Source organism: Magnolia sinica, chromosome 16, assembly GCF_029962835.1.
Source record: "Magnolia sinica isolate HGM2019 chromosome 16, MsV1, whole genome shotgun sequence".
Taxonomy (NCBI): Eukaryota; Viridiplantae; Streptophyta; class Magnoliopsida; order Magnoliales; family Magnoliaceae; genus Magnolia; species Magnolia sinica.
The window spans coordinates 4,875,144-5,019,322 of NC_080588.1; the positions used below are offsets into that span (position 1 = coordinate 4,875,144).

The 144,179-nt window shown below is 39.9% G+C and overlaps 3 protein-coding genes across 9 annotated transcripts in view; 1 reads left to right on the forward strand and 2 right to left on the reverse strand.

Annotated features, from left to right (window-relative positions):
• Positions 1-703: 703 nt before the first annotated feature.
• Positions 704-31,230, reverse strand: LOC131229006 (small ribosomal subunit protein uS10c). Its single transcript, XM_058224859.1, has 3 exons — positions 30,871-31,230; positions 30,611-30,670; positions 704-1,152 (listed from the first exon to the last, which is right to left on the reverse strand). Exons 1-3 carry the CDS (start codon positions 31,213-31,215, stop codon positions 841-843), a joined length of 717 nt encoding a protein of 238 aa, XP_058080842.1. The 5' UTR covers positions 31,216-31,230; the 3' UTR covers positions 704-840.
• A 21,764-nt stretch (positions 31,231-52,994) lies between these two features.
• LOC131228627 (transcriptional adapter ADA2) lies at positions 52,995-102,792 on the forward strand. 2 transcript variants are annotated; one of them, XM_058224409.1, is made up of 13 exons: positions 52,995-53,335; positions 60,237-60,292; positions 61,321-61,499; positions 73,708-73,773; positions 73,914-74,039; positions 74,150-74,222; positions 82,143-82,206; positions 82,309-82,355; positions 82,973-83,122; positions 84,128-84,353; positions 95,157-95,367; positions 99,096-99,428; positions 102,502-102,792. In XM_058224409.1, the coding sequence occupies exons 1-13, from the start codon at positions 53,277-53,279 to the stop codon at positions 102,709-102,711; spliced, it is 1,800 nt and encodes a 599-aa protein (XP_058080392.1). In that variant the 5' UTR covers positions 52,995-53,276; the 3' UTR covers positions 102,712-102,792. The 2 variants fall into 2 exon arrangements, with proteins under 2 accessions (XP_058080392.1, XP_058080393.1); XM_058224410.1 differs by having other exon boundaries at positions 52,997-53,335; positions 84,131-84,353.
• Positions 102,793-125,442: 22,650 nt separating this feature from the next.
• Positions 125,443-144,179, reverse strand: part of LOC131229229 (uncharacterized) — a 23,812-nt gene continuing 5,075 nt past the window's right edge. Inside the window, exons 2-8 of one of the 6 annotated variants that reach the window (XM_058225126.1) lie at positions 143,311-143,402; positions 143,111-143,233; positions 141,308-142,126; positions 130,350-130,563; positions 127,639-127,751; positions 127,472-127,545; positions 127,213-127,352 (exon numbers count right to left, since the gene is read on the reverse strand). In XM_058225126.1, the coding sequence (XP_058081109.1) occupies positions 127,349-127,352; positions 127,472-127,545; positions 127,639-127,751; positions 130,350-130,563; positions 141,308-142,126; positions 143,111-143,233; positions 143,311-143,402 (1,439 nt within the window). In that variant the 3' untranslated portion in view covers positions 127,213-127,348. Of the gene's footprint in view, positions 125,810-126,354; positions 127,353-127,471; positions 127,546-127,638; positions 127,752-128,188; positions 129,290-130,349; positions 130,564-141,307; positions 142,127-143,110; positions 143,234-143,310; positions 143,403-144,179 lie in introns of those variants that run through there. The other 5 variants (XM_058225127.1, XR_009163222.1, XM_058225129.1 and 2 more) reach the window with 5 other exon arrangements.

Below are 144,179 nucleotides of genomic sequence, written 5' to 3' on the forward strand. Positions count from 1 at the left end.
ATATGGATCATAAACCAAATTGTACTGAACTGATCCCCATCTAGCCCGCTGAACAGTGCACAGCTTCAATTCAACAAATGTCCATCAATCAATCTCGTTTTGAGGATTATAACTCATCTGGTGGGTCCCACAATCTGGACAGCTCAATTTGAGGTACATGAATGCAACGTATTGTATCATTTCAACAAGAACTCTGATGCTCTGGTAGAGCGTGATTCTTAATAAACCAAAAGCTTGCACAGATTTGATTTCTCATTGGTGGAGATATAATGGACAGCCGAGATTAAAAATAGTCAACAGTCCTCATTCAACAAATTAATGGCCCATTAATCAGAGGTTAATATACTTAACCAATCTCAAGTTTGGATGATGACCTACCTACATTGGGTCCCACAATTTGGACGGTTTAATTTTAGTTAATCGATGACATGTATCCAGTTTCTGAGTGGCCTGTCTATCAATCATCACATGCTACCATAGTATCAAAAGCTCCCCTGTAACTTTTGAGTGCATGCATATGAACCATCACACTCAGCCAAAGTATCAAACAACTTCCAGTATGAACAGCAATTAACACTCATAAGCTACACAAAGAAGATGCATATGAACCATCACACTCAGCCAAAGTATCAAACAACTTCCAGTATGAACAGCAATTAACACTCATAAGCTACACAAAGAAGACTGCAGTTATCGAAAGAACTGAAGAGAATTTGAGTATTCTGCCAATAGATTTCTCTCTATTACCTAAAACCATTCTTTCAACAAACAGAGACAATGATTTCAGATGTTAATGGGAGAAGTTTACATTGGTTTTACCTGAACCATCCATGCCTAAGATTAAAGTTTGACCTGCACGTCGACAGCAGCAGGTAGATCGAGCTGCATCAATGAATCTATGGTCTGGGCAGTCGGGTAGAAGATGTCGATGAGACGTTGGTGGGTCCGGATCTCGAAATGGAACCGTGCATCCTTGTGCACGTGCGGGGATTTGAGCACGCAGTAAATCCGTTTCTTGGTGGGAAGGGGCACAGGGCCCATGGTCTTGGCATTGGTTGACCTGGCTACGTCCATTATCTGCTTGCACGAGTCCTCTATGAAGGGCACAAAATAGGACTTCAGCTTGATTCTGATCTTCTGCTTCGGTGCCATCTGATAACAAAAGCTACCATTCTCAGACACGTAATATGCTAACTCAAAAAAAAAAAAAAAAAATACCAGAGAGAGAGAGAGTATAGATCCAGATGAAAAGGGAGGCTGATTAACCTAAATTTTTTTTATTTTTTTTGGGGGGGGGGGGGGGAAATGAAGAATTTCTAGAGAAACTATTCATGGACAGATCATGATTCTTCAAACATGCCCAGAGTGCACATTCGTATGCAGTGTCCAGTTGAGCTGCAACATTACTCTAATGAAGTAGAAATAACTCTGTTGTAGTTACCTCCCAACTCACAATGAGGGACTGGGTTCCAAGCCGCAATTATGACACTTCCAACTAGGGCTGCAACTGATTGACCCGACCCAAGTTCAGGTCAGGTTGTCAAGGTCATTGGCTCGTGTTTGGGTTGGAAAATGTCAACCTGATTTGAAGTCAGGTTGGGTTCGAGTTGAGCAAATTCGGGTTGGGTTAGATGAGGTTGGGAATAATCACATGTATTCGGGTTGGGAGGAGTCAGGTCGGGTCAGGTATAGAGGAATTCAGGTTGTGTTTGGGTTGGGTAGCTCAGGTTGAAATCTGGATCAGGTCAGGTTTCAGCCTGGGTTGGGCTTGGGTGGACCCTAAACCCAACCCCACCCTGCCCAAGTTGCATCCCTACTTCCAACTTGGACTTGAAAGCACCAAAACTGCAATTGATACTAGACACTTCGTCAATTATCTGGCAATTCAATAAGCTTCCCCTATGGTCTTCCTTTGATGTTTTAGGATGACCTTTGGTCATCCGGGTGTATCTTTTCACTAGCTGGAATAAAAAAATTGTAACCCTTCAGAAAGAAAAAATAGCACATCAGCAGACTGAGTACCATCCACTTTGGTTGATGTTGAGGTTCTTTTGGTAAATCCTAAAGTACTAAGACACCACTAAAATGCCGAATGTTCTAGCAGCATTCATTGTTGAATGAACATGTAGCTACCCGATATTTGAATTTGAATCCGACATGTCAGCTTGAATCCACAAAGACATCCTTAATCAAATTCAATGCCTATCCCAACAAGCATGTTTACAAATTAGTAATGTCACTCTCAAGGAGGCTTACATTTTGATAGATGTTGAGCAAAATCCACTAATTGGAAAATATATGACTGTTGAATTTTTAGAGGCAAGGACGGGAAGATAGCTGTGCTGAACCACAGGTATGCAGATAGAAGTCTTAGAGCATCGGGTGATTGATTTGATTCGGTCACTGGTGGACCTTAGTTGCACAAACCTTCGATGCACAGGGTATCAATGGTCTGGACCGGCACATGCGCTTTTCGGCTGGGCAGGTATTTGGGCCAGGTTGTGCATGCCTTTTAGTGCTTGGACTCAGATATAAAAGCCGGAACAATTTTGCACCGAGCTTGGGCTACCCCAGCCTAGCCTGATCCTGCCCAGGCCTATATATCTCAAATATATTAATATAGATACATACATGTATATGGGTTTTGCTAAATGGCACATGGGGTGACCTGTTGTCGATCTGAGCCATTCATTCATTCATAACTAGGAGTAAGCCATGGTACAAAAATCATGCAACTCGGGTGATCCTAAGCTTCCTCTCAATAACACGGAAATGGACAATCAAAAATGACCCAAGAAACAAAAGAGGTCCAATCATCATCTTGAATCTAAAATAACACTTTGATTTGATGATTCTAACCATGTCATTTATGGGTCGTAAACAATGGAGGTTGTAACAAATTGGCCCCATTCAAGGGGTCAGGATCATTTGATCGGCGTAATTCATGCACCATGGCTTGCTTTTTTGTGAATGAATGAATAGATCACCCTGTGTGTCATGTAAAATGTTTGGGGACATTAGCATGAAAGCAGGGATGTTAGCAAAACCCTGTGTGTGTGAGAGAGATCTTGCGAACTGTTCAATTAAAATGAATGTGTGAGATAGAGACTGAGAGCTGCTAAAAGCACTCACTCGAGTCTCTCGAAATGAGATTCGGGTCATGTGTGTACTAATGTACATGGGCTATATAGATGCATTATTGACTTGAGACTCCCATTCAAGTTCTAACTTGGACTGAAATAACTTGAGACTCCCATTCAAGTTCTAATGTCCACATTTTACTTTTACACATTTGGCATGTGCAAGTGGTCAGCTGTTGGGCCGGGCTGGTCATGGGTCAATAAACTATCATATGGGTTGGTGTTGTGGATCTTGATTAATGCGCCCCTGCCTCCCTCCCTCCCCAATCGTTTTGGGGCAACCCGCCCCCCAGGGTTGGTGGGGAAAAACAGGATCATAACGATAATCCTAAATGGATGTCTCATGTGCCTTGGGACGCCGAATCTATCGATCACTTTTTTCTTGCATTGCTCTTTTATCCAAGAAATCTGATGGTTCATTTTGCAAGCCTTTGGAAAGCAGTGGGTAATGCCACAAAAGATGGTGAACCTCCTAAAGGCTTGGCAAGGGGGCAGCCAAGGTAGCAAAAGAAGATCATAGCTTTGGTAGGCATTGTTGCTAGTAATTTTGTGAGCTGTATCGGAGGAACATCCGCGACATTGCCTCATTGCCATCTGTGGTTAATTGTTATAGTTAACATCGAGCACTTCATTGTTGAATGAGCCCAAGTTCGCAGGGCAATTCAAGAAGCTTCCCTTATGGTCTTTCTTTGATGTTTTAGGATGACCATTGGTCATCCAGGTGTATCTTTTCACTAGCTGGAATAAAAAAATTTGTAACCCTTCAGAAAGAAAAAAGAGCACATCAGCAGACTGGGTACCATCCACTTCCGTTGATGTTGAGGTTCTTTCGGTAAGTCCTAAAGGTGTATCTTTTCACTAGCTGGAATAAAACGTCAAATGTTCCAGCTGCCTGATATGTAGCTAGCCAATATTTGAATTCGAATCCGACATGTCAGCTTGAATCCCTCTCTCTGTGCAATCTCTGCCATGTGATGTCTCTGGAAACCATCTTCCCAAGTACTCCCTCTATGATGAACCATAACTACACTGATGTAATTCTATAACTGAATGATTGGTTGACATTACATGAATTGTTGATGTAAAACATCAATGGTCCTAATTCAACAAGCAAATGTTCATTAACTAGAGGATAAGATTGCTTAATCAATCTGATTGATCTACTAACCTATCCATGGTAAGTCCCTGCAACTTGTACGATTTAGTCCGAATTAGTGCAAGCCACGTATACAATTTGTGACCAAGTATTAAGTATCATACTCTCCAAGAGAAAAATGGGTCAGCAAAATGGATTTAAGTGGCAGTTGAGGGGGGGGAGTATCATTTTTAAAAATATGACCGTTAATGGGAATCCATTTTTTAAAATTTTACAACCCATCTTCAAAATGGGAATCATAAAAGAGGCAAATTTTGGGAACTGGATTCCCATGGCAATGCAGTTCCCACCCTTTCTCAGGACCCAAACACAAATTCAGCTCCTCACTAATGGAATCCATTTCCTAGGGGTTGGATTTCTAGGACCAAGACGACCCCTTATTGTCTCAATGTGTAGAGCTCCACTTTCATGTCCAAGGGAAGTTTCCATCGTCTAGATGCAGCTGTCACCTAGAACAAGTTTCCATTGGACATGAGTTTGCACAAAAATAGAATATTTGCGTCCAAGTGGTGAGCCATATTTGCTAAAGCAATGAGTTTAATTTCACAACCTCTCTCAAAATAGCTCTAGGCGATATTTCATGACTCTCAAGTCAGTTTTATTTGGTGAACTTAGCTACCAGTCAGTGCCCAACAAAAGACAATTTATATCATTTGTGACAGAGCTATTTGATCATGGATCTAACTGTTGACCTTGAAGAACCCACCCACCTCTAATCTATCATTCCTCTCAAGAATCACTTTGGAACAACGATCTTTAGCCGTACGATCAATGACCAAAAACGGAAAGTCTCAGATCATTATGACAGTAAGTTGTCTTATTCATATATCCACACTGTCCATCTTTTGGGACTAACCTCAGGTTCACCGTTGCTCTCAAGAATCACTTTGATCAGATGATATTGGCAATCCAATCAATGCCTAAAACAAAATGGACAGTCAAGATCATTTACAAAACAAATCTGATCATGCATATGCACTGTTTATCATGTGGGCCCCCACCTCTGCTTCCCTGTTCCTGTCAATCATTGCTTTAATCTGATGACCTTATTCATTTAATCAATAGGCGACAAAATGAATGGTCCAGAACATTCACGAAGAAAACTTGTCTGAACATGGATTTAGACCGTTCATCTTGTGGGCCCCACCTCTGATTTCCTTGTTACCCTCAAGAATAGCTTTGATTTGATTATCTTAGCCATCCAATCATTGCCGACAAAAGTCATGTAATCACAAATCCAGACCGTTGATCTTATGGACTCCACCCTCAATTCCTCATTCCTCTCACAAATCACTTTCATACAATGATCTTTAGCCATCCGCTTAATGACCAAAAAAGAGAAGGGAAAAATACAATATTACAATAAACTGTAATTTATGAATCTAGACCGTCCATCTTGTGGGACTCACCTCTGCCTCACCAATTCTGTCAAGAATAACTGTCGGATGATGTTAGCCATCTGATCCACATAAAAACAAAACAGATGGTCCAGAACATTACAGAATGTATCTGATCACAGACCTGAACTGCTTATCATGTGGGCGCAACCTTTGATTTGACTCTTAACCATCCAAAACGGCCCACAACTTTACAATAGAAAGTTTCATTCATGAAATTGACCATCCGTCTTGTTGGCCCATCTATGATCATGGATCAAAGGTGGGGTCCACACAGACTCAGACTATCCATCATGTAGGCCCCACAATTCTTTGATGTAGAGAGAGAGGGAGAGTCAATTCTTGAGTGAAATCGGTCCTGGCTATCTCTTTGGAGAAATAATTATGTGCATGTTTTGGAGTACAGGTAGAAATACTTCCCTAATAAATTGCATACCAAACACCTTGTTAAGATAGGATCAATTATTCATAGGAGAAATGAAAAAAATTCTAAGAACATGTTACCAAACGTGATCTTAATCATCCAACTAGTTGCATGCGAGACCTCCTCAATGATAATAAGGGCCCCGCATGGAGCTTATGAATTAAATCCAATCATCCAACGCTTACATGCCTTGCATTAGGTACCTACCAAGGTTACTTTCTCTAACATGGGCGAAACGGCTTAACATGCATAAAATCCACACCGTCAATCAGGAATAGCATCCCTTGTTTGGCCTTGATCCCAGAAATCAAGCTGATTCAACACTCAAGCAGGCCACTCCAGAAGAAGAAGAAAAAAAATCTAAAACTTCTAAATTTATGTAGTATGAACTGGGATTTTTGGGTAATTCTTTTGTCCTAAATGAGGCACGTCAGACGAATGGATTGGATGTCATATAAACACCATGGAGGGTCCAACACAAAACTTGATGCAATAGCCCCATATACCACATGTGCACACTCCATACACGTACACAAGAAAAAACCCACTTTCCTTTTTTCGTTTCTTCCTAATTTATTTATTTTTCATATTTCTATGTTAGGAAATAGGTATCATTAGATTTTATGTTGGGATTCAAATCCCTCAACAAACCCAGATCAACCCTAGGTATTAGAAATTCGGATCTAATACCACCATCAATCTATGCGCTTTGCGGAAGCACATACAACGAAGATAAAACAATCACAATAAAGCAGAATAACCAATAAAGCAATCACACACAAAACATAACGATATTTAACGTGGAAAGCCGTTGCAAGGAAAAAATCATGGCACAAAGCAACAGAAATCCACTATAATCAAAACCTTAGAGTTATACACCACTCACCTTCTTCTATTACAAATGTACCCGATCTCCCAATGCGATGCGCAACCCTTGGAAAACCCTTCACAAGCCCTTACAAGTATCGAAAACTCTCTTACCTCATGAAAACCCTCACCCTTAGAGAGAACGCTCGTTAGAATTCAAGCCCTAATTGCAGATTAGGCTTAAATGGCCCGATTTGCACAACTCTACGTAACAAGTCTGATCCGACCGATCATAACCTTCGACCGAACCGAATCGACCCGACTGGAATTTCGATCGAACCGAAAACGACCAAAACATCACAGCGAGCAACTTGAGAATTCTTCAATTTTCGGTCGAACCAAAAATGGCTTCAGTGGAACTGAACCTGAACTTCTCTATACAACAGATTGGCAAAATCCAAGACACCCTGCACAACATCTTGTTTAAGCACTTTTTTCTTTTAGATATCCTTATGTTAGGAAACAAGTATTATTAGTTTTTCTTGTTTAAGGGTTTTCTTATTTTAGAGATCTTAGTTGGTAAGGAATCCTATTTTTAGATTCCTTAAATTATGTTAGAGATTTTTCGAAGAGGAAACCTTGTAAACACTCATTATAAAAAAAGGCACAGGCCATATAGAATAAAACATAGTAAAATGTTATTTTCTCTGAACAAGTTCTCTTGTTTCTCTATGGTAGTGTATTGATTTGGGGGGAAGTCGCTACTACTAGTATAAGACTAGAGGACTGTTGAGCTTGCTCACACTCATTACATCTTTTCTTGTATGTGATTCAAACTTTCAATCTGGTACGTTGAACTTCATTGCAATTAGTTTCTTCCTTGATCTAGTTGCATTATTTATTTTTTATTTCTCCTTCAATTTTCTATGCTCTTCCTCATCTTCTTTCCACAAATTATGTCTCCCAATTTTCATTGCAAACTTACCCTCAATTCCCTAAACCAGCCTATTAATTCAGCCCTTCCACCATAGACCACAAACAACCTCCATTTCACTTAAGCCATCACCATATCTCTATCTCAAATAGTACCAAACCTTGCCCGTTGTTCAACTAGTAAACAATCCATAATCGATCACACACCCAACCTTTCCATTACCTATATCAAAAAATAATAATAATAAATAAATAAATAAAAATCAAAACCATTCTCACATACTTTGCATAAACCTGTTGTCATATGAGTGCCAGAAGAGGGAAGACTTAACAATCGTGGGATGGCTACTAAACCTCAAGATAGGACTGTATCGACCTTGCAACAAGTAGTAAATTTGATAACAAAATAATATAGGGCATTTTCACACTGAGCTCGAGTGAGGTTGCCTCTGGGATGCAGACATGCAGGGGCACACTCGGGGTGGGTGGCCCGTGTGAGGTGTGTGGCTCATGTGAGGCGGGCCCCATCCGTGTGAAGCGGGTGGCTCGTTGGAAGCAGAACCCATGTGAAGTGGGGCCCACGAGGGGGGTTTGGCCAAGGTCATAACTCATGCGATGTGGGGCCTGGACTATGAGATAAACGGATTAATTCGCCATGCTCTATCAATTCGAGCTTTTAGAGCAAGTGGTTAATTGTCCTGCATTAAAGTGATATCAAAGCAGGAGGTCTCGTGTTCGAGATTCCTCACGGGGGTGATTAATGCAAGGGTATTTTCATATTGGGCTCAGGCGGGGTTGCCTGTGGAATGCAAGGGCACACTCAAGGTGGGCGGCTCGTGTGAGGCAAGTGGCTCGTGTGAGGCAGGGCCCATCCTTGTGAAGCGGAACCCATGTGAAGTAGGGCCCACGAGGGGGGTTTGGTCGAGGTCCTAACCCATGCAATGTGGGGCTTGGGCTATGAAATAAAGGAATTAATTCGTCATGCTCTATCAGTTTGAGATTTTAGAGCAATTGGTTAATTGTCCTGCATCACGAAACAATTGGACGATATGAAGGCTCATTTCACAACCAAAGTAGATACTCTAGAAGGACAGGTTATTGTTCTGAAAGAAGCAAGAAAGGGAATCAATTTGAACCATCAAATATCTATAGATGACCTTGAAGGAGATTTAGAATTCAGAAATGTTAATCCAAGGCAAGTTGGCCGAAATGGTGATTTCCATGAAGAGTATGATCCGAGATATGGAATCCAACCTTGCTACACGCGGCTGGGAACAAGAGGAACAAACAAGCTCCAACAAGATTATCCAAATTATCCTAATGGAGGGAGGAATGTTCACACTGTGGATCCTGACAAACATGTCAAGATTGAAATATTGGATTACAGTGGTAACCTACACCCCAAGGTGTTCAAAGTGAATGGAGTGGTATTTCCATTCGTACAAAATGGAGGAAGCAGTCAAACTACATTTTGCTACCCTAAAATTTAAGGGTGTGGCCAGGACTGGTGGTAAGTTGTCGAAGAAGACATAGTGATGCTGCTTTCCTCTCATAGGCAATTGATGAAGGTGAGATTGAAGCAAAGGCTTCTCCTACTAAATTATGAAATGATTTCCTTCCAGGATCTCCTAACACTATAACAGACAATATAACTATGAAAATAACAAGACTAACACACACCGTTATTATGACTTAATGACCACCCAATGGAGAAAAAAAAAACAGCAACAAGTGGTGCGTTATTGCAATGGACTACAATTCGATATTCAAAGAGAATCGGTGACTGTTCGACCAATAGTGTGGACAAAGCGTATCGGATGCCCCGAAAATTATAGGAGCAAAAGTAGGTGACAAGACACAATAGCCTTCAAGTCGGAGGCTACGCATCCACCCACCCTACTGTTAGTGGCTCCACATCGCATTTGCGACCAATCGCGTCCAGCGGTAATTTTCCTTGGGATTACAAAATTGGCTAGAACTCCTTCCTCTAATCCTCTTTCTCAAAGCAGTCACGCAAAGTGGAAGTCTGTTGCGGCAACTCAAGGGAGAATGGCAAATACTTGTTTCAAGTGTGGTGATCATGGACATTATGCGACAAAGTGTCACTCTCACAATTTATAGCTTTGCGAGGGACAACAAAGTGAATGGTAGAAAGAGAACTTTGTTGTAGACCAAGTGGAAGGTGAACATGAAAGCAATCTAGGAGATGACGATAAGGAACCCGAGAAACACATAGTTGACCTTACGAGAAATAACTTATCGTTAGTGGTCAGGAGGATTCAAAATGGCACCAAAAGAGGAGGCCCAAGAAGACTAGCATTGTATGGTGTAAAGGTTGCCAAAGTCATTATTGACAAGGGCAGCAATATGAATGTGGCCTTGCAAAGCATGGTGGACAAACTAAAGCTGAAAACTCACATGCATCCCAAGCCATACAAGATTGCATAGGTGAATGGCATGTTCATCTCCGTGATTAGGTGGTACTCAGTGAACTTCTCATTGGCCCGTTACGAAGAATCACTTTGGTGTGACATTATTCCAATAAAAGTCGCACGCATATTGATAAAGTACCTATGGGTATACATCAAAGATGTGACAAACCCTATAAGCAAGGTATTCCGTAACACAGTAATGGTGGCCATAACGGTCACCACCATTACCTTTACGATACGAGGTGTAACGGCCGTCATGGGGGCCATAACGACTGTTATGCTCTCTCTCTCTCTCTCATTGGGAAAAAAAATCCCGAAAAACCTATATCGGCCCCGTAACGGTCATGAACCATTATGGGGCTGTTACAGCCTTTACAAGGGGGCGTAAGGAGCCATTATGGGGGTTGTAACGGCCTTCACAGGTCATTTTTTCTGTAACAGTTATTATAGCCTTTACAACCTCGTAACATGTAATAGTTGCCACGGTAACCTTTACGTAACGGTCTTTATGGCACACCATGCTTAGGAGGGATGACGAACCCAAAGAGGCAAAGTCGACTTCCACAGTGTAGAGTATAGCCTGATTCGTGGAGGAAAGTTGGAAACGAGGAATCATGAGATGCTCTAATAGGAAATAAGATGGATGCAACTGGTGATGTTTTTGTCTAACCACCTGAGATTCAGGACATTGTCCCAATTTCAGAATTTGGTCCCTAACAAACTATCTAGTGAGCTTCCACTCATGCACGACATTTAGAACGAGAATGATTTGGTACCCAGAGATTCAAGACATTCCATCCCAATTTTAGGATTTAGTCCCTGACAAACCGTCCAATGAGCTTTCACCCATCTGTAACATACAGCACACGATTGATTTGGTACCCAGAGCACCATTACCAAATTTTCCAACATAGAATAAACCAGACAAAGCATGCAGAGCTTCATCAATAGGTAGAGGAATTGCTGGCCAAGGGTTTCATTCGTGAATCGTGATAACCTCAGCCCGTATGGCATGCTGGCGTTGTTGACACCAAAGAAGGATGATAGTTGGTGGATTTGTGCTGATAGTCGCGTCATCAACAAGATGATAAGGTACCATTCTCCAATTCCAAACCTTAATGACACGCTAGACAAATAGTGAATGCTACAATCTTTTCGAAAATTGATTTGCAAAGTTAGTATAACCATATAAGAATTCATCCTAGGGATGAATGTAAGACCACTTTTAAAACAAAGGATAGATTGTACAAGTGGCTAGTCATGCTTTTTGGCTTGCAAAGGCACCTAGTACGTTCATGCAGGTGACACAAATTCTACGACCATTCATTGGCAAGTTCGTTGTTATATACTTTAACAACATCCTCATCTATAGTCGTTCACAAAAAGATCATATGATCCATCTTTGCCAGGTGATGAGTGTATTACGCCGTGAGAAACTCTCAATTTGAAGAAGTGTACATTCATGAATTCCACGTGGTTTTTCCAAGATCAGTCATTTCAACAAAAGGCGCGGAGGTTTATCCTGAAAAGATAAGGGTTCTTATCGACTGGCTTACTCCCATGAATATTCATGAGGTTCGCAGTTTTCACAGGCTTGAGACGTTTTACAAAGGTTTATCAGGAAATTTAGTTCCATAATGGCGCCCATTACTGAATGTATGAAGGTCATTCCATTTGAGTGGATCAAAGCAGCAATAAAGGCATTTCGAAGAATCAAACGAAAAATGATGAAAGCTCCAGTTCTTAGGCTTCTTAATTTTGAAAAGATATTTGAAGTTGCCTGTGATACATCACATATAGGCATAAGAGATGTCCTCAATTGGGAAGGACATCTAGTGACCTTTAATGAAAAAATCAATGAAACAAAGTAGTATTCTACATGTGATGTGGAGTTTTACGCTATTGTACAAGCTTTGAAACGTTGGTGCCGCTACCTCATTCATCGGGAGTTTGTGCTCTATTCTAATCACAAGGCGTTGTGTTATTTAAATTCTTAAAAGAAGTTAAGGCACGCTAAGTGGAATGCTTATGCTCAGGAGTTCACATTCAACCTAATGCCCTCGGTCGATGCTAGAAGCTAAGGAAGTAAACGCCCTCAGTCGAATATCACGCATATTGTCTACAATATCAGTCTTTGTTGTTGGGTTCGAGAAACCTAAAACAGATTATGCAGCGGATGATGATTTTGGGAAGGTATTTTCAACACTCTCTGCTAGCTTAGGCACTAAGTACTATAAAACCTGCACGACAGCCTGCATTGCCTCAGATAAGGTCATCCTTGTGTGATATTTTCTCGGTTTGTGGTGATCAGTTCGTGTGGGCTCCTTGCAGCATGGATATATGTCAAAAGAAGAGATATCAAGGTTGTTTGCTTTGCTGATTCTTCTAAAGAACGTGGTCCCTTTGCCTCATGATGGAGATTCGATGGTCTAGAATGTTCATAGTTCGGGTCAGTTCTCTATTCGATCTTTTTCCAAGTTAATAGGTGGCTTGCATCATACTAGATATTTTCCTTATCAATTGTGTTTCTCATGTAAAGATAGTTAATTATGTCGATCTCTCCTCTTTTTTTAGTTGGAAAGTTGGGTTGTATTCTTTCACATGTTTTGGCGTGCTTCTTAATAAAATTATTGTTCTCTGGAGAAAAAAAAAAAGTTAAAGGTTTTTCAAAGAGGAAACCTTGTAAACACTCATTACAAAAATTGATTAGACCCTATGGAATAAAACACAGTTGAATGATATTTTCTTTAAGCAAGTTCTCTTGTTTCTTTACGATATTGTGTTGACCAGGGGATGTGGTGATCTCTGGTATAAGACTAGAGGATTGTTGAGGTTGCTCACAGTTAGAGCTATACACGAGCCAAGCTAGCTCGAAAAGCTCACTCGGATTGGCTCTTTTAGCTCGGTTTGACTTGGCTTGAACGACAACTCGAGGCGAACCAAGCTTCATATGACCCAGCCCATTTGAAAACGAGCCGAAGTAAAGCAGAGTGGAGCCTGACTCAGCTCGGTTCAAAGCTTGATTCCAAGCTTGGTTAGCTCGAGCTTGGCTCGACTCATATATATATATATATATATATAGTGAGAGAGGTATGCTCACCTACGCACCATTGCACACATGTCATGGGCCGAAAATCCAAACAGTCCATGTGATGCAACAGCCCATGAAACCCCCAGGGATCAATTTTCACCCTAATCCAAAACTCTAGTGGATAATAGCAAAGAGAGATGCAAATCAAGGAAGGAAACTATTTTCTTTTTCCATGGCCCACAAAAGTTTTGGATCAGGGTAAAAGTTGAGCCCTAGGGGTTTCATGGGGTGTTGCATCCCGTGGACCATTCAGATTTTGGGCTCACATCACGTGTAATGAGTTCTCAAAAAATTCTGCAACTGGCTCAAATATAATATATATATATATATATATATATATATATATATTAGAGCTGGGCATAATCCGACCCGATTCGATCCGAACCAAAGGCCAGGATCAGGTCAAATAGAGTAGGCCCGCTTAGATCCGACCTTACATTGAGTCGAGTTCGGATCAATGGCCAATCCGAACCAATCTGATCTGATCCGCACAACGTTCATTCGACATTGTTTCCTGTAATGTTGTCCACTTGAGATTGGGATATACCTCATTTTTGGTTTAATACCATAAAATGATCTAGAAAAATAGATGGACAACATGGATGAAATAAATACATCATGGTGGGGTCCACAAAGCACCGACCACTATGGTCCCAGAGGGAGTAGCCAGCGTCTCCTCTCAGTTGACGCCTCGAGCACCGAGTCCTGACACTGACACTGTTACAATGAAATCAGATTGTATACTGAGTTACTCAGTACACTCTTATCATACTGAGTAAACTCTGTTGGGCCCACCGTGAATGCATGTGGTTTATCCACGTCGTCCATCCGCTTTTAAAGATCATTTTAGGCGTTGAGACCAAAATTGAAGTATATCCACACCTCAACTGGACCATACCACATGAAATAGTGGAAGTATTGATTTCCACCGTTGAAACCTTTCTAAGGCACGCAGTGATGTATAATTTTCATCCAACCTGTTCATAAGATCAAACAGAAATGGATGAAGGGAAAAAAAACAAATATCAGTTTGATCTAAAACTTCTGCAGCCCCTAAGAACTTTTCAACGGTAGAAGTTCAATTCACACTGTTTACGTTGGTGTGGTCCATTTGATCTTTTTATAGGCTTCATTTTTGGGCTAAAGCCCTAAAATTATCTGGAAAAATGGATGAACGGGTTGGATAAAATGCATGAATGAAGGTGGGCCCCACAGAGTTTACTTAGTACGCTTAGGGTACTAAGTTAGTACGCAATCTGCTTCCTATCACACTGACACTAGTGTATTGACTGATGGGTAGGTGTGCCATGCACCAGCTGATGTATTGACGTCAGCAAGTTCTGTGGGTCCCATCATGAGGTATGTGTTATATCAAAACCGTCCATCCATTTGGCGTGCTCGTCTTAAGGCTTGAGCCGAAAAATAAGACAGATCTAAAGATCAAGTGGACCACACTGCAAAAAGCAACGGGGGGGTTGAACGTCTACCATTGAAACTCTTTTAGGTATCACAGAAGTTTCGGATCAATATGAAATTTGTTTTTCCTCTTCACCCATGTAGTTGTGACCTTATTAACAAATTGGATGGAAAATAAACGTTATGGTGGGCCCTACGAATTTTTTAACTGTGAAAATCATTATCCTTGGTGTGGTCCATTTGAGCTTTGGATATGATTCATTTTTTCCCTAATGCTTTAAAATGATCTCGAAAAATGGATGAACGGTATGGATATAATAAATACATCATTGTGGGGCCATGTAACTTTGATCACCTTTAAACCGTTCGTACAACTTGGAGTGTCGGCGCTGTCTTTGCACGACACATATCTACACAAGTTTGACCTGATCCGAACAAAGGCCAACTCGATCGACTTGGTATCTTTGACTGAGTCGGACTCGGTTCAGGTCAGTCCAGTCAAGATCCGGCTCGGATCAAGTCAAGCCCGCTGGACTTGGTCCCGAGTCAGATCGAGTTCGGATTAGAGTTTTGACAGTACCGGATCGAGTCGAGTTGGACCTAACTCGGTCCGACTCAACTCGATGCCCACCTATATATATATATATATATATATATATATATATATATATATATATATATATATATATATATATATATATAACTAAAACTATTATCAGTGTATTGAAACAGCCCCTAAAGGTATCCAAGGAGTAGCCCTAATATTTCGCTCTCTCTCTCTCTCTCTCTCTCTCTCTCAAAAACAAGGTACCTCTAAATTTAATCCTTGATTATTATTTTTTATGTAATTGGTTGAAAATAGGAAAACCCAAAATCCCAAAATTGAGATTTGGAGTTTTGAATTTATGATTTGCAAATTGAAAAGTTTGGGGGTTGGGTTGGGTTGGATTGGGGCTGGGAGCTTGAATGGTAAGCTCGAGGACGAGATAGAGCTCAAGGGGAGCACGGACGAGTCAAGTCAATCTCCAATGGTAAGCTCAAGGGCGAGCTCGAGCTTGAGGAGAGCACGGACAAGTCAAGCCAAACTTGGCCCACCTCGACTCGGCTCGATGTACATCCCTACTCACAGTCATTGAATCCTTTCTCGTGTGATTAGAACTTTCAATTTGTTATGTTGAACTTCATTGCAATTTAGACTTCCTTGATCTAGTTGCATTAAAACTAATGGTGCGTGTTCCATTCCAACTGTTTCTTGGTGTGGCCAACTTGAGTTATGGGTTATCATGATTTTAACATGAGACAGCGTACCTGATGGGCAAATTGGATGTCATGAAAGAAATATCAATGTAGCTCTCAGTTTTCAAAAGTAATCCCAGTAAGCACCTAGCATGAGGTAAGCTAGCACGGTTGTGTGTGTGTGTGACATTGCATGCGTGTGTGGTTGCATGTGTGTTGTGAAATATGTTGGAAAAACGAAAATTTAAAAAAATAATAACAATAAAGAAAAAAATTATTTCTTTTAAACACTAGGCCGAATCATGTATAAATACGATGTCCTTAAAGCGTGATTAGCCCCTTTATCAATTACCGATGGCGTATAGGCGAATTGCTTCCAGGATAAGACAAGCCTTCTATCTAGATCCTGCGTGCAACAATCACGAAGGGTCTACTTGGGAACTTTTCAACGCAGTTGATCATCTGGCAGACTAGATTAGCGGTCGTCTAATAATATTCTTAAAAGGAGAAGGTTTTCGGTGAGATCTGATGGTCTGGATGAGATCTGTTGGAGTTGATTGATTCTTGACCGGAATGGTCTAGTTTATATAGGCACCAGGGAAGTGGATCGTTGCTAGGTGGTCATCAATGGTTCAAAACGTTTGAAAAACGTTTCTAACCATTAATATTTAATTTGCGCCATTTCAGATCTAATACAAAAGATTTGACTGTTGGATCATCAAAGCCCGTCCATTTTTAGACCGTTGTGGCTTTTAAGGCTGCCAGTCGTTCTCAAAACGGCTGACGGTTTTGGATCCATAGATCCGACCGTTTTCAATAGCCTATAAACCAAGGCTCATCTCACACCCCCTGCGCTGCGATCGCACCGTCTCGCGACGGTTCGCGTAAGGTGCAAAATGCACCATTTAACGCCACTACAGCCACAATGCCCACGCCTTCGCCCATGCCCAAGCCCGAGCGCGTGCATGCGTTCCAGTGCGTAGCACTGGAACACGCAACCCGAGCATCTCAACCTCCAGATCTCCAAGTAAGAATACTACACACCTCCACATATAAAGCACAAAACATCTTTCCACCTTTCCAATGTGGGACTAAAGAAAACCGCACTTTTCATTTGAAAATTTTCAACATTGTTTTGGCGGAAAAATGAAAATTTCAAATATTTGATTTTTTCAAAACCAAAATTTCAACAATCCCCCACTTGGTTTTTAAAAACAAACAATAAAATTTTGCTAGAGATAAAGGACAGCTATTATGTATAAAGAAAGATATCTCACAATTTGAATCTTTCCTTTAGTGCAAGTATTTTAAAGTTTTGTCGAAATTACTGGTTGCCGCAGCTTTGAACCAGTTATTTATAAACGACATAACCGAAGATACTACACACATAGTAACATCTGTGTTATGAGAGTTCATTTACATTACTCGCTTAGCACTTTTAATGGCCATGTGCTTATCCCGTTTCATAAACGATCACGAAAGAACTCTAACTCTCATGAGAAGGAGCACTACTTCTACGTTCATATAGGTGAAATCCTTCCAGTGTTTTCGTTACTTAAAACACTTGTCCCATTGACTGTCTTTAAGAGTTCCAAAACCCAACCCTTTAGTTGTAACGGCCAGCACTTTTCATCCTGGATGAGGTTATTTTTAGATTTAGTGCTGAAACTTTTCATATATCAATGATTTTCTTTTACCCATTGAACCCAATTTTTAGAGATTTTCTAACTTTGGGTTGAATTTCTATCAGTGGTGGAACTTTGATTGAAGAGTTTCAACCACATCCCTTTATATGTTGTCCTTACTACTTCTCTCGTTAGAGGTTTAGTAAAGGGATCAGCTAAATTATTGCTTGACTTCACAAATGAGATCGCAATGATTTCATCATGAATCAATTACCTCATATAGTCATATCTCAAACTTATGTGTCTGGACTTCCTATTATACGTACCATTGTAGGCTCTCGCTAGAGTAGCTTCACTGTCACAATGAAGTGAAACAACCGGTATAGGCTTCGCATAGAATGGGATTTCTAATAAAAGATCCCTCAACCACTCAGCCTCTTTGCCAGTTGCAGCCAATGCTATGAACTCAAATTCCATTGTCGAGTGCGTTATGCAAGTTTGTTTCTTGGATCCCAAGATACAGCTGCACCTCTTAAGGTGAATATCCACCCTGTTGTGTACTTGTTGTCCCCTGCACTCGATATCCAACTTGCATCGGTATATCCTTCCAACGCAACCACAAATTCCGAGTAGAATAGCCTTAGTTCTTTGGTTTCTTTTAGATAACCTAGAACTCTACTTATAGGCTATAGCTTTTCAATGTTCTACACTTGGATCACTAGTAAACCTACTTAGTTTACTCACATCATATGCTATATCCGGCACTGTGCATTGCATAGCATACATAAAACTGCATATAGCACTAGCATACTCTAGTTATGCAACTGTTCTTCCATTGTTTTCCTTTAATTTGATACTTTGATCAAATGGGGTTTTTGCCTCTTTGATTTTCAAGTGGTTAAACTTGTTCAAAATCTTTTCAATATAATGAGACTGGCACAATGCATAACCCCACTATGCTTTTTAATTTTGATACCTAATATAGTATTCACTTGTCCAAGATCCTTCATTTTGAAAACGGATAAAAAAAACCTCTTTGTTTTGGTTACACCTTCCATTTTGTTGCTGATTATTAACATATCATATACATATAAACATATGATTATAACATAATCATTACAAACTTTTGAGTATATACATTTATCAACAATGCTATGTACAAAACCATAAGATAGTACTTTAGAACCAAACTTATCATACCACTATTTTGGTGCTTGTTTTAATCCATACAAAGACTTGACAAGTCTACACACTTTTCTTTCATTTCCTGGTAGAACAAACTCTTCCGGTTGCTCCATATATACCTCCTCATCGAGGTCACCATTCAGAAATGTTGTCTTCACGTCCATTTGATGAATATGAAGATAATGTATAGATGCTAAAGTGAATAAATTCCTAATCGATGTTATTTTAGCCACTGGTGTATATGTGTCAAAATAATCGATTCCTTCTTTCTGTCGGAAACCCTTGGCAACTAATCTTGCCTTAAAGGATTATATTGTACCATCAATGTAATATTTCTTCTTAAATACCCACAAACACCCCATAGCTTTAGAACCTGGAGGTAGATCCACCAGTTCCAATGTTCGGTTTGATATAATCGAATCCATTTCATCATTAATAGCATCTTTCCAAAAAGCGTAGTCTCTTGAAGTCATAGCTTCACTAAAGGTTTTAGGTTCATCATTTATAGTTAAAACCATAGGTATTTTCCTAATGACCTTCTCTCTATCACCCTCTGCAAGATGAAAAGAGAGACGTTGAGAGTCTATTTGATCAAAATCAAGACTCTTCTCTACTCTTGTTCTTTGACTCCTATAAGGTTCACTTGGAGTTTCAACTTCTTGTTGTGTTATAGTTTTATTAGGAGATTGAATCTCGATATTCTTTTTCTCCATGAATAAAGAGTTCTCAAAGAACTCTACATCTCTAGATTCTATGATCACATTGGAATCTATGTCCAAAAGTCTATAGGCCTTACTATTTTGTACATATCCTACAAAGACGCATTGATAGCTCTTGATCCTAGCTTAGTTCCTTTAGATTCAGGAGTTCTGCAATATGCGAGACACCCCCACACTCTAAGATAACCTATGTTAGGTTTCCTTCCTTTCCATATTTCGTATGGATAGGTCTTGGTTTTCTTAGATGGGATTCTATTCAGATTTCAGAACGTGGCACGCAGCTAATAGCGCTTCTCCCCATAGGTTTAATGGCAACTTTGCTTGTATTAGAAATGAGTTGACAATTTCAACTAAAGTCCTACTTTTTCTCTCGCCGACACCATTTTGTTGTGGTGTATAGGGCGTTGTGCACTTGTTTATTATGTCGTGTACTTCACAATAGGTAGAAAATTCATTAGAAAAATATTCTCCTCTGTCGCTACGAAGGATTTTAATATTTTTACCTACTTGATTTTTTACTTCAGATTTATAGACCATAAATGCATTAAATGCCTCATCTTTAGATTTTAGCATATATACATACACATATGTTGAACAATCATTTATGAACGTTATGAAGTACCTCTTGCCTCCTCAAGTAAGAACGCCATTTAGCTCACATATGTCAATATGAACTAGGTCTAATATCTGAAACAATCTCTTAACACTGGGAAATGGTTTCTTAGTTATTTTAAACCATATGCATACTTCACATTTATCGTTCTTACTCTCATTATATGATATTAAGCCGTTCTTAGCCATAAGTTTTATGGTACTATAACCAATATGTGCTAAACTACCATGCCACAATGTTACAGACTCAACCATATAAGCAGAAGAATTCTTTTCATTTAGAGAAAATTTAATCATCCCATTACAAGCATAACCCTTTCCCACAAAGTTCACATTCATGGACAAGATCAACTTGCCAGATTCAAACACAACCCTTATCCTGAGTTTGCTCAAAAGATCCCCTGAGACTAAATTCCTCCTGATGTGTAGGACATGTAGTACGTTGGTCAGGATTACCTTCTTTCTAGAGGTAAAGAGTAATTTCACGGTTCCTTTGCCAACGACTGTCGATCAACCTTCATTTCCCATTTGAACCTCTTGACCATTAGTCACGTCTTCATAGGTTTTGAAGGCAGATCTATCGTTGCATACATGGACTCTGGCACCTATATCGTACCCCCAATCGGGGACTCTCTTAAACTATGTTCACTTTCGTGACCATTGCTATGATATCATCATCTACTGCATTAGCTTCTTTCTTGATCTGTCGTTGTATACATGGACTGTGGCACCTGTATCATACCATAAATCGGGGACTTTCTCTTAAACTTTGTTCACTTTCGTGACCATTGCTACGATATCATCGTATACTGCATTAGCCTCTTTCTTAGGTTTTTTGCGGTCCCTACAAATTAAGGTGAAATGTCCGATCTTGCCGTAGACATAGCAAGGACCCTTCGGTTTGCAATTTTTCTTCTTCTGGGTTTTCTTAAATTTCCATTGATCATTGTTGGGTTATAGGGAATCATTTTCCTCAAAGTTATTATTATGGGATGGTTTTCCTACTGCATTCACCTTGTGATGTAGGACATGAAATTCAAGTATGATGTGCAAGATTTTCAGGCTTTAGATCACACAAGTTCAGAAACAATTACACAAAATTCCACATCCCACACAGAAGTTCAAACACTCAATCAAGGGGAATCTTATGCGGATCCAGGCCTACCCCCAATCCAAGGGATTCGGAAATTTCAATTTGGGGAACCCTAAGGTTGAAGAAATGGCATAAAATTGGGGATTTGAATAATTTAGGGTTAGGTTTGGGGAGTTTGGGTGAAAGAGGAGTAAAAGAGAGGAGAGAAACGAACCAAAGAAGTACCGCACGTGTGGACAGCAGCTTGACCCTGGTCGGCCAGGGGTGGACTCTAAAACCCCCAAATTTCAGCTCGATCCAATGCACGGTTTGTACATGGTGCTCCGGCGAAGTTTAAGCCTTCTTGTAGGGCCAGATTCTGGAAATCTGTTGTCGAGAGAAACAGCTGCAATAGAGGATGGATTTGAAGCGTAGATGATTTTAGGAGGAATATGAATGAAATGTGAGGCGAATCAGGTTAGGTGTGGCTTCGCGCCACGGTAGTCAGACCTTCGAGGAAAGAAGGGTTTCACACCCAATTGAATCTCCACAACTCAAAATTTTAGATGAGCAGAAAAACGAAAAAATTTATTAATCTTCAATGAGGAAAAAAAAAACTACAAGGGGTGCCTATTTATAATAGAACCCTATACCTAAAAACTCGCGCCATGTGTGCAACCAACCTATTACTTGGAGATGAAGTAATAAAAAATAACAACTAATCAAAGCAATCTAAATCGTCAATGATATTCCTAATAACAATAATAAGTAAAACCCAAAGTACTAGATTAATTAGAATAGTGGACCACGATCATGAGAACCCATGGTGGGGTCCACTCCAACGAACAAAAACGCAGTCCTCTAACTAGGAAGCCCTTCCTGGACGTCGTCATCAATCCAGATCGATGGTAGGGCCCTCCTTGCGTACGTGCATATGGGGGGCGTGCGTGTGCGCGTGATGTCCCCATCAAATCTCCCCGACTGCGAAGATTTCGCCACCGGCGAAATAAAACTCCTGAACCGTTCCAAGATATCAGGATCAAGTCTCTGAAGCTCATTCTCAATGAGCCACGTACTGTCTGAAGCTGGGCATGACTTTCACTTAACCAGGTACTTCTGAAATCCGTCGTCCGACGTTAATACTATCTGATGGTCCAGAATATCCTCTATTTCCTCTCTGGGTGTGGGAAGGGTAGGTATGGAAGGTAAAGGCTGGGAAGAAGGGTCGGGAAGAAGCCATGGATCAAGGGACAGGTCTGGGGAATCAGGATGGTTGGGCGAAGAGCCGGACAAAGTATCAGTGGTCTCCTGAAAAGTAACTAGATCCTCCACATTGAATGTGTAACTAATTCCCATGGAAGGTGGAAGATCTACCACATACGCATTGAGATCGTTTCATTTTATAATTTTGAAGGGTTTAGTGTTACACGCGTGTAATTTGCTAACAGCCCCCTGAGGATACCGCTCGGGCCTAATGCGGACCATCACAGAGTCTCCTACATTGAATTCCTTGAAACGTTTATGCTGGTCTGCAGAAAATTTGTAATGTTCATTACTAGTAATGATCTTTCACCTGATTTCTTGATGCAATGAATGAATGTGATGTGCAAAAAACTTTAAAGACTCTAATGGCCTATGGGACAATGATATAGGGACAAGGTCAATGGGCTTCCTAGGCTTATAACCAGTAACGACTTCAAAAGAACTTAGACCTGTGGACTTATTGACAGAACTATTAAACGCAAACTTGGCTATAGGTAATACAGTGTCCCACGTCCTGGTATGCTCCCCCACTAAACATCTAAGCAAACTCCCTAGGCTCCTATTGACCACCTCAGTCTGACCATCGATCGGAGGGTAGTAGGCAAAAGAAAATTGGAGCCTAGTATTCATCATGTGCCATAATGTCTTCCAAGTAACTCATGAATCGCACGTCACGGTCAAACACCATGGTTTTTGATAACCCATGCAGTTTGACGACCTCACTAAAGAACAGTTTGGCAACATGAGATGCATCGGAGGTCTTAGCACAAGGGATGAAGTGGGCCATTTTAGAAAAACGGTCCACGACAACAAATATGGAATCGTGTTTCCGAATAGTCTTAGGGAGTCCAAGCACCAAATCCATACCGATGTCCTGCCAAAGGATGAATGGAACTGGCAAAGGTGTGTATAATCATGTATTTTGCTTTTTCTGCTTTGCCAGTTGACAAGTACGACATTGCCCTATAATTTTGGTCACGTCTCACTTGAGGCTTGGCCAATGAAACCTATCCTCCACTAGGGCAATGGTCTTGTCTCGACCGAAATGACCCGCGACCCCTCCTGAATGTAACTCCCAGACAAGAAAATTGCGAAGGGATGTGCGAGGTATGCACAAGCGGTCACTCCTAAACAAATATTCGTTTAAAATCAAGTACTCGCTGCTAGCTCCTGACGGACTCTCTAACAACGATGCGTATGCAACTCCAAAATCTAGACACTCGGAATAATCTTATTTGATGCGCTAGAGGCCCATGGCTTCGACACAAATGGAATTGAGTAACGCGACTGACGACTCAACGCGTTAGCAGGCATATTCTCTACACTGGCCTTGTGCTTAAACATAAAAATGTACTCTTGAAGGAATTGAACCCACTTGGCATGCCTAGGGTTTAATTTCTTCTGAGATTTCTGATATCTCAAGGCCTCGTGATATGAGAATAGGACGAATTCTTACGACAATAGGTAATGACACCAATGGCGTAGTGATTGCACTACCACATAAAACTCTTTGTCATAGGTGGAATACTTTTGTTTCACCTCATTCAGTTTCTCACTAAAAAAGGCGACAGGGTGCCCTTCCTGACTAAGTACTCCTATGCCGACTCCTGACGCGTCACATGTGACTTCAAAAGCTTTTGAAAAACCCAGAGGTCGTGTGACTGGAGCTTCGGTCATCTTGACATTTATCTCCGTAAAGGCCTTTGAGGCTGCCTTTGTCCATTGAAACTCTCTTTTTTATGCAATCCGTGATGGGAGCTATAATGGAACTGAACCCTCGAATGAACCGCCTATAGAAGGTGGCTAAGCTGTGAAAATTGTGTACCTCATGAATATTGCGGGGTTCAGGCCAATTGACGATGGCCTTGACCTTCTCGAGATCCGTTGATACACCCTCTGCTGACACAATAAAACCTAAGAAGATAACACTACTAGACGAAAACACATACTTCTTTAAGTTGGCGTACAATTTCTCGGCTCTAAGGATCCCATAAACCTGCCTCAAATGGTTGAGGTGTTGTTCCTTGGTCATGCTATAAATCAAGATATCATCAAAGTATACAGCTAGGAACTTCCCCATTAAGGGCCTCAACAATTGGGTCATCACACACATGAAAGTGCCTGGGGCGTTAGTTAACCCAAAAGGCATAACTAGCCACTCGTATAGCCCATCCTTCGTCTTGAAGGCCGTCTTCCACTCATCACCAAGGCGTACATGGATTTGGTGATAACCACTTTTGAGATCAATTTTTGAGAAGATAGTAGCATTGGTTATCATATCCAACATGTCATCAAGACACGGTGTGGGAAACCGATACTTGACTATAATTTTGTTGATGGCCCTACTATCAACGCACATCCTCCATGTGTCATCCTTCTTAGGTGTAAGAAGGGCGGGCATGACACCCGAGCTCATGCTCTCTCGAATGAAACCCTTTTCTAGGAGCTCATCAATCTGTCTCATTAACTCTGCATACTCCTTTAGGTTCATTCTGTAATGAGGGAGGTTTGGTAGAGTCACCCCAATCACTAAATCAATGGCATGTTGTATATCCCTCATAGGGGGGAGCTCATTCGGTATATCATCAGGAAAGACATTATGAAACTCATGCACTACCTAAATGGCCTTAGTGGGTAACTCTGCACTAGCCTCTGGTATACTTTCCCTAGTCAAAAGGGCATATACTATCGAGTCCGCCTCAGTTTCTCACTCAAAGTCTTTGGCATTCAAAATATGGAGAGACTTGAACTTGGACTTCAACTAATTCAATTCTTTTGAACCGCTCACACCACTCTGTGTGGACTCCTTTCCAGTAGTGTTCTTATGTGGAAGTGGATTTAACTTGACTTTTTTGCCCTCAAACCAGAATGTACACACATTCAAACGACCAAATATGATGACAACCCTGTCATAAAGCCAAGGTCTACCTAGAATGATGTCCCATATCCATGGGAACAACATCACACCAAAGTGTCTTTATAAGATCCAAACTGAATAGGAACAAGACAACGGTGCGAGACTGGAATGGAAGTTTCATCAACCCAAGACACTCTATAAGGTTGAGGATGGGCTTCAAGCTTCAAGCCCAAACGGTTCACAGTGCTAGTTGATGTCACGTTGGCACAACTACCACTATCCACGATCATCTTATAACTCTTTTCTCTACATTTTGCATAAGTATAGAATATCGTGTTGCGACGCCAATCGTCAGTGTTTTGGCTTGAGCAAGGGCGCAACACACAACCGCGAGGATCGTAAACTCTTGCGCTCCCTCTTCCTCATCACTAGGGGTTTCTACTGACTCATATTCTTCCTCTTCATCGTCACTCTCTGGAGGCACTACTTCTATTTGCCCATCAATAAGGAGCACCTTGGTGCCCTCTCTCGTGCCGCACTGGTGGGCAAAGTGACCAAACCCTTGACACCTAAAACACCTAGTTGCTCCACTCTTACGTGAGCTAGACCCGATAACTTCTTTACCCTTATCATCATTGGGCCTGGGCTGAAAATTACCAGAAGGTTTGATTTAGTACCCAGCATTAGGCTTAGCCCCAGAAGGGTTGGCCTTAGCGTCAGAATCGCGAAACTCAAATCGCCTTCCCACGGATGCTTTGAGGTATTGCTCAACCTCCAACACTACTTGATACAACTGTTCAATAGTGTCTGTCTTTGGCGATCAATTCTCTCCTAATGTCAGTATGGAGGCCCGTTTTAAATCAAGCAAGGGTGAGTACGGGATCCTCATCAACTTCACACTTGGTCAAGTACTCTTCGAACTTCTCAATGTATTCTGCCACACTTATGGAACCTTGTCAAAGATACTGTCATTCCTTAATCAACCGTAAGAGATAAGAGAAAGGGAGGTACTTCTCCTTAAGTGTTTCTTTCATTTCTCCCCAATGGACTATTGAGAGCTCCCTCGCTCTTTCTTTCTTTCGCTCTACGGTAGTCCAAAACTTCTTTGCTTGACCCACAAGCTTCATCTTGGCGAATCGGACTCGACGAGCATCCGACATGTCATACTATTCAAAATAGTTGTCCATATCCGCCAACCAGTCTAAAAAGGCTTAAGGGTCCAAGTGGCCATCAAACGAATGGGCATCTACTCTAACTCCCTTGGGGAGTTGCGCATCTGGGTCATATTATTCATGATGTCCCTCGCGGGGTGGGTGCACGGGTGTGCACTCATGATTAATTCCTTGGCCGCTTTCATTCCTTAGTCTAACCTCCTGACCACCTACCCGAGATTGGGCATCTTCCCCAAAGGTGGCGTTTGCCCCGGCGAAGGTCTCTAGTTGGGTAACGCGTACATTAAACTGCTCAAAACATTGGTAATGCAGGGGCATTTTTACACTGCGCTCGAGTGGGGTCGCCTGTAGGAGGCAAGGGCACACTCGGGGTGGGTGACCCATGTGATTTGGGGCCCACAGAGGTCTCGTGTTCGAGACTCTTCACCGGGGGTGATTGATGCGCATTTCACACCAGGCTCGAGTGGGGTAGCCCGTGGGATGCGGGGACACACTCGGGGTGGGCGACCCATGTGATTTAGGGCCCACGAAAGGGGGGTTCGGCCGAAGTCCTAAACCCATGAGATGTGGGGCCTGGGCTATAAGATAAAGGGATTAATACGCCATACTCTAACAGTTCGAGCTTTTAGAGCAAGTGGTTAATTGTCCTACATCAGTTGGTCCATACATTGTTCCAAGCGCTTACCCAAAGACTCAAACTACTGGGTCAGCTTGTTCATTAACTCTTGCAATTGCTCCATATTTAGTGTAAGGTGCAAGCCAAAACCATGACTCGTACGTGTAGGCATACAACTACTAACTCAATCTAAGGACCTTCTACTACGATTATATACGCCTAGATAGGACTAAATGCTCCTATAAGACTCTATATGGAGAAAACGACACAGTACCACTCAATTTCCACAACCTATATGTCCAAAAAATCTGTTAACAGAAAATCCAGCAAAAAGATATGCAGATTTTCTAATAGCAGAAAATTCAACAGCTTATATCAGAAATTATAGACCTTTAAACAACTCTACATGATGATACTTACTGCATAATGGACACAAATAAACTAAACCCTAAACATGTAATGCATTCTCCTATAAAAACCTTGTTCTCTGATACCAAATTTGATGCAGGACATGAAACTAAAGTATGATGTGCAAGATTTTCAGGCTTTAAATCACACTAGTTCAGAAACAATTACACAAAATTCCACTTCCCCCACAAAAGTTTAAACACTCAATCACTGGGAATCTTATGTGGATCCAGGCCTACACATGCTAGGGCCGGATCAATCAAAATTATAGACCAAACAATAATCAAAGGAGGGTAAATTCATCCACACATGCATGAAATAATTCCCCCAATCCAAGGGATTCAAAAATTTCAATTCGGAGAACCTTAAGGTTAAAGAAAGGGCATAAAATTGAGGATTTGAATAATTTAGGGTTAGGTTTAAGGATTTAGGGTGAAAGATGAGTGAAAGAGAGGAGAGACGAACCAGAGAAGTACCGCACGTGTAGACAGCAACAATGGCCCAGACGCACGTGCGTGTTATCCCGGCCACACGTGTGTGGGGCCCACTATTCAGAAAAAAGGTCAGCCTGGCCCTGGTCGACCAGGAGTGGACTCTAAACCCCCAAATTTCAGCTCAATCCGATGCACTGTTTGTGTGTGGTGCTCCGCTGAAGTTTCAGCCTTCCTACAGGGCCAGATTCTGGAAATCTGCTGTAGAGGGAAAAACGGTTGCAATAGAGGATGGATTTAAAACGTAGATGATTGTAGGAAAAGAGAAATATGGATGAAAGAAGGTGGGGTGAATCAATGTAGGTGTGGCTTTGCCACGGTAATCAGCCCTTCGAGGAAGGAAGGATTTCACACCTAATTGAATCTCCACAACTCATAAATTTAGAGGAGCAGAAAAATGCAGAAATTTTATTAATCTTCAATGAGAAAAAAATACTACAATGGGTGTCTATTTATAATAAAACCCTATACCCCAAAACTCGTGCCATGTGCGCAGCCTATTACTTGGAGACGAAGTAATCAAAAATAACAACTAATCAAAGCAATCTAAATCGTCTATGATATTCCTAATAAAAATAATAAGCAAAACCAAAGTACTAGATTAATTAGAATAGTGGGCCACGATCATGAGAACCCATAGTAGGGTTCACATGACTATCGGGTCCACTCCAACGAACCAAAACGCAGTTCTCTAACTAGGAGACCCTCCCTGAACGTCGTCATCGATCCAGATCGATAGTGCGGCCCTCCTCCTCCTTGCGTACGTGCGTAGGGAGGGCGTGCGTGTGAGCGTGATGTCCCCATCACCTTGGATGAGGATGCATCATTTGCGTCATCCCTCTTGTCTCGGTTATGAGATTCTTCCTCAATATAAGAATGCTTTTGAATTTGTTCCGAGGTGAACTCTTCAAATTTATGCAGTAACTTCTTCCTGTAGTCTTTTCAGCTCGAAGGCAATTTGGCTGTAATAGCTCCGACTTGAAAGGATTCAGGTAGGTCTATTTTCAAAGCCTTTATTTTGTTTACAATTAATTGTAATTCATGGATTTGGGCCAGTAGGAGCTTATTGTCTACCATCGTGAAATCAAAGTACCTTGTGATTAAGAATTTATGTGTTCCTTCTTCTTTACCCTTGTACTTGTATTCCAGTGCACTCCATATTTCTTTTGTTGAGGTGGTTCCTGTGTACAAATCATACAACCGATCAAAAAGCGCATTGAGAATATGGCCGAGACACAACAATTCGTCTTCTTGTCGCTTAATTCTGGCAGTGATCTGTTCTAGTGTCGTCGTTCGTTGCTTCTGATAAAGGCAGAGATTCGAGTCCAGGATGTAGAATATCTTCAAGACAGTGAGAAGAAATTTCAGCTTGTCTTGCCACCCAGTGAAATTCGTACCATCAAATCAATCTAATTTGATTGGATCCTAGTTCATCAGTTTGACTGATGCAACACTTTCAGTATCCATAATCACGCTTTAAGATCTTTGTTGAAATTTTGGTTTTGAAAAAATTAAATATTTGAAATTTTCATTTTCCTGCCAAAATGATGTTTAAAATTTTCAAATGAAAAGTTCGGTTTTCTCTAGTCCCACATCGGAAATGGGGAAAGATGTTTTATGATTTATATGTGGAGGTGTATGTAGTATTCTTACTTAGAGATTTGGAGGTTGAGATGCTCGGGTTGCGTGTTCCAATGTGTAGCACTAGAACGCACGTGTGTGCGCGCTCGGGCAAGGGCAAGGGCGTGGGCAGTGTGGTTGTAGTAGCACAGTCGTTTTGAGAACAGTTAGTAGCCTTAAAAGCCATAACAATCCAAAAACAGATGGGCTTTGATGATCCAACGGTTAGACCTTTTAATTTAGATCTTTTAATCCAACGATCTGAAACGGCTCAAATTAAATATCAACCGTTAGAAACGTTTTTCAAATGTTTTGAACCACTGATGACCACCTAGCAACGGTCTACTTCCCTGGTGCATATATAAACCGGACCATTCCAGTCCAGAATCAATCAACTCCAACAGATCTCATCCAGACCATTAGATCTCACTAAAAACCTTCTCCTTTTAAGAATATTGCTAGACGGCCGCTAATCCAGCCTGCCAGACGATTAGCTGCGTTGAAAAGTTCCTAAGTGGACCCTTCATGATTGTTGTACGCAGGATCTAGATAGAATGCTTGTCTTATCCTAGAAGCAACTCGCCTGTAACCCATCAGTAATTGATATGGGGGCGAATCGCACTTTAAGGACAGCGTATTTATACATGATTCAGCCAGGTATTTAAAAGAAATAATTTTTTTTTCAGTTTTCCAACATATTTCACAACAATGTGTGCGTGTGGGTGCATGGGTGTGCGCGTGCACGCGCGCGTGTGATTGCACCAAATTTCATGAAATTTAATGATATTTTGCACCAAATTAGACTCATTGATCATGAAGTTTCATCATATTCTGGCAGCCAAATGCGCAACAGAAAATCAACTTAAATCATCAAATAATTCTACAAACAATCCTAATAATTCATATAACAAGAAGAAGAAAGAGAAAAAGAAACATACCGCATCGACATCAGCACCTATAGGAATACGAGACGTCCCCGGAATTTCAGATCCCCCAACCTAAAAATAAAAAACAAAAATTCATTTTCATTTCCATTTTTTTGTTTTTTATGACAACAGGGTGTCCCGCCCCCTTTTGAGAAGAGACTATTCCCTGCGGATGCAGGCATTTTCATTTCCATATCAAACCAAATTCAACAAAAAAAAAATTACGATTTTGGAAATATTCAAAAAAAATGAAATTTCAAGAAAATGCCGACCTCAAAAACAACAGAATCAGGCCCTTCGAAAGATTCGGGGACCGGTTCTACGGTTTCTTCGGATTCTAGAAGCTCGGGAGCTGAAAAAACCCTAAAATGACTGGAATTTGAAGAGGTGGAGGAGATTGAGGGTTTTAGGACTTGGAGCTTGGAGGGAAATGAGAGGAGCGAGGGTTTGGGCTTGGGGTAAATATTCGAATTGCAGAGGGGCAGAATTGGAAAAGTTGCAGAGATGGAGGAAATCGCCATCAGAGCTCTCTTGCTGTGAAAGAGTGAGAGGCCAGTGAGCAGAGTTCTATCCACAGGGAGGAAATTTATATGATACTCTGCCCCTTCTTTGGACATTATACACGCGTTTTCACTTTTGACGACTGGGCCCCACTTCTAGTAATCTGGACCGTTGGTGTTTTTATTCACACCGTAGATCGATGATTGTTTGGAAAATGATTGCAGAAAACACTTGGGTACCTCGCGCTGGATACCTACCGACGTTTCTTTCAAACCTGAGAGAAACGACTTAACGTGCATGAAATCCACACCGTCTATCAGAAACACTGCCTCTTGTTGGGCCTTGATTTCGAAATTCAGGCTGTTCGGGACTTCAGTAGGCCACCCCCAAAATAATGCCTAAAACCTTTTAATTGAGGTTGTATGGCTCACCTGAATTTTTAAATGTCCCACACAAAATTAATGGTTGGCTCTCCATCTCAACTATTTCCTGCATTGTGGTCTAACAAAGATTCTCAGGTTCATCGGTTAATATGAGACAGCATACCTGATAGATGGAGCGGATCTCAAAGTCTCCCCACGTAAAAGTAACCATGGCAAGTGCCTAAGGCAAAAGGGCAATTGGTTAAGCACGATACAGTGGGCACTCAAAAACCATGACCTCGTTGTTGAAACTCTCCTAAGTCTACCACTAAGCATGATTAGGGACCCACAATATTTAACTTGAACAATGAAATGTGAATATGGATTGGGATGCTATCCAAACAAGTCTAATATAAGTATGATATAGGTTGGGAAATGACATATAAACCAGATAGTCGGACATCCAACTAATATTTATTAAAAAATAAAAAGTAAAAACAATTAAATACATAAAATAAAACATTAAATTAACAATTTCCACAACATAATGAGCTACATGATAGTACAAGCTATATATTATTTATATAAAAACTTATCTTCTTTCGTAAGAGTTTAAATTGAGTCCTTGCTCATGTTGGTCACTCAGTTTGTTTTCTATTATGTGGGCATGTTGGAATTCTTCCTTCAAATATAGGTTACTTTGTGCCTTCCACAAAAAAATACTTTCAAAATACTAATGCAAATCAAATCAAATGAAAAACTCACGATCATCACAAAAAACAATTGCAAGAATGCATCTCTTAAAAGAAAAAATCTAATGTACGAGTGTAAACTTTGATTAAAACCAACGATTATGACTAAGAGTTACTATTACTTGATTATCATTATTCTTAAATATGGGCCAAGATAGAGTAAACTGATAGATTTGTTTAGTTTGATTGGTGTGAGACCATTTGCTATATTGATTTTCTTGCAATTTATAAAGTTTTGTTGTAGATTACTATTATAGATTCTTCTCTTATCTAGATCATTCTTTTGTGACTTTTCATATTCTATTCTGCTTCTGAACGCCTCTTGATCACTCAATTCACTTTTGTTAGCCAAGATTTTGTTTTGGTTGCCCTCAATCGCCTTTTATATCTTAAATGGCTCAACTATGTTTATTGGAATTAACCACAATACTTCATCGACCATCTACTAACATGCAAAACTATCTTTACGCCAACCGTAATCCAAAAAAAAAAAAAATGACACTCCAAATCCTTGAATATCCTTTTTATTCACTTATTATTCCTCATACAATGCTACGCGTCACCTCTTATTGACTTTCTCATAATAGCCAAAAAATAAGGTACAGCAACTCATACCCCGGTGGTAGACTTACAAGAGTTTCAACCCCAGGCCATAGGTTAGATAATTGGTTATCCATTGTTAGTTCCACCACCATGAGTTACCCTATCTCGGGTAATTTCCATTTGGATGTGGACCGATGTTGTGTTTTCCTTTTTACTGTCATAAATACGAAGGTTGAGATTTGTTCAATCCAAATAATTTTTAAGAAAATTTTTCAAACAATCACTTGATTAATATCAAAACTACACTCTAATACCTTTTCAAAAAGGTTTTCAAAAGCCTGCCTCATTAATCAAATAATTATTAATCCACTATATTATGTTACCTTCTTTAACACCCAATCAGGTGGATTCGTGAGAACAAATGGTCGGAGGGTTGAGTGGACCCCACCACAATGCTTATGTAAAATTCACTCCAGCCGCTAGGTGCATCAAGGCATGTTAGACTTGGGGTATAAAAATTAGCCCATCCATTGTTTAGGTAGACTACATGATTGGAAACAGTGTACAAGGCAATGCTCACCCTCTAAATTGCTTCCCTTAGTGCGGCCCACTTGAATTACAGATGAGACTAATTTTCTAACCCTACGTCTAAATTATGGTTTGACATCTAATGGTTGAAGCGGATTTCATATAATCATCTCAGTAGTCCCTATAAAAACCAAAGGTGGATGTCTCTTTACCAACTATTTTCTCAAGTACTGCCCACTTGAATCAAAAGTCATCATGATTTTTATTTTTTTTACTTTTGGTATTAACTTGTGATTACATATTTAATGATCAAGGTGGATCTTAAATACACATCACAGCGAGCACCAGTTTTTTAAGGTGTAAGGTTCAACTGATTGGACCGTACTTTTCGGTCTACCTAGTGGATAACTTCCAATCCATTAAGTCCTTGCAGCATCCAATCCTCATAATAGGTTAGCCCAGCCATGATGTTCACCTACTACAAACATTAGCCCTGTCAATTTATCAAGTGAACACCCTGATACATAGCTCAACTGGTAAACTAAGTGACAGATACCTCATTTCAACACTGAGGTCTTGGTATCGATTCCCTGGTGGGGGTGGCTAACAGTGAAGTGTGAACTGATGGTGGGTGCACTAACAAGCTAACCACACAAAATATAAATAAATAAATAAAAATAAAACAGTCTATTGCACACTGGCCTTTGTAGGCCATGACCTAAAGTTGTTCCAAATTGAAGTATCTCTCAACCATCAAAATGGGGACCTTCTTATCCAACGGTTGTTGCATTTCCTTTCTAATTGGGATGTTGGTGGGCCACAAATACAAGGGTTAGGATTTTCCTGTTAAGGAGATTTTTTGGGCCAAAGGCCACCAACGATGGTTCTCAATGTAGTGGGTCATTTATCAAATGATGCCCATCCTGCAGCGTGATACCCAAAAACAATCTTGGTCTTTTGTAAAACTGACGCAAGGAAGGGCGTGGGAAAGTGGAGAGGAAGAACATTGTCTCCTTTACCTGATATGAACCTTAAATCCACAAGGTGGCAACGCCTTTCGAATCCACGAGAGATAAGAAAAATCAAAATATTTTATTGAAGTCTGTCTCTCAAACAAGATTACATCGCTTTAAATAATAAAACGCACTCCTAATCAAGAGTCATAGTGCGAATAAGCTGAAACTTTTCCAAAATAGTAAAACTTACTAAAAATAAAAAGTCTTAATATAATTATGCAGGATAATTCATGGCGTGATAAAAAAATAAATTATAAGAATACATCACATACTAAAACTCTAAGATGAAAAAGATACACTTTAAAACTTACTAAAAATAGTAAGTTTTTCAAAAAGCAAAAATTTTGAATAGGAATGAGTCATTTTCTTGCGAAAATGAGCAACGTGACTTACTTATAAGGTTAATTGGCCCCGAATGGATTGTTTCAGTTATAATTCATAGGTCGTGCATCCCGTAACTCATACCAGATCAAAAGTTATGGCCAATTTATAGTTCACACTTTGAGCAACATTTTTTTCTCAATCTGGAATGAATCTCTTTGATCCAGACATCCTTGGCCCTGGTTATATCATGTCTTACGTAAGACTGGGTCCGGATCTGATGGACTACACTCACTTATGTTCGAGCTTCTTTCGATACATCTAGGCTAGGAATAGGTCTGTTGCCCGCTCTACATCAGTCTCCTTTGTTTGAAAAGAACTCATCCCTGAATTATCCATTGGACTCGACTCATGATACTCATATAGATATGCCACGTTGAATGTTCGTGACTAAGTATATCTTGATTTTCCTTAATATTGGGACTAGGCATATCTTCTTATTTCTCAGCTTGTTATACCTCCTAGTCGGAAATCATTCCTTGCATACATGAACCCATACATGACCACTCATTTCAAAACACCTTCTAGCGCCGATGTTTATCCACCTCTTATTTATACTTAGCAACATGCTGCTAGTCCTGAATAAAACATGCGAAAAGAATCTAAAAAATTCAAGACCAAAATTTCATTTCAAATGAACAAATTTTGTATACTTATGTAATATTGAGTGACCCAAATAACAAAAATTTTAGGGCACAAAGTTTTGAAAATATTGTAGTCTAGATTCCAGCATTCTCAGAAGATAACCAAATCATGAGTTCATATTATTAATCATCTAATGAAAAAAATTCTATACAATAAGTACCATGGTGCTCAATGAAATCTAAATTTATCATCACAAATGATTCAACTCTCTATTGCAATGTTAACTTTAACAATCATCAGGAGCAATTAGATCAACCAAAACATTGAATAAACCTCACTCATTTTTTTCACATTGATGGCTTTCATGCTATAAATTTTTTCTTCTTTTTCAAAATTCATCTTTTCAATTCTTGTCCAAATAGCAATCATTCTTCTTCTTCTTCTCCCCCCTCTTCTGACAATTTTCTTCCAACTCTAGTTTTCTTCCTTTTTTCACAATAGGTGGCCCTTTTTGATGTATTCTTCTTTTTAATCAAGGTTCAACAGCCTTGGTTCCTAGCACTCTAAGTAATCATCAAGTTAACAATACGGTATAAAACTTAGACTCTAGCAATGTAAGCTTAAGATGTGAACGTGAAATTCATGGTTTGGTCAATTTTTACAAAGTTCCAATAGCAAATTAACAATAAGAACCTCATCTTTCAATTTCTTCAAATATATTAGTTATAGACTTCAAAAATTCACATCACTAAGTGCCTTTTCTTTATAATATTCAAATTAATTTCAATCACGTATGTACACAAAAAATCATACTTTCAAATTATTATTATTTTTCAAAATTAGCCCAAAATAGAAAATAAATAAATAAATAATTTTAATAACTTTCCATAGGAAACCCCACCCCCAACCTAAATGATACATTGCCCTTGATATAAAAATGTCATGTAATAAAAACAACATGAGAGTAATTGAAATGTAACAAGTAAAGGGTAGAGAGCACGTGAATTGACAAATGCATGTAAAAGTTGGGAAATCTCTAAGTCAGTGGAACAAGCAAAAATAATTTCCTAGAATGGACAAACTAATCTAATACTATTTCTAAATAAACTGATGTCCATAATGGAATCTCCATTAGACTAAGAGATTGACATAATCTTCCAAAGGATTGGACACTTCATATGGAACAAAATTCTCCATGAATGGCTCCATCCAGTATCCAGTGAATCGATGTGTGAATAATCTAGGAGTTCGACAATTAAAATTATCACCAGGAGCATCTTCCTATCATGAGAAAGGCATAGGGAGATTTCATTGGATGGTTCATTGTCAGAAACATATCTCCTACTAAGTTAATCGGTTATCGGTGTTGTTTCCACAAAATCAAGAAGTTCAAGGTAGGACAGTTGATCATCCTCTATACTTTCAAAAGCATAACTCCCTTCACTCATTTGATTAGGCACCACATCTTTTACTATAATTTCATATTGAATTTCAAAACTAGGCTTTGGTGCCTTTGTCACGCCCAGACTTGGTAACCGGACTTACAAGAAACCTGATGGCCGGTTCTGGCCGCAACAGCCTCCGTAGTACCCTATTCTCGACTCTGAGGCAGGTTCCGATCCTGGGATCCTACAAGGAGGATTTCCATAACAATATAAACATTCCAATACGAGCACACCCAAGATCACAACAAGTATATCCGAGAATAACAAAGGCACACACCACAAAATCCACATTGAATTTGAACTTTTACAAGTATCCATAAGGTCCAAAAGGACATACATAAGATGATAGAAAAAGGAAAGGAAGATCTGCAACACTGGGGTCCTCGAGCTCAACTCTACTCCACGCTCTGCCACTACGACGCCTGCCTAGGATCTCCTGCACGCATCAATCGTGCATAAGCTTATAAAAGCTTAGAGGGTGGTGAAGGTGTGCGATAACAGTGCACAGAAGAATAATAGGGATACAGGAAGGAAACATGATCAAAGCCAACACCACCAACCTTACCAGAGCTGTCATGAACGCAAGAAGCTATACCAAGGCAATACAATAATGCAGGAAGCCATACCAAGGCTATATAATGCAATGAGTACTGTAATGCAATGAGTATTGGGCGTCATGTCAGGCTTAACATGAATACTATGCAATATGAGACTTACACATCCGATGCAGATGCAATATGAAGTAATGTTAGTGCTCATATTCAATCCACATATCAAGTACATTTCCATCATAAGGAAATCACCGGAGTCCATTACACTGCTAGATGACTGCCGCTCTACAGACCCCACACAGTCAAAAGAGCGTAAGAGACCTCACTACCCGCCTGTGGATAGCCAATCACCAACAAGGCCTGACGATAACGGACCCATTCACGAGCTGGTCAGACTCAACTTAGTAATGCCTCCCTACATCAGGCGAGTAAGCCCACATCCTTATCCAATCGACTACAAGTCAACGGGAGTCGCGGCCTAACAGTATAAGGCCCTCGTGCGCTCATATATTCCACCCGGTCACGGCGTTGGAGCAGATCCTTGGTACCATGAAAGTTTTGAGAATTTCACCTATGGGCATCCTATGCACCTGGTATGCTCAAGTAACATTTTCGGTGTCCAAACATGGTCATCCACGATGTATCTGTGGAGGCTACAGCCCTGATGAAGCAAGGGTGATAATGCTCATATGTTATGCAATGCCAGATGCATGAATCACACAATCAACCATACACTAATTCCAAGCATCCAACATGCTTAAGAGGGAATACTACGTCCCTCGGAGAAGGTAACATGCAATGCCCAATGGCACAATATGACCACACATACACAGTGTCAACCAAGCATACAATGATGTGCATGGGTCATGAGGATGAATTTAATCACGCTATATGACGATATACAATGTATATTACATTCTTCCTATCCAAGAAGGAACCAAGACTAGGTACTTAGACAATATCCTTAAGGAATCCAACTTCTAGTGGGGGCCCATTTACTTGGGGTAGCCCACGAGACTAAGTATACAAGCTACAGGTCTAAGTAATATAGAAATGAGCCTAGCAAGAGTTTAAGATGAGTATCCAATCACTCTTAAATGCAACCGGGCCTAGAGGGGTCCATAATGGGGACATTTAACCATCATTCCCCAAAAAGGCATATCAACTATGAACTATATGGATAGAAGGAACAAGACCTACATTTAAGATAAAAATAAAGGTAACCACATACATATATTTCTCATAATAGGCCATAAAAAGATATAATACCACTTTTAACAACATGGCCTCTAAGAGGGGAATTAAGGCCCAAAGCTCAATTTCTAATGGCCATAGAATCCATGCATTAAGTTGGACTTGGTGGGCAGCCTGCGTACACAATATACGTCCCAAAAATAAGTTAAAGTTTGGATGAAATGGGCCCCACTAGATCAGCCCAATAACTAGCAATTTTAGTGGGCAACTAAGGGTGCAATACTATCATTATCTCAGCCCATAAGTCCATCAAAATAGTGGAAGTCGGCCCAATATATGGCTGGGCCAAGCTGGAACGTCCCAACCCACTCTGGGCCCATGGGATGCCCCAAAAATCTGATCTAAGATAGGGTCCTCATGTGATCACTAAAGGTGACCCAAAAGAATGCAGTGATTAAGCCCAAAGATTATAAGAAAACATAAGTATGTAATACGTTCACAAGTTCTCAATGTGGTGGGCTCCACAACCAAATAAAATTTTAACCATAAAATTGTACATTTAAGGCCCTTTGATAAACTTTTGGCCCGTCTGACTTCCTAGACTTGTTAAGGTCCATAAATTAGTTAACTATGTGGAAATAGTCTTATGAAGGCCAACTATACTTACTAGGGGACCCCACCAGATGGAGAGTGTGTATATATCATGAAAAGATCAAGTGGGCCTGCTACTGGATTGTGAGTCCAACAGCAACCCAGGATAGAGAGTGCTCTCATGATCGGGCGATCCAAGGCTTGAATGGCTTGGACCAACATTCGTTGAGGTAGGCTCCACACACATCCATATTTAGCCTCAAATAAATGACCTAGGGTTTATGGTGGGCCTTTAACTATCCATAGAGAAACCCATGGGCCTATCTTAGGATCACCCAGGAGGACATCTAACCTCAACTGGGTCCCAAAAGGTAGCCCGCTACCCAAATAAAGTAAGGTCTAAGGCCCAAGCAATGCGTGGCCTAATGGGCTATACATAAAGCCCAACTCATAAGCAATATGGTGGGCCCTCAAGTATGGTTTGGGCCCAACCATAAAGGTTATAAACCCAAATATTGTGGTGGGCTTCATGGGCAGCCCAGTAGTTCATCCTCATGGGCAAATTTCATATTTTACACAAGTGAGTTGGGCCCCACTTTTTGGCCCAAGTACAAGGTCAACTTAGTGGGCAGCTAAGGGCCCAACTACTTGCATATTATAGCCCTTAAATCCATCACAATAGATAGGAGAGTATAGGCCTAAGATCAATGGACCTATCTAAAAGAATTTAGTCCACAAGGCCTAAGGAACTAGTCTTTCAATCACATGCAACATTCCATTACAACTCAACTTGGGTGAGCCTCATATGGGCCCTAATTACTCTCAATAATACTATAGAAAAATAGTAAGATAACTGATTTAAATCATCCTCAAATCTAGTGGGCCATACTGTCCCAAAACAAACATTTATAGGCAACAATTATTAGGCTCATTGCCAAATTCCAGCCCACCCATTTTCTGGGTTGGTTGGAATCCAACAACAAAAATTATTTTATAGCATATGAAATTTCTGATGACCCACATACATAACAGTGGGTCCCACCAGATGAGAGGGGGACATACAACTCATATATCAAGTGGGCCGTGCCATTGGAGTGCAGGCCCAAAAGCAGCCCAAGACAGGGATGCCTCATGTGTAGGCAGCCGTATGGGCCCGGGTATCTAGCCCAAATCTCATCCAAATGGGCGCCAATTGGAAACCGTCGATGGGGAAGATGATCAAGTCCCTTAAGGACCCCACATGGATGGATGATGGGATATACAACACATTTAGATGGGCCCACAAAGCAGGCTGGACGCCCTAGCCTGAGCGTCCCTGCCTGGTGGACCACTGCAGGCCGCACTGCGGGTAGTAAAAGGGCCCGATGACCCTAAAATTTTGCAAGGTGATACTTTCATAGGTGGGCCACACCTCTACATAATTTTATGATTTTTGGATACTCAGAAGTATTTTAATTTATTTACAGAATATAGTCTGTCTAAAAATTCTAATCATCCTGGACGTCCCAACGTGGTGGGCCAGTCCGGCCCTTTCCACGGTATGCACAGGGGTCCATTGGCCCCAAAAATTTGTAGGTGGGTCCCACCATGGGTGGGTTACCTCCCTATAAATTTTTTTAATTTTTGGATACTCAAAATTATTTTAATAAATTTCAGAATTACAATATGTACAGGGTGAAATGTTGCTGGAAATATAACTGTCCTGAATTTGGGCCATCCAAATGGGTGGGTTCTGGGGCTCCAAAATTCCTGAAATTTGGACCTAAGGTTTCTCATCAAGCCTACAACAAGGTGGGACCTAGAAAGAAGGCCTACCTTCTGAGAAAATATTTTTAAAATTTTATTTTTATGGGACTATGCTGCTGGACTCCACAGCAGAAATTTCTGGCAGTCCACTATGTTGGCCTACTCTTTTGGATGCCCAAATGGGGTCCATTGGCCCTGAAATTTTTCAGGTAGGTCCTACCATGGGTGGGACACCTCTCTATAAAATTTTAAAATTTTTGAAATAGTAAAAGTATTTTATTTAACTCATATAATTTATGGACAGCAAGGTATATTGTTGCCTAGGGCAGCTCATAAATAGAAGTCCAGCAAGAAAAATCCTCATATACATCAAGGTGGGGCCACCTAGATGGGCCACACACATCCAGAACATGCTCCCAACCGATCCGTACCTTTCATGTACAAGTGGACAACAAGATGGGTCTCCATATGTCCAACAAATGGGACATAGGGGCGTCCCATCAAGTGTGGATGGTTGGATGTGCCTTGTACATCAGGTGGACCACCATGATCAGCAACATTAGAGAGGAAAGAAAAAAAAAGAGGGAGAATGAGAATAAGAGAGAGAGATCGGCCATTTAAGAGGAATTTCGCCACTATAAATCCCCTATGCACAAATAGAGAATCGACCATACAATACTCATCTTATAGATCATGCATGCATGGAGCTTCATAATAAAAATCTGAGGTGGGGATGCCATCCCCACCATAAAACAAAGGTCTAGATGACCATAGAAGGGCTAAGATTATGAAATGCATCATGATGAGGTCCATGGAGAATGGCCCTATCACGGAGTGACACATACATGAAGGATGGCCAATGGCCTCATCTAAAGGGTTAGATGGGGCCCCCACCATGGATTGGTGGGTCCCACATGTCCCAAGCATGAAGAAATAAAAGAAATAAGAGAGAGAAAGGAGATCAACAATTGTAGGAGCATCCACCTTAAGATCTCTATCCAAAATTCCACTCCAAGCTTCTAAGGGTCTAAGGAAGCAAGATGAAGGGGTGAGATGAGGTTTTGATGGATGGATAGGGAGAGAAATGAGAGATGAGGGGCTGGAATATTGCAACGTTGCTAGGAGAAGAGAGAGAAGAGAGTAGAGAGAAATGAGAGAAATGAAAGAGGAGAGAGAGGGAGGGAGAGTAGTAGAGGGGTAATCATGAGCTCTCTTGCCTTGGGTAGGAAAACTCATCATGGCAAATAGGGTGATATAAATAAAGTTATAGACTTATAGGTTTGGGTGGTGTCTAAAATGGGTGGTGTTTGTTCCATGGAATTTATAGTGCATGTGGGTGGTGTGCATGGGAACTTGTGCCATGAGAGTGGTTCATAGGCTTTTGTACAAAAAGTGGGCCACATGATGAAATGCTCATAACTCTTGATCTATAAGTTGGATGAACGCACAAGATACATCGTTGGAACCGCAACGACGATACGAACGAGATGACATAGGTCTAGATTCAATCCGAGTCGGGTCTACGTTATCGGACTCAAGGATGACAGCAAACACAATCCGAAGGTCGCGGGTCACCGGAATTTGACCGGTAGGACCGCGGGACCAAAATGAACGAGATGCATACTCATACACACATATGCACACATGTGAACTAGGATCGGGTCTCATAGCCTCAGCAGTTAACACTTTCATATTTGATTGTAAAAGCTTCGGCTCACTCAAGGCATTGACAACATTTGCATTCACATCATCCTTAGAATAAACAAAATGAGCCAAACACACTTCTAAATGATTAGAGCAAATGTTGGAAAGGAAATCTTCCTTCACAATAGTGTCTATCATATCAACCTCATGGATGTCCTTAACATCTTCTTGTTGTTTACACATGTTGAACACATTTAGATCTACCGTCATATTTCTAAAGAAAATTTTCAGGATCCCATTCATACAACTGATAACAGCATTGAAGTAGCTAGGAATGGTCGGCCAATGATGATAGGAATTAGGGTGTTAATGTTCATCACTGATTGGTTGTCAAAGACAATAAAATCAATTAGAAAGTAAAACTTATCGATTTGTACCAAAAACATCCTCCACTATCCCTCTTGGTATTCTCACAGGTTGTAATGTTGTCTTGGTAGGTTTCAATTTATCAACTCCTAACTACTTGTATACCGAGTAGGGTATGAGGTTAATACTTGGTCCCAAATCTAAAAGCATTTGTTCAATCCGAAAATTACCAACGATGCAAGTGATGTTAGGGCTCCCCGGATCTTTATATTTCAAGGGAGTGTAAAAAAGGCCTTTTGTACATTGAGCTTTCGCTTCACCATAAAAAGATCATTTAGCAATTTGGCATAAAATGGAATTTGCTTAATTGCATGCAGTAAGGGAGTATTGATTTTCACTTGTTTTAAAACCTCCAAAATACCCTTATTAGTTAGTAGAGACTTGAATGAGAGCAACATTTGGGTAAATGGGGCGGCTATTTTGTAACCACGCTCTGACTCATTCTCTTGCTGGACACCATTAATTTTATCATCTCCCTTAGACTTCTTAGGTTCCTCGGCCTTGTCTACTTTTATTGGTAACTATTTGTCAATTACTTATCCACTTATAAGGGTAGTGACAAATCTAACGTGCTCGACATCTGCGGTGGGAGAAATTGAGTCGTTTACCATATAATGTACTTTTGGGTTTGGTTGAGGTTGGGCTGAAGTCTCTTTCTCTCTGATGTTGAGGCAAGACTCAATTCTCTCGATTAAAAATCTAAGCTCATGGAGGGCTCACATAGTGTTGTGATTGAATTGCATTTGCTCTTGCATAAATGCTTACAATGTGTCCTCAAGAATCTTCTTTTGTGGGGGGCACATAAGGTGTACTTTAAGGAGCGGGAGGCTCTTGAAGAGCAGTGCTTACATCAGTGGTCAATTCGGTTCTCCAACTAAATTGAGATTATTCCACCAATAAGGAGTGTACGTATTTGAATTTGGGGCACCAAAGGGTCATTGATATGCCTTCATGGTATTCACTTGAGCTTACAACACCTCTTGAAACGAACATATTGCAGGACAATCCTTAGTTAGGTGTGCATTGCCCTCACAAATTCCATGTGTACTTTCAACAACCTCATTGGTCTAGACCTTTCTACATTGTGTAGTTCTATGGCCTCTACTTTCCTTGTGAGACCCGCAATCTTTGCATTTACATTGTCATCCTCTTTAAAGACATTCTCCTTTTCTACTTGGGAGTAGGCTTGGTATTACTTGATTTATTGGATCTATCCCATGATTGGGCATTCTCAACTAGCAAATCAAAATATTCTCAAGACTCGTTGGGATCCTTGCTTATGAATTCGTCGTTGCACATCATCTCTACAAACTGGCACAAGTTTAAGCTTAATCCATTATAGAAAAATCCAATCACACGCCACATTTCATAGCATGATGTGGGCAAGCAAGCAGGAGATCCTTAAACCTTTCCCAACACTGAAAAAACATTTCATCATCCTTTGGGGAGAAATTCATGATATTCCTTCTCAATGTGTTGGTTTTATGAATCGATAAAAACTTTTTAAGGAATTCAACGGTCATCTCAACCCATGTCCCAATGGATCCCGACCTTAATGAGTGAAGTCATGACTTGACCCTTTCCTTCAAAGAGAACAAGAATAATTTTAGTTTAATGACATCTTGAGAGACGTTATAATGCAATGTTGCGACGATATCATTAAACTCTTTTAAGCGTAGGTATGAACTTAGATGGTGTAGTTGTTCTTATAAGTTGCAGGTAGTCACATAAAGTCCTAACCGGCGGGGCATTGTGCACTTTTTTATCATCTTGACCCAGTTCATTCTCAGCCATGGTTTTAAGCAATTCACAAGTAGCAGGGTGTTTTCTAACATGATGATCAGTTGGTCATTTAACTAGAATTTTGTCTCTTAGAAGTTGATTCAAACTATCGCATGTCCACTCGGGCATGAACACACAAAAAACCTAACTAATCTCTATAGTAAAAACATAAACTAAGATCTACTAAAACGATGCAAAGAGAGAGTTGGAAGGATGTTACCCGAGCTGAAGAACTATAATTAAGACAATCCTACAAAACATAAAACAAAAGCCGATGTTATGCTAGTTATCTCATAAAAATAAAACCCTAACCTAAAAATGCAACGAAAACCTATCATTAAAAATTCAAAAACAAACACGAAATCCTATGCTAGAAAAACCTAACCTAAAACCTAAAGTGTTCTACACCATCAGTCCTCAGCAATGATGCCAAAAACTTGTTATAACCCCGAGTGTAGGGTCGTGAAGTAATATAAACCCAATGAATCCGAGGTCGATTTGCAAGGACTAGGAAAAACACAACTAGAGCTAGGCCAATTCTAAAATTAAGTAATCCAACGGAGTGATTGGGGTTGTAAAAGTAATAATTTACAATAATTATGGATCTAGGGATCCACTTCTAATCAATTCACAATGCTTAGTTTATCGATTTAATTTTGATAAATCAATTGGAATCGAAGTTTGGAGTTGATGATAGATAGAGGATTTTATAGATCAACTCATTCTCTAGTCAAGCTAAGTAATTGCAATTTTCAAGCATCCAGTGTACCTGGAGTTCACAATGGATCAAAGATCATACAATTCAAAAGCTTCTAAAGTAAAATTGAAATCACTTCAACTAAATATCATCATTCAAACCAATGTATTGAATCAAATAAACTAGAAGATTATAAATTAACTATAAGTTTCACCCCTCAGCCCTAGCTAAGAGATTAGCTAAGCAATTATCTCAAAAATAAAAAAATAAAACAGAAAAACAATTTATGAAATCGAAGATCGAATAGCTCTCTCTCTCCCTTAAGCCCTAATTCATTTTCTAAATGTCTGGAAAAAAATCCTCCTTAAATAAGTTTTGTTCCACCGATTTGGTCTGTTCACATAAAATTACACTTTTGAATTTATGCTTGTTTGGTCGACTGAAAACATCATTGAGAGTCTCGGTAGACCGACCCTATCCTTGGTCAACCTTACAAGTCTGGCCCTGAAATTATGGACTATGAAATTCTGGCCTTAAAATTCTAGCCTTCTTTTTCTTCGTTTCTTTGCTTCTCTTCAAATATGGTTTGACAATCTCGGTTCTCTTTTAATCTCCTAAGTTGGATATGATTGATCGTCGTCTCTTAGGCTTTAATTCTTCAAATGCTTCACTCTTGATCTCCATTAGGCTTCAAATCTTCACCTTTGGCTTGAATCATCTTGGATCATTCAATCTTTCTTGTACAGTGAAAACACATCTAATTAGACCAACTTAGCATTGATTTACATGGGAAAGCATTATAAAATAGGGGTTAAATATGCAATCTTTGTCACTCAACAGTTGGACACCAATAATAATAAAAAAAAAACCATCGGCATGCATAGTCACAATCAGGTTTGCCACATTTTCTACAACAAATACTCATTCCCAGTAACTTTGACAACAGGACTAAGTCGAGTGTGTGCTTGAAAACTTTATCATACATAATCTCGAATAGGGACTTGTCGGTGGGCCTGTTTTGTATGTTGTTGAATGCAGAGTCTGCCTAGGCCAGAGCAAGATCCCATTGTTTAGGTTTATCACCAAAGATACATTTCTCGAGCGTACGATTCACCACTTCCATTTGTCCATTCGTCTGAGGGTGGTAAGCACCGTAAAACTGCAATGTGATGTCAAATCATCGCTATAAGTCCTCTAGAAGTGACTAAAGGAACTCAGTATCGTGATTGGAGGTAATCGTCTTGGGGACACTATGTAGTCGCATGACCTCTTTGGATAATAGATTGACTACGTGGGTCACATTGAGAGTCTTCTTGCACGAGATAAAGTAAGACATCTTGGAGAACCTATCAACCACTACAAATACCAAGTCCATACCTTACTAAGTCTGCGGAAGACCTAGCACGAAGTCTATGGACAAGTCCTCCCAAGGGCCATCAAGTACAAGTAAAGGGGTGTAAAAGCATGCGTTTTGTGACTACCCCTTGGATGTTTGGCATGTATGGCACCTATGCACCGCTTTTCCGACATCCCTTTTTTAATTGTGGCCAGAAGTAGCATTGATTCGAAAGGGCTATCATCTTGTCTTACCTTAAGTGACCGCCGAGGCCACCACCATGTAACTCTTGAATTACGTGCTCTCGCAGTGAACTCCATCGAATGCATAACTGGTTTCATCTAAATAAAAAATCATCTTGGATATGCGGGTCACTTGACTGACCCGACTGACATCTAGCCCACGCGTCATTTAAGTTACTGTGCATCAAAGGTCATGTTCTATTACCATGCTTTATGCTTCAAAACGAGTGTGAATTCCTATAAGAAAAAAATCCATTTAGCATGCACACAATTGACATTAGCTTGATTGTTAATATATTCGAGGGCTGAAAGGATTGTGTAAAGGATAAACTCCCTCTAGATCAAGTAATGTCTCCATGGCGCAAATCCTGGACAACTGTATGTAACTCCAGCTTGTATGTTGATCACCTTTTACAAGCTTCACTTAGCTTCTCACTGTAGAAAGCCACCGGCCCACCCTCTTGAGACAGAACACCTCCAATACCTATATAAGAAACATCACACTCAATCTCAAATTGCTTGTTAAAGCTAGGGAGCACAAGGACCGATGTGGTAGACAATTGTTCTTTAATCTTTGCAAATCTTGTCTGCTTCCCTAGTCCATCAAAATTGACATTTTTTTTTTCATGCAATCAGTAATAGGGCCACAATAGTATTAAAGTTCCTCATGAACTGACAAAAGAAAGTCGTTAACCTGTGAGAACTTTGCACTTCATGAATATTTTTCAAGACCAACTACTTTCTGATGGCCTACACTTTCTCTTCGTCCACAAGAATTCCCGTGGATATCACCACAAAGTCCAAAAATAAGAGGCTATCTATAAAAAAAACTGCACTTCTTCGTATTAAGGTACAATTTGTTTTCTATAAACACTTGAAGCACCTACATGATATGCTTCGCATGATTTGACTCACTTTGGCTGTAAATCAGAATATGGTTGAAATAAACTACTACGAATCGCTCAATAAATGATATCAAAACCTAGTCGTTAACCTCATAGATGTGCTAGGTGTATTCGAGGGTCCAAAGTGCATAACTAGCCACTCATATAACACCTCCTTAGTGTTAAATGTTGTTCTCCACTCGTCACCTGACCTAATACGGATCTAACGGTAACCGCTCCTTAGATCCAATTTGAAAAATATCTTTGATCCTTCCAACATATCTAGTATGTCATCTAGCCGTAGAATATGAAATTGATATTTCACGGTTTTTTTTTTAATGACTCAATTGTCAATACACATGCCCTAACTCCTATCATCCTTACGTGTCAGCAAGGATGGCCCAACACGTGGGCTCATGTTGTCTCTCACTAGACCCTTACAAATCATTTCCTCCACTTGTCCTTGCAAGATCTCACACTCTTTCAAACTCATCCGACTCATATGATAATGAAGGTAATTGGGCAGACTTGTCACTGGGACAAGGTTAATATGATGTTGAATATCTCGCATGGGGGGCAACCCAACGGGAAGTTCATTGGACATGATTTCCTTGAATTCCTATGACAATGATTTTAACTTCTCAGGAATATTTAGGGGCTCTACTTCTTCCCCCTTTTATGACCAGTGCATTTACCTCTCTTATCTCCTCAAATTCTTTAATGAAATCCTATATGGTTAGGAGGGACTACCCCTCCACTTTATAAGTCTCTAGTTGGTTATCTAGTCCCATAGGAGTGATTATGGTTTTCTATCATCTTTGACTATATATACATAATCTCAACCTCTATCCGTGGCATCTAGATCATACTGCCATGGTCAAACAAGTAACATGTGACATGCTTCCATGTCAACTACGTCACACGTTACTTTGTCCTTATAGTATTTTACCAGTGGAGAAGGAAATACAACATCTTTCGATTACCTTTGTCTCGCTAAATTTTTTGGTCCATCTAATACCGTACGAAGAGAGATGTTTTTCTGTTTTTAGTTATGACTTTTGTACCATAATCTTCGACACAATGCTCCCACTGCTCCCACCATCTATGATAATATCACAAACTTTTTTTATTCACCGTACACCTTCGTTCGAAAGATGTTGTGCCATCGTGGATTCGTTTCCTTCTTTAGCGTGTACAACGACCTCCTCATGATCAAAGACTTGTCGTGATCTTTGTGCATCCGGTCATTTCCTTTTCCATCATTACAGACGTGCTTAGCATCACCGATTTCTAGATCATCCTGAATCAAACATCGTGGAATGATCAAATGTGGATCCCTGAAGCCTTAGCCTTTTCTTATTCTTGTTTACTATCACACACACACACACACACACACACACACACCTTACTCCACTCATATGGACAAATCAGACTTCATCTCTCTTATAAACTAATTATGTTAAGTGTTCTTATTTCTCCCATTTACTACTTTGATACATGTACTTGGGTATGCAATTTTTGGATTATAGCATTTGCCATTGGTAAGATGCATACATATCCTGGGTTGATCCTTGGGGTTATGCGGCCCTTTGGGTTCCATTATAACAGGCCAATCTATTATGGGGTTGCCCCCACAACGGGTTGGTCATTAGGCCATGTGACAACTATACCTCAACCGTCTGGCCAATAGGGTTGCTTAATCTAATTGGGGCGTATCTCCTACGGATGTGGTAGCTCTTTTGGTCGGGAGCTTCTAGTTGGTTAAAGTTGAAGTCATTTTGCTCTACCTTTTCTGCCAATGAGAGTGGTATAAGCCAACCTTGGGGCTCATTTTGGTTGGCTCTGTTCGAGAGCTTAACCGGTTGTTCCGCCTCATGTCCATTGAGATGAAGAATAGAAGAACATCTTTTCAGCGCTTTGAGTCTTTGGAGTATCTCTCGACATTTCTCTCACTTAGTTTTACTCGTGACTCATCATCCCCTAGTGATATGTTGCATGCACTTCATCATTTGCTTTGTTTTACATACCATGAGAAATTGAAGGTGCACTCCATGTGCTTGTGAAAATGCCGCACAGGTTTGAACTCGGCTCGAACTAGCCTGAGCTGCTGACCGAACCGAGCCGAGCTGAGCTCGAGTTGGGTCAGCTAGTGGCCGAGCCGAGTTGACCTCTGCCAAGATCGACTTGGTTCGAATCGTGTATAGCTCTAGCACTACATATAACGTGACTTGGCTGGGACCTCGGAACCAGCTGTGTGGGTGGGACCCTAACTGTGGAGCCCACTTTGATGTATGCATTGCACATATATGCTGTCCATTCATATTGCCAACTTATTTTATGCCATGAACAAAAAAAATGAAGCAGATACAAATCTCATGTTGACCACACCATGGAAACAGTGGTGAGTGACTATTAAAAACTTTTTGTGAATTAAGATGATATTTGTGTTTTCCTTTCTTCCAGATCTATGTGACCCAATCAACAGGTCACATGGTAAATAAACATTACAGTGGTCCTTAGAAAGTTTTTAATGGTAGGTGTTCAATGACCAATGTTGCTTTTGGTATTGTCCACCTTAGATTGTATTTGTTTCATTTTTAGCTCATGCCATGAAATGAATTAACAAAATGGATGAACGTCTTGAATATACAATGCATACATCAAGGTGGGCTCCATGGTTAGGGTACCACCCACAGAGCTGGATTCGGGTGTTGGGGAACCGCAAAAGCACACGGAGATGAATCAAGCAAAGTACTACAATTGCACAACCAAGTTCAAATACAAACAAACTGAATTTTATTTGAAGAAACCCTTGCAAAAAAATAAAAATAAAAAATCATAGCACAAAGTGCCCATAATGCACTATGAAAGTAAAAAATTACAAGCGATAGAGATTACTGATTCGAACAAGCCTCGAATCTTCCTCCCAAGCCAAGCTATGCCCTCAAAACCCTTATGAACGAATCAAAAAAACATAGAACACCTCTCTTGATGCCCAGATCCAAATTACACTCGATATATATAGCAAAAAATTGTATTACAATTGGAATAGAAAAAAAATCCTGCACTTACGCAATTTTGCACACGTGCTTGATGACATCGACAAACTATTGATGGCATTGAACACCTTTGATGGCATCGAGAAAACACAAAAATGATCCAGCGATGAAACATGGATTTTCTGGATTTTTTCAATGACATCGAGCATCTGTCGATGGCATCGATATATGCTCGTTGGCATTGAGTGGTCTATCGATGGCATCGACAGACCTTGTTGTTTATAGATCTAAGACATCAACAACACTGAGTCCCAACCAAGTTAAACCCCAGAACTCCGGAGGAGATTTCATCATGTTGGGAGAACACCAAAGTTCAGTCAGGCCATGCCCGTGCTCCCCACCTCGATGTATGTGTAATGTATCAATGCCATCCATTTTTCCTATGCCCAAAATGAAATAGAGCTAACTCTCAAGTCGACCATTACACAATAAATAGCAGATTGACTATTAAAAGCTTTTTGTGGGCTAGGGTCCTTACTCATGCCTTAATGGTAAACCCTCAGAAGATTCAACTAGTGGTCATAGGCTCAAATACTTTGTGGAGTGTGAACGCATGAGTGTGTGTGGACTGTGAGTCTTTGTTAAAAACAAAACAAAAAAAATTTGTGGGGTACAAAAGTTTTGGATCTAACTAATATTCATGTTTTCCTCCGGCATGCCTTTATTATTACCTTGTAAACAGGTTTGATCGAAAATAAACATTACATCACCACTATTTTCTGAGGTGTGTTCCACTGAGATTTTTATCTGCTTTTTTTTTTTTGGGCCATGCTCTAAAATAAACTTTCAAAGTCAATAGACGCATGGATATACATCAAATACATTATGTTGGCCCCCATGGTGACAGCCTGACTGAACTCCGTGTTACTCCTACTGACCAAATCGGCTGGGTTTGTGGGCTAGTTTTCTACTCTACAGCACCATCCAAAATTATACCCTTTGGGGGCATTTTTACCATTCGAAGTGCCCCAGCCCATATTTGGGATCCGTTCATTCCCTGGTTGTCACCACGAGTACTGTTATCATATGGAATATTCCACCAATGAGAGGAGCCTAATCATACTGTTAACGTGCTGTTGCTGATATCTACTATGATTTCCAACATATGAATGGCTCAGATTATTCGAAATCTTTCTTCACGTGTCAGAAAAAAGTTCCTAAAACTACGATGCAGTTAGGGGCTATTTGGATGCCGGCAAAGCCAGTAAGTTGTAATCGCTATACAGGTATAAAAGGTTTACATTTTGGCTTTAAGTTGTAATGACTATAGGGAAACAATTATTTGTATTTGAATAATTTAAAATATGTTTACAACATGTAAAAGTATTCACTTACAATACATTTTAAATAATTAAACGACATATAATTTTTTTTGTATAAAATAGCTCATTAAAATAAACCTAACATAATAAAGCCAGTAATCAATTTTTATGATAAATAAATTATTTGACGGGACACGAAAGGAAGCCCACTAATTCAAACACAATATTAAGATTTGATAGCATAGCATCAACGTGTGAAAAGTTTCAACCATAACAATAATAACCAATAAAGAAAAAATGTTTGTTTGTTTTTTTTTTTTTTTTCCTTTCATTTTAATTCATGGTAGTTAAAAATGATCTATAATTCATCATACTTTGAAAATTTTCAAAAATTATAACCATTGCTTGAGTATAAAACATGACATTTTCTTATATATTAGATTACAGAAATTGAATTATAACTTATAATTTGATTACGGGCAGCTATACCCATCCAAACTCTCCAAACAAGGATTCCATGCTACGGGAGCGTGTGATTTGTGATGTACAATCGAATTCTCAATATTGGAAAATGGAGCCCAGTTTCGGAAAATCCGTACCACTAGCATGCCATATCCCACGGTAGATGGACCATGTACGTAAAAACTCTCGCATAGATAAGTCCATCCTACTATATATATATATATTTTAAGAAATAGACGGTAGATAGGGAAAAAATCAACGGTTCATATTCAATAAAAGAAAACCCAAATACTTTCACACGTAAACTTCTAATCTAGAAGATACCTGTGGACAGTAATAACAATATCAACGGCCCTGATTATGTCGGAAGTAGAAACTTGAGTAAACAGTGTAAAAGCTCACGCCGTGTACTCCACGAACCCCCAAAACCAAAACGGTGTCCCTATTCAGAGAATCCACGAGCTTTTACACTCAGACTCGGGTTTTCTGACAGAGAAAAAACCGTATGCGTACGTACTCAGATCGTATATTATACGCAACGGAAGGGGAACGTGTCCGATACCAGACTGACAAAGTGACAGTTATAGAAACCTAGGGTTTCCGTTAGCATCTCTCTCTCCTTAAATCCAATGCCCTAGCTAGGGTATGTGTTTCTGTCACTGGAAAATCTTTCGATCTGCATATCAGCAATGGGGCGATCTCGTGTAGTTCATAGCTCTTCTGCAGCAGACGATGATCCAAATCAAAGGTCGATTTTTCGCACTCTCTCTTCTGCTGCTGCTTTTTTATTTTTTTTTATTTTTTACCTTCCGTTTTTGCGCTTTTGGTTCATGGGCTGTTGAATTTATGTTTTGTGAAGATTTTAAGTTGTTTTTCTGAGGAGTTTGATTTTATATTTGTTGAATTTCGTTGAATTGTTGTGGAAATTTCAGTTGGGCAGTTCAGTTAGTTACTAAAATGTGGATTTCCTGATTTGGTTTGATGGGATTTTGAATTTGGTAATAGGATTGGGTACTGAGTTACTCAGTACACTTTTATCGTACTGAGTAAACTCAGTTGGGCCTACCATGAATGTATGTGAGTTATCCACGCTGTCCATCCGTTTTACCAGATCATTTTAGTGGTTGATTCTAAAATAGAAGTATTCCCAAAGCTTAAGTGGACCACACTAAAGGAAACAATGCGAATAATGACTTCCACTGTTGAAACCTTGCTAGGGCCCACAGTGATGTTTATTTGTCATCCAACCTGTTCATAAGATTACACAGACATGGATGAAGGGAAAACACAAATATCAGCATGATCCAAAACTTCTGGGGGCCTCAAGAAATTTTCAACGGTAGAATTTCAATTCACACTATTTCCCGTGGTGAGGTCTACTTGAGATTTGGATATATCTCATTTTTGGGATCAAGCCATATAATTATCTGTTAAAATGGATGGACGGAGTAGATAAAATATGTAAATCACGGTGGACCCCACAGAGTTTACTCAGTACGCTTACCGTACTGAGTTACTCAGTACGCAATCCGCTTCCTTGAATTTGGGAATGGATTCATGTTAAAATATGGGCTCTGTTGCGGATTGTGCACGGGCCAGAAATCACACTGATCGAGGATTGGGGCCTTCTGATCAGTGGCCGTCAAATGGAAGGTTGGAAAGGAGATGGTGATGGTCCAAGTTCAAATGGAACAATTGAACTGTTAGGATCACTTGAGCAGTTGATTTATTGGCTATGCCCCACTTGCAGCAGGCCTCAATTGCTGGGTGATCTGGGTTGGACACATGCATGCCCCATGCACAGTGGACGTGTGCATGTATACTATACACCACACTCTGCTGAAGTATGGTATAATTCCTTGTGCAAACAGTCCACTGTATAGATGGCTCACATGTAAGTCAATCTAGAGTATCTATATAATGGCCCCCACTATGGATGGGCATGGCCACACTGACAGTGATCAGATATCCCAATTATCTATTTTTCCCACTGATTTCAGACTGTCCAATCTCTTTTTAATGACCATATGATGGCCTCTGTCATATGGCTAGGATCATTGATCGATGTAACTTTTTGGCTATGCATCATCCATATCAGGCTATTGATGGTCTGGAACTCTGGATTGACACGCGTGAATGCCACATGCATGCCGGATTTGTGTATGAGTATGATCTGTGGTACTTTGCTCGCATGTGGCAAAATTCCTTATCATGTTAAAGTAATCATTGGAGTGTTTTGGAAATTGGGTTTAAATTTGTCATTTTATTATGATTTTGCAATTATATTTTTGTTGGAAATGCTAAGGGCCCCTTTGGACGACGGGTTAAAATAATTTAAACTCATTTCTAGAAGTCAACATACGATCTTGCTTCAATAATTCCACCTGAAATTTGTCAGAGGTTCTAATATATGTATGATATCTACCATTTTTCCTTGACAGAGTTATGAGTTCTCGGCTTGAATTTAGTTAGTCTTTATATGTGGTCTTTTCCTTCTCATGAATGGAGTTTTTAGTTGTGGAAGGGATCATCACGATCATCTAAGCCTTATCTCAACTAATTGGGTCGGCCACATGAATCCTATTATGACATTCCACCTTGTTAAGGACCATATCCTCAGTTAAACCATAGGTCATGTGGAGGAATTCATGGTTTTTTTTTTTTTTTTTTTTTTGCCTATTTTCGAAGTTTTTGTTTTTTGGTTGATTGTGATTCTATGTTTGTTATTTTGGTTACCTTAGTTATTATACTGGTGAAAGTTGTTATTTATTTTCACCTTGTATATATTAAGGTTTCAACTTTCAATTGGGTGGTTTAACTATTTTAATGTGATCTTTTCGATTTTGATTTGATGAAATTATGAGTTTTAGTTGTGTTCATAGTTATGGAAGAGTATGGCCAATTATAATGATACTTATTAAGAAAAGAAAGGATGTGTAGGAAAGAGAGTGAGATTCTAGTTGTAGTCATGTGACTAGCAACCACTGACCCTAGCTTCGTTTCATTAATCTGACAAACTACACAAATACCCTTAATGGGGTAAAATATGAAGAAAGGACAAAAAAAAAACAAACAGTGTGGCCATAAAACACCACTATACTACACATTCCAGTTGTTAACATTAACAAAGTAATTCTACCTGTAAAGTTGGAGAATACATGTCACATATGCGCAGCTTGCCCAAAAGATACTATAACGACTAGTTCCCTTAGCATTAATAAATAAATCAGCAAGCTGATCCTCAGATTTAGCTGACACAATGCATATCTCATTATGAACTAAATTCTTTTTGTCAGTACGTTATGCGCCACCTTCTCTCTCACAAAATGACAACCCACCTGCGTGCTTTATTCTTTCATGGTAGAGTGGGCTAAACTGATGTTCATAGTTGCTAGATTATCACCAAATGAGGTCATGGGTGATTCAAAAAGAAGGCAAAGGAAGAGGAAACTTAATGTAGACAAAGGTTGCTAGCATTGTGGTTAAAAGAAAGGGACAAAAATACAAACTATTTCCTTGTGATTAGTAAAGAAAGATGCAAATAAGTCACAAACTAGTGGTGGGTGGGAAAGAGTGGAAGGAAAAGCAATTATATGTGACTCTGCTGTTTGATGCTTTAAGGAGCTCCCAATGGTGGGTGGATGGGAGAGGTCGAAGATGGATTTTTTTTTTGGAACGATGAGAAATTGAATTAAGAAAAAGGCCGCAACCAGAATATACAAAAAACAAAGAACCATACAACAACCCAAAAGTCCCTTATAGCTCAGCCCATATTTCCGGAAACTGAACTACCGCCTTCGAGGCCACTGCCCATTCTATTACATCCCATTTTGCTTTCTCGAACACTTCCCATACTTGCCCCTCATGATTCCTAAAAACTCTATTATTCCATTCCCTCCATAGGAACCAAATACTGGCCAACATCGCTAGCCGCCATACTTTGTGACTTGCATTCGAGTGCATTCTTTCGTGCCACACAAGGAAAAACTCATTAATGGACTTTGGGGAAACCCACAAAATGCCACAAAGTCTGAAGAACTCTTGCCACAATTGCCTTGTAAAAGCACAATGAATGAAGACTTGATCCACCAACTCCTCCTCTTGATAGCAAATAACACAAACATTCTGAAGAATCATCTTCATTTTCCTAAGATTGTCAACTGTAAGAACCTTGCTACACCCTACTAGCCATGCAAAAGCCACCACCTTTGAAGGCGCTCCATACCGTTGAACAAAAGTTGACAGACTTATCCCATTGCTTGTAACACCCCCCCTCCAAAAACTTATGGAAGGATCTAACGGAAAATTTTCCGGATCTCTCTTTCAGCCACACCATCGAATCCAATTATGATGATACAGGCCTCACCTGAGCAATAAGGGACAACAAATTAACTAACTCCACCTCTTCGTCAATTAAATTCCTTCTGCATGGTGTAAGTGAAAGCCTACTCATAGATTAACTAACTCCTCCACATTCATAAGCCACATAAGTGAAAGCCTATTCATGGAGTAGATAAATGTATTACCCATGCCTACCTAGGTGGATGTCTAGGTGGATGAATGATGGGTATGATTACGGGTTGACGAATATCCAACCTAAGCAAGTGGACGATCATCCCACTTGAAATGCGTATTATGACATCTCTACATTCATGCTCATACCACATATCCTTATTGTTTGTATTATCTTATATTGTGCTACATATGAACCATGCTGGGTTTACTCACTAGTCTGGCTAGCTAACGTTGTGGATTAAACAACCATACAAAGACAGATGATGCAGGACGATCTAATCAGGTCCAGAAAATGAGGTCGGGTTGGTGGATGAAACTCAGGAACAATGGCTGTACTTGGCAGAAGACGAGCTCGCTGCATTAGGCGAATGAATAGATTTTTTTGAGATTTATGTTAGGCAGTTTAATTTTCATTCATGTTAACCGTTTGATTTGAATTATGTTTATATTTATAACATTGTTAGACAATGATTGATCATTTAGTGGAATAAAGTCCCAAATGGGTGGACTTAGGTTGTTGTTAGGAATTTATCTTATGAATGTGAATGTTTTGGATGAAGTATTGTTAGATCAAGTAGGATGGTTAAGCATGTGAATGTTGATGTGATGACAATCTAGAATACATATAATTGTGCCTCTTAGCAATATATGATGGATGAATTTAGGTACACTTAATGTTCGAGTCATGGATCGTAACTCGGGTATGAGGGTGCACACTCTGTATCTGAAGTGCGGGGCGTGACAAAATGCTTCACAGAGGGGGAGGTTAATGGTCTTATTTCAGGTTGCAAAGTTGTTGAGAACGCCATTTAAGTTAGTCACCTTTAGTATGCGGACGTCACTACTTTTTTGTGATGCAGATTCAACATCAGTGGATAATTTACGTAAGATTTTGGTTTGCTTTAAAGCTATATTAGGGCTCAAGATCAATGAGGCTAAAAGTGAGATGCTTCGGATTCATGTCTCAGATGAGGAATTACGACTGTTGGCTACCGTTTTTTGTTGTAAAGCAGGCTCTTTTCCATCCTCCCACTTGGGTCTCCCTCTTTGCATATGTGAGCCAACCAAGCATCTTTGAGACATGGTTATTGAGAGAATTGAGCAGAAGCTTAGTACTTGGAAGCGTTGAACCCTATCTTATGGCGATCAGTTAACCCTCTTGAAAACTTTCTTCTCCAATATGCCAGTTTATATTTTTTGTCGCTCTTCAAATGTCCTAAGTCGGTGCTTGATAGAATCGAAAAGATGAGAAGGGTCTTCTTTTGGAGAGGGGCCTTTGAGGGTCACAAATTCCATCTCCTAAAATGGGGGTAGGTTTGCAAACCTATTTCAAAAGGGGGAGCAGTGCTTAAAGATTTGGGTATGTTCAATAATGCGCTTCTTGGTAAATGGCAGTGAAAATTGGGAACCGATTTGAAAGGGCTTTGGTTAGATGTTATTGTTAGCAAGTATGGAAGGTGGGAGGGGGGTTTAGATGATTAAGTCTTCCTCCCTTTATAGGGCATCGGTGATTTGGAAGGCGATAGTGGCTTCTGAGTATCTATTTCGGCAGGGTGTTGCTTTCAGTCTTGGAGACGAGAAGAGTATTCTATTCTGGGTGGATGTGTGGTGTGGGCATAAGTTGTTCCAAGTTCGGTTTCCTAGAATTGCAATGTTAGCCTCAGATCGCTTTGTCACTGTCCAGAGGTGCTACTCTTTTTGTGGCAACTCAATAGTGTGGAATCCTTCTTTCCAAAGGAACGTGTCAGACATAGAGTTTGCGGAATTAGTGCAACTTTGGAACTCCTCAGCAGTGTTTCCCCTTCGAATGAAGAAGAGGATTTTATGATCTGCTCAGCTCAATAACTCCGAAAGATTCTTTGTGCGCTCCTTCTCAATTCTCTCAGGAGGACATCCCCAGCTCGCTCACCCTTTCCATCACTGGTTTTATGGGGCTCCGCCTCGGGTGGTTGTCTTCATGTGGCTTGTGGCTAGGAAAATAGTTCTGACTGTTGACAACCTATGGTGGAGGTCTCTCATTCTCCCAAACATCAGCCTCATGTGTATGGAGAATGCAGAATCGATCGATCATCTTTTTATTCATTGTTCCTTTGCATAGAAGATATGGGAGTACTTCCTCAGGTCGTCCAATAGACATTGGGTTATGTTGGTTTCGGTGAAAGCTCTTTTATGGGCTTGGCATGGGAGGAGTGGAAGGAAAGATGAGAAAATGGAGTGGAGGGTTCTCCTTATGGCCATTCTTTCGGCTATCTGGAAAGAACAAAATGGGTGGTGTTTCAGGAATGAGCTCTCCTCTGTTGAAAGGGTGGTGGGCATTATTAAGGGATATGTGTATGATTGGGCTTCAGTTGTTTAATCTTCTGAAATAGTTTTCCCTTGTTTGTCTCTTTGTTTTTGTTTGTATTCTTTCCTGCCTTTGGCGAGTGTTTTATATAATTTTTTTGTTACCTCTAAAAAAAAAACATGAGGAACCAATGGATATCGAAATTAAAGCTCCAACTCCATGATTTGTCATGCAAAACAAGAAGAACCAATGGATTTGTAACCATTTGACATTGATTTAACATAATTGCAACAAAAAAAGGGATTGGAAATTGAAAATGCTCACTGGATCAAACATGTGGGATATATCAGTGGTACTTGTGCATTTTGTATTGCACAGGTGGGTTACAAGATATATCATGGGATATATCGGCCAATATCTTCTATATTTAAAACATTGTTTTTAACTACAATTTTACTATTGTCTTTTGGAGAATTAAGTACATGGTGTGAAACTTAACCTATCAATTTCATTTATACATATTAGTTGCAGTTTAATTGGCTAAATGTGCATATTCGATTGAGTTTTGGTGGAGCCCATGCCAATTCTCCTTCTGTTGATATTTATTGGGCTTGGGAATAGTCTTCTTCTGATTCAAGAAACGGCTAGGACAAGGCTATAATGGCAGTGATGATGATGTTATATATATATATATTGTTTTCCTTTTTGGTTTGATTACATAGGTATGTTGCATTTTGTTGCGAATGTAAACAAATTATTCGCTTCTTCCAACAAAATTTTCATTTGGGCACTTTAGTTCTCTAAATATGGTCTTGATCTGAAATTCAAAATGCTTCCTGTCTTTTTGTAGAACAAAGAGGAGAAGGGTTCCTAACAGTGGAGAGAATTTAGAGACACTATCAACAGGTAAGTTACCACTGAGATGTATGTGAGGTGAAATCTCATGCTAATGTGACTAATTACAGCATAAACTTTTTTTTTTTTTTTTCACTTAAAAACAATATTAGCTCTCTTGGAAGTTTGAAATGGCTGTCTTCTAGACCAATTATCATTTCTGCAACCTTTCAGCATTATAAGATTGAGGATGTTTACACGTGAGTACAAATGCATATAATAAGAAAAAAATAGTCTGTGAGTTTGGATCTGCCTGATCTTTGGTTTCACGTCCTAAAATGAGCTAGTGTAACTGATGGACGGAGTAGATGTTACACAGACATCATGGTGGGCCTCACAGTTTTTTCGTTACACAGGATCCCTGAACAGGTGTTGTAGGAAATTTACTTTCGTTTGTGGAGGTTCACTATTCTGTCCATGGAGGGCCATGCTCAGGTGATCTAAATTGTCTATTGGATATGCCCCATCATGAGGCTGCTCATCAATATCTGGACTCAAAGATCCTACCATTTTGTCTGCTGGTCAATAAATAGATGAAAAAGAAACGAGTTACAGCAGCCGTCCACATAGAGTGGAAAATAGGCCAATATTATTATATTCCGATCTGGTGAATTTTGGGGCATCCCTTCTCACTGTGGGCTCATTAGATCAGTACCTTTGGATCATGGAACCATGTGCATAACATGTTTTGAATTGTGCCCTCTGCGAACTATCTGGCTAATACCTAATCCCTATAACTCATCACAGAGAGATCTGATTTCCTTCAAATGCATACCCTGCTCTATTTCCACCATTGATCCTGGTTTTACATTTTCTGATCCTTGAGTGACAGAATTATTTTTTTATCCATGAACTAGAAACAGATTCAGTAGAACTGCGAGTACCCTTTGAGGAGTGTGCAGCTATTTTTCCAATGTCTGAAATTGATATGACATTTTGAGTGCCATTTGGTGATTTAAAAAGTTATATTTTACTGTCTTTACAACCACAATGAATGGTGTCCTTCTCCATCAATAACTCTAACTCTTTGTTTGAGGCAGGTCAAGGAACAAATGACGGCAAAAGGGCTTTGTATCACTGCAATTACTGCAACAAGGACATCTCTGGGAAGATACGTATTAAGTGTGCAAAATGTCCTGATTTCGACCTGTGTGTGGAGTGCTTTTCAGTGGGAGCTGAAGTTACACCTCATAAAAGTATTCACCATTATAGGGTTATGGTATGGTGCCACTAGTGAAAACTTAATTTTCTTATTACATCTTTAGCCTCATTCTGCCATCATCCTGTATTGGTGTGGAAGTATAAATAAATTTTATCCTTGCATGGTCTGCAATTAGCTGTTAATATGGTGCTGCTCGTGTCATTAGGAGTTAAATCTTTTGAGACTCTGACTTTCTAATGGAGTTTGTCTCTAGATATGCTTGGCATGATAAGGCTTAGAATGTTGGTCCTTGGCAGCTATACAGGATACTCGCTGTTTTTTTTTTTTCCCCCAGCCTGAATTGATTCTTTGCTATCTATAAATGAAGTTATAAGAATTAGTGAGGTGCGTGGCGGTGCATTATAAATGTAGGAGTTTGTGAGGTCTGTGCGTGCTTGTTAGTACATTCACGAGCAGTTGGGTCATGTAGTGTCCATGATTTGCTGAAGTTGGTTTGGACACTGATGTATTTAGAGAGTTAATCATCTATGTTTTGTTTTGGGTATTCGGTATAGGCTATTTGCCTCTTGTATTTTTCTCCTTTACCCTTTCAGCCTTTTGGTTGTTGGGACCATGTGAGGATCCATCATCCAAACCATTTTTTTTTTTTTTTTTTGGCATCTCTTGGTTCCTTCTGAATAAAATAATGTCACCTATAAAGAAAAGAAAGGAAAACAAGAAATCCTATCAACCATAAAACATTAGCTGAGTTTTTTAGGTTGTTGAGGAATTTTCTTAGTTGTCGTTTCTGAACTAGTTGTCGTTTCTGAACTAGTCATCGTTTCTGAATTTTCTTAGTTGTCGATAAATCCCACTACTGACATTTGAAATTATCTTTCAAAAAAATAAAATAAAAATAAATTAGATTTTTGGTTTTACCATTAAATTTGCATCTGCCAACCGTGCTTTTTGAATGAGATTTGTGGTATCAAATCCTTAAAAACAGAAGCTTATTTGGTGCAACAAGTAATTCTTGCCATCAAGTTTCACTGTGGTTATCATCAATGTAGGATTGTGATCTTGTTGTCTTGTCCCTATTGATGCATGGCTCTTTGATCACCAATTACTATAACATCTTTATTAATACATAAAAGTGACAGAGAAAAACGTAAAAGAGGATGGAAGAGGGAGAAAACAAGAATACGAGAAGGAAAGGATCAGAGGAGGCAATTCGGATCGTAGGCAAGAACCTAGGTTGGAGCATGGTGGCTAGGAAAACGAAGGCACACCAGATTCTAACATCCATTGAAGTGGAGAGGGATGTTACATTGTTCATCAGTCATTTTCTTGAGGAATGGTTTGTGACAAACTTTCGGCATCACTTCGGAAAGTTGGGATTGGTCACGAAGGTGGTGATTCCATGCCATAAAGGTAGTCTCGCCTTTGTATGATTCAAGTAGAAGGACGAAGCAGAGAGTAGTGGCCGATATACATCATAGATGGCTATCAAGGAAGAGAATTTTCGTCGACACGGCAAGATACAGTCCATAATTAGGGGTGCCAATGGGCTAGGTTATCCACCAATGTCCATCATGCCTATACCCATGCCCCCCGGGAGGAGGAATAGATGCAATGAAGAAACTAAAGAAAAGATACATATTTGATGATTTAAGAACTTCGAAGCAGAATAATATGATTGTTGTTGATCCAAGACTTTAATCTAGCTATTGTTGTTGGTGCAATAGACTAATAAGAAAGATCTGCCCAAATATAGGCACCTCCAAGCAAAGCTTAACGTAAGAACAACAACTAAAGTAGAGAATAAAACCTTGAATTTTTTTTATTGAATTCAGAAGTGCCTTTATCTAAGGATTTATCACAAAAATAAAAGGCTAATCAAAGACAGATGCTAAATAGATAAAAAGATCTAATGAGATTTTATTACAGAGCTGGTTGATTGCATTATGCTGACTAATTAGGAGGCTTGGGCCTCCTTGTTGATGGGCCAACTGTGGGGTGTGAGTTTGGGCCTAATGGATCTAGCCCTGGCTCATGGGTCTTGGGTCTAGGTGATGTGGCTTGGCCTATATCAACTCAGCTGCATGGCACTCCTCAAGCCATACTTATCAGATGCGTGCCCATTTAACACTTGGGCTGGTCCTGCAAGCCCAACTGCCCTAGGCCCATAACCTTGGACCTAGCAACACCAGGCCTAGCATCCCCAGCAGGGCCCCTAATTAGCCCAACAGGATTGGACCCAAATCACGTTGCCACCTGAGAAACTAGCAGGTGGAGGCCCATTGGACCCAAGCTTTGAAATGTTCTTAACTGCTGCTTGTTTCCTAACGGTCACATTTTATTTTTTTTTAATCGTTGGGGTGGGTTTGATATCTGAGGTGGAGAGATCCGGCGACAGAGAAGAGGTATTTCTGGCAGCTCCTCCTGACATTCCAGCAACTCCAACAGCTTTTGCAGGCGACGACGAAACAGACAACAACACATTTTTAGAAACCACCATTTCAACTACAGCATTTCCGGCTGGTCACAACAACACAACACTAGAGGGATGCTGCGACTGGAGGGGACTTTCTCAGTAATGGCTGTCATCCCTTTTGCAGCTGATGCTCTGCAAACAGGGATATCCGCAGACTGCGAGGAGGTGGAACCACCATTTTACCGGGCAAGCTTTTGACGATTTCCATACTTCGTTCTCTTCTATGGAGCCTCGCTGGAAAACCTCCACGTTAATGGTGGGAAGAGGGCAGTTGACAATGGCAACAGGCCTCGGCATTGCAGAGCACTTTCGCTGTTAGGATTATCTCTCAAGGAATCATCAAAGGGATAAGCGATTCATTTCCATGTTTAATGGCGTCTAGTGCACATTGAATTTTCTCCTCTTGTTTGGTAGCTAGTCTGAAACTGTTCTCATAGAAACCGATCAGAAGTTTATCATTCTCAGCCGTGGCTGCCTTTCCTGACGACCTTGTCTCGCCGATTGCTGCATGAAGCTAGCCGAGAGAGAGAGAGAGAGAGAGAGAGAGAGAGAGAGAGAGAGAGAGAGAGAGAGAGAGAGAGAGAGAGAGAGAGAGAGAGAGAGAGAGAGAGAGAGAGAGAGTTGCTGTAAGTTATATGGCAAATTGTAACAATAGTTTAAGCATTGTAGGTTATATGGCAAATTGTAACAATAGTTTAAGCATTGTAAATTATATGGCAAATTCTAACAATAGTTTAAGCACTAAAGATTGAGAGACAGGTTCCTAGAAATGAGAAAAAATGAAGGAGATGAAAAGAAGAGACATAAACTGCATTAAATTCATTATAGGTGAGGACAGGAGGGGCTTGGTGAAAGATAATGACACTATAGAGTAATGGAGGGGCTATCACCGGCTGTTGAATGAAGACTCAAGCATGGGGATAGGTAGGAGGAGCCTTAGACTTGCGTGCTTGGTAAGGGAAGTAAAAGCAGCTCCAGCAAGATTAAAAAAAGGAAAGCCTCTTGGATTTCAGTTGCTTTCTCTGAAAGAATAAAAAAGGCTGCTGGACAAATGACATACCAATAGAGGTGGGAAGGATGCTTCGTGAAATTGAACTAGTTTCTATAGCTATTTTTTCCAACAAAATTTTGCAGATATAAAAAAATGCTAAATGAGTGGTAGAGAACTACTGCGATGGTTGCATGAACAAAGGACAAATGACATCCTGATAAAGCTGTGAAGGATACTCAGTGAAATTGGATCTGTTTCTTTAGCCAGTTTTTTCATCAAAATTTAGCAGATAATCAAAATGCTAGATGATTGAAGGAAATATTGAGTAGTTAGGTAGAGGCCATGTGGGTAGGTGCTGAGGAGGAAACATGCCCCAAAAAGAGAGATTGGTATCATTTAATACGTGTATGAGGGTGCTGTTACAAGAATGTGAATGTCTTTTGTTGAGGTAGATGAGTTCCCTGTAGCAATGGGTCTTCATTAGGGGTCGACATTAAGCTTGAACCTTTTTGCACTTGTTATAGTTTATTTAGCTAGTTCCTAGGTGTTTGCTGATTGTGGGTGATTTGCTTTTGATCATAAATATTAGGCTATTAGCTAAAGCCTTTAACCTTCCCTACTAAAATTGCATTACAACTACGATCTTGGTTAATGTTTAACCATTAGACTCCGAAGCTTCCTCAAAACTTCCAATTTAGCATATGTCCCCTCTATTCTCATCATCATCATCATCATTTAAGCCTTATCCCATTTAATTAGGGTTTGCTATATGAATCTAATTCCACCATTTCATTCTATCAAGGGCCTTACCTTCACTTAGACCATAGGGCCTCTTCGGCTATATCTTTTTTTTACTACCTCCATCCACGTCCTTTTGGGCCCTCCCCTTGCCCTTTTAGAGCCTTCAACTTGTACCGATTCACTCCTTCTAACTGGTGTGGTTCTTGGTCTAAATTGCACATGACCAATTCACTCCTCAGTCGAGGCCTCAATCACCTCTTCCGGTCTAGGAGATGCCTCCCTTACAATCTCCCAAGGAGCTGTCCCATCATATCACATCTTCTTTTTGCTGATGACACCATTATATTCTTGAATGATAGGCTTTCCTCAATTCGTTGACTGCTATCCTTCATCAGATCCTACGAGAATGCGTTGGGGCAGAAAGTCAACCCCTCCAAGAGCTGCTTCATCCTTCCTAAGAGGACTCCTCCTAATAGAGGCAGACAGTTAGCGAAGATTTCAGGTTTTCAGCTGTCCTCCCATCCCATCACATATCTTGGTGTCCCTATGCTCAAAGAGGATCCGATTTCGCCACATGCTGCCCCTCATTCAGAAGATCGAACATAGAATCGCTGGATGGAAGGCAAAACTCCTTAATCAGGCCGCCAAGTTGGTCCTTATTCAGCATGTTCTTGCTAGCATTCCTATGCATATCCTCTATGCAGTCAACATCCCAAAAAGAGCCAGCCAGCACATAGAGAAGTCCCTGACTTCTTTCTTCTGGGGATCTTTAGAGGGATCCAAACGTTGCCATTGGGTCAACTGGAATGTGATCTGTTACCCAACTACCGAGGGTGGACTCGGGATTTGTCGAATGAGTGACGCCATGCAAGCCTTCCGTTGCAAGATGGCTTGGCGTCTTCTTCAGGGGAGCTCCCAATGGGCCAGGCTCATTTTAGCAAAATATCTTCGTATACCCCTCCTTTCATTCCGCCCTGGCAGGATCAATGGTTACAGTCTATGGAAATACATTCGCAACAATTTGCATTTTTGCATCCTTAACTCCATATGGCTAATTGACATAGGGAATGTTATTCTTTTGGCTTCAAAATTGGATAGGTAAGGGCTTTCTCATCGGTGTGGCTACTTCACTTCCCCAGCCTCCGCTCAGAGATATTCTAGTCTCCAAATTCTAGGATTTTCTGGTAGCTGGAACCTGTCCCAAGCCGCGAATTTCTTGCCCCCTTAAGCCATCCAATCTATCATTGATTGCAACATGGTCAAATCTGATAGAATGGACAAGCTTAGTTGGAATCTCTCCCGGATGGTAAATTCTCTCTCAAATCAGCCTGGGCCAACCTCTGAGCATTAAGGCCTAAGTAAAGATGGGCTCCTTGGGCCTGGAACAAGTTCATCCCTCCCAAGATTGCGATTTTTTGATGGAAGGTCATGCACATGGCAGTTCTAGTTGATGCTGCTGTCCAGCATGTTGGGATTAACCTTGCATCCAAATGCGTCTGCCGTGAACATCTGATTTCTTCCTCCACCGATCCCTCCCCTCGAGCCACTCATCAACAGCCCTCCATCGCCAGCATGCAGCCTAATATGTCATCTGCTCAACCCTCTACGTTGGACCCCTAATAGGCCCCTTTTCTTCCTCCTCTGATTGCAGAAACTGACCCCTCTCCCAATAACTTTCCTGCTCAGCATCTTGCAGCTGATCTGCAACAACCTCTCCTTCATCGCTTCCTGCATTTAAGGCCTAGCCCCTCTTCTCCATCCAACTATGCAGCATGTAGTGTCGGGCATCCATTTAGGCCTGTTCTCCCATCCTCGTCCACTCGGCATCCCACCACCATCAGCCGACCATCCAGCCTCAACATTTCTTCTCTTGCAACAGCCCACACGCAGCAGGATCTTCATCCGGCTTTTCCTCATGGCTTGAATCTGTCTGCAATGACCAACGTCCACTGCAACAACTATCCCCATCATGCTCACCCATCCAGACCTCTTCTTGGGTCCCAATCTATCCAGCTCTCATCCCATCTTGCCAGACTCTCCTCACTACCCAACCCCATCCCTTCTTCCAGCCACAATCACACCATCCCTATCAGCAATGCTACTCCCCCCCCCCCGATCCTCACGTCGAAGATTTAGACCACCTCTTCTCCCCCAGCAGAATTGCTTCTTCGGTTTGGACCCACTTTGCCTCCCTTTTCCAAATGCCCTTCATTCAGAACCAATATGTCCACGCCAGAATTCATCAATGCAGAATTCATCAATGGACATCAGCTGCCTCCACATCCTCCCTGCGTCGGCTTCTTTGGGGCTTGGCCCCAGCCATTATAATCTGGGAAATCTGAATTGGCAGAAATGGGGCTAGATTCAATAACAGGAACTTCATGGCTGACACCACCATCAACAGAATATCCAACCGGCTCATTGAGATAGGTACTCTCCTCCTTGACATCGATCATTCAAGATGGCAAGAGATAGTCCTCAGAGGTTTTAGAGCGGCTCCTTATCTCCCCTTTACTTCCAAGAAGGCTACTGTTGTCAGATGGATCAGACCCCTTGAAAACTGGATTAAGCTGGACGTTGACGGATTTGCAAAGGGCAACCCTGGTGCTAGGGGAGGGGGAGGCGTATGCTGCAACCACGTGGGTAATATGATTTTCACCTTCTACAATCGGTACGGTCAGGTTTCCAGCATGCTTGCGGAAGCTCGAGCCATGATTGATGGCCTCCATCTTTGCAAAGACATGGGGCTATTATTCATTATTGTTGAAATGGACTCCTGAGCTCTATTCGACACGGCCTCAAGCTCTTCTTCTTCATGTGGCTGGAAACTCTGGTACCACCTAGGATCTATCCACCAGCTATCCTGGCCCCTTAACCTTCGCTTCTCTCACACCCTCCGCGAAGGACACTCTGTGGCAGATGGCCTTGCCAACTTGGCCAGCAGTGGTACCTCCGATAGATTGTATCTCATCTCCTCAGATCTTCCCTGTCTCTTAAAAGGGACCCTTGTTCTAGACAAAGCAGGGATAGGCCAAATCAGACACGACAAAACTAAGAAAGGAGTTGGGTAACCTCGCCCCCTTCCCGACCATCCTGCCCCTCGATTCTCCATTGGGTAGCTTCGGCTGCCCCCTTCCAGCCTCTCCATCCCTGCTGCGGCCACTTTCCTTTTTCTAGCTTTGTTTCTTTGCTTTCGGTATATGATAGTCGGCGCCCGATCTTTGTTTTTGTTCATCGTGGCCTCGCCCGAATGGATGTACATTTGTTTCGTCAATACAATGTCGGTGGCAAATGGCCACCTTCTCCAAAAAAATAAAATAAAATAAAGTTTGCACATGACCAAACCATCAAAGTCTACCTCCCCTCATCTTATTACCTATGGGTGCTAATCCTAAGCTCCCTTGAATGCATTCATTTCTAATTCCTTCCTCATCTTCCTTCCTTCCTTCCACCAAACGCATTATCAACATGTTGTTCCTTAACTGCCCAACATTCTGTCCCGTAAAGCATGGCTGGTCATATAGCTAAGCTAACTAAGAAAATTTCTCTTTTAGTTTGAGTTGTACACAAAAATCACTAAACACTCCAGAGGCACAGCTCCATTTCTTCCACCCCGCTTGAATTCTATGGGCAACATCCTTCTCAATCTCTCAATTGATGGGTTATTGGCCAAAGGTATCAAAACAGGTCATTTTGGGAAACGTCTTGGTCAACAATCTTAGCTACTTCCTCATTTTCACTCCTGTTGTTACTAAAATTGCATTCCATATACTCTATTTTAGTCCAATTAATTTTAAATCCTTTAGATTCTAAGCATCCCTCCAGAATTCTAGCTTTATGTTTACGCCCTCCCTTCGCCCCTCGTATTGTCAATCAAAACTATGTCATTTGCAAACAACATGGATCATGGGATCTCTTCCTGCAAATGCCTCATTAAGTCATCCATAACCAATGCAGAAAGGTACGAGCTCAATGATGATTCTGGTGCGCCAGCCTACAGTAATTGGGAACTCAATTGCCTCTCTACTAGTGTTCCTCACATTTGGTACAACTCCCTCATTTATATCCTTAATCATGTCAGTATATCCTATTAAAATTCATTTCTTTCCCTACACCCTCCAGATTATCTCTCTAGGGACCTCGGACCCAAGGGGTTCGATCCTTCATATTGATTGTCTAAGTAGGAAAATAGCTTCCGTGTTAGACCTCCTAGGCATGAAACCAAACTGATTTTCTGATACATTTGTCTCATGCCTTAGTCTTTTGCTCAATCACTCTCCCAAAGTTTCATAGCATGGCTCATAAGTTTAATCCCATGATAGTTAGTGCAACTCTTTATGTCTCCTTTATTCTTTTAAATAGGTACCACGATACCTTTTTTCTAGAGATTTTTCTTTTGTTGCTAGCCTTGGAATTTGTGTTCAGTGGGACTCGAATCCCAAGATCATCCCTCGTGGGGTTGTTTCTCTACCAACTCACCTGAAGAGCCAGGGACTTTCGGGAGATAGATCAATGAGGATGTTTCCAATAGAAGTAGAGTTGGATAGATAAAGTGGAGATTTTTCTTTATGGTGCTATGTGTTCATCGCGTGCTAATGGAACATTTTGTAGGACCATGATAAGACCAACTAACAACTATGCTATATGGTGCGAAGTGTTGCAGAATTAGGAGATATGATCTGAGTATGAACGTCACATGGATGTTGAGATGGATATATGGGAAAATTAGGAATGATAAAATCATCAATGGGTTGTGGAGTTGCTAAAGTCTATGATGGCACTTTCAAAATTCACTTAGTCTAGTTTATAGGCAATAGGGTGTGAAAATGAATCATTTTGATTCCAGGTTTGCGTCTGCTCTTACTGAAGAATAATAACGCGATTGTGCTTCTCTTAATATAGTTCTAGATTGGTTTTTGTTTTTGATTGGAGTTACATCGAGTCGATTGGCAACTCTCTCATGTTTATCCATGTGTTTCATGATTTGGGATTAACAAAGTGTTTGGGTGTTCAGGGATCAAGGTCACTCTAATATTGCAAATTGACGTGCAGTGGCAGTTGTTCGACACTGATAGGGTTATGTTCTTTGCAAAGACATATACTTGGTGGAAACCTGTTTACAAGCTAGTGGAGTGAGCCCATGATGGGGGCATTTATTCACTCAAAGGCCACCATACGGTTACGTACCTCAAAGTTCATTCTGAACCGAGTTCTGTTCTCTTCATTTTTCTATCTTGTGTAGAAAGCAATGTGAGCAGAGAATGAATGTTGCAGTGATGAGGCTGTGAAGATGGATTCGTGTGAACACTAGGAAGAATAGAGTCAGGAATTCATTCATTCAAAACAGCAAGTAGATGGATTTGTGCGAGCAATAGGAAGGATAGTGTCAGGAATTCATTCATTCAAAACAGCAAGGGAGTAGCCCAGTCGGAGATCAAAATAATGAATAACAGGTTGAGATGGTTCACCATGTGCCACGAAAACCGTGGACGACCATGGTGAGAAGGTGAACTTTGATCGCTGTTGAAGGGCCTGAAAGGAGGATGTGGGGAAGACCTAGAAGGACATGGAGAGAGGTGGTGAGAAGGGAAATGAAGGCTTGTTCTTTTATTGAGGATAGGGCCTCAATTAGGAATGATTGGCGAAACAAGATTCATAAAGCTGACCTAAATGGTCAGATGAGGCTATGATGATGGTGATGATTAAATTGAGTGGGCACATACTGGTTTCTGTGGTGAACATGATAAATTTTCACAGAATAGCAGTCTATCAGCTTCTATGATATTCACTCTCTAGTTATCTTCATAGTGGTAGGGACCATCATTATCATGCCTTATCCCAACCATTGTTTTAAATATCGACGATATCAGCCAATATATCCTACCTGTGCGATACGAAACACACAGGTAGTGCCGATATATCTCACCTATTCGATCCAATGAGCATTTTCAATTTTCAATCCTTTTTTTTTTGGTTGTAAATAGCGTTAAACCAGTGTCAAATGGTTAAAAATCTATGATTCTTCATGTTTTCCATGAAAAATCATGGATTTAGAACTTCTATTTCGAGATTTGGGGGAGACAAGTCAAGTTGCAGAAACTTGAGAAAAATCAAAATTTCTCAATTTCTCGCAAATCAGTTGCAATCTTTGTATCCAAACACAAAATTAAACATGTATGTAACCTGATCTAGTGATTCTTCTTTTGCTTTTGAATGTATTACTTGTGTTTCCATACATGTCTTCTTACGTTTATAAATTATATGAATAGTCTTTGAATACACTTGCATCAGTTCAGTTGGAAAGCGCATATATTAGGATCCCATACAAAGGAAACCCCTACTATGTGCACTTTTTTTTTTGGTAATGTTTTGATTTCTAAGTGTGTATTGATGTCTTTTTCAACAATCCTTGAAGTTTCATTGAAAAATTCTACCAATTTCCCAATGTTCCCACGTTTCCCAACAACATCGATACATTACGCGATACAACCGATGTATCCCATGCGATAATCGATATGTATCCATATCCCAAGGGTGTGATACATTACGCGATAACGATATTTAAAACATGGATCCCAACCAATTGGTGTTGGCTACATGAATCCTTTTCTGTCATTCCACTTTATCAAGGGCCATAATTTCAGTTAGACCATAGGTCATCAAGTCTTTTCTTACTACCTCAACTCATGTCCTTTTGGGCCTTCCCTTTGCCCTTTTAGAGCCTTCAACTTGTACAAACTCACTCTTAATCGGCACAGTTCTTGGTCTTTGCTGCACATGACCAAACCATAACCATTGAAATCTACTTTCCCTCATCTTGTTACTTATTGGTGCTGCTACCAAATTCTCTCTATTGCATTCACTTCTGATTCCATCCTTCCTCATCTTGCCACTCATCCATCTCAATATCCTCATTTCAGCAAACTCATCCTATGAACACGCTATTCCTTAACTGGCCAACATTCTGTCCCATAAAGAATGGCTAGTCTTGTAGCCATCCTATAAAATTTCCATTCAGTTTGAGTGGTACATGATGATCACATAAAACTCTAGAGGCATATCTCCATTTCTTCCACCCGCTTGAATTCTATGGGCAACATCCTTCTCTATCTTTCCACTCTCATGAAGGTGGTTGTTTTGGGAAACTTCTTGGTCAACAATCTTTACCAATTCCCTGTTCCCACTCCTATTGTTATCAAAATTGCACTCCATATAATCTGTTTTAGTCTGACTAATTTAAAAAATTGTAGGTTCTAAACTCCCTTCCATAAATCTAGCTTTTGTTTACACCCTCCCTCATCTTGTCAATCAAAACTATGTCATCACAATATACACCATGGGATCTCTTCCTTAAACACCTCGTTAACTCATCTATAACCAATCCAAAAATGTATGGGCTGAATGGCGACCCCTGGTGGAAGCCTACAGTAATTGGGAACTCAGCTGTCTCTCCACTAGTGGTCCTTACAATTGTTACAGCTCCCTATACATATCCTTAATCATGTCAATTTCTCTAGTTTTGGCCCCTTTTCACTTGGTTTCTTGAATACATGCCACGTTGACGCTCTTTCATTTCATTGTATTTACTAACACCATACTCTTACCTGCCAATGTTCCTATCTTCCATATGGCATGACGGATCCTATTCCCCTGGACTAGCTTCCTTACCGGCAAGCATCCAGTATGTCACGGGAACCCTCTACTTCTCATGGCGATTGGGCACTGTTGCGGCGCCTAGTTTCCAGAAACGCCATAGCCAACCCTTCCCAGTTCTCACTGCACCCGGGTTCCAATCTAGTGCGATGCTTGCGAGGAACTCCCTAGCATGAGTTTGGAATGTCATATTGTTTGGATTCATGATGGAAGTTTTGGTATGGTGCTGTTTTAGCTCTTTTATATTTGTTCGTTTAGGTTTATTCACTTCGAGTAACTCTTGTTTGTTTTCAATTCTTTTATATATTTTCCTTCATGTTGCAACAGAAAGTTGATGATACTGGAGATTTATTTTATTTCTGCTGCTTTATTAATTGCATTAATTCTTAATGTTTTTTTGTCCACAGGACAGCTTGTCTTTCCCTCTAATTTCTCCTGATTGGTATGCAGATGAAGAGATACTGCTTCTAGAGGTATGCTTAGTTTTCTGTTCCCACTGTTTCTACAAAATGCTGCATTATAGGGTTTTGTCCTTTTGGCATATTAATTATCATCATTTTCTCTGTATAGAGAAATAGCATGAATAAAAAAACTTATAACTTTGCTACTTCAGGGAATTGAAATGTATGGTTTGGGGAACTGGGCAGAAGTTGCCGAGCATGTTGGCACCAAGAGCAAGGCACAGTGCATTGATCACTATACAACAGCATATCTGAACTCCCCTTGTTATCCTCTTCCGGTACTACATTTGGTTTGATCTTGCCTGTTTTTTCTTTTGTCTTGACAATTACCACATTTTTCTAAAACATAATGCTATCAATTTTTTTCCCCCACATGTAATCACTGTAGGACATGTCTCACGTTGTTGGGAAGAATAGAAAGGAGCTTCTTGCTATGGCTAAAGTTGGTGAACTCAAGAAAGGTCCGTGATGACTTGACAATGAAAATCCACCGTTTTTTCAATCTCAGTTTATTAAATGCTCATATTTTGAATCTCCAAAAAAAGAAGAAGAAGCTCATACTTTGAACAATTACACCTCTTTGAGGCCGCAAATAGTCTAATACAGTCTTGTGACTATAGAATCCTGGATATATCATTAGCGTAATGTTTTAGAACTAAGGAATGCTACTGGCAGATGGTTTGTCTCCAAGTGGCAAACAAGTGAAAGTCCAAAATGCATGAGCACAACAATGTGCAAGGTTCATTGTTCTTCCAGTGGTGGATGTGCTGCATGCCAAAAATCAGACCGGTTCGCTTACCAGGTGGCCATTTGTACAAAAAATGGATGCATTACACATTCAACATGCATGTGCGGCCCACCTGATGAATGGACCCACCTAAATTTTAGGGCAGGGCAGATTCACCAAGGGCCCACCTGATAAGTTGACTGGATCACGCACATGTTTACGTCCTTGGCACGTGCAGGGAGTCTGTGTTTACTGTCTGCAGATGGATGTCTGATAATAACAGACTGGACAGTTGGACTGTAGGATCGGCCATGTTTTTGTGTTACCTTAGAAAAATGATGTATTGATACAAGATGTAGTTGTTAGCTTCCATTTGGAGTTCAGGAAAATTAGAATTGAAATAAAGTAAAATACAATAAAGGGCAATGAAGGATGGTGACTGGAGGGCGATGAAGTCAGTGACCGGAGGGTAATGAAGGATGATGACCGGAGAGCTGCAAGGGAGGTTCCCGAAGAGGAGGGCAGTGAAGAAGAAGGAAAGGAGGATGGATTCTGGCAGGTAGGAGATCTATAATGATCAGCAACAAGGGAAGAGGAAGCAGAGCCTTATTGAAGTTCCCCATGCCTTTCGTGGATAGTTTCCCTGGAGAATGGTTAGAGCTGAATGTTCTCAGGGTGTTCGGGAGAATGGGGAAGGTAAAGGAGGTCATCATTCCTTAGATTTGGGGCTCCGGGATTATACGAGGGTTCACCCAATGTTTTCAGTATTGACAATATCGGCCAATGTATCCCACAATATATTGTGTATCCCACTTGGGCGATACGAAACCCCAAAGTAGTATATGAAATTCTTCGTGTCGTAGAAGATATCACATGATATCACAAATATCACGAGATACTGCGACCGGTCCCTTTTATAAATTGTCTTTGTCAATGATATCACATAGAAATGTGGGAAGTCCAGGGCTTTCTACAGAAAATTTAAAAAAAATCTCATTCTCAATATCTTTTTCTTCATTCCTTTCCACTTCTAACTAGATCTATTGTGGATTTTGACCCTTCCCTTTTAAATTCCTTTAAAGAAAAGCACAAATTTTGAGTCAGAATCAAGATCCAAGCTGATTTGGGGCCATTTTCCATCCAATGAGCATTTTCGAGTTTCGATCCTTTTTTTTTCTTTTTTTTTTTTTGCTGTAAAATTATGTGAAATCAGTGTCAAATGGTTATAAATCTATGGTTCTTCATGTTATGCATGAAAAATAATGGATTTAGAGCTTCCGCTTTGAGATTTGGGAGAGATGGGTTGATTTGCAAATCATTGGGGAAAAATAAAAAATTTCCCAATTTATCCCATATCAGTTGCAATTTTACTGTCCAAACACGAAATCAAACATGTATGTTACCTGATCTAGTGATTCTTGTTAATTTGGGGATTTTCGGAAAAAATAAAATTTAATTAAAATATATATATATATATATATATATATATATATATATATATATATATATATATATATATTTCCAAAATTCCACTTCGATCAACGATCGATTGGCCTCCATTTCAGAGTTTTTTTTTTTTTTTTTCAACATTCCACTTTTAATATATTCACAACTCTATGTGGGTCTAAGGCACATCAACACACATCATCCACATGTATATTTCTAGTTTTCTAGTTCTTCTCACTTCTCTTGCTTTCGAATGGATTTCTTGTGTTTCTATACATGTCTTCTTACATTTGTTCATGATATGAATTGACTTTGAATATGCATGCATCAGTTCAGTCAGACAACGCATAAATTAGGACCTTATACAAAGGAAACCTATTACATGCACTTGTTTTTTGTGATGTTTTGATTTCTTAGTATGTTTTGATGTCTTTCTTAACAATTGTTGAAGTTTCATCGAAAAATTTGATACATTTCCCAATGTTTTCCCATGTTTCCCAACAACAATGAAACATTACGCGATACAACCAAACCAATATATCCCATGCGATAATTGATATGTATCCGTATCCCAAGTGTGCGATACATTACATGATAATGATATGGAAAACATTAGGTTCACCTTTGTGCTAATGGAGAGGATATGAGGTGAATCAAGCAGTAGCATCGCTGGATGGTAAAAGTTTTGAGGGAAGGAGATTATCAATACAAAGAGCAAGATATGGTCTAGAGGTGGGAATTGACCTTCTAACCAGGAGGAGGAAAGAGAAGAGAAGGGAGGTTTAGACATAAAGGGTGATAACGGGGCACTACAAGGAAGGTTGTATGATGTAGAACATGACACAAATACATTCCTAGCATGGTTGGACCAAAAGAAGGTGGACCGTAAATTGATCATAACTTTTGATCCGGGTATCGTTATGGGGCGCATAACATATCAATCTTTACTGAAATGGGCCATCTGAGGTGAATCGACCCACAAAGTGGGTCGCGTCTGTCTGTTTCGTCAGAAAACGCACACTTGAAGCTCAAAAACGAAAATTTAAGGAAAATTTACTATTTTTAGTAATTCTGATTTTTTTAATATTTTCTTACTTTTAGAGTTTTAGGTTTTCTTCTTTTTTAGAAACAACTTGTAATCATACTAGGACTCTTCTAGCAAAAGTTTATTTGGAATTTTTATTTTTAGAAATTAGGTTTTAGAAGAGTTTTATTAGAATTAAGATTTTTTATTATAGTTAGAATTTTGCTATTTTTGGTAATTACGAATTTTGTTATTTTTTTTTCTATATTAATGGTGTAACAGGGACATACATATCAGTCAATTATCAATCAATTTACAAATTTTCTAGAATATTATTTATATTTTCTTGATTTTTTCCTCGTGGATTCGAGAAGTCTTTGTGATGAGTCCATAGAACCTTTGTGGATTCGAAGTAGTTATCCTTGAGGAAGACGGTGATCGACCTCACCACGTTCACCCCTGCATCATTGTAGGTACATGGGTTCATGGCAAGGGAAGTTCTAGATCATATCGGGATGTGTTAGTGGAGAAGTCTTCTGAGATGGACATGGCCAGGGGAAATGGTAAGAAGGAACGGGGCAACACACATGGAAATATTGCCTTCTAGTTCTAGCATAAACTGAAACTTACTGTATGATTTGTGAAATGTCTTAGATAAAAGTTGTATTATCCTTTAAGAGAAATCATAGCAATCTTTGTATGGAGGACAACCTCCCATTTAGCTTTGTATCTTCTTGGTATTAGGCCAACTTTTAGCCATGACCTTCTTCATGGTGTTGACCTTAGTACGCAATTCTTCAATCTCCTTTCCATTCACTTACAAATTTCAGCAATTTGTGTCTTGAATATCTCCACCATACTTGCATGTCATTATCTACTTGCTTGATTGTCCTAGACCTTTCATCCCTGTCGGCCATGGCAAGCTCCAATGTGTGAATATGATTCTCCAAATGAACAAGGTCCTTACTCTTGAATATTTGGATCTATTCCTCGTGTTGTGCTTGGACGATCACCTCTTGGCTTGCTCATAATCAATCACCTCCGAGTAGGACATGGTGCTTGTTGAACAATTAGGCTTTATAACAATTGTCACGGACTTGCTAGCTCCTTAGCACTTTTACTTGTGTGACACTTGTACAATGCCATAATGCTACTTGAGTTAGCTTGACTTGTACTCGTGCCGCCAAGTACTAGACACTAAGGACTTAGTGCAAGAGAACGCATGAGAGTGGAATGAGAAAGCTTATTTTGCAGCAAGTAGAGAAGATTACAACTCAGTTGAGTGAGCGCAAATGAGTGCACTCTATATATAGGTATAAGAAATCTCTAAATGCATACGTTGATGGTTGGGATGGTTTCATGCAACATTCATCTAACAACCGGAATCTCGTATAAAAGGTTTTTTAGATTCTTCCACACATCAAGCTACAAGGCTCTAAAAAAAAAACTTAAGAACATTCTAGGTATTCTATGCAACTCTGCAAAACTCAACCTATTCTAGATGTTTCTACACTTTATATACAGGCCAAGTACAATATAAGCAACAAATGCACGAGCTCATATATGAGCCGTCAAGCTCATGACAATTCTCCCTCCTATTGAATCAATGCCTTCATTGAACCTTCCTTGAGAACCCTCCATGTATGGTCTTCAAACTACCATAGAGCGTTGGATTGCTTACAACATGGTTCACTCTCTAGTTGGTACAAGGATTTAAGAGACCTTTTACCATTATTAGAAAGGTAGGCAAAGTATCGTACCAATTTTAGCTACCACAACTTTGTTCTTGGTTGAGGATGTCTTCCATGCCAGTGTTTGGAGCTATATCATGAGGGTGTGGAAGACTCTACATGAGGCGTATCAAAGTGGACATTGATGACCATATTGACTTCCTTCACTAAGGAGGTGAAATTTGTGATATCTGACTGAAAGATGAGCAAATGCGGAGTCAAAGTGTCATACTTCAACTTTCCACTCATCTAAAGATCCACCTAGTCTTCTGTGCTTGTGGGTTGAAGGCATATCATGAGGACGTGGGCATGTCAAAATGGGCATTGACAATTATGTCGAGTTACTTTGACAAGGAGGAATACGTGATAGCCGATTGCAAGAAAAATAAACATGGAGTCCCTACATATATAGAGTACATAATGAAATAGAAGGTGGTTATCTCGGTGTGAATCATGGTGGGAGCCAGCCAACACTTTGTGGTATTTTCAAGATTTCATATACAAAGTTCTTGAGGAAAGCTTGACAAGGGTGTCGATGCAATAGGTTGGGGAGAATTGTCATAGGCTTGGAGACTTATCTATGGACTTGGCCATTTTTTGCTCATATTGTTCATAAGAGACTTGTACTTGGTGTGGAGAGATACCCAAAATAGGCTAGAGTTTTGTTGAGTTGTATAGAGAACATTGAAATATTCTAGAGTTCTCTGGGAGAGTCTTATAGCTTGATGCCTTTGGAAAATCTATAAATCTTTTGGAAGATTTCTAATTGGATGAATACCACATGACGCTATTCTAAACATGGACGTATGCATCTAGAGATTTTTTAGGCCTATATGTAGGAGCTCTTGTTTTGGCTTTTTCAGCTTAATCTTTTTTACTTAGTGCAATACATGCTTTTCCATTCAATTCTCTTGTGTTTTCTTGTATTTTCACCAAGTTGTTGGTGTCTAATGCTTGATGATGCAAGTGGGAGTTAGGCAGAGTCAAGTAGCGTTGGGGCATTATATGAGCATTGCACATGCAAGCAAAAGTTCTAAGGAGCTAGCAAGTCTATGAAAACTAGCTTTGTATCTCGGCTGAGATAAGAGGAAACCAAGATTTGGAGTGGAGAAAGTGGAAGTGTGCTAGTTGCTTAACATGACTTTCATTTTTTTGCTCTCCACTACACCTAATAGACCTTGAAGTTTCAATACTTGAAGTTGTTTCATCCATGCAAGAGATTGTCCCAATCTTCTTTTTTAACATTCTTCATCAATTTTTGGTACCTCTTGTGATTCTTTTTGAAGAAAGAATTAAAATATTTTGTGATGCTTATTTGGTATCATTGTTGAGTTTGATTGTCATTGGATTAGTACATGGCAGCTACCAAATGCTACTATTTTATTTAAACTTCCATAGCATCCTTACAATGGGTTGTGTGAGTATGCTTAGGGGCAAGTTCTAGTTCTATTCCAGAACTTGTTCAGTAAACATGTGGGCTCCACATACGTCGACTTAGCTTTTCATTGTCGTCTACCTGGAGAGCTCACTTGTTCAGGAAACATTTGTGCTCCACACATATCAACTCAGCTTTTGATTGTCCTCTGCCCCGAGAGCCATTCTCTTTCTCCTTCTTCTTCTTGAAACATGTGGGCTCCACAGATATCAACTGAGCATTTGGTTGTCGTCTACCTGGATAGCCAGTTTCTTCTTCTTCGTCATGATGCTGATATGAATCTCATTTTCCAGAATATAGTACATGGACATGGATCTCATTTTCCAAAATATAGTACACGGACCAATTTTTTAAATAGTGGTAGTGTGTTGCATAGCGTTTAGTCCTCTATAGTGTGTAGTGTAAGCTACATGGTACTTCTATTTTTTAATTAAAAAATAGAAAAAATGTAATAAATAGTAAGGAAAATAAAAGAGAGTCTAAAAGATGATTCATTTTTTCAAGTATAAGCATGTTCAAACAAGTTATTAATTATCATTTATCAAAAGCCAATCCACATATATAAACCAAATCAAATCATTATCACATCAACAACTTTCTAAGGGCCCGTTTGGCCGGGTGGATTGGAAGGGATTGAATGGTATTAGGGTGGATGGCATGGATTTCTAGGTAATGATGGTATTGTCAGTGGATTGTCTTGAGATCCATGAGATTGCTATATCCAGTCTGTTTGGCACGCCCGGCCAATCCTATGATTAAACCTTCCCATCCCTTTCAATCCCACGAACCAAACACGTACCCGGCAAATTTGAACGGATTAGGGTGGATTGGATGGGATTTAAAGGTAATGATGGTGTTGTCAGTGGATTGTCTTAAGATCCATGGGATTGGGATCAGATCACCGACTCTGTTTAGCACGCCAGGCCAGTCCCAGGATTTAACTTCCAATCCCTTCCAAAACCATCCAATCCCTTCCAATCTGACCGGCCAAACGGGCCCTAAGCAAACCATTTTAATTAATAATGTTTAATTGAAACCACAAGTCACAAGTATGAAAAGAAATTAAAATCCCAAAGGTTGAGAGCATTAAGTAAAAAATACAAAATACAATTATCGTTTATTAAAAAAGCGTAGAGTTCACTACATATGCTATATACGCTACGTGTACACTACAGTGCTACATATGCTGTGTACGCTACATATGCTACGACCCCTATAGTAAGCTACAAGGGATTTACGCTATTTGTTAATGCTACGTAGCGTTGTAGCTATGCTACGCTATGGGTGGTGCTATTCAAAACACCGACATGGACATGCATACAACTATCCCATTCACAATATTCTTTTTATATTTTATGATTTTTATTTGAAACATTTTACCAAGTCTATTTAGTTTGTTAAAAAAGGTATTGTTTTTAAGCTTGCCGTACGGGAAAAAAAGTATTAAGCTTTTGCGCTTGCTAAATTTATCTAAATTATTAATATTTATAGATTTTATGGTAGAAATTTTACATCACTTCTTTTGTTTATTTTTATGCCCAAAGTATAAGAAAATTAACCAGATTTCATTACAACTAACCTAATACTGCAGGATCCAGTTAAAATCTACCCACAAATGATACAACTATCAACTATGAGAATCAGTATTATGTTATGTCAGTTCCGATATGACTGTGTATATAGGGTTCATCTTTCTTGCTGGTAGTTGAAAATCAATGAATTTTCAGCACAATGCTATCTGCTTGCTGCTCCCAGCATATCTTTTTCATGTTCAAGTGTTAACTATTCTATTTGAAGGGCTAAGAGTGGTGGTTTTGACTTATTTCTTTTTGATGAATCTATGGTTCCCAACTACTAGTAGAGCTATCTAAACAAAATCTTCATGATTTTTTTTTTTGATAGGTTAAGATAAACCATTATTGATATATCAACTCCTTTTTCACTAGATGCTCTACCATGAAAGTTCTAATAAAAAAATATGCTTGCTGTTTTTTCATATGCTGTTTATTATCACTAAAGGATTTCTTGGGGCTGGGGAGATCACACCAAAGGAAGATTCTCCATTCTCTCCTTCAAGGGTCAAGTATGGTGATTATATAGTTGTTGCAGCTTCTGTTTACACTTGTGCCTTAAATTCCTATATATTGGATCTTTCATGCTAATTATCTGGGATATGCTCAATTAGGATCGAAGAACCTCCAACTTTGCGATCTCCGTCCAGCTTAACTGCAGGTGTGACAATGGGTATTTGTGACTGTTGCTTTTTAATCTCATTTGTGAATGGGATAATCAAACCAATGTCCTTAAGCTGGATCTGTTCTCGTGCCCTTATCAAGCATACCCATCTTCAAGGTGTTGTGGGCTGAAAATCAGGCAGGTCCAGTCATCTGATTTGCTGCACTCAAGTTTGACAAGTTTCTACAACAGTCCATGATCAGGACCACTCATCTGGTGGGAACCATTGTGGGTTGACCATCGTCCACAAGTCAGATGGATTGAATGATCCTACCTGTCCAATGGGTGGAAGTTTTCTAATACATTGTTGAACATTGCAATTATACCTATCTACTTTACCTTTGTAGGCCATTGATCAGACATTTAGATCATCCAATTATTGAGATATTTTGACTATGACCGGTCCACAGTGGGAACAATGTCATGAACAATCCGGATCATGGACTGTTTTGCCAAGGGTCCACTTTGATTGTAACACTACAGATAAGTTGGTATCCTGAACTCAGATTTCCCTTTCCCTCTTTTCTTTCCAAATTATTGTATAGGTGGAATAGACTGAATTCAATCATTAAAAAAAAAAAAAAACTGAATACACTCAATGCATCTTGCATCAGATGGAGATTCTGGAGAGTCCAAGATGAGTGGGGTTGGTTGTAGCAGCACGAATATGGCATCAGCAGGTGCAGGTAAAAAGGTATCAAACATGGTGCAGTTCAAGGATGGACCAGATGGGATCAAAGTGGAAGGCGTGACATCAGCTGAAGGTACGCAAAACATAAACTAAAACCTTTGGTGTAATCCATCCCTTGTTCATTACAAATGGTTGCACTAATATTCAAAGTTATTACTTAACGAGAAATTATATGGTGCTGAGTCTTAGCAAGCATGTAGTTTGTGGTGGTTCACTATCCCATGCATTTGGGGCACATGGTTCGTTGATTCGCTCTGTTTTCCCTGATGAGCCCCACTGTGCATGGGAGACCTGAATTTCCCAGATCAGGATATTCTAACCCTCTGGTGTTTGGCCTTTTTCCCATTGAATGTGAACAGTTTCTGCACTTGTTCTTTTTTCCCTAACTGCCTATTTGTAGTTCACCAATCCAACGGTTAGGAACCCAATGTGAGTGATTCGTTGGGAAATCCCGGATCCACAGAATTGCCCATTAGATCAACAGTCTGGATTCCTTAACAGTGGCCCCTACATGTACTGAATAGAGATCCTCAGAATAATATGCTCTCTGAGGCTCAGCACCCTATAATTCTTTAGGGCCCCGCTTGGCTTGCTTTTAGGAATTGCAAAGACAATAAACACTTCTCTTGGAATTGTTTATTTTTATTGAAAGATGATGGAATTTTATTGATGAGAGTTTGAAGCTCTCATGAACATTACAATATTACATCCCTGCTATAAACAACCAATCAATTTTTATCGAATATCTTTAAGCAAGAAACCCACCCTATTAAATCCATTTTTGTCCTTTTATTTATACATCCACCTCTGACCTGCTTTGTTTTGAAAGCATCACTCATTCCTTTCCCTCCAAATAGCCCACAACAAGCCATTTTTGTTCTTTTATTTATACATCCTCCTCTGACCTGCTTTGTTTTGAAAGCATCACTCATTCCTTTCCCTCCAAATAGCCACAACACAGACCGTGGCTTCCTTCTTCCTTGAACCACCACCCGGCCTGCCAGTCAAGCTAATAGCAGGGCCCTAATGGATCCTGGCATCACCCAAGGGGTTCATATTCGTATTATATTTTGCCCAGCAGATACTCAAGTAGACCGGAGTGTGGGAGGAAAAAAACCTAAATATACTGGAGATGAAGGGCCTTCCATGACTGAGTTGAGCGGCTATAACCCCAAGAGGCAAGAGTTCGATCCTGAATACGATAACGATGCTGAGCAGATGCTAGCAGAGATGGAGTTCAAGGATACTGATCCTGAAGCTGAGCGTGAACTGAAGTTGCGAGTGTTGCGTATTTATTCATCAAGGTGCACAGTGACTTTTCTGTTTACAATGAGTACAGACACAGGCATGTGCATGTGTGCCCGCACACACACAGGCAGGCGCTCACACCCACAGATACCCAAGCCCACACACCCATGCACATGCACGCACATATGCACATGCATACATGCAATACAATCATCCTAGATACCCAGATACTCTAATATGCTTTACATACTGGTATGATACCTTGTCTATATTGATACTGGCACCTGAATACTTTGTGGATACCTGCAAGATATGGTTGTCTCCTATTGTATTAAGTTTATTTTCTTCTGATATCCTGCAGTTTTGTGATTGGTATTAAAGTATATGATAGTATACCAGTATCTAACATCTATGGTCCTGGATCTTTGGACATACAGAGCCATATCTCCACTCTCCGTAACTGTGTCTGTATCCTTATCCATACAAACCATGTGTCCTGCTATGTTGTTAGATTGTAAAAGCTGGACGGCTCTCTGTCACTGGATTCTGTACTGTGGGGCCCATGGTTTTCTTATTCCAATCTTCAATCTGATTTACCCCTCGTAGATGATGAATGACCAATAAATAAATCTTCTTGATTGAAACGTCCCAAGTTAACTATCTGTGGTGTAGAAATGTATGGTTTTTTATTTATTTATGGAAGCTACCAAGTTTTATTGAGAAGCCCCAAAAAGCAGGAAAGAATACAACAAAAGAAAAAAAGGAGAACGGAAAACTATAGGCCCAAAATTGCTACAATGATGCAAGGATCCAAATCCTTCAAGCCCGATGTCCATTCAGTGACCCACACTAATGCTTTTTGGAAGATCCGCTCCACCGACTAGGACTTGTTCTGAAAGCACCTCCTATTTCTCTCCCCAAATACCCGACAAGGTGGCCAGCCGCCAAATGCCAAACTGCCTTAAATACCTTGCCCACACCTCCTTTGACCCACAAAGCCAAAGAGGAGGGGATGGTGGCCGGAATAACCCAATCGACATTGGGGGTTGATAGGAAAGACTCCCACATCTTTCTCGCGAATGGACAATGAATAAAAAGATGGTCCACTAACTCCGTATCCCTCATACATTAGAGACAAATTGGGAAGCCCCATTCCTCTCTTACAAAGATTATCAACAGTGACTACCTTATACCTCCCCATTGACCACACGAAAGCTGCCACTTTGGAGGAGGCTCCATAATGTAGGGGCATTTTCACACCGGGCTTGAGTGGGGTAGCCAATGGGATGTGGGGACACACTCGGAGTGGGTGGCCCGTGTGAGGTGGGAGGCTCGTGAGAGGCAGGCTCCACCCGTGTGAGGCGGTACCCATGTGATTTGGGGCCCATTGGGGGGGGGGGGGTGTGTTTGGTTGAGATCCTAACCCATGAGATGTGGGGCCTGGGCTATGAGATAAAGGGATTGATTTGCCATGCTCTAACAGTTTGAGCTTTTAGAGCAAGTGGTTAATTGTCATGCATCAAATCGGTGTCAGAGCGGGAGGTCTCGGGTTCGAGACTCCTCACCAGGGGTGATTAATGCAGGGGCATTTTCACACCATGCTCAAGTGGCATAGCCTATGGGATGCGGGGACACACTCGAGGTGGGCGGCCCGTGTGAGGTGGGTGACTCGTGAGAGGCGGACCCCACCCGTGTGGGGCGGTACTCATGTGATTTGGGCCCACGAGGAGGGTTCGGCCGGGGTCCTAACCCATGAGATGTGGGGCCTGGGCTATGAGATAAATGGATTGATTCGCCATGCTCTAACAGTTCGAGCTTTTAGAGCAAGTGGTTAATTGTCCTGCATCACTCCATATTTCCAAAATTGAAAGTTATGGCTAGAGGGCGAAGGGGAATCAACCCATTTTCTATAGAAAGGCCGAATCGAAAAGCTACCCGATTTGTGATCTTTCCCAATATTGAGTCCGAATGTCCGATTCTGCAACATAATGGGCTGCTAGATTTAGCCTCTACAAGAGGCTAATAAGAGCTCCACTTCCTCATCATCAGGACCCCTACGACAAGGGGGAGCCGAAACAATCCCTCTTTCAAATCTAAAGAAACACTTTGCGATCGGAATATTTTTGTTTGGGGCTAAGGTTGCTATGATGGGAAGACATCTTTTAGCAAGTAGTCTCCCAACCAACGGTCTTCCCAAAACTGAATTTGAGACTCATCCCCTACCAAAAAGGAACCTTCTTCTTTGAACTTAGGGGCTATAGAAAAGACTGCTTTCCAAAGGCCAAAAGCTTCGTAGAGTGAGGAATCCTTAGTCCAACACCCTTTAGAACTATTACCACATTTTCTAGATAGTACCTCTCTCGACAAGCAATGCTCTTCCGTAGCAAACCTCCACAACCACTTTCTCAATAGTGCGTTATTCATGAGGAAAACTTTCTTTCTATTCTCTCTATCACAGGGTCCCACAATTGCTTTGCTGGCTTTCTGATGCACAATGGTAGCCCAAGAAATGTGGAAGGGAAGCAACTCGGCCTGCACCCAAATTTTTCTGCAAGCCTTCTAACCTCCTCTTGGGGCAAGTGCACACCCAGCAGCTCACATTTTAGATCATTCACTTTCAGCCCTGACACAATTTCAAAGCAAGCAATTATTTTCCAGAGGTTGTCAACTAGATTCTCTTCCACCTTGCAAAATAGAATAGTGTTGTCCGCAAATTGAAGGTGTGTAATAGGAGGGCCAGATCGAGCCACCTTGAAGCCCCGGATTAGACTTGTATCCCGTCCCTTCTAAAGCAATTTTCCCAGAGCCTCTATACCACCAAGAAAAGAAAGTGGATTTGGGTTAAGAATGAAAAAAAGAAGCAATGGTTCATATTCAACAATAACCAGGCCAAAGATTGCAGCATTAAGATATTCTGATCTGTGGTTTTTCATGCATCCCCTGTCCTTGGTGTCGATTACTAAAACATTTGTGCTAGATGTATGGAATTCAGTGCAGCAGCAAACTGCATGATTGCTTCATTGCAAGATCCTATAGTTCCTTCATGGATGGTATTCTTCTAGGATGCTACAGTTGTTGCTCTCTCTACCAGGCAATCAAAAGTTAAATGTTGATGTGTGTTAAGTTACTCAAACAAGGAGTGCCCAACACAGTCTGTTGGTTCTGGTAAATGGTGCATCTGTGCCTTCTGATAGTGTTCAGCTGGTCAGCCAAGTAATAAACCATGCCATGCATGGCCATGGTGGTCCACTGCACTAAATGAAACATTGATGGGTGCATATCCTCCTTTTCCTAGTTGTTCGACTGTGTTTAGCATTCTTCTATATGGTCCTGATGCAGGACATGAGATCTACCATGATGAATTGCTGAAATTAGTCAACTAATTATGGTATAAAATGAAAGTAGTTCAATCACATATCAAAACAATTCCAAACAGTAACTATGCCCAAATTCGGGGCCCGGGGACAATCTTGCAGTCCAAAATCTATAAAATAAAGCTCAACAAGGACCTATGGTAGTTAGGACTACCATCTAGCATAGGGTATTAACGCTAATTGAATGTAGGTTTGATCAATTTGGGATTTAGGGCTCAATTGGGGAATTGTGGATTTCTTTAATTTGGGGAAAATTGGAATTAGGGTTAGGGTTCTAAATTAGGGAAGTAGGATTTCTACAAGGAGGGTTAAATGATGGGAAAAGAGGGAAGAAGAGTCACAAATGGAAGGAAGAAGATGGTTGTATGGATTGGTCCGTACAATCGGGGTTGATCGTGCGGTCACGTCTAGATGGGTTTGGGCTGGTGAGGGTTGGGTATGTAGTGAGATAGGAAGAACAAGAAGAAAGTAAGAAAAGAAAGGGAAGGAGGTAAATACCTTGTTGTTGAAGACAGAGAGATTATAGGATAACTTGTAGCTTCACACCATTGTGGAATCACACCAAAAGATCTCTAATCATAAGAGATTTCCATGCATCACACATAGGGAAGAGAAAGAGCTCCCCCCCCCCCCCCTTCCCCAAAATATCATGCATAGAAAACCCCCAAGGGTTGGACATCTAAGCCTAAATAGGCTTTGGGCTGCCAAATTACAAAATTGCCCTTTTAGTTCTTTTTTGTTCCCACTGTCCCAAACCTCTCAAAACATCAAATAAATGTACTAAATATGAAATAAATTGGAATAACACCTAATCTAAGCTAAAAAATGAAATCCTACAGTATATAATATCCCATGATGTCCGGTGATGACGATGGCCCATGATTAATGGTCTGGTCAAGCTGTCCATGTGATCTAACGGTCCTATCATCATGTTGTCACGATCCAATGGTCCAAATCTTCCAATGAAGCAACCCACATGCATCTTCCTAGTGTGGGGCCTTCGAAGATGCATGTACATGCATGTGGGGGCTTTTACAATGGCTAGAAACTCGATCCGGGCCCGCTTGTGGGTCCCACGTGAAAATCACCTACCCACAATGAAGCCACTAGGGCTCTCCTCTTCTGGTGTACTCTATGGGTTCAGATGTCCTCATCAGATCCCCTGCAGGATCCATAAGGAGATGTTTTAAATATCCGTTACGATATAGCCTCATCGGCCATATCAATATTGGCCCACCCTGATACGAGATGGGGAGGCTGTGTCGCTGTATCATATTAGTAATTGGAGGGGTCAATACCGACATTTTAAACCATGCCTAAGGTCCTCTCATGTATACTCACTGGTTGTAGGCATTCATGAACACCAAATGGAAGTTCAAATGTTCACATCCCAACATAACATTATGAAGTGAGATGCTTAAGATGCATCCTTTCTCCCCTAACTCTTGAAATCATGAGACCTTGTTCTTTTAGCTATTTTGTAACCATATAGAGAGTCCTTGCATCAATACTTCTGATTATATTGGTCAGAGCCTACAATTATCCAGGACATATTGAATGTAAGTGCATAAGGGCTCCCAACACATGGCAGGATGCAAATCTTTCAGAATTCTTGATTGTGAAGTAATAGATTGATGAACAAATGGTCTGAAGAGCCATTCGTAGGTGGGGTAAGCATAGTATGCTTGTGTAAAAGATCATTTACTTCCCTTAATGACTATTATTATTTAAGTGAAAGATAATATATTTTACATTTTAGAAATGTTAAAAAAAATTACATTTTAGCTATTAAGATGCAATACTTTATATATAACGAGATCCATTAATAATTCAATACATTTCTTTTAGGGTACGACAAACTAGGGATTCAAACCAAAAACAAATGATTGCAAAATATGGTCTTCACCAGGAGGTTGCAATGATCAATTCATGTTAGGATGTTATAACTATTGTTTGAGTTATCCCTGATATTATTGAAATATCCCTTATGTTATCGTTATCTCCAGCTTGGCGATATCGATAACATTGGTAGTGATACTGATAACTCCAATACCATCAACAATGTATCGCTAAGTATCTCCAACATATCTATATCACTGATATTTTCAATTGTGTAAATTTTAGGTGTCGCTTGTATTGCTAGTGTATCGATATCGCCAATATTTTCGACTGTGTAAATTCTTGGTGACACTTGTATTACAAGTGTATCAGCAATATTTCAATAATATTGTCAACGTAGGGATATCACAAAAAAATGTTTATTAAAAAAATCTATTTTAATTTTTTTTATGCCACATGGTTGTATGCAGTGTTCAATTTGTCATTGATAATATTGATAATATCTTTATATTATTGTTATTGCAACATGCGTGATATCGAGACCGTAATGTTTTATTTCCTTTCCAGTTGTTAATGATTTTTAGGCAAAATATTGTGAGTTGTTGTTGATATTCTACAATATTGATGAATGTTTGGATGAAAGGTTAGGTGGATGGTTGGTTGTTTAGACTGTGTATACATTCTTTTTGTTTTTTGTTTTTTGTTTTTTTTAATTTCTAAATATGCAAATATGTGTATTTTAGCATCGTCTGAAGTTTCACTGAAAATTCCACAGTTTTTCCCATGTTTCCTCGCATTTCTGGTTATCAGTGATATTTTCAGCGATATCAATATTGTTTCCGTATCCCCAATCATCGAAGTTTATAGCGATACCGATACTTCGAACACTAAGTAAATGGATATTATTATATCATAATCACCTTCACCATCTAAGCCTTATCTCAAGTAAATGGAGTCGGTTATATGAATCATATTCGACCATTCCACTCTATCGAGGACCATTTCCTCAAGTAAACCACAGGTCATCAAAATCTTTTCTTACTAGCTCCACCCACATCTTAAAAATGGATATCATTGCATATAACATGATATTATAACACTAAAGGGTAAAGGGAGGGTGCCATTTGAATATCAGTATTGTATCGGCTAATATGGATACGATACATATTGCCGCATCGTATCTGTCTTGGCTTGATATAATACATAATGCAGGACGGATAGTCTAACCTAGAATGGTGCGATGAAATTAATCAACATATTAATTAGAGAAGTCAAAACACAAAATAAATCGAATCTATCACAAGGTTAAATAATTCAAGTATTAAATATGCTCAAGTTCGAACCAAACAATAATCCTCCTATGAAATCTGAGAAGATATTAGTCAATTAGGACCCATGGAAGGTAGAACTTCCATCTAGCATAGGGATTAATCTTAATTCAGAGGAAATCACTTGAATTTGTTAGGGTTTTGGGAGGTTAAGGTTAATTTTGGGAACTAGGAAATTAGGGAATTGATTTAGGGTTTTAGGATTAGGAAAGCTAGGATTTGAGAATTAGGGTTTTGAGATTTTGAAGATTTTGGGGTCGAAGGATCAAGGACCAAATGAGGGAAGGGGGCTGGGTGTACGGATAGCCGTACAGTTGTGTACGTACAATCGTACGGACATGGGAAATTGGGCTCGATGGTGGTCGAGGTTAGGTCCGGATGGTGTTTGGGTGCACAGGTGTAGGAAGAAAACAAAGGAAAAAAAGGTGATGGGGGGTAGATATTGATGTGGAAGAAAGAAAAGAAAAGAAAAGAAAACTAGAAAGAGAGGGGAAAGAGAAGGAAAGTGAAGATCATACCTTGAAGGAAGAGAATAAGAGAGAGATAAATTGGAATCACTCCATGGCTTCACACCAACTCCAATCACAGGACATTTTTCTTTGCTTAAAGCAAAAACATATAACTTTATTTCAATGCATAATGTCCCCTAGGGCTTCACATGCCCACCCTTAATAGTCTTTTTAGTAGAGGACAACTGACCACTTGCTCTAAAAGCTCGAACTGATAGAGCATGGTGAATCAATCCCTTTATCTCATTGCCCAAGCCCCACGTCCCATGGGTTAGAACCTCAGTCGAACCCCCCTTGTGGGCCCCACTTCACATTGGTTTTGCTTCACACGAGCCAACCGCCTCACATGGGCTGCCCACCCCGAATGTGCCCCTGTATCCCACAGGTCACCCTACTCGAGCTCGGTGTGAAAATACCCCTGCATTAATCATCCTCGGTAAGGAGTCTCGAACATGAGACCTCCTACTCTGGTACTGCTTTGATGTGGGACAACTAGCCACTTGCTCTAAAAGCTCGAACTGATAGAGTATGGCGAATCAATCTCTTTATCTCAGAGCCCAAGCCCCACATCCCATGGGTCAGGACCTCAGTCGAACCCCCCTCGCGGGCCCCACTTCACACGAGCCATCCGCCTCACACAGGTTGCCCACCCCGAGTGCGCCCCTACATTCCACAGGCTATCCCACTCGAGTCCGGTGTGAAAATGCCCATGCATTACTTTTGGGGTGTTATTTATTTATTTATTACAAAAATACCCTTATTGCTAAGAAATGTTTAAAATACCCCTTATTCCAATTAAAACATAAAATAGCCCAAAAGAAACCAAAAAGAAAAGCTATAGAGTAGAAAGAAAAACTGTCCAGTTATGTCCAACGTCCAAAACTGTCCACATGTCTACGATGTATCTATCATCCAACAGTCCAAAATGATCCAATTGTCCATGTGCAAAATCCAATGATCTGATAAGTGTATCTAATGAATCTAATGGTTTAGATGTGTCCAATAACATGCATCTTCCTAGTATGGGGCTTTCAAAGCTGCATAAATATGCATGTGGGGTCTTCCAACGCGGCTACATACTCGATCCAGGCCCCATATAACGATCATCCAATCATAGAAATGCTGGAATTGGGGCCAAAGCTCTCCTCCTCCTCCTCCTCCTCTGGTATACTCTGAATGGTGCTCGGATGTCCTTATCAATACGTGATATGGGTCTGTATCTGCCTGTTATGAAAATTGAACCGTATTAGTCCGATACGGCCGGTATTAGCATTGATGTGTTGTATGCGTATCGGTTGATACGGGCGTAAATAACCACATTTGGCTCTCATTTTCCAACTATTTCGCTTTTCTTTTTTCCTTCTCTATTTGAATTTCTACAAGTCAAGGATGGTTTCAAGGCCATTTCTGACTAGATCTCAAGCCATTTTGAAAATCAAAACAAGTTTCTTCTTTTTTTTGCCTTGAAATAAAGGATCGAAGGCTAGGTACCCGATTTAGGGAAAAGAAAAATGGCAATCTTTCAAAAAAAGAAGGCAAAATAACATTTTATTATTATTATGTTGTCATTTTCTGAAAATTTCATCCTGGCACAAATGTCCTTATAAACAGTTTGTATGGCATATAAACATCAACGTTGACCCTAGGAAGGTTTCAATGGTAGGCATTTCAATCCCCACTGTTTCCCTTGGTGTGGTCCACTCTGACCATTGGAGCAGTCACATTTACATGGCTGAGGCCCTAAGACGAGACAGCGAAATAGATGGACGGCGTGGATGAATCACAAACATCATGGTGGGTTTCAAAATGACAAGTCAGGAGGTTGCATTTCAGATCATGCGTTTACACCCGAACCACGTCCCACATAATCTTGGTCGGGATAAGACTTGACCACAGCTCGAATGGGGAGCACCGTATGGTGTTGAAATTGAATCCAACCTTGGCTGGTGTATTTGCCAAATGCAGTTGAATGCGTTTAATTTACGGATTATGACCTTCATCTACCTATCCAAACAATGTCTCCATATGCCATCTAAACACCCTACTTCCACAGAATACTACCTGACACTGTAATCATTACAACATTCCACAACATTATTGTGTAAGCTGTAGATCCAAACATGCCCTTAAAATCATGTGTTGCAGCCCACCTGACCATTTGTATGGCCTGAATATGTGGGTGTCCATTCATCTTTGTCGGATGCGTCTACTAAATGGATAAGATGGAATATACAAAACACAAGAAGCCCCACATACGATCTCCAAAATTTTATGACTTTTTTTCCTCCTCTTGGATTTTTGTGCATTTTCTTTTTGTATTTTCATAAACGTACCATGTGTATTTTGACAATTTTTATTTTTATTTTTGTATTTTTCTTTTCAAAAATAAAAAAAGGGGAAATGGACATATGGATGAAATGGTAGAATACATTCATTAATGATATATCATATGAATTTATGACTTGCATCAACAATTTATACCCAAAAGACTCAACATTGCAACTTAAAGGTTACAACAGTATAACCTGGCAGACAGCGTTCTTACCAAAGAATGGTCCAATACGACATTGAATACATGTTCAACACGCACACGCACACTCTCATTCTTTTCATATTATTTCTGATATATATATATATATATATATATATATATATATATATATATATATATATGTGCTTTTTTATCTAAAAAGTTTATTTCCGAAATGCGGCCGATATGGATATGCGATGCCGTATCGTATCATTTTTTGGCTGGGCCGATGCACCCAGTACCGATATTCGTAACCATGAGGCTAAGTCCTAGGATGGCGCCAAGTTAATCTATGCTGTATTGTGGTAAATGCAATTTGTTGTTTTCTTTATTCTTCCTGATTTTCTTTAGCTTCCAATTGTATTTCCTATTTTTGTTTCTTTGATTATAAAATAGTATTTCAACATCTACAAGCATCCTGTATTCCAATAACTCCTCTCAGCTTTCTTTTACATGGACGGGTAGAGTGGCAAAATTTGACACAATTATGGATAATTAAAACTCGAGGAATCCCTAAAATAGGAATCATAGATTTTGGCATTGTATTTTAATAAATTTGCATTGCATTTGATCAATTTAAGAATCTAATATTTGATTTAGTTATATGGTTATACTCCTAAACTGCTTACTTAAAATTTAGTGGCATTTTTTTCAAATAAAAACTCACTATTAAGTAAGAATATAAGAGCCCAATACCTAATATGCATATTAAATGGAGGACATTTTCAATTTGGTAAAAGCAACAAGAAAATCTGGATGTGCTGCAACTGAATCAGTGTTGTGATATTTCAATTCGTGTATGGTGTCAGTGTACTTTTCCAGTAAAGAAGAATCTGTGCAAGCAGTGCTGTGGTTCCGGCACTTCACATTTAACAGTGTTGGAGCTCTAGATAACTAAGATTTGAACGTGCAAGTATAGTACACAAGAAAGTTGAAGTTCTTTCTAAAATATATGACATGTATGTTGATAATGTCATCTTTTTTTTATGTTGATCCTGTAGACCACGTAAATTTAAATCAAGGATCTCTTTGTTTAGTTCAGTTGCATATGTTTGTGTTTATGGGGCCCACAATTTGGATGGTCTGGATTGACAGAAATGTATGCCACATGTATGGTGGATGAGTCATGATGGAAAAAACACTTAGTAATCTACCCATGTTCTTTACCATGTTTGCTGTTTCATCATACTACCATTGTGAAGAACACCAAATTGTCTTTTTTTAGAAGCTTTTCCTTATCTTTTGTCCTTGGTTTTAATATACTTGTAATTTCTGGCAGGCTTGATGAGAGGAAACGGAGAAAGGATTTTGTATTGGAGAGGAATTTACTTTATCCTAATCCTATTGAGAAGGACCTTTCAGGTGAAGAAAGGGAGATATATAATCATTGTAAGGTTTTCATGCGTTTTCATTCTCAAGAAGAGCATGAGGCCTTGGTTAAGGGTCTTATTGAGGAGCACAGGCTTCGGAAAAAAATTCAAGAACTTCAGGTATAATGTTTGCTTAACTTCCGACCTCTTGAGACATTCATCTTTGCACCTTTTACATGCTTGCCCCTTAAGCAATGTTTGGTTTCTGTATCAGTGAAATATTATGAGTAAGGATTCTTTGTGTATGTAGCTAATATTTAGTTTCTGTATCAGTAAAATATTATGATAAAGGATTGTTTGTGAGTATGCTTTTATTGTTATTTTTTGAGAGATCAAGGCCCTGTTTGGTACAGGCCTAAAAATGAGTTAGATATCATTTTAGTTAACAGTAATTTTGTATTAGATATCTTAATCTCTAATATATAATGCGTTCATGTTAACAATGATTAGGTTAGAGATCAAGATCTCCAATACATAATTACTGTTGACTAGAATGAGATGTGCTCATTTTTACGTGTCTGGCAAACAGGGCCCAAGGGTATTGTTCAAAAGTATTAAATGATGCTTGACTGAAAGATTTTATATGGGGGGGATTCATCTGATGATCATGGACATTTGCAACCATCAGTTCATATTTAATGAGGCATAATCAGTTGCTTGGGATCATCCAATGAGGGAGATTTTTGGGGTTATGTCCAACCAATGTTTTTTGTATTGTTATTGTGTAATGTATCGCACCCTTGGGTTATAGTATAGATACATATCGGTTATTGCACGGGATATATTGGTTGTATCGTTGTTATTGGGAAACATGGGGAAATTGGTCGAATGTTTCTCATGAAACTTCAAGATTGTTAAAATCACAAAAAAATATAAGTGCACATAATAGATTTCCTTTGTTTAGGGTCCTAACCTATGCGTTGTCTGACTGAAATGATGCAACTATATTCAAAGTCAATTTGTAAAAATTACAAATGTAAGAAGACAGAGATGGAAACACAAGCATCACATTCAAAAGCAAAAGAAGACGTAGAAAACTAGAACTATACTAGTGGATTTCGAAAAAAAAAATAATTATTTTTTCCTGAAAAATTCCAAAATTGTCAAGAATGTGTAGATCAAGTTATATATATGTTTGATTTCATGTGTGGACACCCAAATCGCAATCGATTTAGGAAAATTTAGGAGAAATTTGATTTTTCCCTAAATTTCCACAACTTGGCCTATCTCCCCTAAATCTCAAAATCGAAGCACTAGATCCATAAATTTTTTTTTTTTGAAAGATAACCAAACTTTATCAAAACCCGCAAGAAGTGAGAAAGAGCAACAAAAAATGAGAAACAGGAAAAAAGGGCTAGCAAAGCTAAGAAGCAAACATCTCCCAATCTGACACAAGCCCCTTAACTCTCCAAATCCATAAATTTTCATGCAAAACATGAAGAAACATGAATTTCTTACCATTTGACATTATTTACAACATATAAAAATGAATAAAAACTCAAAAATACACACCATTTAGAATCCGGCCCCGCTTTAGATTGCAATTTCAGAAAACTTTTGAAGATTTTCTTTGAACAAAGTAGAGTGGACTGGTTGAAATCACCTCACAATGTACTAGGAATATTTCTTTTTTTCCCAAAAAAAAAAAAAAAAAACGATTTTTGTGAATTTTTCAGATGAAACAACGTCAGTTCCCATTTAATCCGTTTCGATATCGCACTTGATATCGATATATCGCATGATACATTAAGAATTTATAAAGGGGGAGTGTGGATATATTTCACGATGTTACAATATTCACGATATATCGTGATATTGTGCTATATGTTGTACGATAACTTGAAACATGGATATTAAAGCTGTGTTTCGTATCGCCTAGCTTGTTTAATAGATATATCATTGGATATATCGGCAATATTGCAAGATACTGAAAACACTGTGTCTAACTGACCACAGGCCTACCAACTAAACCATTTAAATAGCCAAAAGTCAGCCCCCATGTGTACAGTTTGTGGGCTGCACAAGTTTGTGATTAAACATCGCATATTTCCTTTTTGCTCATTGATGTACAGTGAAAGACACCTATGATAATTTAGCACCATTTATAAAATGGTGGTGACTAATCGACCATATGCACAGCATAGTTTTACGGTAATCCAGACCATCCATATCGTTGACTCAACTGTGGATGGAGCATAACACAAAAATTACACTGACAAGATGATAATTTTATGATTGGCTACCCACTAGATGTGAACCTCTCTCTTTTACCCAGGTGTAGGAATAGGTAATGCCAGCTGCATGCAGGTCTGAACTAAATTTATATAATTTCATGAATTTTGTTTCATCAGTGTAATTAATGGTCAGGAACATGGTTATCTTAACTTTCTGTTTTCACAAAAAAAAGTTCTCTATCCTTGGACACACTGCTTCAGAATAAATTGCCAATCATGGTTTTTTTAATTGCTGGTCCTGAATAAGCATTCTGATTCCCGCTTGCATGTTCCACTCTTCACGTACTTGACACTGGATGTATTTCTGGACCAGGGACTTCATTTGTTTGGCTGACGATTGTTCTTAATAAAAGTAATGTAGCTCCCGGCCTTCCTAAAATGCATTATTTAACTTTTATTCCTGCAAGTAGCAGGTATCGAAAAGAACACAGCTGTGGAGGGTGTAAGGTTTACTTCATAATTTTAAATCATAAACTCATCAGTTATTATTTTTTTTTTTAATGCCTACTCTCCTGTTTTCCATACGCATTCTTGTTTTGATGTACTAATGTCATTGGTGGTTTGCAATATCATGTCTAAAATGCTGCGGGGTTTATTTTCTAGCTTTGGATTTTATTGTCCTATTTGTATTGATAATTGGTCCATTGTGTAAAATATTTGGAGTCGTTGCCGATATATTTTTCTCCTAGGTAACTCCCACAATAACTACTTACACTCTCTTTAGTAGTCAAGAGTTTCTTTCAACATGAAATTCGTGTATGTTCCAAAGCATATCTGTTTCTGCTGTTTCAAGATCGATCATGATATAACAAGAGCGAGTTGTACTTTTTTTCAAATAGAAGGTCCAGATTTGGGCAGTTCTATTTATTTGCATATATACGGATCTTACAACAAACCATTCCTTTCAAATCTTATGAAAAACCTATGTTCATCAATTACAAAGTATAGCCTGAATGGTAGTTTTTATTTTTTATTTTTTTATAACAATATTTTAGTTAAGAGTGAACACATAGTAGTGATAATGATGATGATAGAACCAACAAACTCTAACCCTTACCATGTACGCCCCGTATAGAATGTGCACATCTACGGCAGCTTAGAGGAACAATGCTTCCGAATGGAGTTTGAACAGTAAAATTGGGTTTTCGGTTTTAAGTCGGGCCCAAGGTTCAGTGATCCAAGCCCTTGATGTTATTTCCTCTGTGGATGATCTATGCACCAAAAACCCCCTAGATTGCGATCAATCTCTAGCCTTGTTTTGGTTGAATGTGGACCATTGCTGTATTTTTGTTGGCAACCATCTAATTGATGGATGCATATTGAAGGGTTAGGATTTTCCCTTCTGGCGGATTTCTATGCATGATCCATCCGAAGTGTCATATCCACTGCTTGTACCACTGAACCATGGGGCCCCATTTGCACATGCTCAAAACCTTGTACTTTACAAGCTTTTGGCCAAAGCATTTTATAATGACTCTCTCGCATAATATTTAGAAAAATGCATCCATTTTTCAATCAATTTTATTTTCTCAATGAGCATTGTCTAAGCGCCTCAGAACTTGATTCAAGCTTTTGTATCGGTTCCCTCATTGGACATTTGACTCTAAATTTCAGGAAGCTCGGTCAGCTGGCTGTCGCACAAGGGCTGAAGCAGAGGTGTTTCTGGCACAGAAGAAAAAAAGAGATGCTGAAGCTAGTGCACGTAAAGCGAAGGAAACTGGCCAGCCAGTTGGAAACGGTAAAGTACTGCAAAAGGCCAACCGTCTGGTAAAAGGAGAATCCGAAGGCAGCCCACGTAGTACCATTGATAACCATAAGATGAAGGGTTCCACAGGACTGGAGTCTGGTGGCAAGGATTCATCTTCAACCACTACAGGGGCCATTACTAAATCATTAGATGAGTGGGATATCACAGGACTTCCTGGAGCTGATCTGCTGTCTGAAACCGTAAGGCTTATTCTTCATCATGACCAGTTCTTCAATAGCTTAAGAATGTTATTAGATTGTTTACTTGAAATCAAGTTGGTTTTAGTATTTTATGCCGAGGTATCACACAATACTGGGGCCATAATATCAGCACATATGCCTGAACCAGCACTCTGTATGGGCAGGTCCCACTTCTTGATGATCCCAATGATTCATCTGGTGCAACCCATTGAGTTGGGTTAAAAGGTCATCACAGACCAACCATAAGCACCGATCAATGGTCTTCTTCATGTTGCATTTGACCCTTGGTCGTTATTGTATTTTTAACCATCAATTTGCTGGCCAATGATCAGATGGTTGGGATTTTATGACTGAGGTGTCTTCTGCAGCATCCCTATCCATGTTGGGTCCGACCAGATGAATGATCTGGATCCTTGAAAGGAGGGCCCCGGCTTCATGGAATGCTGGTTTGAACCAACTGTAAAGAAATACCTATGTTTCTCACTTCCCTTTTCTCAATTCCACTTCATGCATTTGAGCAAGTACCATAGATGTTTTAATGAGGCATTTCACGTTTGTTTGTCACATCTCTTCCAGCATTCATTTCTTAGTCCCATAACTATGGTTCATGCGGAGCATTGAATACATCCTTATTTGTATTTTTCTGTATTTTTCTTCATTTAAATTGTGAAATTTACAGTTCTAGTTGTCACACCCCACACATTGGTGGTGCCCATTAAGACTTCTTTCAATGGTTATAACAGTGATACATTCTCACATTGAATCTTTCTAACCCCACATGCATATGGAGCCCTGCCCATCCAGATGCAGCACGCATGCCAATTTGGAACACGTCTACGGGATCTAAGCTTTCCATCTGGTTGTAAGTAATGCTTAGATCTTCTGCCTCAAAAATCAGGCAGTTTCACTCCTCAGGTGGGCCACAGTATACGACAGTTAAAACAAATTGTCTATCTGTCCTGTGTGTGTGGCCCATCTAAGTTATGAAATGGCCTATTTTACCCCACCTGATGGAAAGATCTGATCTCGCACACTTTTTCTTTGTTGGTGCATGCGCTTGCGTGTGGGTGGGTGGGTGGGTGGGGCTCCCACACGTGGCATTAGCAAACCTCCTCTCACATATATAATGAAACGATGCGTCAATTGTAGAAAATGACGTTGAACCAAACTCTTTTGAATTTGACTCATTAGGCAACAAAAAATCATGAAATACAAACCTAATTGAATCATAGACTGACAGCTCTGTATCTTCTTTCTCTTTACAGTTCCTCTTCTTCCTATCTGAGGGTCTTGCATAGTCAACCTGCTCCATGTATCTTCTCTCTCTTTCTCCCAATGATTCCTCCTCTCACATAATACAATGATGTGTGAATCGTAGAAACTGACATTGAACCAAACTCTGTGAATTGGACTCATTAGTGACCAAAAATCTTGATATACAAACCAAACTGAATCATAGACTTGCTGTCTGCTCCGTATCTGCTCTTTCTTCCCACAATTCCACTTCTTCCTGTCTGAGGGTCCTGCATAGTTAACCTGCTCCATGTCACTTCTCTCTTTTTTTTCCCTATGCTCCTCTCACGTAATATAATACAATGATGTGTAAATCATAGAAACTGACATTGAATCAAACTCTGTGAATTGGACTCATTAGGTGACCAAAAAAATCATGAAATACAAACCGAACTGAATCATAGACTTACTGACTGCATAGTTAACCTCCTCTCACAGTCTTGCATTTGGTGTAACACTAAGGTGGCATGTTTTTGGGACCCCATAATGGAAGGTTGAAAATGAAACTATCAAGATGACAAGGGAAATATACCTCATTAGAGGGAAGAACTACACATCAAGTCAGCTGTCTGTGATCTTCTGATGTTATCTTTCGCTTTCCAGTGGCTGTTACGGCTAAGGTAGAATAATAATCCAAAAGAAATTGTTTATGGAAGGTAATTATTCTGGCGTTAAATACCATCTTATGAATTGGAAGGAGGTGCAACGACCAATCAGTTAGAAGTGCATTGGGGTGGGAAATACTAGAGGGAAGAATTGGGCTCCCTTGAGCAAATGGTGCTGTATGAATTGGAAGGAGGTGCAATGACTGATCAGGGAGAAGGGCATTGCGGTGGGACATTAGAGAGAAGAATTGGGCTCTCTTGAGCAAATGGTGTTGGAGATTTGGAGAGGAGCCAAATCCTGGTGGAGGGAGGTTATCTTGAGGGAGTATGGAGAATCCCAAGGGAGTTGGTATATGAGGCTCCCTCTGAGGAGATGTCTTGAATGTTTGAAGGAAATAAGCAAAGCGGGGGGGTATGTTTGTCGTAATTGTAAAACTCACTGACTCAACTCGGAACTTGGCCGAGTCAATTCAATCGGTGAGATTTCGAGCTGAGTCAGTGAGAAACTCATTCTTTGGTACGGCTTGCCTGAGTTTGATAGAGATTCATGAGTCAACTCACCAGCTCGGTACTCAACGTGACTTGAGTCAAGTCACTCCCATCCATGCCTTTTCTCAGAAAACTCAGAAAGGAAGTCGGAGATATTCAAACCCTCTAAGAGAAAAAGTGCCTTTAACCAGCACATCGTACGTGATGTTGCTGTCATCTTATGATATCTTCATCTACTTGACCCTTATAAATGTTTATTACGTCTGCTAATATTTTATTAGTTTATTATTAAATATCTAGTCGGGTCATGTGGAGAGGCGATCGAGCATTTGAGTCAACCCGACCCGGCTGGACATTGAATTGAATCAACTTTTCAAGTTTGGAACTATGATGTTTGGGATCCAACTGATGATCTTGCTCAAGAGGTGGGGTGCAAGCACTTAAAAAGGATTCGCACTTTATCATTGGAAAAAGGGTATAGAATTTGGTGGACAAACCCGTGGATTGTCAATGCTCCTTTGGCTGATCTATTCCTAGACCTCTTTCCTTTGGTCCAGGAAGTGAAAGTTGTTGAATGCTATTTGTTGGTAATATCTGCATACTGTCGAGAAAATGTCGAGTTTGGACTTAAGTAGACATTCCCATGCTTAAAGACCCTAACTTGTTTGTTTTTCAATATTTCTCAGGAACAACAGCTGTGCTGCCAGAACAGATTATTACCTTCTCACTACCTTAAAATACTCGAGGTCTTGTCACTGCAGACGCTCAATGGCAACATCTCCAAGAGATCGGACGCATATCGCTTCTTCAAGGTTGATCCGGTCAAGGTTGACCGTGTTTACGACATGGCAATAAAGAAGGGGTTGGTCCCACGCGACGAAGCCCCTATAGTTTGATTCATCTATTAAGTAGATGTAATGGCTTTTTAAGCTAAATAATCAGTTTTTATAAACATTATAGAAGAATAATCTGGTCCACCCATTTATGAGCGAGTAGATGCTGATGGAGACCTCAAGCCCAACAGGTCAGACCACAAGTTATAGTGAATGTGACATCCAACCCTTCCAATAGGTTGGCGCCACCACGAGGATCACTTGGACAAAGAATCGTCCCCTTCTACTCATCAGCTGGGCCACACTATAGAAGACAATGTCTAGCCATTGATAAATAGCAAAATGCAAGTGTGGTCTACTAGATGCGTGAATATGGCTGATTTTTGCATAAAGCAATCCTCAAGATGAATCCAACCCATTGGACGGGTTGGATGTTGTGGACACATCAAAAGTTGGAACTTGTCTGTTGGGTGGACAGCAACTTATAGTCCACCCGGTTGGACTTGAGATCTCCGTCTAAGTATGTGATTTCAATGGTTGTATTGATTCAATCAGTTCACATTGCAAAATTTTGCAAAAGACAATCTCAACCCGCTGGACATGTACCTGGAGGAAATTACCAACTCTATTTGATGAGATATCGAGCCGTGTCATTAGGAAACTCACCCGTGGGTGTGACTCGGTACAGACTCGACAAGACTCATTGAGTCGGCTCGCTGAACTCGTTGGAATTTGAATTGAGTCACATGCCTGGGCAAAGGTAAGCCCACCCAAAGCGGTAGGTACATTTTGTGTAACTTGGATGTTTTATATATTTTTAATATCAGGTTTTGAGTCTAAAATTGGTGTTTGGTTCAAGTCGAATCGACCCAGCTGGACATTGTGTGGTGATCTGATGATCTTATCAGGCAATAGATCGCCGCCCAAAATATGAGGGGCTGCAAAGGCAAAGTGACGATGACATACTGTCTCCATTGTAGTTGGCAATGGGTCTGGGTCAGTCTGGGTTGAGGTCAGCACAAACCTGAGCCATTTACTAAATGGACCATTGCCTTGTGGCCTGACCTGACCAAACCAGTAAAAATTCACTAAAACCAAGCCCAAATGGTTCCGACCCATTTAGGTGTAACCGGATCAGGCTTCATTGACCTAGCCCAACCCAGTTTCCACGCTTGGATTTTGAGTTGGGTTGGGTCATCATGCCCAGCCCATTTATAAACATACGGGCAGGGCGTGGTGGGTAGGGTTGAGCCTGAACCTGACCTAGGCTACATTTTCTAACCTGAACTGGACCCATTACCCATTTATCTTGGGCCCAAACCACCTCAGAAGTAGATCAAGTCAGTTGATCAGCGGGCTACATTTTCTTGCCTACGTTGCTGCTTCTGTGGCTACTACGGTTTGTATCATGGTTTACTGGTAAGTGATCATGGTTAGATTAAGTCCCAATAATCATGCCAAAAGAATAATTGGGAACATTGATTCTATGGACCATGAATTATCAGAATATTTGAAGGTGGGTGGAGAATCTGACTGCATTGATGAAGATGGTTGGATCAAGGTGAAGTGGAACCATTTATTCCAAAGAGTGGGATCCACTGAACATAGAACATGCCCCGAAAATCATATTTATTTTATAATCCCAATATTAACGGTTATATGCAACAAATGTAATGGGTAAAAAAAAGATTAATGGTAATTGAACCATTATAATTCTTTGATTTGAAAATTAGACCATTATAATTATCTAGAGTAGTTATATACGAATGAGACAGAAAACCACGACCTTCATCTAGAAAAAATAGGCGACGGCCCCAATGTATCCGAATGTATATAATCTAGAACACCCTTACTTACATGTTTTTCATATTAAAAAAGAAATTGTTAGCATACATAAAATGCTTGCATATATTAAAATCAACACTTTTAAAAGTAGAAATCAAGCAACAAGCAAAAAGTATCTTCATACTACGTTCGCTCTTGTGGCCTAAAAGCGCATACCACAAATGTACCGACGTGGACTTTACTACAGATGCTACAGCTCCACCCGTTTCGGTATTCTCGATCAACTTGTAAATATTATCGCTTCATTGTCCCTTCATCACAATAAGTGCTCCATTTGAAACCTTTAGGATATGATCAAATCTGGTCAACTTGTAGTCAAGTGCATCGAGAATTTCCAGGAATATCAAATTCTTTGTCAATTTAAGAACATGTCTTACATCCGTCTGTCAGGATACACTCTGCATCGAGAATTTCTAGGAATATCAAATTCTTTGTCAATTTAATGTCATTAATCGACCACTCGATTCCATCGAGTAGATGCTGATGCTATCGACAAAATCCGAAAAAATTTCAGTTGATTGCTGAACAGTTTTGGAGGTTACTACTCAATGGCATTAAAGGTGCTTTGATGTCTTCGACTGGTCCTTGATAGTTGTTGATGCTATCGAAGGTCCCATCGTAGGCATGCATAGAACTACGTAAGTGCGGGATTTGTTTCCTATTTCAGTTGTGGTATTATATATATTGGGTGTAATAGGGATTACGGTATGGTTAGGGTTTTCTAAGACGTTCCTAAAGGTTCAAGAGCATTACTAGAGTTTTCAAGGAGGTTTTTGGGATTGTTTGGATCGGTAAGTCCAGCCATCTCTTGTGATATTGCTTTCATAGTGGATTGTTTGGCGCTTTCTGCTATGTTTTTTCCCATGGGGGATTTTTCATGCAAAACTTGCGTGTTCTCTATGCGTTTTTCTTTCATTTGATTTCGTCTTGTTAGTTTGAATTTGGGTTTGCTTTCACCCGATCCCAAACAAGTAGTATTAGAGCTAACGTTGGAGTTTTGAGTTTTAATCCGAAACATGTCGACAAAAGGATCTAACGTGAAGTATGAAACAGAAAAGTTAACCGATAAAAATAATTTTGAACTATGAAATGTGATAATGAGAGGCCTTTTAGTTCAATAAAGATTGCAACATGCTCTCCTTGGCAAGGCGAAGCGTCTTGTATTTATGAATGACGAAGAGTAGGATGAACTCGATGAGAGGGCTATAACCTCAAGCCAGTTGTGTTTAGCAAACAATGTTTTTTATAATATCCTGGATTAAAAGACCACCACAAGGGTATAGACGAAACTTGACAGTTTGTACGTGGAGAAATCCTTGTGCAGTCATTTGTATCTTAAGAAACAATTCTACAATCTTAAGATGACAGGGGGATTTGATATCCACGAACACATGAACACTTTTAGTGAATTGCTCTACAAGTCGACGAATGCGGTGGTTAGGATTGAAGAGGAAGATCAAGCCTTGATTCTCTTAAATACTTTCACCATCTTTTAAGAATTTGGTAGACACGTTGATACATTGTAGGGATACCATCAATGTTGAAACTGTCATCTCAACCCTTCATGAGAAGTAGTTGAGAAAGAAAGACAACAGCAAAGGTACCCCTATAGATGCATTGGTTGTGAGGGGAAGGAATTTTGAATGGGAAAAAGGAAATTCTCGATTGTGGTCCAAATCGAAAGGGAAGGACAAAATAAAGTGTTGGAATTGTGGGATGACATGACACATGAAAAAGGATTGTCAAAATTCTAAGAGTTAGAAGGGAGAAAATTCTGATAATGTAACAAAAGAGGCCAAAACAGTGCACTCTAGTAAGGAGGTGGATGGTGGTGACATCTTGACCACATCCAAATCGGGTTACCTCAATATGATTGGATTTTGGATTTGGAAACATCGTATCACATGACTTTTCACAAAGATTGGTTCACCAGTTACACCAAAAACGATGATGGACTGGCTTTTATGCGCAATGACATTGCCTATAAGTTGATTGTTATCGATTCGGTGCGGATCAGGATGCTTGATGGGGTGGAGCATATCCTGATGGATGTGAGACACATTCCTAGCTTTAGGAGGAATCTTATCTCTCTTGGGGCACTAGAGGCACTCGGATGCAAGTTCACTAGTTTTAATCAGATCCTTAAAGTTTTTAAAGGGGCTCTCGTAATGATGAAAGTGCAACAGAATAACAATCTTTACAAGTTAATCGGGAATACCGTATCGGGTGGAGCTGTAGCGTCTGTAGCGGAGTTCACATTGGCACATTTATGGCATGCTCGTCTAAGCCACATGAGCGAGCGCGACATGAAGGTGTTTGGGGAATGAGGCGTGACTCTAGAGAAGATCCACACAAGCGTGAATCCGGCTGATATGCTTGCGAAGGTGGTTCCTATAGAAAAGTTCAGGTTCTGTGCAACTTCTTTGGGTTTGGCAAAGGCTTAATGAATACAGAGTTTGCATGAGAAGCGTCGATGAAGTTTTGATGAAATACGATTAGAGATGGTGGTGGAGATTGTTGTCAATGTTTTAAATTTGTCTGTAATAGTCTGTCGATGTCATCGACAGACCACTTGAATCCATTGAGCAGATGTCGATGCCATCGACAGATGCTCGATCCCATCGAGAAAATTTGGAAAAATCTTAGTTGATTGCTGGATAATTTTAGAGGTTGCTATTAGATGGTATGGAAAGTACTTCAATGTCATCGACTGGTCCTCGATGGTTGTCGATGCCATCGAATGCCCTATCGAAGGCATGTGTAAAATTGCGTAAGTGCGTGATTTATTTCTTATTTCGATTGTGGTATTATATATTGGGTGTAATTAAGATTAGGGTACTGCTAGGGTTCTCTAAGATATTCTTAAGGGTTCAAGAGCATTGGTAAGTTTTTCAAAGAGGTTTTTGGGGTCGTTCGAATTGGTAAGTCCATCCATCTCTTGTAATATTGCTTTCATAGTAGAATATTTATCACTTTATGCTGTGATTTTTTCCTGTGAGTGTTAGTTTGAATTCGGGTTTGCTTCCGTGCGACCCCAACACCATTCCATTAAACATCTCAATGCACGCTGATCTGATTCTAACAACCTTACCGGCAAAGTTATTGCCCAAAATACTTGGCCACCATCACACTCTCTGTAATTGGTGAAGTAACTCCACTGAAAAGTCAAGTGGTATGAAGCCCCCAAATTCAAAATTCACTCATTGCTGAGATACCTAGATTTAGATGTGGTTAGAATGTCACAACCACCCATCTCCTCACTGGATTTCGTTGTGCTGGCCTCCTTCGATGTTTCATATAATATTTTTCTCTTTTTTGGGCTTTATGATTCCGACAATCCTTTTTTATATGTCTGTCTCCCACAATTTCAGCATTTCATCTTTCCTTTGCACTTAGACTTGTACTGAGATCGCGAGTTTTTTTTCTCATATTCAGAACTTCTTCCCTTAGCAACCAATGCATCTGTAGAGGAACAACTGTCAATGTCCTTCTTTCTTAACTGCTTTAAATGAAGGGCTGAGATGACAGTTTCGACATCTATGATTTTCCTACCATGATACATAATGTCTACAAGACTCTCATGAGTAAGACTCTGGAAGAGAGTTCAATAAAATTGAGGCTTGGTCTTCCTTGTCAATCTTTACTTCCACACTCGTCGGTTTGTAAAATAATTGATCAAACGTGCTAATGTGTTCATTAATATTAGACCCTTCTGCTATCTTTAGGTTATAAAACCTTTTCAAATATAGACGATTTGAAAGAGATTTCATCATGTACAAGCTTTCTAACTTCGTCCAAGGTCATGCGATGGTCTTTTAATCAAGGATATCATAAAGGACCTTAACAGACAAGCATAAGGGCGTGTTTGGATCGCAAGCCCAGAACGTACTGCGTTTGTTTTATTTTAAAATAATATATTAACTTCCCGTTTGAATTAGATTTGAAATCCGATATACACTCGCCGCCCATGTATGTCTCGGAACCAAAAACGGAAGGGCACGTGTCTCTGTATTAAAGTCTATTCACATGGGGCAGTGCAACGCGTTCATTGCGTTGCAGAGCCTTCGAAGAAAAATCCCCTTTTCCTCTCTAGTGTTTTGAGAGAGGAGTGGTATGAGACTTTGATATTTTCACATGAATAGAGGAAGGGGAAGGCAAAATTCCTACTCTAGATTGGAAGGTTCTGCAATTGATTTCCCTAAAGCTTCTAGAAGGAGAACTTAGTCAATCAGAGATTTGCAGCTTGTTTCTGCTGTAATACCGGTTTCGATGTTGCTCCCATACAACAAGCATTTCCATATTGAATGATGGTGGAATTCCACAGACCCCACAATGAAGAAACTTTGGGAGAGAGAGAGAGAGAGAGAGAGAGAGAGAGAGAGAGAGAGAGAGAGGCACAAATTTCTTTTGTGAGGACCAAGATCTAGAGCAAAAATCTAAATATTGACAAATCGCATGTTTAGAGCTCGAATTTGAAGCAAATATTCAGTGGATGATGGATGTTCTTCAGGACTAATGAAACAGAAGCAGATCTTCATCTATCTAGACATCGACAACAGATCAAGAGCCAAAATCAGGATTTCGCCACAAAAAAGCAATAAAATCCTTTAAATATTCAGTACTAATCAAATAGAAGAAGATCTTCATCGATCTAAACATTCAATGACAGATCAGGGACCAAAAATCCTAATTTCGCAAGAGGAAAATGCTCAAAACCTTCAGTACAGATGAAAAAAACGACCTGGTCCTCAGCAATCGAACAGAACGAGAGCCGAAATCCGGATTTTGACAGGAAAAATGGTAAAATTCATCGAATTTGACATAGAAATGAAGGAAGAACTCACCAATCCATTTATGAAACGAAGAAATGGTAAGGCGATGGACAGATTGAGGGAAGTAGAAACCCTCAAAAGCCAAAAGCAGATGGGAATAGACTTTAATACAAAGACGCATTATGAACTTTTCGCACTAGGGAGTCTGTTCCATCAACAAATATTGAATTAGGTATATCCGCTGATTACATTTTCAAGGTCACTCCATACCAAACATTCTACCGATCAATGATAATACCCATGGATACAATGTACAATGTTCAGAGTATATGTGTTGTACAGTATTACATCGCAATACAGTCCTATACGCGAATCCAAATACGCCCTAATTGAATCGAGGTTTTCGCTCTCTCATTCAGTTTTTTCCACTCATCATCGCTCATAGTCACAGGAAGCTTCGCTACACCAAGGAGTGCCTGTTGCAATCCTTCTTAAACTAGAAGACATCTCATATTCACTTTTCATAGTTCAAAATTATTTTTTGGTGAACTTCTCAGTTTCATACTTAATGTTTGATCCCTTCATCAACATGTCTCATATTCAAATTCGAATCCCAACATATAGATCTGATACCACTTATTGGGGGACCGTGGAAGTAAACTCCGAATTCGAATGAAACATGTGAAAGATAAACGCAACAAAGCATGCACAGGAACACACGATTATTATGTTAAAAACCCTTGTGGGAAAAAAAATCACGGAAGAAAGTGACAAAAAATCTACTATGAAAATGAATTACAAGAAATTAATGAACTTACGGATGTGAAACTCTTCTGAAAACACTAGCCTCCCTCTAGAACAAGCATCTCAAACTCCTTGTTAACCCTAATCCCGCATTACACCTATATATATAGCATAACACCGGAATAGGAAACAATTCACACAATTACACAAAACCGCACGCTGTCGATCGATCGAGCAACCCTCGATCGATCAAGCTTCCATGTTTGATCAATCGAACATGTTTAAAACTGTTCAAAGAGTTTATAAGTATTTTCTGAATTGTGTCGATCAATCAACCTGACAATTCGATACCTGTCTAAAACTCTCTAGAGACCAATTTGTATAATTTGGGGCTCACTCGATTGATTGATTAGTTTTGTTCAATTGATCGAGACCCCTATTTTGTTTAAGATAGATTGAAGACATCTAGACAACACATCCATCAATCAACTACTTCTGATCATATATTTGGTGCTTTTTTGCATTATGAACCATCCATGGTAATTGGGCCCATTGCCCAGCCCAAAAAAAAAACAGTTGGGTCTGGACCTGACCAAGCAAGGCCCGTAATTTGATCATAAGCCTATTTTCTAGGTGAATGTTCCTAATTGATCCGGTGATAAAGTGGACCGCACATTATAAAGAAATAGACATTTAGAAAAATGAACCAACGGTCTAGATGAAAGATGCATGTCTTAGTTGAGTATTGGAATGGCATATTAGTCGGATAGAACAGGTGCATTGAAGCACGCAACTGGAAAATTGACTGGGCCAGATAGATAGAAGCCCTGTCCACAGACTTAGCTAATAGGTCCAAGCCCAGTCCAAAGCCCAGTTGGGCTGCGGGCTGCCGCCCGTTGCCATAGGAAACGGATTGGCTACTCCCCCTGTCACCAGCCCGGTGGCTGATGGTCGGTGCTATGTGGGCCCCACCATGATGTATGTATTTCATCCATTCCGTTCATCAATTCTTACAGGTCATTTTAGGGCTTGATACCAAAAATGAATGGGATATAAATATCAGTTGGACTACACCACAGGAAAATAATAGTGATTGGATATCCACCATTAAAATCCTCCTAAGGCCCACTGTACTGTTTATTTGACATCCAATCTGTTGATTAGATCATACAGACCCAGATTAAGGGAAAAAAAACAAATATTAGCTTGATCCAAAAGTTTTATGGCCCCCAAAAAGTTTTTAATGGTCTACGTTCAGTCAAAACTGTTTCCTGTAGTGTGGTCCAGTTGAGATTTTTATATACCTCATTTTTTTTCCCCATACGATAAATGATCTATAAAAATAGATGGACGGCATGGATGAAACACATACATCATGGTGGGGCCCACAGAGCACCCACCATCAACCATTGGCTGCTGGCAGGGGAAGTAGCCAATCCGTATCCGTTGCCATATATACCACACCTATATTTTCTATAGGCATGCGTGTGGAGCCACGTGCGAATCGTCTGTATTGAAGGCACAGAGATTCCTATGCCGTCACTTCTCATTGGTCCACGTCAGCTGAATATTTTCTTCTTTTTAAAAGAAAGAAATATGATTTTCTATCTCGGCATCCGTAGAACACAGCAACGGAAGTTTTGAGGGGTGGAACTTCTGCGGGCCCCACCATAATGTCTGAAGTTTTGAGGGGAAACGGATTGGCTACTCCCCCTAACACCAGCCCCGTGGCTGATGGTCGGTGCTCTGTGGGCCCCATCATGATGTATGTGTTTCATCCATTCCGTTCATCCATTTTTACAGATCATTTTAGGGCTTTGTACCAAAAATGAGAGGGATATAAATCTCAGGTGGACCACACCACATGAAAACGATAGAGATTAGATATCCACCATTAAAATCCTCCTAAGGCCTACTGTACTGTTTATTTTACATCCAATCTGTTGATTAGGTCATACAGGCCCAGATGAAGGGAAAAACCAAAAATCAGCTTGATCTAAAACTTTTATGGCCCCCAAAATGTTTTTAATGGTCGACGCTCATTCAACACTGTTTCCTGCAATGTGGTCAACTTGAGATTGGAATATATCTCATTTTTTTTCTCATAACGTAAAATGATCTGTAGAAATAGATGGACGGCATGGATGAAACATATACATCATGGTGAGCCCCACATAGCACTGACCACCAGCCATTGGCTGGTGTCAGGGGGAGTAACCAATCCGTTTCCGTCCGTAACGTGGAATAGAATGTTGGCTATCAACCTGCATGGGTTACGTACCATCTGTGACACATTTTATATAATATCAGATATATTATGGATGTCATGCTCGCATATTTTTGAGGATGCATGTATAACTGAGTGTCTAGGACAGAATCATGAGTGCCCATTGTGCCGCTTAAATTATTTTATTTTATTTTGTTTTGTTTTTCATTAGCTTTTGTTATTTTGGTTCCCTTTTATTTTATTACCTATCTTTTTTAATGATTTTAGTATAAATAAATATTGGGCTTTTTGATGTAAGGATATTACACGGATGCACTCTTAGCACGGTTATATCAAACGAAGCCTAAACGGAAGCACAACTAGTCCATTAGATCTGAGCCCATTTCCACATAGGGCATGACGTAATTGAGCCCAAAGCATGTACGGATCGAAGAGATTCAATCTGGATAGGAATAAATTGTTGTTTGAAGTGTGAAATGTAAATTAATCATAACTTCTGATCCAGATATCATTATGGGATGCATATAATTTTGATTGAAACAGGCCATCTTAAGCCAACCAACTCACACCATGGGTGAAAACACGCGCTTCCATCTCAAAAACGAGATTTGAAGAAAAATCACGATTTTTAGTAATTCTGATTTTTATGTACTTTTTTATTTTTAGAGTTTTAAATTTTCATATTTTTTAAGAATTACTTATAGTTATGCTAGGAATCTTCTAATAAAGAGTATCTAGACTTTCTATTTTTAGCAAACTAGGCTTTAGATGAGTTTATTAAAGGTCTATAAAGCTAAAGTTAATAAGGCTTATGACAAGAAGGTGAAAGGAAAGTCGTTCGGCGAGGGTACCCTCATATGGAAGATTACTTCCATCTACACCAAAAGTCCAGTGTGGAAAATGCTCCCTAACTTAGGAAGGGCTATTTATCATTTAAAAAAATAAAAATAAAAATCTACGAGGAGGTGCTTATTTACTGCAAGATTTAGATGGCCAAGAAAACAAAAATGCCATCAACTGCCATTATTTAAAAAAGTGTGTACACACTCTTTGTGAATCCATGCAGATACGCAGAGAGAGAGAGAGAGAGAGAGAGAGAGAGAGAGGTTTGAAAAGGTAGTAGTATTTAGTTAAACTAAATCGAATCTTACAAAGAGAAGATTTCTCTAATATTCATCTTTCAATATATTAAAAAATTCAAAATTTGAAAAATAAAAGAGAAAAACTAGTTCATCTCCGGCCAATTGTCCTTAAAAAAAGTCCTAGCTTGATCTTCGAAATAGCTGAATCTTTGAGTTTTGGGAGTCGTCTAAACAGAATATCGCTCGTCCACACCTTCATACCACAAAAAACTGAGCCAGAGAATAAAGACATCAACAGACAGGAAGATTAGTGAGGGATGAAGACAATGCAGTCCAAATAGTGAGCTGAAGCTTGCCTATGGAGTCCTTTTATATAAGGTTATGACCGTCGATCATTTCATCAACTGTAAAATTTATAGGCAATTCCCAATACTAGAGGTTGTGCACGATAACCAAGGACAAACCTCGTGTGATCAGGTGTCGCCACCACTCCTAACAAAAAACTAAAAAGACATAATGTCTTTTCTGAATGCAAAGAGACGTGGGAGCATTGTTTACACTTGGCCTTTGTTTACACATGCACTCACACCACAGTGGGATTTCACCACAATGGGTACTCGAACCCATGACCTTGTGTTGAAACTCTTGTGCGTCTACCATTGAGGCATGAGTAAGGACCCTACACCTGGCCTAACACAACCCAAACTAGTAAATGAGAAGTTGCCACGTGTCGGACACTCATATGGAAAAGGGATTGAAGCATACTCGTAATAGGAAAGATTGTGAGTACATATCTACTAAGGACACACATTAAAAGGCCAAATGCTTATAATCGTATGCACGAATGGTTAGAACCTGAAAAGGCGGAAATCTCTCACATGACATGTGGCTGACAGATGTAAGGCATGTTCAAACTCTAGCATGTAGAGGAAGCTTCGCGTAAATTGTCGTTGTTGGGCTCTCTCATGTCAAATAATAGCACGATACGACTGTTCTAACATTTTAATGCTCCATGGAATATCCGAGATCTTTCCAAAAGTTACAAGAAAACTAAGCAAATAGCGAGAAGTCATCTAAAGATAGAAGCAAATCACTCACGATAGAAAAATACAACAAGAACTCCAAAATTCAAGAAAGATACGACCGTTATATAGTCGAAAATCTCTTGCTCAAGCCACATCTTACGCACTGCTACTGCCTCTCTAAAGATTATAATGAGAGATTTGAAGAAGAGCTCAATGCCCACGCCAATATAAAAACACACAACCTTGTTAGTGCACTAATTTTTGTACCTTATTTGTCAATCACATGAGTCGTTGTGTAATGCAGTCAGTTGAGCCTTTGGAAAGTGAAGACCGAAGACACAAGCAAATTCAAAGCATAAAGAAGTAAAGAACAGGTAAAACAGGTGTCGTGGTGACCTTAACCCTATACCCAAAACAACCTATATACCTCTAGATGATCTTGACTTAATAGGAATAACTAATTGATCATCCCTTAGCCTTAGGAGACCAAGAAAAACATAATAAATAAGACTAGAAGAGGAGCGAAGTTATTGTGTAAAAGTCTGCCGAAAACTACAATTTTCGATGAGTCTTCGATGGCATTGAGCTGCCATCGAAGCGCCTTTGATGACATCGAAGGCCTGCTCGATTACATTGATAGAGTCGAAACTGTCCAGCAACTAATTGGATTTTTCCTTGACTTTCTCGATGACATCAAAACTTAAGTTTCAATAACATCGAAGGGTGCTCGATGACATCGATTGAGTGTCAGAATTGTCCAACAAGAAATTGAATTTTTTCCTGACTTTCTTAATGACATCGAGGACACCTTTGATGTCATTGAAGGTTAAATTTTAATTGATATCAGAACAGGGTAAGTCTTGTAAGGCGTAACTGCTTGGAGTTGATCAAGGAGCTTAAGAATGATGTCTGACCAAGAGGAAAATGCCTTCACATGACTATCTTATTTTGACGGGTCTAATTATGCCTATTGGAAGGCTAGGATGAGGGTCTTTCTAATGTCCCTTGACCATATGGTTTGGGTTATTGTTGAACAAGGATGGACGATACCCACAGAACAAGTCATGATTGATGATAGTACCATTAGCGCTCCCAAAGATAAATCCAAATGAAATACTGATGAGAGAGCGCGGTGTACCTATAATGCCAAATCTCTCGATGCTATTATTTACTGTGTGGTTTCCGCCGATGAATTTAAATGCATATGTACTTGTGAAATAGATAAAGAAGCGTGAGACATCTTAAAAATCACCCATGAAGGAACTGGCACAGTAAAAAGATCGAAGCTTCAGCTCATAATGACCAAATTCAAAAACATTAATATGGAAGAGTCTGAAACTTTCCTGGAGTTTTACTTTAAACTGAATGATATTTGCAATTTCACGTGGGGTTTAAGAGAGAGGAATGTCGTAAATGTAGAAAAATACTTAGATTCATGCCGAATAGGTTTACTTTGAAGATAACCTCAATAGAATAGTATAGGAATATAGATGAAATGAAAGTAAAATAACTTATAAGTTCCCTACAAACATTTGAACTATACTTTAAGAACCCCTCTAAAGGAAAGAAATTGGCCGCCCTCAAAACATCATATAGGCATTTATATAAATATAAAGAAATTAAATCTGAAAGTGATAGTGATGATGAGAATGGAAAGGAATATAAAACACTTAAGAAATTTCTCAAATTTACTAGAGGGAAGAGTTGTAACAAGAAGGACAAGAAGGTGGACAAACATAAAAGAAAATACATCAAACGATCTAAATAAGTCCAATGTTACAACTGTGGAAATTACGGACATTTTGCCCCCGATTACCTTAGCAAAACAAAATCTAAAGGTAAGGTAATGGTGGCAACATATGATGATACGGACGAGTCCGAATCCACTTCAGATGACTCCTCTAGTGCAGAAGACCTGAGTCACATGCGTATCTTATCAGCTCATATCACAACATCCCTCCCTAAAAATTTGAAAGACCATAATTTCACAAGAAGGTGACCTTAAAAGGTCCCTCTGGGCTGAAATGGTAAATCAAAGGATCAAGGCTCATTTATGAACCATATTGCAAAATTTGAGGATTTCAATATCTTATATGAGCATATAGTTAAATCAGAGGTTCTAGCCTAATATTGTGCTTAATGATAAAATTTAAGGATTTGGCCTCATTTGTATGGGTAATTTAAGTTTTAAAGTTGTTGAACTAAATATCACATGTTTATAGTTTAGATTATCATTGGTCATTTTTGTTTTTCATGAGTATTCTATTTAAATGACCTTAATAAGCACGCTCCATGATTTTCATGATAATATGCATCCCTAACCCATGTTAGTATAAGCTCTTTAATTGGTATATCTATGACTTGTAGAGTTGTTTCATATATGATTTTTATTAGCATATCTTTTGGAATTAACTCTTTGTCAACTACTGACAAAAGGGAGGAGAAAGATCAAGTCCCACCAAAATAATGCATTCTCTTGTATAGGGTTTATTTGTCGCTGTTGCAGATTTGATCGGGGAAGCAATTATAGGGGAACAATGCAAGTGTTACATGTCTTAGTGTATCGGGTTGTAAATCTTTTATATTTGACATGTAATATCTTTAGTTGTTTTGGTATGTCATTGGTATGGACCATGTGATGGTCTTAAGTTAGGTTTTTGTCATGTAATTAACAAAGGCGGAGATTGTTAGTGCACTGATTTTTACACCCTATTTGTCAATCACGTGAGTCGTTGTGTCACGTAGTTGGTTAAGCCTTTAGAAAGTGAAAACCGAAAACAGAAGCGAAGTCAGAGCATTAAGAAGTAAAGAATAAGTAAAACATGTGCCTTGGTGACCTTAACCCTTGACCCAAAACAACTCATATACCTCTAGATAATCTTGACCTAATAGGAATACCTAATTGATTATCTCTTTGCCTTAGGAGACCAAGAGAAACATTATAAATAAGGATAGAAGAGGAGTGAAGCTATAGTGTAAAAGTCTACCCAAAATAACAGTTTTTTATGAGTCTTCAATGGCATCGAGCTGCCTTCGAAGCACCTTCAATGACATCAAAAGTCTACTCGATTGCATCGATAAAGAGTTAGAACTATCCAACAACCAATTGAATTTTTCCCTGACTTTCTCAGTGGCATCGAAGTTAATTCAATGACATCGAAACTTAACTTTCGATGACATCGATTGAGAGTCAGAATTGTCCAATAAGAAATTGATTTTTTTCCTGACTTTCTTGATGGCATTGAGGACACCTTCGATGTCATCGAAGGTTAAATTTTGATTACATCGAAGGGAGTTCGATGATATCGGAAATGGTTCAGATATGTCCAGCAAGAAAACATCATATTGTCTGGAATGTTTGATGACATTGAGGGAATCTTCGATGGCATCGAGGGAATCTTCAATAACATCAAAGGACCTTTGATGACATTGATAGAGCCATTTTCTGTCCATTTTTTTACCGTTGGAGCTCGAACTTTTTATAAATGACAATCGATTCTAGGGCATTTTGATGGGTTTTTGAAGCAACAGAAGGTAGGGTGATTCCATATCCATATTCCTCATCCCTAGCCTTTATTTCATTGAGTTCTAAGCAATCTTTATTGATATTACAACTCTAATGAGGATTCTAACCTCAACATTGAGATGTGCTTGAACTCTTCTATTTTCCAGAGATTAGACTTAAGCAATCTTAGTAAACCATTGTCCAAATCATCTAGGAGACCCATCTAATTGAATCCCCCAGGAACAATAACTTTTTATTAGTTGTAGGAGATTTAACCAACCTCCCATCACCTTGGTCACTTCAGAGGAGCATTACATACAAGGTGATTAATCTAGGAGCTAAAGCCTTTGTAAATCAGCGACATCATGATCGGAAGAGCATCGGGGAGCTGATTGAAGCACGGGAGAGTGAAAATTAAGCAACCCAAGAAGGCGCTACAAAAGGAGCTCAATCCGACAGGTAAATTGTCAAGTGTAGGAGTCAATTTTACTCTCTTTCCTTGTATAGGATTGATGGCAAGAGTTTGTAAATCCAAACTTGTACTAGGTTCTTATATAGGAATTTGGCCTTTGTGTAGGGCCTAAATTCCGTGGTTCTTGTGTAGGACTAAGGTTGTTGGTTAGCCCAAGAAAAAACCAACTAAAGTCTCTTGCGAGAGCCTTCGGTGGGAGAGTACGTCTCGGGTTCTTGTGTAGGACTTTGGCTCTTGTGTAGGGCCTAAACCATTATGTTCTAATGTAAAACCTTGATTTAGGAGTAGAGTATAAATTTTCAGGTTCTTGTGTAGGAACTTGGCTCGGAAGTAGAGCCTAAATTTAAAGTTCTTGTGTAAGCCTATAAAGGTTTGAGGTGAACCTAATTTAAAACCTCCGATAGTGAAATCCGGTATAATCATGGTTGAGTGCGTTCGCCGAGAGTGCAGTAGGCAAGTAGCCGAACCACTATATACGATCGTGTTTGAGATTGTCATTTGCGCAATTGTTTAATTATACTTATGAGGTTGAATGTTTACATTATACGTGCATGATTAGATGAATGCCTAAGTGTTGATAGGTAGCACATCCCCCACACACATATACACTATTTTGATATAAACTAGTTGCTTATTTACATATTTGTTATAATTTATGTGATTGGACCCTCTATTAGCTTGGAAGCCTTAGAGTTAAATTGTTTTGCTTAATTTAATTGAAAAATAGTTTAAGTTAAACAATTGAGTTTTTAAATAGATATAAAATTTTAATACGTCCTAATCAACCCCCACCCCTCCTATAGGACTTAACCTTCATTCTTTAGCTCCGCCAAGATTCCACAAAGCGCAGCCATGGTAATCCCATTATGCGACAGAAATACAATTTCAAACCTAACAACTCAATGTTGCTTATTTCCTTTGTACTCCATGGACATTATCTTCTCTTCGTTTAATCTTAGCTTTATTTATCTCCACTTATATCCAGCCATGTTGCAACAAGCTTAGAGATTTTATTTTTATTTTAGTTTAATATAAATATCCACGACTTTATCGTCGAATCCCTAAATTTCTAGGTTCTTACTTGGTAATTGTCCAATCACGTCTTTCTTACTCATGCTACAACCGCCTGGTAATTTTCCACAATCGTTAGGTCCAGCGTACCGTCAGCACCATGGTCGTTTTGCCAGCATATATCGTCATTGGTAACATTTTCTACTTGTTTACTTTTTTTTTTTTTTGCCAATTATATTGCACTACTATGATTAATAAAGTTAACAGTCAGAGCCTTTATTTTTACTCTGTCAATATTTTATTTCTTTTACTAAAAAACATGATCTATTATTACCGTTGAAAGAAAGGTCATTATTTTTGTCTTCAAGGCAGGAAATGACTCTTTTAGAAGGTCTAACCCTCCCCTTCATCAATTGCCTAATCTTTATAACAATTGGTGGTTGGATAGTCAGGCCAATCTTCACAAATTTGGTCTTAATCCAACTAATTTGGTGCTTGTGGTTACAAACGTTCAATTTGATTTGAGTCAAGCATAACTCTAACACGCCCAACACCTAATCTAATCACACACACTTGACTGAAATCGAGTCGTTCGTTATACATACAACCACGTGTCTAGATTGAACAATAATAGATGGCATATAAACATCACGGTGGATTCTAGGGAGGTTTCAACGATAGACATTTCCCTGCCGGCTTCTTCCTGCCATGTGGCCTACTTGAGTTCTGGATGTGCCTCATTTTTAGGCCCCATGTACTAACATGATATGACAAAATGGATGGATGGGGTGGATTTCTCGCAAACGTCACGATGAGCCCCCACCTAGCTTCTCATCGTAAGAAGTTCCTGTGAAAGGCTTTCATTGGTAATCTACGTCTAGTCACAGGCAATTTACGCCCTTTGCTAAGCCCACACACATGTGCAAGTCAAGCAATGTCCACACTAGCAGATGGGCACGGATTATTTGGTGACTTGGTCAACAAGGATGTCCCTGGTGTCCCGACTCTATGGGGCCCATCGCGATGTAAGTGTTTTATCCACCCTGTCCATCTGTTTTGCCAACTCATTTTAGGGCATGAGCCTAAAATTGAGGCAGATCAAAAAGCTCAAGTGGATCATATCACAGGAAACTAGGCGGATATTGACGCGTATTGTTGAAACTTTCCTAAAGCCCACCATGATGTTTATTTGCCATCAAACTTGTTCATAAGATCACACAGACCTAGATGAACGGAAAACACAAATATCAATATGATCTAAAACTTCTATGGTCCCTAAGAAGTTTTCAATGTAGGCATTCCTGTGGTGTGGTCTACTTGAGCTTTGGATCTGCCTCTTTTGGGCTCTTACCTTAAAATGAGCTTACAAAATTAATGGACGACATGGATAAACACATACATCATGGTGGGCTCTTTAGAGTTAGGTCACCCAGTCACCAAGCAATCCCCATCCCCACCACATATGGCAACGATGCACATAGGTGCAATATCCAAGCCATCTAGCATGTAGACCTCAACGAGTTGATGTCATTGTTAAAGCACAAAGAGTGGTTGGGATATTGCACATGTGTCATGCTGGTACATGCGGCAACATGTGCATTAGCTGATTTGCACAAGTGTGTGAGCTTAGCAAAGCTTCAACAAGAGTACATGATGCTTACACCTGATTTGATCGTGTTATATCTAGCGATTCAGATGATGCCATGTGGTAGTGAGATTTCAATAAGAGACAAATAAAAGATCTCCTCAAATGCTCTGACAAATAAATTTGATTAAAATTCAAAAGTAATGAGTAACCCAAAAAGGATAAGTTAAGTTGGCTACCGTCATACGACGTGTCATGTATCTTACTCATGTGGCAGAGTTGACTACTCACCATAATGGCTTCATGAACGACAATGGGTATCGAATAAAATATGGTCACGGCTAGTGATAGATTTGGTCGATGCACCACAGCATCGTATAAAAGAACCCTTACGAACGAAATTACTTGAGGGGCTATGAAGCAATGTAACAACAACATCAAGTGGTTAAATTTCATGGTGCACAACATGTTTAAGTGAAAAAAGGGTGAGATCATTTGCACATGACATCACAAGAACTCCCATTATGTAGTAAGAGCAGAATATGCACGCAATCAATGGCCAACCCATGAGAAACAATTAGCACACGTGGCGTTGCAAAATAAGCCACAACTGTTCATGGGCCTAAACAGTTGTTTCAACATCAACAAAAGTGAGTGATACCGAAGATCTCTCTCCAACTGTCACCTTGAATTTAGATAAATAAGAGGAAGATTGAAGAGCTTTGCCAACCTAATACAATACAATTCCACAGCGCATTGCTTATCTTCCCCCCTCCCTCTACAATGCACATGCTAGCGTGCACGCTCTCACACCCTACACACTCTCGCACAACAAGGGGTGCTTAAACCCCTGACCTCGTGTTGAAACTCTTGTGAGTTTACCACTAAGGCACGACAATATGTGCATACACTGCTTATCTTATTTCATCTTATGTTAGCATAACTTAGTTTAGTTTAGTGTAATCTAGTCCGTTTACACTGTTATGCTGGATCGACTTTAACTTAGCAGTGTAATCCAGTCCTATGTTGGACCAACTTAACTCAGAAATGGTATAATTCATTTCGTCTATGCACAAGTATCTAGACTAAGGGAGACCTTTTTTCTAGTCAATGAATTACCAAGGAATATCTATCTTTTATAAGGTTTTCTTATCTTTTATTAATGCAATTGTGTTCCTTCCACTCTCATGCTATTTTAATCAATCAATCTCTCCAAATTTGCCACATGTGTTAGTGTGCATATGATGTCATCTAGCTTCAAGCGCCCATGTGTCAAATGTGCCAATGAATTTCTTTTGCCACATGTATCACCGTACAACTTCAAGCACCTCTCATGCATCACATGTGCCACAATCCGAATTCTAACACTCACATATGCCATGTATGCCACATGTGTCACTATCCATTTTCAAGCATCCCATATGTACCATATGGTAACATGGCATATGCTAATGACTACCTAGAATACTTCTTTCGAAAAAAATTTCTAAACAATAATTTTGAAAATAGATTAAAATTTTCATGAAAAATAAATAAGGAAAATAATATTTTCATTCCCCGTTTTTGGAAATAAGGTTTACTAAGAAACACTATTTCCTCTCCTTTTCTTCCTATGAATCCAACTGTAAACGAATTGACCGTGTAAAAATAAATTCTCTCGTAATCAAGTTTACATTCATATGATGCAACTTGAAGGGTACGTGATAAAAGCACATGTAAATATAATAATATATATTAAAGAAATCTTTGTATGGTTCTAAGCAACTATACAAACAATTCTTTCTTTTAACTTAATAAAGCGATGCAATAGCATTTAGTTTTCTTACCATTGGTTATGTTCATTGTGTATATTAATAAAGTGTTGCAATATCATTCAGTTTTGTCACTATTGGCTATGTTCATTGTGTATGTACGTTAGTAGATTCATTTATCATTTTCTCATTACAAGCAGATGACATTTTATTGATGAGTGATAACTCAGGGCCTATTTGGATACCACCAAATAAGTTACTTTTTCTACTTACAACAGTAAATAAGTGACTTATTTCAGATAAGTTTGGTTTCTAATTAGTTATAAGCAACTTTTTTTATTATTTAAAAGTACTTAATCACTTCAATTAACTCTTTAGCTTTTCTACTTTTTATAAGTTGTTGAAGAGAGGCTTAGAGAAACGAAAGAGAGGAGACACTGATAAGTATCTTGTTTACCAAACATACTTATCTTCTTAATAAGTTAAAACTAAGATAAGTAGCTCTTCTTAATAAGTTAAAACTAAGATAAGCTACTTGTGACATAAGTATCTAATCTTAAGCAACTTAAGATCCAAACGCTCTCTTAATGTGATTACTGGAACAAAATAATGACTTAAAACCTAGTTTGAGATAAAAGATAATGGTGAAGTTTTTTATGTCTCCATATAAATAGTTAGAAATTGAAAGACTAAGAAACTCAATTTACATGTTCGTTGAAAATGTTTTAAGATAACTTATGATTGATAATTTAATTAATTGGTACACCCATATATAAATGGACAAAATTGTTCAAAAACACTTTACTCATAAATAACAAATAGATGAATGAGAAATGAAAAGATGAACGAAGAAATAGGAATATAGTATAAAAAATGAACCATGTATTTCCCTATATCATCTCCTTGTATAGGCGAATAATTAGGCCAAGATGGATTTGAACCAGTATAGACATATTGCCAATGAATTTACAGTCCATCCCCATTAGCTGCTTGGGCATCAATCCAGGAAGAATCAATTCTAAACCATATGCACGGGTAGTAGAAGCCTAACATATGGAATGATGGATTGAGTGATAAAAAAACCATTGATTGTCAAATCATAACCATGGATGATGGTTAAAGTAACCTCATTCAGAAGGATAAAAAGATATTAATGAACTGTACATGATACATTGTATCAAAGATTGAGATGCTACTAAATTAGGGTGCATGGGCTACCCTTAATCCGAGTGCGTCAATAATTATAGATAAATAGGCGATTTGCACTATGAATTGTTACTCACAAGGCTTATACAAGCCACATTGAGTAGCACAAGTATTTGGTGACTAGGAAATACTACGGAAGCAAAAAACCTAAGTCTCTCCTCTTTCCTCTTTCCTCTTTCATACACCCCCCTTTTCTTGTTTTTAGGTTTTTAGGGACATTAGTCGGACGAAAATCATCTTCAAACACCATCTGTGGTTGCAGGTATGAATTCCATAGATATACTGACCTGTGAGAGCTTTTGGTACATAATCAATGGCAGGTTAATCACATGACAAGAAGACAGAACCCGACCTGTCGGAACCCAGATCAGAAATGGGCTCCTCACATACATGTGGAGATGACACATGATCGTCCATTCATCAACATGAATCAAAATCATTTAAAAAAAAAAAAAAAAAGAACCAAAATATTATTTCATTGGTGAGCCAATTCTTTGACCCCAACCCATTTTTTTTTTTTTCAGCCAAAGATAAATTCAGGTGGACCACAAAATTGGGAAGAATGGCATAGAGAATTATTCAATTGTGTTTGGGTCCCCTCTGTGTCCATTTCCTCATCAAGATGAAGAAACTGATGAAATGTAAGGCTGATTCAAAACGCAGGTGGGTCACAACATTTGAATTTAGAGATTTTATGGTGAACTTTTATATTGTTTGTCTTGGTGTGGCGCACCTGAGTTTTGAAACAGCCTGATTTTTGCTTCTCTTAATCTTCATGGCGGGCCACGATAGTTCACGGCTTGGATTCCACACAAATATAAACTTTGGCCCATAAACAGGTGGTTGTGTCATGATCTTACATTTCTATATTAACTCGAATTACACCGACTAAATTTGTGAAACCCACAGTTGCGAGTCAGTACCAAAATCAGATTAGTTGAATAATAATAAGCTCTAATTCATGGATACTTGTACGCAGAAGCACGATCATTTTTTGAAAGATGAAATTTATTACAGCAATAAGCCAGCATGCAGAACCATGATCATTGGAACAATGACACTCAAAACCATTAGAACCGTCTGAATTGTGGGACACGTAATGGATGGAGCATTTCTCTAAGATCACAGTGATATAAAAATCCCAACCATCTGATTTGGATAGAACAGAGCTGAATTTTGGTGGATCTAGGGGAGGCAATGGGCAAGCAACCCTGTAAGGCCAGGGCTTGGGCCTCTAAACTTGGTTTGAGGATTGGGCCCAGGCTTGAAATCTAAGCCTGCTGTCACCGGGTCAGCCCAGGGCCAATGATGAATGGCTCCATCAAGTCCAATCATCAAGTGGGTCACTGTTATATGAAAGAATTGACAATTTGAAGAGGCTTGTGGGTAATCACACTCAACGAACGTGTAGTTCAAAGCACTTGTGGTTTCACAGTTCATTTTCCTACATGATCAAACCATTTATATGATAAGAATTATTATTAAATAATAATAATAATAATAATAAATAAATAAATATTTTATTATTATTATTTATTTTTTTTAAAAAACACCCAAACTTAAACTGACACTATTTCAAACCATTGATCATGTCATTCTTTTGCTTCTTGGCCCAATCCTAGAGGACAAGGACAAAGGCCTTGGCCTTAGCCCAATGAAGGCAAAAGCTAGGCCAGGTCAAGGCCAAGGATTTTCTAGCCCAATTAAGGCCAAGGTTGGGCTAGGACGACAGGCAGGCCATGCCCAACCCCAGCCCAGCTGACCCAGTTTTGGCAGCGACCAATATAGCCCTCCAAAACCGAATTTTAAACCTTGGCAGGCAGGGTACATTTCAACATTGAGGACTCGGGTTTGAGCCAGCTCACCATTGAAAAGAAAAAGGCGTGCAAATAAAGCCTCTCCTAGGGCTAAGCACTCTCCAACCGAACCTCGGTGCCTGCATGCGAGCAAACCATATCAACATATAACCTCAAAGCTGAAATTTTCAACAACTGTAACAATAATAATAAAATAATAATAATAATAATAATAATGAATTTACACTAATATTATTTAATCCCTTGTATAATCGAATCTCTGACCCTAAGTTTACTTAGTTTATGCAACTGCAGAAAGATATTCGCTCAAATACATTCCACCTTTTTTACGACAATAAAAATACATCAGGACTGCAGCAGTTGGATTTGGGCCTCTTTTAATGACACAAACCATTTATTTCATGCCCTCAGATTAAATATTTCATACCATTTGTTCTACAAAGGATTATTGAAGGGTTGAAATAATCCAATCAAGAGCATTTATTTTGTTATCTTCTCACTGTAAAAAAGTGAGCCTTGTCATCATATAAACGGTTTGGATCATTGTATGATAAACCAAATTCAAAGGCTAAAGTCGCAATATATCATATTGCAATCTGTTCGATGTATTCAAGCGAACATCCTGCAGAAAACGCAAGCAATATGCAACCAAGTACAAAGGAAATGATAGTAGACAACCAGCTAATTTCACTCATCCATTGCAACATGACACTGAACAATTTCAAATTACACAAAAACAACCCAAGAGCATTTTCTACGTGCTTTTGAATTTCCTGCTGAAACAGTGCGAATGGAAATGCACAGGCCCAACAAGAATACAGGAACCGCGATGGGGCATGAATCATAGGCGCAGAAGTCCAGATTTTCCCCAATCAGATGGGTTTTACCCCCTAACTGCACCTCGATATTCCTAGTAACAAATTTCCTAGCCTACAAACTAAACATTAAAAGAAGCTAGAACTAGTATGCATCTATTGCTTGCTGTACACCCTTCAGTTAGCTTACGCCGCAGGATACAGAATCCGCCCCTATTGGCCCGGCCCCCATTTCATCTCTACGCCTTATTTACAAAATTCCCAACTCCTAATCCCAAGCTCAATTCCCACCCAAACAACCATTCCATCATCATTGTTGTCATCATCGCAATGATGATGAATGTTCTATTCATGGTCGGTGTATTAAAATTCTGCATACCTCATGTGGGGACCCCTTCATATGTTTGGTCAGCGCTCACCTCCTCCACTTCCATAACTGACTTGCCATGCTCATGAATGCCATTATCATTATCATCACCATTGCCATCATTGGGGCCGTCATCATCTCTCCCAACTTCGGCCCCATTCCGCCTCCGCTTCCTCGAGTTAACCCGGTTCGCACCTTCCAGCAGCCCATCAGTTCGGGCAGACCCAGCTAATGCTTGTTTGTCCTTTTCGACCGAATCGTGCCCAGAATTCGTGGGAAAGCCACGTTCGGACATTGCCGATCCACCTGACTCAGCTCCCTTGGTCATGATGGAGGATGCTGATACTTTTGTGCCTGGGCTGACAGCAGATATAGAAGATAATATATCCCGCTTTACCTCGATGTCAGCCCACTGATTCCCTATCCAATCCCTCGATATCCTCAGATTTCTTCTTTGCACTGTCGCAAAAAATTCTTCACCTGTGACAAAGGAAAATACTTCAATTCCTTTTTCTTTTTTTTTTTTCTTATTCCTTTAATCTTTTTTTCAATGGCAAATTTTTCTAGTCTACTTTTTGAAGGGGGGAAGGCAAAGGTACCGCGAAATCCTACTCCCACAACACGTTGTGTGATCCAGCCTGCTAATCGGGTGGGCCCCATCATGTCCTTTGGCCTGAAAATCAGGTTAATCTGATCATCAGCCAGACAACATACATACATGAAAAAAGGACCAATAACGAACAATCAAGGTACACGTGTGGCCTACTTGGTGATTGGGGAAAGGGACACATATGGTCAAGCCCACCTGATATGAACAGCCTGGATCCATCAAACATTCTGGCACGCATCTGGCCCACATGAGTAACATTGGCAGCACTCCTTCAGGCATATGCGTGAGAGGAACAAACATCACCAGCCCATTTGCGAGGGAAAGTTGACATGACTGCTGATCATGGGATGATATAAACAAGACATGAAAGGGATCCCCAAAAGTTGAGTGCATAGAGCGAGATTGAGGACAATCACTCAATCATAATGGAGAACTGGACTTAGATTTGCACTCAATCGCATCTACTGGTCTTTTCTTTTTTCCCCCTTTTTAAAGAGGCACCTGACTTCATTGGGGTAAAAAAAGATAGGACCCAAACGCAATAAAAGACTCACTAGGCAAAGGATGCAGATAATGTCCAGTGCTGCTGGATGCACCCCTTCACCCCTTCCAGGGCTATGTGCACGCCAGCCATAGGACCCAGAGAGAGAGAGAGAGAGAGAGAGAGAGAGAGAGAGAGCACGAAATGCGATTTTGCAATTTTTACTGTGAGTCCCACGCCTGACATGCACAGATGATGCTTTTTCACTGGCGCTAGAAACAGTGTGTCTAGTGCCCTGCTGGACACAATCTGCGTCCCTAGACGAGGGAGTCGATTAAATAATTGGCCTTCCCTCCATCCCTATCTTTAGTTTTTAATATATCTTAGAGAGAGAGAGAGAGGAGTTTACAATTGTTTCATGTCCAACCTGAAATGCATGGAACTCTGAAATTAAAGGCTAAGCATTGTTATGAATTAAACATGATCTCTCACCTCTGATTAGGTTAGATTGTTTCCTTTATATAGTTTATTGACCGAGCATCCAAACACATCCTACTAGGGTGATCTTGTTTACAAGATACAAAAAGCCACCCACCACAGCCCAAATGGTTAGAGAAAGGTACGCATTGAATGGCTCCTTCGGTAGAGTCAATTTCTTCTAAATTCAGGGAAGGGTGTTACTGGAGCATTTTCAGTTTTTTTGCTAGTTTGTTGAAAGCAGCAGACTTTCATGCAGAAGATTCCAGTTGGATCAGAAAGATAAAGGCAGGTGACATTCCCTGCTTTCACAATTGATGGGAGGCAATGCTAATATGGGTGCTGATGACGTACATCAGAATTAGGTGTCGAAGACCCCCAACGCCAATTTCCGGCAGTCTCATGGGTCTGCTATATGCCCACCTGAACATTCTGTATTATAACACATTATATGAATTTTGAATGTGAGAATGCTTATTTGAACAGCGATCAGGAATAAGAAAATGACGCTCTGAGAGCCTCCAAAGGCATATAGTTTTTTTTTTTTTTTTGAACCTCTATTAATCCAGCTTTCCTGACACCGTTGAAGGAGGAGGCCGGAGATCCATGGTGCATGGGAATTCTATGAAACAGGAAGTACCCTTGTCTGACACTATATATTTGGGCCATTAACACATGCATAGCAGGGCCTCAAACTGAGTATTTGGGATGGTCCAACAGACCTGATGTTCGGCCATGCTTGACGCATAGTGTAACCAAAGGTATTCTGGTGTGCACCTAGGTGTTTTGGGCTACCTGCGTCTCACCTGGACCCTAAGCAAGGTGCCCCTATGTGCGCTGAGCTGCCACCTGCATAAATGTTGTCCATGTACCCTCTTAGATGCCTAAAAAAGGTTACTTTTGGTACCTTCACACTCATTAAGAGTGGAAAGACATAAACCCCATTAGAGCATATTTTCCAAATTTCTATATCAAGGCTTTCATTTATGAAAAATATCTCCTTCCCCAAATTTCTTAGATTTTTTTTTTACAAATTCATGACATTCTTGATTTCGTTCTTATATTGGTGTTTTAAGCTTGTCTCATATGCAAAGTTGAGTTTCCATGTGTGATACAGGAGGTAGATGATGAATTGGGGATTTTAGGGGGGGTTGGAAATTTAGGTTACCGACTTTGAGGATGTTGAAAATTTGGACTTCCAGGTTGGGTAAGAACTTAGGAATTTGAGCAAAATTATGATTTGGGCAGGGGAATTTGGGGGAGTCAATCAAATTTTGAAAATTTTGGGTTAGGATTTAAGGAAATTGGAACACTATGGTTTATAATTGGGGAAACTAATGAAAAATTGGGATCTGGGGTTTTGAGCTAAGAGAAACTAGGAATTTTATGAAGTTAAGGTATCTAGGTTTGGAAATTGGGGAAATTTGAAATTTAAGGGTTTCATGGATGGAATACTGAGTAGAAGTATGTTTTTGGTAGTGTGTCTAACTATAACTCCATTGAAATACAACTAGTAGTTTTATTTCATTGTGTTAAAATTAGTTTTAGAGGTAAAACTATTATAAAATATCTAAAACTGTAAAAAATCAATCTGTATCAATATATGACATGTGATATTAAAATAAATTTCTTTTAAAAAAAAAAGGCAACTGGAATCTCCAAGTGCCCACCCAGGTGTGCCAAGGCATTTCAGGCGTTCCAGGGCAATTGCGCCTAGGGTACACGCCTAGTGCCTTTAACTACACTATGCATAGTGAGGCCCACCACATGAGTGGTCCAAATCTTGTGCATATCCTCCATGTGTCCCCATGAGAACGCATGTGCAATTAGCATCCCTTGAGAAAACGGGAGACCTTTGATCGTTGCTAAAACGGAATGGTAAACTAATCTGACAAAGGAAAATGCATACCAGAGAAATAAACTTGCAGAACATCTCCACCGCTGTCCAATCCAGCCAGTACTCCTTCCCACCAGCCATCATTCCACCATGCATCCACTGGGGTTCCAATCTCAACCACACCATTCAACTTCTCGTGGGGAGGACATGGCCGAATTGTGAGGCGGCCCAAGGATCTCATCCCCAATTTATCAGGCGCTGCTGATCTGAAGGCCGGTATCCATTCCTACAGAGAAAGCCACAAGAATTCATTCATCAACATTGTAAAAGGACATCATAAGCATTTCCTGACAGTCAGGGCAGGGGCAGAATGGTCATTCCTTCATCTGCTTTTTTTAACACACCCACCCACACCCCACATGGGCACTCAAACCCAAGACTTCAGTATTGAAACAAAGAGCATCTACTACTGAGCCATGCATCGAGACCCAAGCAAATCTCCTACTAAATCACAAATATTATGCTATTTTAGAGTAAAGACAGCAACTACTAAGGTAGCCTCTACTCGACATGCTGGACAGGTTGGCCACGTAACAAAAACATGAATGGTAAGTGTCACACAGGAAAGCATGAGAAAATGGGAAATATGTAACGCATATAGAAAGGCCTTTCTTGTTCTCATGATAATGTCATTTGATCAAACTCAGACCAAGATCTTCAGGTATTTCTTAAAGATCAATCTAAATACCATTCTGACCTCCGGACGCCTAAAAATCCAGGTATTTTCAATATTCCTGAGGCTTTCGTAAATCAGGAATTTTGCAGATCTCCCAAAGGGGTTACTCTTTAGCAGACAGCTGAAAGGGGTGGTTTGGAATCCACTCTTTAGGAGACAGCTGAAAGACAAGGATATTTGGTGCATGGTGGACCTGCTGCCTTGTGAGATAAGGTGTTTATCCCAAGCATGGATGTGGACAAAAGAATATGGTATTTGGAGCTGGATGGTTGGCACAATCGGCTGATGGGAAGGATCCGCCCAAGCATAGGCACTTTCAATCTCAAGCACAAGACACAAAGAAATAAAAGAAAACAATTCATGTGATTTGATTCAATTCAAAGATGCCTTCATACTACTTGTATCAGGCCCCCATATAGGCTTTTGAAACTTACATATTGAGGAAACACGGCATGCCATTGACAATCAAAGAGATAAGAATGCATTAAAAATGTTTGACTAATGGATTATTTTTAGCTAGCTAATGGATTTCGCTAGCTAACTACCTAAATAAGCTAGCTACCTAAATAGAAGGCTTGGGCCTCCTTATTGACAGGCCAACTGTTGGGCTTGGGTTTAATGGGCCTGGGTTTGGCCCATGGATTGTGGCCCAGATTAACTTGCATCAGTCCTCCCCTGCTTGAAAGCACTCGACCCCGGCGAGTTAATAGCTTGATATTGCTCATAGAGGTCAAGATTTAGACGATGAAAGTCGGTAGTTGTGATCCATGTAGCATTGGAGAAAGGTTGTCCTTGCCAACGGACGAGAAACTTCTAGTAACCACCTTGGTGGGTGGAGACGATTTGGTCATCAAGAACATCAACGATCATGTATGTAGGTGGTAAAATGATTGGAAGTGTGATGACTTGTTCTTCAACACCATCATCAGTATGGTCCCCATGATCGATGGAAAGATCTTCCATGTTGAAAGTAGGTCTGATAGGTAAATCTGGTGGGAGATCTAAAACATAAGCATCGACACTAATCTTCTTTATGATTTGGAATGGTCCAGCATTACGAGGATAGAGCTTCTTCAAGGTGCCAAGAGACAACCATTTAGGATGAATACGGGCCATAATCATGTCACCTTCTGCAAAATCAAGAGAGTGACGCCTCGTATCTGCATGTTGCTTATAACTTTCATTACTAAAGGCGATATTGTATCGAACTTCATCATGCACTTGCTGCATATAGCAGATGAAGTCATCAGCTTCTGCAATTAGTCTCAACTCTACAGGTTAGAGGAACCAAATCGACTAGAAGATGTGGTCATGTACCAGTTACTGCCTCAAAAGGTGACATCCCTATGGACCTGTTGACTGAGTTATTATAAGCAAATTCAACCATGGGTATTACTAGGTCCCATGTAGCTATATGATCGTGGAAAAGACATAGTAATAACTTACTCAAGCTATAGTCGACCACTTTCGTTTGGCCATCAGTTTAAGGGTGGTATGCACTAGAGAACTGAAGCTTGGTTTTTGTTGCTACCCAAAGAGTTTTCCAGAAATAACTCATGAACTTGGTATCACAATCAGACACAATTGACTTTGGAAGCCTATGAAGACAAACAACCTCTCGAAAGGATAATTGAGCAATCTTGAGAGCGTCTGTTGTGTTTAACCACCAAAAATATTGAACCAACTTTCCGAGCAATCTTTGGCAAACCCAAAATGAAGTCCATGCTGAGATCTTCCCACAAAGCATGTGGGATCAACAGTGGTTGCTACAATCCACGGTTTTTCTTTTAACCCTTAGCAAGTTGGCAAATCCTATATACCTGGCAAATCTTGGCAACATCTGATTTTATATGAGGCTAAAAGTATCGATCTCCAATGAGGTCTAGGGTCTTATCACGGCCCAAGTGTCCACTATACCCACTGGTGTGTAACTCCTCCACAACATACTCATGGATGGATGTAGTGGGTAGGCAAAATTGTGTTCCCCGGATCAAGTAGCCATCATGAACGCTGAAATGTGAGTGTCTCGCATGCTCTCCACTAAGAACGCCGATATAAATACGTCTGAAATCCTTATCGTTAGCATACTCACGTCGTATCTCTTTGAATCCTGGAATGGTGACTGACATCGATGGCAATAGATGCACACAAGCGGCTTAATGCATCAAAAACCTAATTGTCCTTGCCAGCATTGTGACGAATGACAAAAGAAAACTCCTAAAGGTAAGCACTCCACTTGACACGACAAGCACTCATCTTCCATTGAGAGTTTAGGTACTTGAGTGCTTCATAATCAAAATATAGGACAAACCCCTTACAAACCAAATAGTGACGCCAATGCTGTAAAGTCTGAACAACGGCATAAAACTCGAAGTCATAAGTGGAGTATTGTTGCTTGGCATTAAAGAGCTTTTCACTGAAGAAATCTATTGGATGGCCCTCCTGACTGAGAACTCCACAATGCCGACATTAAAGGCGTCACAACTCACCTCAAATATCTTCTCAAAGTTCGAAAGGCGCAAGACTGGAGCTTCAATCATCTTACATTTGATCCCATCAAAGTTGTTGCACTTGTCCATCGAAACTCCTTTTCTTTCATACAATCGATGATTGAGGCCATGATGCTACTGAAGCTCTACACAAAACGTCTATAAAATGTAGCGAGGCCATGAAAACTGCGAACTCCAGAGATAGTGGTGGGTGTTGACCAATCAATTATGGCTTTCACCTTGGCAGGATCCACCTCTACACCTTGCGATGAGACAATGTACCCTAAGAAAACCACCGATGCACTCATGAATGTACACTTTTTTAAGTTGATGTAGAAGCACTTGCGACAAAGGACTATAAAGATAAGACGCAGGTGATTAAGGTGCTCCTTTATTGACGTATTGTAGATAAGAATGTCATCAACATAAACAATGACAAACTTACTAATAGAATGGCACAAGAACTGCGTCATGACGCACATGAAAGTGCTACGTGTGTTTGTAAAAACAAATGGCATAACTAGCTACTTGTAGAGGCCGTCTTTTGTCTTATTCATCACCAGGTTGGATGCGAATCTGGTGGTATCCACTGCGAAGATTAATTTGGAGAAGACACTAGCACATGGCATCAAGTCTAGCATATCATCAAGCCGAAGAATGGGGAAACGGTACTTCACCGTGATTTTATTAATAGCCCAGTTGTTCACGCGTGCACCAACTTCCATCTTTCTTGAGAGTAAGGAGGGTTGGCACTGCACATGGGCTTAGGCTCTTTTGAATGTAGACATTGTTAACAACTCGTTAACCTGACGCTTCAACTCAACATACTCGGCAAGACTCATCCAATACGCCGGTAGGTTTGGTAAGGATGCTCTAAGAACTAAATTTATTATGTGCTAAATATCTCGCAATGGAGGCAACCCTTAGGCAGATCATCAGTGACCAAATCTTGAAAGTCATGCAACATAGATCTAGCTTTATCAGGAATAAGCTCATCCTGGTCAATAACAGGCTCTTGCACTTGTTTCGGGACTAGAGCGAATATTACGCCTTTCTCCTTGCTCTCCTCTTTGAACTTCCACATTGTGAGAACATGAGAGTTTGAAAGAGCAGCCGATGTTGATGATGAAGGCGTAGATGGAGGTAACGTAGGTTGCAATGGGCGAAGAAGAATATGATGACCTCGCCATAAGAAAGTATGTGTGCTAGCTTCACCGTCGCTTTGTACTTTTAGTCAAAGAGCCAAGGTCGACCAAGAAGGATGTAGGCGATATTCATCGGAATTATGTCAAACCTAGTATCATTCTTATATATGCCAATTTTAAATGATACCAAACACCATCGAGTCATGGGGATGGCAGTTTTGCCAACCCACGCAACCTTACATAGTTTTGGATGCCTTCCAGTTGGCAACTTGAGCTTATCAATCACCTCTTGAGATATGATATTCATTGCACTGCCACCATTAATGATCATGTTACATAACCTGCCTTGACATTTTACCCATGTACAAAAAACAGTGATCCGTCGCCAATCTTCCTCTTACTCCTTGGTAGTGGTAAGGAGGTAACATATGATAAGAGTAGGGCCTTCATCCTCAACTTTAACCACAGTTCAACAGGAGGGTCCTCTAGCTATGATGCAGGTTCTACATAGGGCTATTCCATTCTCAATGTGCTCATCACAATACTTATGGTCGTCCGGGTAGTAAGGGTCCTCATTACTACAGTAATGGAGCTTCCTGGCTTGTGAATACTCATTAGAAAAGTGCCCCATCTATCCGTAATGGTAACAATCAACACCATGGCGTTCTCTTTGGAGGGAATGATTAAGATGAAGACCTCGCCCCCTGGTATCATGTCCTTGCACCATTGGTTGCTTTTGGTATGAATTTTGTGGCAGAGGGCATTGTAAAGGTTGAGGCTGCCTTATAAGAGGAACCTGCATCTGTGGGCGTGCCTTAAAAGGGTGGGGTGGTTGGTAGCCCTATGGTGGAGTCCGATTGAAATGCGGATCTGAACCCCTGCTCACAGGAGGTTCCCCAACTGGAGAACCAAAACATCGAAGAGTATGTTGTTGCAATTCTTGTTCAACTCGTTAAGCCTTCTGATGAACATTATCAACTGTCTCGAAATCATAGATGAGCATCTCGTGATGGATCTCTTGGCATAACCTTGCTCAATAGCGGTCAACTGTTAAACAGTTTGTCTTTGCAAGCTTATAACGGACAAAAAGCTCATTGTACTTTTCGGTGTAGTCATCTACCAATAAAGTCTCATGTTTGAACGTAATCAGCTCCTGGAGAAGAGTATCCATGTAATCTGAAGGCAAATACTTACTTTCCAGCTTCTCCCCCATGTCGACCCACCTGGTGATAGCAGGACGACCCGTGATGAGATTATTATCATTAATGCTTCGCCACTAGATTCTTGTTGGACCCTTCAACTTGACCTTGACAAAGATCACTTGTTTGATATCATCCATGTTCGTACCATGCAAAATAATCTTCTAGCATTATAATCCAATCGACAAAAGCCTTTGCATCAAGACGACCCGTGAAGTCCAGAACTTCAACCCGTACTTTCTTGGTAATATCATCTTTCTTAGGCATCTCTATCATGGTTTCATTGGCTCTCTCTACAAAGAGCCATTGCATGAAGTCATAAACAGACTCCCAAGGACCGTGCCATTTTGATTCACCAAAGGTTTTGGTTGGAACCGTTGTTGTGGATTTGGACCACCATCAGGATCTCCAATAGGATTAAGTTGCTTACCATGTTGTTTTCCACGTAGTTGATCAACAACGGTTTCCAAACTGGTTACCCTTGTGAATAGCTCGGTGGTGCAATTTTCTTGTTGTTGATCGATAAGCCTCCCTCAATAGATGTTACCACTACGGGTAGACATCATGAGGCTGGAAAGTAATGGACAAAATACAGCTGATTTCTTCTTCTTCTTCTTTTTTTTTCATTTCTTTCTTTCTTTTTTTCTTTTTCCTTTTTTTTTTTCTTTTTGTTTGGGGGTTTCAATAGGATGGAATGGGTTGATTTTGGGGTCTTAATGGGGCTAATTTTGGGGTTTTAATGGGCTGGAATAAGGGCTGATTTTTGGGGTTTTAATAGATTGGAATATGGTTGATTTTGGGGATTTTTTTTAATGGGTAGACTAGGACCGATTTTTGGGGTTTTTAATGGGTTGGAATATGGCTGATGGCTGAAAAAAATTTCAGTAGGGTCTCCCCTTGTAAATTGGATTTTTGGGTTTTGTAAAAGAAAGAAGAAAGGTGAATGGGGGTAGGAGGAATGGATGCAATGAAAAAAATAAAGGAAAACGGGGAGAATTTTATGATCAAGGAAGCGGGAAACAATAATAGCGAGATTGTTGTTGATCCAGGATTTCAACCCATCAGTTGGAATCCTCTTTGAAACCAAACTGATGCAGTCGGTTGATGGGAAGGATCTGCCTAAGCATAGGCACCTTCAATCTCAAGCACGAGACACAAACAAACAGAAGAAAACAAATTCAAGAGATTTGATTCAATTCAAATGTGCCTTCATACTACTCATATCAGGCCCTTATATAGGCATTTGAAACGTACATACAAGGAAAACATATCATGTCATTGACAATCAATACAAATATGGAAAATAGATAAAAAGATATATGAATGCATTAAAAATATTTGACTAATAGATTATTCTTAGCTAACTAATTGATTTCGCTAGCTAACTACCTAAATAGGCAAGCTACCTACATAGGAGGCTTGAGCCTCCTTATTGACAGGCCAACTTTGGGATTGGGTTCAATGGGCCTAGGCCTGGGCCCGGACCTAGCACATGGATGGTGGCCCAGATCAGCCTGCATCAATGGTGCGTTCTCTACTTCCTCCTATAGAAAAAATAAGGGAGTTCAACAGCAATGAAAAGTGGATTGAGCATTGGTGGTCTGGATAGAGAAGTCCCAGCAACAAATAATTTGTTGGTCTGCTTGACTTCCTTAGACAAGGTTCTAACCATTAATCACCCCATCCACAAAGGTGTGACAATCCCAAACAAATGAGTAATGTGTAAGGGGAGCAGGGACGATGTCTCGCACTTGTTCTTGCACTAACTGTTATCAAGGAGGATGTGGCAAGGGGTGTTAGCAAAATTCTGGGTGAGGTGGGTGATGCCGGAGGCTACGGGCTTAGTGGCGAGTTGGCTAATGGCCATGGCCATGGGAAGGATGGTGGGCAAAGTTCTGTGGTTTATGGCAATAAAAGCGATGAGGTGGTGCACATGGTCTGAGAGGAACACTCACATTTTTAAAGGGAATGAGAGCAACTTCGGAGGCTTGAGGTGTGTATGGACCTTGGTATCAACATGAAGCAGTGAGAATAGAGACGTTTTGAATATCCTGACAGCATTATTGGGATCAAATTGGGATGAGGCTATCAACTGTGGTTGGCCTCCTAAAAGCCCCATGGTGTGGACGCCTCCCATGGACAGATTTGTGAAGCTGGGCTTTGAAGGGTGCTCCCTTGGCAACCTAAGCCTGGCAGGGGGTAGGGGAGGATCATCCGGGACAGCAATGGTGTTAACTCTGGTTGAATTCAGAGGGGATTCTGGAGTAGGGGGATCTGTCGTATGCTAATACAGTGGCGCAACTGAATGGGTTGAAAGCTGCGAAGAGTCGCAACATGAAACAAGTCACCACCTAGGGGGATTCCAAATTCTAGAAATGTCATTGGGTGGGTTAGCAAGGGAAGACATCCATGGAGGTTTGACAACATGATGGAAGCAAGGTATTCCATAACGGTAACGGTGGCTGTAACAGCCACTATTGTTACCTTTACGATACAGGTTGTAACGGCCGTTACGGCCCCTGTAAGGGCTGTTACGGTCTCTTTTTTTCCTATTGAAAAAAAAAAAAAAAAAACCGAAAAACCTGTATCCGCCCCGTAACGGGCCATTATGGGTCCATTGTAGCCGTTACGGGGGTTGGAACGGCCTTTACGACCTTTACGACCCCATAACGTGTAACGGTTGCCACCGTTACTTTTACGTAACGGCCTTTACGGCCCTGTAATGGCCTTTACAGCACACCATAGATGGAAGAGACCCATGAGGCTGGGGGTTTCATTCCAGCATGTGGGATGCTCGGCAAACAATAGAGCAAATGAGTTGACGACGAGGGGAGAGCATCTAGTGGCGCATTCTAGTATTCTGACATAGAATAGCAGGCGGTTGGTGTTGGGGTATTGGTTTGGCCTTGGGGATCATTTTGTGCATAGCAAGGTGTTCCATAACAGTAACGGTGGTCGTAACGGCCACCATCGTTACCGTTACGATATGGGTTGTTGCGGCCTTCTTCTTTTTAACCTGTTTCGAGACAATTGCTGGCAGTTTTTTCTGTAACGGCTGTTTCGGCCTTATACATAACCATTTTTGTATACCATGGTGCATGTTTTGGTTTTATTTTCTAAAATCTATTTGTTTTGCTATGGAAGCCAGCATGTTGTTTTTTGTTTCCTCTGATCGTGTCTTTTTCTTCTATTGGTGTTCAAACTTTTCTAACAATTAGAAATTCTTTAGGGACCATTTGGCTCCAACTCCTGCAAAAGCAATGTTTTTATCAACTCACCGAAAAACAATCCAATTGGTATTCAACAAGTGGGCTTTTTAGTGCCTATTTTGTCAGGTCGTTTTGAAAATGATGATTTCAGGTGGGCTTCCAACATGGCTGCAAAACCATCATTTCAATCCGAAACAAAGGTTTTGTCTACAACAGCCGTTTCAACGGACCCTTAGCTGATCATAATTTTTAATATTGTAATGGGAATCATACCGTACTTTAACTGAATATGATGGGAATCACAAAAAATAACTCTGAAATTAGAATGTCTGTTATTATGATCACAAACATTGCAAGTGGAATATAGTTAACAAATGAGTTCCTGTTGGTTTCAATTTGTCAAATCACATTCAATCCTTGTGTTTTGATCTCCAAAATAGGCCTAGACATTGTAAAAAATGAGCTCCTAGCCTTCATCTAATCTTGAAATGAACAAAATACACAAAAAAGTGAGGAAAAAACGTGGAATTTTTTTTTTAAATGGCCTTTTAAAGGCATATTGGCCATGACATGATACACAGGGTACTGATGTAGCCCATATCTGCCAATCCATATACCAACCGATTTTTGAAGTGGACCATTTACCCCCATATCAAGTATCAGTGGCGGCCAATACAAATAGTTGCAAGCACTTCATCGTTAAAGAATCAGAAATGCAATTGTTCAAGTTGGGTTGTCACATTGCCTGTAGGTGATCAATTCTCTTGAAGAGTTGTGGAAATTCAAGGTGGATCTAGACTTCCTAACTGGTATGTATTCAAGAACTTTTCAATAGATTTTCAAATCCATCATAATTGCTCCATCAAAGTGTATATCTTCAATTCATCTATCCTGCATCAGTACTGGCATCACTATGGATTCATGGGGTGATTTATGTGTAGCCTTCTTCTTTTTCTTTTTTGAATGGTGCATGGGAAGGTTGTTGAGATGGTAATAAATGGAAACAGTTGCAAGCACTTCATCAGTGAAGAATCGGTAATGAAATTGTCCAAGTCAGAATATTTTCCAGTGTGATGAACATCCGAGATTCGACTCGATGACACCTTTGGAGAAAGGTACTCCAAAGATGTGCAGTGGACAAAACCTTGGATAAAAGGATGAGGAGGAGAAGAATGCCTAACTGTTCAAGATGAATAGAAAGAAATTTGCCATGAAGTCATTCACTAAAAAGATTGTTAGCCCAGGAAGCCTCCAAAATGAGACAGGAGAAGTCAGCAGACAAACCACAATAAGCGTCAATGTCCAAATTTGCAGATTGATCGGCATTGGATTCAACAGCAAACTGCCCGATGGTTTATTGATGGTTCGACAACTGTATCAGGATGATCAAATGATCAATGGAGGGATCTATACATGGATCAAGAGATGAACCGATGAATGAATTGACAACAGAATAAACCAATGGGACCAATAGTCATATGAACCTTAAACTTTGTACTATATGAAGATGAAAATAAAAAGAAAATGATAAAATTGAGAGGAACCCTAGTAGATGTCTCAAAAAGCTCAGATATCATCACAAAGAAACTCTTACAGCAAGTATCCATGCTCCAGAAATTTGAATCAACGGTTCAATGTCTAACGGAGAGACAAGAACCAAGAGACCAGCTGTTCTGCCTGTTCATGATCAAACAGAAGTAATTGTGCACCCTGTAGTTGCACACATATGATGTTGGTATATGTAGACCACTTGTTTTTGAGTTTGCACAAGAGTTCACAAGTGGCCTTCCTCTCTCTGGAGATTTCTCATTTTCACTATATTACATTTGCATTTGCCAACATTTTGCAAATGGTGATATTGATCCACTATAGACATAGCATACATGTATGGCATCCAGACCAGTACATATTGTGGCCCAATCATGGATGTGGCATGGCTCAAACAACATACTGATCAGATGATCACAACCATCTGATTTCCTGTTGAATATGGACCGGCAACCACTTCATTTTTGGCCTTCCATTTGATGGCAGCCAAGTAGGTTTGGAGCATCCAATTAGTGCAAATTTTCAGGCTATGCTCCATCCACAACATGCCCCACATTTTGAAAGGTCTGGATTGATATCCATGCATGCCAAGTGTGAAATGAACGAGCCACCCACCAATTAAGAAATGGTGGCAAACACAAACTGTAGTCTTGTCCAACTAGAAAAATAAAATTGACATTGAGCACTTGGGTTCTTATACATACCTCTAGATTGCCACATCCATCTTCATTTTGCACATCATCATAACGGACCTTCAGTTGCTTCCGAGATATCTCTAAGACCACACATCGGAACCAGCAACCTCTGATGCCACTATCTTGACACAGCAGCTCTATCTTGTTGCCAACCTTGAAAGGTGGGGTAAGCCAGCGCTGGGACCCAACATATTTGACCGCCAGTGGCCTTCTACCCGGCAATCCAAACCTCAAGTTCTGATAGGCCGGCCCAGAGGCTGTTATCTGGCTCCCATGGCCTGAAAATCTAACACCCAGATGGGCCATCGTGAACTTCGGACGCACTTTGCAACTTCTAGACTTCCTTGCCCCTTGCCTTGTAGTACCCACATGGCTAAGCTCTTCACCTTCCTCCCCATCCGAACCATGGGACGCCGATTTTGAGAGCACATGCAGATCTAAGCATGAGAGAACTGCTTGGTCAAAATAGCCTCGTAATTTACTTAAATTGAAGGGCTTCACTATATTGTTACGGTACTGCCTGAAGCAGAAATGGATGCTGCCTGGAGAAGCATTTGGAAGAGCTTCCAAGCATTTCTCATAGTGTTCGGGAGTTAAAACGGAAGCAAGGCCGTCAACGCACTCCGCACTAATGACTTGAGAATAAGGTGTGATGAAGACTTCTCTAGGGTGCGGAGTCGGCAGAGGTATTATACCAATGACTTCCTGATTCTGGTGAAACCACCGCACTTTGACCTTCTTCTGCCCTTTCTTATCTTCGTACATATCTTCCAAGTATGCAAGATAGTGGTTCTCCTCTTTCGCCATGACAAGAACAAAGGAATGGATCTATACAATAGAAATCAATGGTTGAGCTTTATAACACCAATGAAGCAGCAACAGAAATGTGTTGGCTACTCTTAAAGTAGGTCACCAAATCCTACTCTTATCATATTCATATGCACTAAAAGGGGGAACATACGCACATGATCTAGAACGTCAGCAGGTTACTTCGCTATACCATTTATGGCAGTTTGCCAAAAAATTGTGTTGTGGCGTCATTAGATGGACCCATGAAAAATAATAATAATAATAGGGGATTGACAGTCCACAGTCGACGTGCATGTGTGGCCCACCTGATTACAAGACCAGCTACAGTTATGGGTCACGGCACACACAATTGGACCTAAAGGTGGCAATGGGCCAGGTAGCCCACTCAACATGATTAGCCGGACCCAGCTTTGGGCCAGCTTGGGCCTACTAGCTTCGCCTGTGGGCCAGGCTTGGGCCTGTCATGCATGGCCTGATCAATTTTTCTCAAGTCATTTTTAGAATGAACCAGCCTGGCCCAGCAAAATTCAGACCAGCCTGACCCAACTTCATTTGTACACGTGTTATATCCTACAAATATGCCATTCCAATCCTTAGTTAGGCAACCCATACATTTAATATGTAGACCATTGGTTTCATTCCAATAAAATGTCTATTTCTTTAGGCAAGTGTGGCCCGCTTGATCAACAGATAGATTAGGAACACACAAGATGGAAATATGGATTTTACCAAATTTCAAGACAGGTCAGGTTGGGCCTGGGCCCAACTAATTTTTGGGCTACAGCTTGGGCTTGCTGTGCTAGACAGTTGCTAGGCTTGGGCCAAGCTCAGGCTTTTAGTCTTCGGTGTCGGTCTGGGCCAGGCCCAACACTAGACACCCCTAATTGGACCCATGTAATAAACAATTTGGCTCTCCCGCAATCGGCATATCTGGAAGAGCGGGATTTAAAATACTACTTGACAAGTGTGCACGGCAGGACTTGAGCAAATGCCGATACTTACAGGTATAGTGGTCCCATTACGACAAAATGCTTGGTAGTGCTTGAGTTGTTTGCCACAAGTCCACGCAGTACCAGACCACACGATATCCCAGTTCTGAACTTTCAGATTCCTCGCAAAAACGGCCTGAAATGGGGAAAGGTGAAATAATAAGCATGAAGGGAGACATCAAAAGGAGTTGTGAGGAATTTATAGATAGATACCGCACGATTGGGTGGATGGCTCCCACGTTCATCAAACCCAGTGGCTGGATGGTCTGCACCTGAATTCTGTGTTGAATCATTTGTTGCCAATTCTGTCATGAAAATGTTGAGACTGCTGAGATCCCTCGAAGGTAGGAGCAATAGGCAACTTTTTTTTTTTTAATGAATAGTTCAAAACTTTATTGAAAGAAAAGCAAAAGCTATGAAAATAGAATTGAGACTACCAAAGCATGGTGCTGGGAACAAACACAGTGACCTCTTTAGCTCCTGTCAGCTACATAGATGGACGGTGACTATCCATCAGTGTTCGCTTCATGATGCACAGGAGAGGACACCTCTATCGAATTGCATAAATCAACCACTTCATCAACCAAAAGGCAACCTTCCATGGGCTGAGACCAGAAATGACCCATCTGACTGATTTTTCAAATTGCCATCGATAATTATATGGGAGAGGTTGAACCTAGCCACTAGGTTGATGCCTAGGCAGACTGCAGTTTCGGCATAATTTGGAATTCACTGCCCTTAAATAAAGTTAGTTAGGTCAAGTTCAACCTTCCCCAATAATTATGCAGAATCATTATAAAATTTTAAAAAAAAAAAAAAAAAAAAAAAACAACAATTCCCACATGTACACCTTATGTGAGAAGACCTGGGGCTTCGAAGTGGAAATCAGAAATGAAAGTTTTAGTGTTCTATGTGGAGACAATGTCCTCACATAGAACGTGCCCTTTTGGCTAAATCCATTTTTACACTAGCTTCATTCTGTACTTCATACCGCCAATCCCATTTCCCAAGGTACTTTCAAAGGCACCCTTCATGCTTTGACCTATGTAACTTGGACATAGTGAACATTCGATGTCAGACAC

Bases quoted from the DNA above. Each gene is read 5' to 3' on its own strand.
- LOC131229006 (XM_058224859.1), bottom strand. From the start codon at position 31,215: ATGTCCAAAGAAGGGGCAGAGTATCATATAAATTTCCTCCCTGTGGAT. The intron at 30,671-30,870 runs GTCGGCATTTTC...TTTTATTTTTAG, and splicing joins CTGATTCTGTTGTTTTTGAG to GTTGGGGGATCTGAAATTCC. The intron at 1,153-30,610 runs GTATGTTTCTTT...TTTTGTTATCAG, and splicing joins TAGGTGCTGATGTCGATGCG to ATGGCACCGAAGCAGAAGAT.
- LOC131228627 (XM_058224409.1), top strand. From the start codon at position 53,277: ATGGGGCGATCTCGTGTAGTTCATAGCTCTTCTGCAGCAGACGATGAT. The intron at 60,293-61,320 runs GTAAGTTACCAC...TGTTTGAGGCAG, and splicing joins TTTAGAGACACTATCAACAG to GTCAAGGAACAAATGACGGC. The intron at 73,774-73,913 runs GTATGCTTAGTT...TTGCTACTTCAG, and splicing joins AAGAGATACTGCTTCTAGAG to GGAATTGAAATGTATGGTTT.